Below are 139617 nucleotides of genomic sequence, written 5' to 3'. Positions count from 1 at the left end.
CCCTACTGATAGTGCAATTGTGAGATTAAGAATCTCATCTAAATGCTGAAAAGGAAGTAAGATTGCTTCAAGCTTGACAACTTAACCAATGGATTTTATTTTGAAATTCCTCCACTTTTCGCACCTGACTCTCTAAGCAGTCTTTCCAATATATCACATCTTTTTGTGATGTAGACAAGTTGGTCAAAGAGCCTGTTTAGTAAACAGAAAATCTTGATTTCGAATGTCAGCAGTGCTTTCCTTTCTTCATGTCAGTTTGGGGCTGTTAGCCGAAAAAGAAGACTTTCACTTCTGTTTGACATCAAACATGTCTTTCCCAAAGCGCTAATAAAGTGTATTTGAGAGAAAAAAACTTTCTGCTTTTGAAATGCTCTAAAAGGAATTAGATGAAATAAGTTTCTTTAGAGAATATAGGATGGCTTCAAGCATTACAAATTAAAACCAGTGGAATTTGAGTAAAAAAAAAATTTTGCTTTTGAAATGCTCTAAAAGGAATCAGATGAAATAACTTTCTTTAGAGAATATAGGATGGGCTCAAGCATTACAAATTAAAACCAGTGGAATTACACATTAGATGCTACAAATTTTCATAGCAGTTTTCGGAAAAAGCAGAATAATAAATATTCACCTATGCAACATGTGGTGCTGTGGCTTAGTTGGTTAAAGCGCCTGTCTTGTAAACTGGAGATCCTGAGTTCAACTCTCAGCAGTACCTTGTTTTTGTCTTCTCAAGAATAAGCTTCCTATCTTAAAGCAGGTGTGTTTTACCTGTGTGCAAACTCAAATTTGCCATTGTTCCAGCCCTACTGATAGTGCAATTGTGAGATTAAGAATCTCATCTAATTGCTGAAAAGGAAGTAAGATTGCTTCAAGCTTGACAACTTAACCAACTTAACCAAGATGCTACATCTTCTCAAGAATAAGCTTCCTATCTTAAAGCAGGTGTGTTTTACCTGTGTGCAAACTCAAATTTGCCATTGTTCCAGCCCTACTGATAGTGCAATTGTGAGATTAAGAATCTCATCTAAATGCTGAAAAGGAAGTAAGATTGCTTCAAGCTTGACAACTTAACCAATGGATTTTATTTTGAAATGCCTCCACTTTCCGCACCTGACTCTCTAAGCAGTCTTTCCAATATATCACATCTTTTTGTGATGTAGACAAGTTGGTCAAAGAGCCTGTTTAGTAAACAGAAAATCTTGATTTCGAATGTCAGCAGTGCTTTCCTTTCTTCATGTCAGTTTGGGGCTGTTAGCCGAAAAAGAGGACTTTCACTTTTGTTTGACATCAAACATGTCTTTCCCAAAGCACTAATAAAGTGTAATTGAGAGAAAAAAAACTTTCTGCTTTTGAAATGCTCTAAAAGGAATTAGATGAAATAAGTTTCTTTAGAGAATATAGGATGGCTTCAAGCATTACAAATTAAAACCAGTGGAATTTGAGTAAAAAAAAAAATTTTGCTTTTGAAATGCTCTAAAAGGAATCAGATGAAATAACTTTCTTTAGAGAATATAGGATGGGCTCAAGCATTACAAATTAAAACCAGTGGAATTACACATTAGATGCTACAAATTTTCATAGCAGTTTTCGGAAAAAGCAGAATAATAAATATTCACACATGAAAATTGGGGTGCTGTGGTTTAGTTGGTTAAAGTGCCTGTCTTGTAAACAGGAGATCCTGAGTTCAACTCTCAGCAGTACCTTGTTTTCATCTTCTCAAGAATAAGCTTACTATCTTAAAGCAGGTCTTTTACCTGTGTGCAAACTCAAATTTGCCATTGTTCCAGCCCTACTGATAGTGCAATTGTGAGATTAAGAATCTCATCTAAATGCTGAAAAGGAAGTAAGATTGCTTCAAGCTTGACAACTTAACCAATGGATTTTATTTTGAAATGCCTCCACTTTCCGCACCTGACTCTCTAAGCAGTCTTTCCAATATATCACATCTTTTTGTGATGTAGACAAGTTGGTCAAAGAGCCTGTTTAGTAAACAGAAAATCTTGATTTCGAATGTCAGCAGTGCTTTCCTTTCTTCATGTCAGTTTGGGGCTGTTAGCCGAAAAAGAGGACTTTCACTTTTGTTTGACATCAAACATGTCTTTCCCAAAGCACTAATAAAGTGTAATTGAGAGAAAAAAACTTTCTGCTTTTGAAATGCTCTAAAAGGAATTAGATGAAATAAGTTTCTTTAGAGAATATAGGATGGCTTCAAGCATTACAAATTAAAACCAGTGGAATTTGAGTAAAAAAAAAAATTTTGCTTTTGAAATGCTCTAAAAGGAATCAGATGAAATAACTTTCTTTAGAGAATATAGGATGGCTTCAAGCATTACAAATTAAAACCAGTGGAATTTGAGTAAAAAAAAAATGTTGCTTTTGAAATTCTCTAAAAGGAATCAGATGAAATAACTTTCTTTAGAGAATATAGGATGGGCTCAAGCATTACAAATTAAAACCAGTGGAATTACACATTAGATGCTACAAATTTTCATAGCAGTTTTCGGAAAAAGCAGAATAATAAATATTCACCTACGGAACATGTGGTGCTGTGGCTTAGTTGGTTAAAGAGCCTGTCTTGTAAACAGGAGATCCTGAGTTCAACTCTCAGCAGTACCTTGTTTTCATCTTCTCAAGAATAAGCTTCCTATCTTAAAGCAGGTGTGTTTTACCTGTGTGCAAACTCAAATTTGCCATTGTTCCAGCCCTACTGATAGTGCAATTGTGAGATTAAGAATCTCATCTAAATGCTGAAAAGGAAGTAAGATTGCTTCAAGCTTGACAACTTAACCAATGGATTTTATTTTGAAATGCCTCCACTTTCCGCACCTGACTCTCTAAGCAGTCTTTCCAATATATCACATCTTTTTGTGATGTAGACAAGTTGGTCAAAGAGCTTGTTTAGTAAACAGAAAATCTTGATTTCGAATGTCAGCAGTGCTTTCCTTTCTTCATGTCAGTTTGGGGCTGTTAGCCGAAAAAGAGGACTTTCACTTTTGTTTGACATCAAACATGTCTTTCCCAAAGCACTAATAAAGTGTAATTGAGAGAAAAAAAACTTTCTGCTTTTGAAATGCTCTAAAAGGAATTAGATGAAATAAGTTTCTTTAGAGAATATAGGATGGCTTCAAGCATTACAAATTAAAACCAGTGGAATTTGAGTAAAAAAAAAAATTTTGCTTTTGAAATGCTCTAAAAGGAATCAGATGAAATAACTTTCTTTAGAGAATATAGGATGGGCTCAAGCATTACAAATTAAAACCAGTGGAATTACACATTAGATGCTACAAATTTTCATAGCAGTTTTCGGAAAAAGCAGAATAATAAATATTCACCAACACAACATGTGGTTCTGTGGCTTAGTTGGTTAAAGTGCCTGTCTTGTAAACAGGAGATCCTGAGTTCAACTCTCAGCAGTACATTGTTTTCATCTTCTCAAGAATAAGCTTACTATCTTAAAGCAGGTCTTTTACCTGTGTGCAAATTCAAATTTGCCATTGTTCCAGCCCTACTGATAGTGCAATTGTGAGATAAAGAATCTCATCTAAATGCTGAAAAGGAAGTAAGATTGCTTCAAGCTTGACAACTTAACCATTGGATTTTATTTTGAAATTCCTCCACTTTTCGCACCTGACTCTCTAAGCAGTCTTTCCAATATATCACATCTTTTTGTGATGTAGACAAGTTGGTCAAAGAGCCTGTTTAGTAAACAGAAAATCTTGATTTCGAATGTCAGCAGTGCTTTCCTTTCTTCATGTCAGTTTGGGGCTGTTAGCCGAAAAAGAAGACTTTCACTTCTGTTTGACATCAAACATGTCTTTCCCAAAGCACTAATAAAGTGTAATTGAGAGAAAAAAACTTTCTGCTTTTGAAATGCTCTAAAAGGAATTAGATGAAATAAGTTTCTTTAGAGAATATAGGATGGCTTCAAGCATTACAAATTAAAACCAGTGGAATTTGAGTAAAAAAAAAATTTTGCTTTTGAAATGCTCTAAAAGGAATCAGATGAAATAACTTTCTTTAGAGAATATAGGATGGGCTCAAGCATTACAAATTAAAACCAGTGGAATTACACATTAGATGCTACAAATTTTCATAGCAGTTTTCGAAAAAAGCAGAATAATAAATATTCACCTATGGAACATGTGGTGCTGTGGCTTAGTTGGTTAAAGCGCCTGTCTTGTAAACTGGAGATCCTGAGTTCAACTCTCAGCAGTACCTTGTTTTTGTCTTCTCAAGAATAAGCTTCCTATCTTAAAGCAGGTGTTTTACCTGTGTGCAAACTCAAATTTGCCATTGTTCCAGCCCTACTGATAGTGCAATTGTGAGATTAAGAATCTCATCTAATTGCTGAAAAGGAAGTAAGATTGCTTCAAGCTTGACAACTTAACCAACTTAACCAAGATGCTACATCTTCTCAAGAATAAGCTTCCTATCTTAAAGCAGGTGTGTTTTACCTGTGTGCAAACTCAAATTTGCCATTGTTCCAGCCCTACTGAGAGTGCAATTGTGAGATTAAGAATCTCATCTAAATGCTGAAAAGGAAGTAAGATTGCTTCAAGCTTGACAACTTAACCAATGGATTTTATTTTGAAATGCCTCCACTTTCCGCACCTGACTCTCTAAGCAGTCTTTCCAATATATCACATCTTTTTGTGATGTAGACAAGTTGGTCAAAGAGCCTGTTTAGTAAACAGAAAATCTTGATTTCGAATGTCAGCAGTGCTTTCCTTTCTTCATGTCAGTTTGGGGCTGTTAGCCGAAAAAGAGGACTTTCACTTTTGTTTGACATCAAACATGTCTTTCCCAAAGCACTAATAAAGTGTAATTGAGAGAAAAAAAACTTTCTGCTTTTGAAATGCTCTAAAAGGAATTAGATGAAATAAGTTTCTTTAGAGAATATAGGATGGCTTCAAGCATTACAAATTAAAACCAGTGGAATTTGAGTAAAAAAAAAAATTTTGCTTTTGAAATGCTCTAAAAGGAATCAGATGAAATAACTTTCTTTAGAGAATATAGGATGGCTTCAAGCATTACAAATTAAAACCAGTGGAATTTGAGTAAAAAAAAAATGTTGCTTTTGAAATTCTCTAAAAGGAATCAGATGAAATAACTTTCTTTAGAGAATATAGGATGGGCTCAAGCATTACAAATTAAAACCAGTGGAATTACACATTAGATGCTACAAATTTTCATAGCAGTTTTCGGAAAAAGCAGAATAATAAATATTCACCTACGGAACATGTGGTGCTGTGGCTTAGTTGGTTAAAGAGCCTGTCTTGTAAACAGGAGATCCTGAGTTCAACTCTCAGCAGTACCTTGTTTTCATCTTCTCAAGAATAAGCTTCCTATCTTAAAGCAGGTGTGTTTTACCTGTGTGCAAACTCAAATTTGCCATTGTTCCAGCCCTACTGATAGTGCAATTGTGAGATTAAGAATCTCATCTAAATGCTGAAAATGAAGTAAGATTGCTTCAAGCTTGACAACTTAACCAATGGATTTTATTTTGAAATGCCTCCACTTTCCGCACCTGACTCTCTAAGCAGTCTTTCCAATATATCACATCTTTTTGTGATGTAGACAAGTTGGTCAAAGAGCTTGTTTAGTAAACAGAAAATCTTGATTTCGAATGTCAGCAGTGCTTTCCTTTCTTCATGTCAGTTTGGGGCTGTTAGCCGAAAAAGAGGACTTTCACTTTTGTTTGACATCAAACATGTCTTTCCCAAAGCACTAATAAAGTGTAATTGAGAGAAAAAAAACTTTCTGCTTTTGAAATGCTCTAAAAGGAATTAGATGAAATAAGTATCTTTAGAGAATATAGGATGGCTTCAAGCATTACAAATTAAAACCAGTGGAATTTGAGTAAAAAAAAAAATTTTGCTTTTGAAATGCTCTAAAAGGAATCAGATGAAATAACTTTCTTTAGAGAATATAGGATGGGCTCAAGCATTACAAATTAAAACCAGTGGAATTACACATTAGATGCTACAAATTTTCATAGCAGTTTTCAGAAAAAGCAGAATAATAAATATTCACACATGAAAATTGGGGTGCTGTGGTTTAGTTGGTTAAAGTGCCTGTCTTGTAAACAGGAGATCCTGAGTTCAACTCTCAGCAGTACCTTGTTTTCATCTTCTCAAGAATAAGCTTACTATCTTAAAGCAGGTCTTTTACCTGTGTGCAAACTCAAATTTGCCATTGTTCCAGCCCTACTGATAGTGCAATTGTGAGATTAAGAATCTCATCTAAATGCTGAAAAGGAAGTAAGATTGCTTCAAGCTTGACAACTTAACCAATGGATTTTATTTTGAAATGCCTCCACTTTCCGCACCTGACTCTCTAAGCAGTCTTTCCAATATATCACATCTTTTTGTGATGTAGACAAGTTGGTCAAAGAGCTTGTTTAGTAAACAGAAAATCTTGATTTCGAATGTCAGCAGTGCTTTCCTTTCTTCATGTCAGTTTGGGGCTGTTAGCCGAAAAAGAGGACTTTCACTTTTGTTTGACATCAAACATGTCTTTCCCAAAGCACTAATAAAGTGTAATTGAGAGAAAAAAAACTTTCTGCTTTTGAAATGCTCTAAAAGGAATTAGATGAAATAAGTTTCTTTAGAGAATATAGGATGGCTTCAAGCATTACAAATTAAAACCAGTGGAATTTGAGTAAAAAAAAAAATTTTGCTTTTGAAATGCTCTAAAAGGAATCAGATGAAATAACTTTCTTTAGAGAATATAGGATGGGCTCAAGCATTACAAATTAAAACCAGTGGAATTACACATTAGATGATACAAATTTTCATAGCAGTTTTCGGAAAAAGCAGAATAATAAATATTCACCAACAGAACATGTGGTTCTGTGGCTTAGTTGGTTAAAGTACCTGTCTTGTAAACAGGAGATCCTGAGTTCAACTCTCAGCAGTACCTTGTTTTCATCTTCTCAAGAATAAGCTTACTATCTTAAAGCAGGTCTTTTACCTGTGTGCAAATTCAAATTTGCCATTGTTCCAGCCCTACTGATAGTGCAATTGTGAGATTAAGAATCTCATCTAAATGCTGAAAAGGAAGTAAGATTGCTTCAAGCTTGACAACTTAACCAATGGATTTTATTTTGAAATTCCTCCACTTTTCGCACCTGACTCTCTAAGCAGTCTTTCCAATATATCACATCTTTTTGTGATGTAGACAAGTTGGTCAAAGAGCCTGTTTAGTAAACAGAAAATCTTGATTTCGAATGTCAGCAGTGCTTTCCTTTCTTCATGTCAGTTTGGGGCTGTTAGCCGAAAAAGAAGACTTTCACTTCTGTTTGACATCAAACATGTCTTTCCCAAAGCACTAATAAAGTGTATTTGAGAGAAAAAAACTTTCTGCTTTTGAAATGCTCTAAAAGGAATTAGATGAAATAAGTTTCTTTAGAGAATATAGGATGGCTTCAAGCATTACAAATTAAAACCAGTGGAATTTGAGTAAAAAAAAAATTTTGCTTTTGAAATGCTCTAAAAGGAATCAGATGAAATAACTTTCTTTAGAGAATATAGGATGGGCTCAAGCATTACAAATTAAAACCAGTGGAATTACACATTAGATGCTACAAATTTTCATAGCAGTTTTCGGAAAAAGCAGAATAATAAATATTCACCTATGGAACATGTGGTGCTGTGGCTTAGTTGGTTAAAGCGCCTGTCTTGTAAACTGGAGATCCTGAGTTCAACTCTCAGCAGTACCTTGTTTTTGTCTTCTCAAGAATAAGCTTCCTATCTTAAAGCAGGTGTTTTACCTGTGTGCAAACTCAAATTTGCCATTGTTCCAGCCCTACTGATAGTGCAATTGTGAGATTAAGAATCTCATCTAAATGCTGAAAAGGAAGTAAGATTGCTTCAAGCTTGACAACTTAACCAATGGATTTTATTTTGAAATGCCTCCACTTTCCGCACCTGACTCTCTAAGCAGTCTTTCCAATATATCACATCTTTTTGTGATGTAGACAAGTTGGTCAAAGAGCTTGTTTAGTAAACAGAAAATCTTGATTTCGAATGTCAGCAGTGCTTTCCTTTCTTCATGTCAGTTTGGGCTGTTAGCCGAAAAAGAGGACTTTCACTTTTGTTTGACATCAAACATGTCTTTCCCAAAGCACTAATAAAGTGTAATTGAGAGAAAAAAAACTTTCTGCTTTTGAAATGCTCTAAAAGGAATTAGATGAAATAAGTTTCTTTAGAGAATATAGGATGGCTTCAAGCATTACAAATTAAAACCAGTGGAATTTGAGTAAAAAAAAAAATTTTGCTTTTGAAATGCTCTAAAAGGAATCAGATGAAATAACTTTCTTTAGAGAATATAGGATGGGCTCAAGCATTACAAATTAAAACCAGTGGAATTACACATTAGATGCTACAAATTTTCATAGCAGTTTTCGGAAAAAGCAGAATAATAAATATTCACCAACAGAACATGTGGTTCTGTGGCTTAGTTGGTTAAAGTGCCTGTCTTGTAAACACGAGATCCTGAGTTCAACTCTCAGCAGTACATTGTTTTCATCTTCTCAAGAATAAGCTTACTATCTTAAAGCAGGTCTTTTACCTGTGTGCAAATTCAAATTTGCCATTGTTCCAGCCCTACTGATAGTGCAATTGTGAGATAAAGAATCTCATCTAAATGCTGAAAAGGAAGTAAGATTGCTTCAAGCTTGACAACTTAACCATTGGATTTTATTTTGAAATTCCTCCACTTTTCGCACCTGACTCTCTAAGCAGTCTTTCCAATATATCACATCTTTTTGTGATGTAGACAAGTTGGTCAAAGAGCCTGTTTAGTAAACAGAAAATCTTGATTTCGAATGTCAGCAGTGCTTTCCTTTCTTCATGTCAGTTTGGGGCTGTTAGCCGAAAAAGAAGACTTTCACTTCTGTTTGACATCAAACATGTCTTTCCCAAAGCACTAATAAAGTGTATTTGAGAGAAAAAAACTTTCTGCTTTTGAAATGCTCTAAAAGGAATTAGATGAAATAAGTTTCTTTAGAGAATATAGGATGGCTTCAAGCATTACAAATTAAAACCAGTGGAATTTGAGTAAAAAAAAAATTTTGCTTTTGAAATGCTCTAAAAGGAATCAGATGAAATAACTTTCTTTAGAGAATATAGGATGGGCTCAAGCATTACAAATTAAAACCAGTGGAATTACACATTAGATGCTACAAATTTTCATAGCAGTTTTCGGAAAAAGCAGAATAATAAATATTCACCTATGGAACATGTGGTGCTGTGGCTTAGTTGGTTAAAGCGCCTGTCTTGTAAACTGGAGATCCTGAGTTCAACTCTCAGCAGTACCTTGTTTTTGTCTTCTCAAGAATAAGCTTCCTATCTTAAAGCAGGTGTTTTACCTGTGTGCAAACTCAAATTTGCCATTGTTCCAGCCCTACTGATAGTGCAATTGTGAGATTAAGAATCTCATCTAAATGCTGAAAAGGAAGTAAGATTGCTTCAAGCTTGACAACTTAACCAATGGATTTTATTTTGAAATGCCTCCACTTTCCGCACCTGACTCTCTAAGCAGTCTTTCCAATATATCACATCTTTTTGTGATGTAGACAAGTTGGTCAAAGAGCTTGTTTAGTAAACAGAAAATCTTGATTTCGAATGTCAGCAGTGCTTTCCTTTCTTCATGTCAGTTTGGGGCTGTTAGCCGAAAAAGAGGACTTTCACTTTTGTTTGACATCAAACATGTCTTTCCCAAAGCACTAATAAAGTGTAATTGAGAGAAAAAAAACTTTCTGCTTTTGAAATGCTCTAAAAGGAATTAGATGAAATAAGTTTCTTTAGAGAATATAGGATGGCTTCAAGCATTACAAATTAAAACCAGTGGAATTTGAGTAAAAAAAAAAATTTTGCTTTTGAAATGCTCTAAAAGGAATCAGATGAAATAACTTTCTTTAGAGAATATAGGATGGGCTCAAGCATTACAAATTAAAACCAGTGGAATTACACATTAGATGCTACAAATTTTCATAGCAGTTTTCGGAAAAAGCAGAATAATAAATATTCACCAACAGAACATGTGGTTCTGTGGCTTAGTTGGTTAAAGTGCCTGTCTTGTAAACAGGAGATCCTGAGTTCAACTCTCAGCAGTACATTGTTTTCATCTTCTCAAGAATAAGCTTACTATCTTAAAGCAGGTCTTTTACCTGTGTGCAAATTCAAATTTGCCATTGTTCCAGCCCTACTGATAGTGCAATTGTGAGATAAAGAATCTCATCTAAATGCTGAAAAGGAAGTAAGATTGCTTCAAGCTTGACAACTTAACCATTGGATTTTATTTTGAAATTCCTCCACTTTTCGCACCTGACTCTCTAAGCAGTCTTTCCAATATATCACATCTTTTTGTGATGTAGACAAGTTGGTCAAAGAGCCTGTTTAGTAAACAGAAAATCTTGATTTCGAATGTCAGCAGTGCTTTCCTTTCTTCATGTCAGTTTGGGGCTGTTAGCCGAAAAAGAAGACTTTCACTTCTGTTTGACATCAAACATGTCTTTCCCAAAGCACTAATAAAGTGTATTTGAGAGAAAAAAACTTTCTGCTTTTGAAATGCTCTAAAAGGAATTAGATGAAATAAGTTTCTTTAGAGAATATAGGATGGCTTCAAGCATTACAAATTAAAACCAGTGGAATTTGAGTAAAAAAAAAATTTTGCTTTTGAAATGCTCTAAAAGGAATCAGATGAAATAACTTTCTTTAGAGAATATAGGATGGGCTCAAGCATTACAAATTAAAACCAGTGGAATTACACATTAGATGCTACAAATTTTCATAGCAGTTTTCGGAAAAAGCAGAATAATAAATATTCACCTATGGAACATGTGGTGCTGTGGCTTAGTTGGTTAAAGCGCCTGGCTTGTAAACTGGAGATCCTGAGTTCAACTCTCAGCAGTACCTTGTTTTTGTCTTCTCAAGAATAAGCTTCCTATCTTAAAGCAGGTGTTTTACCTGTGTGCAAACTCAAATTTGCCATTGTTCCAGCCCTACTGATAGTGCAATTGTGAGATTAAGAATCTCATCTAATTGCTGAAAAGGAAGTAAGATTGCTTCAAGCTTGACAACTTAACCAACTTAACCAAGATGCTACATCTTCTCAAGAATAAGCTTCCTATCTTAAAGCAGGTGTGTTTTACCTGTGTGCAAACTCAAATTTGCCATTGTTCCAGCCCTACTGATATTGCAATTGTGAGATTAAGAATCTCATCTAAATGCTGAAAAGGAAGTAAGATTGCTTCAAGCTTGACAACTTAACCAACTTAACCAAGATGCTACATCTTCTCAAGAATAAGCTTCCTATCTTAAAGCAGGTGTGTTTTACCTGTGTGCAAACTCAAATTTGCCATTGTTCCAGCCCTACTGATAGTGCAATTGTGAGATTAAGAATCTCATCTAAATGCTGAAAAGGAAGTAAGATTGCTTCAAGCTTGACAACTTAACCAATGGATTTTATTTTGAAATGCCTCCACTTTCCGCACCTGACTCTCTAAGCAGTCTTTCCAATATATCACATCTTTTTGTGATGTAGACAAGTTGGTCAAAGAGCCTGTTTAGTAAACAGAAAATCTTGATTTCGAATGTCAGCAGTGCTTTCCTTTCTTCATGTCAGTTTGGGGCTGTTAGCCGAAAAAGAGGACTTTCACTTTTGTTTGACATCAAACATGTCTTTCCCAAAGCACTAATAAAGTGTAATTGAGAGAAAAAAAACTTTCTGCTTTTGAAATGCTCTAAAAGGAATTAGATGAAATAAGTTTCTTTAGAGAATATAGGATGGCTTCAAGCATTACAAATTAAAACCAGTGGAATTTGAGTAAAAAAAAAAATTTTGCTTTTGAAATGCTCTAAAAGGAATCAGATAAAATAACTTTCTTTAGAGAATATAGGATGGGCTCAAGCATTACAAATTAAAACCAGTGGAATTACACATTAGATGCTACAAATTTTCATAGCAGTTTTCGGAAAAAGCAGAATAATAAATATTCACACATGAAAATTGGGGTGCTGTGGTTTAGTTGGTTAAAGTGCCTGTCTTGTAAACAGGAGATCCTGAGTTCAACTCTCAGCAGTACCTTGTTTTCATCTTCTCAAGAATAAGCTTACTATCTTAAAGCAGGTCTTTTACCTGTGTGCAAACTCAAATTTGCCATTGTTCCAGCCCTACTGATAGTGCAATTGTGAGATTAAGAATCTCATCTAAATGCTGAAAAGGAAGTAAGATTGCTTCAAGCTTGACAACTTAACCAATGGATTTTATTTTGAAATGCCTCCACTTTCCGCACCTGACTCTCTAAGCAGTCTTTCCAATATATCACATCTTTTTGTGATGTAGACAAGTTGGTCAAAGAGCCTGTTTAGTAAACAGAAAATCTTGATTTCGAATGTCAGCAGTGCTTTCCTTTCTTCATGTCAGTTTGGGGCTGTTAGCCGAAAAAGAGGACTTTCACTTTTGTTTGACATCAAACATGTCTTTCCCAAAGCACTAATAAAGTGTAATTGAGAGAAAAAAACTTTCTGCTTTTGAAATGCTCTAAAAGGAATTAGATGAAATAAGTTTCTTTAGAGAATATAGGATGGCTTCAAGCATTACAAATTAAAACCAGTGGAATTTGAGTAAAAAAAAAAATTTTGCTTTTGAAATGCTCTAAAAGGAATCAGATGAAATAACTTTCTTTAGAGAATATAGGATGGCTTCAAGCATTACACATTAAAACCAGTGGAATTTGAGTAAAAAAAAAATGTTGCTTTTGAAATTCTCTAAAAGGAATCAGATGAAATAACTTTCTTTAGAGAATATAGGATGGGCTCAAGCATTACAAATTAAAACCAGTGGAATTACACATTAGATGCTACAAATTTTCATAGCAGTTTTCGGAAAAAGCAGAATAATAAATATTCACCTACGGAACATGTGGTGCTGTGGCTTAGTTGGTTAAAGAGCCTGTCTTGTAAACAGGAGATCCTGAGTTCAACTCTCAGCAGTACCTTGTTTTCATCTTCTCAAGAATAAGCTTCCTATCTTAAAGCAGGTGTGTTTTACCTGTGTGCAAACTCAAATTTGCCATTGTTCCAGCCCTACTGATAGTGCAATTGTGAGATTAAGAATCTCATCTAAATTCTGAAAAGGAAGTAAGATTGCTTCAAGCTTGACAACTTAACCAATGGATTTTATTTTGAAATGCCTCCACTTTCCGCACCTGACTCTCTAAGCAGTCTTTCCAATATATCACATCTTTTTGTGACGTAGACAAGTTGGTCAAAGAGCTTGTTTAGTAAACAGAAAATCTTGATTTCGAATGTCAGCAGTGCTTTCCTTTCTTCATGTCAGTTTGGGGCTGTTAGCCGAAAAAGAGGACTTTCACTTTTGTTTGACATCAAACATGTCTTTCCCAAAGCACTAATAAAGTGTAATTGAGAGAAAAAAAACTTTCTGCTTTTGAAATGCTCTAAAAGGAATTAGATGAAATAAGTTTCTTTAGAGAATATAGGATGGCTTCAAGCATTACAAATTAAAACCAGTGGAATTTGAGTAAAAAAAAAAATTTTGCTTTTGAAATGCTCTAAAAGGAATCAGATGAAATAACTTTCTTTAGAGAATATAGGATGGGCTCAAGCATTACAAATTAAAACCAGTGGAATTACACATTAGATGCTACAAATTTTCATAGCAGTTTTCGGAAAAAGCAGAATAATAAATATTCACCAACACAACATGTGGTTCTGTGGCTTAGTTGGTTAAAGTGCCTGTCTTGTAAACAGGAGATCCTGAGTTCAACTCTCAGCAGTACATTGTTTTCATCTTCTCAAGAATAAGCTTACTATCTTAAAGCAGGTCTTTTACCTGTGTGCAAATTCAAATTTGCCATTGTTCCAGCCCTACTGATAGTGCAATTGTGAGATAAAGAATCTCATCTAAATGCTGAAAAGGAAGTAAGATTGCTTCAAGCTTGACAACTTAACCATTGGATTTTATTTTGAAATTCCTCCACTTTTCGCACCTGACTCTCTAAGCAGTCTTTCCAATATATCACATCTTTTTGTGATGTAGACAAGTTGGTCAAAGAGCCTGTTTAGTAAACAGAAAATCTTGATTTCGAATGTCAGCAGTGCTTTCCTTTCTTCATGTCAGTTTGGGGCTGTTAGCCGAAAAAGAAGACTTTCACTTCTGTTTGACATCAAACATGTCTTTCCCAAAGCACTAATAAAGTGTATTTGAGAGAAAAAAACTTTCTGCTTTTGAAATGCTCTAAAAGGAATTAGATGAAATAAGTTTCTTTAGAGAATATAGGATGGCTTCAAGCATTACAAATTAAAACCAGTGGAATTTGAGTAAAAAAAAAATTTTGCTTTTGAAATGCTCTAAAAGGAATCAGATGAAATAACTTTCTTTAGAGAATATAGGATGGGCTCAAGCATTACAAATTAAAACCAGTGGAATTACACATTAGATGCTACAAATTTTCATAGCAGTTTTCGGAAAAAGCAGAATAATAAATATTCACCTATGGAACATGTGGTGCTGTGGCTTAGTTGGTTAAAGCGCCTGTCTTGTAAACTGGAGATCCTGAGTTCAACTCTCAGCAGTACCTTGTTTTTGTCTTCTCAAGAATAAGCTTCCTATCTTAAAGCAGGTGTTTTACCTGTGTGCAAACTCAAATTTGCCATTGTTCCAGCCCTACTGATAGTGCAATTGTGAGATTAAGAATCTCATCTAATTGCTGAAAAGGAAGTAAGATTGCTTCAAGCTTGACAACTTAACCAACTTAACCAAGATGCTACATCTTCTCAAGAATGAGCTTCCTATCTTAAAGCAGGTGTGTTTTACCTGTGTGCAAACTCAAATTTGCCATTGTTCCAGCCCTACTGAGAGTGCAATTGTGAGATTAAGAATCTCATCTAAATGCTGAAAAGGAAGTAAGATTGCTTCAAGCTTGACAACTTAACCAATGGATTTTATTTTGAAATGCCTCCACTTTCCGCACCTGACTCTCTAAGCAGTCTTTCCAATATATCACATCTTTTTGTGATGTAGACAAGTTGGTCAAAGAGCCTGTTTAGTAAACAGAAAATCTTGATTTCGAATGTCAGCAGTGCTTTCCTTTCTTCATGTCAGTTTGGGGCTGTTAGCCGAAAAAGAGGACTTTCACTTTTGTTTGACATCAAACATGTCTTTCCCAAAGCACTAATAAAGTGTAATTGAGAGAAAAAAAACTTTCTGCTTTTGAAATGCTCTAAAAGGAATTAGATGAAATAAGTTTCTTTAGAGAATATAGGATGGCTTCAAGCATTACAAATTAAAACCAGTGGAATTTGAGTAAAAAAAAAAATTTTGCTTTTGAAATGCTCTAAAAGGAATCAGATGAAATAACTTTCTTTAGAGAATATAGGATGGCTTCAAGCATTACAAATTAAAACCAGTGGAATTTGAGTAAAAAAAAAATGTTGCTTTTGAAATTCTCTAAAAGGAATCAGATGAAATAACTTTCTTTAGAGAATATAGGATGGGCTCAAGCATTACAAATTAAAACCAGTGGAATTACACATTAGATGCTACAAATTTTCATAGCAGTTTTCGGAAAAAGCAGAATAATAAATATTCACCTACGGAACATGTGGTGCTGTGGCTTAGTTGGTTAAAGAGCCTGTCTTGTAAACAGGAGATCCTGAGTTCAACTCTCAGCAGTACCTTGTTTTCATCTTCTCAAGAATAAGCTTCCTATCTTAAAGCAGGTGTGTTTTACCTGTGTGCAAACTCAAATTTGCCATTGTTCCAGCCCTACTGATAGTGCAATTGTGAGATTAAGAATCTCATCTAAATGCTGAAAATGAAGTAAGATTGCTTCAAGCTTGACAACTTAACCAATGGATTTTATTTTGAAATGCCTCCACTTTCCGCACCTGACTCTCTAAGCAGTCTTTCCAATATATCACATCTTTTTGTGATGTAGACAAGTTGGTCAAAGAGCTTGTTTAGTAAACAGAAAATCTTGATTTCGAATGTCAGCAGTGCTTTCCTTTCTTCATGTCAGTTTGGGGCTGTTAGCCGAAAAAGAGGACTTTCACTTTTGTTTGACATCAAACATGTCTTTCCCAAAGCACTAATAAAGTGTAATTGAGAGAAAAAAAACTTTCTGCTTTTGAAATGCTCTAAAAGGAATTAGATGAAATAAGTATCTTTAGAGAATATAGGATGGCTTCAAGCATTACAAATTAAAACCAGTGGAATTTGAGTAAAAAAAAAAATTTTGCTTTTGAAATGCTCTAAAAGGAATCAGATGAAATAACTTTCTTTAGAGAATATAGGATGGGCTCAAGCATTACAAATTAAAACCAGTGGAATTACACATTAGATGCTACAAATTTTCATAGCAGTTTTCAGAAAAAGCAGAATAATAAATATTCACACATGAAAATTGGGGTGCTGTGGTTTAGTTGGTTAAAGTGCCTGTCTTGTAAACAGGAGATCCTGAGTTCAACTCTCAGCAGTACCTTGTTTTCATCTTCTCAAGAATAAGCTTACTATCTTAAAGCAGGTCTTTTACCTGTGTGCAAACTCAAATTTGCCATTGTTCCAGCCCTACTGATAGTGCAATTGTGAGATTAAGAATCTCATCTAAATGCTGAAAAGGAAGTAAGATTGCTTCAAGCTTGACAACTTAACCAATGGATTTTATTTTGAAATGCCTCCACTTTCCGCACCTGACTCTCTAAGCAGTCTTTCCAATATATCACATCTTTTTGTGATGTAGACAAGTTGGTCAAAGAGCTTGTTTAGTAAACAGAAAATCTTGATTTCGAATGTCAGCAGTGCTTTCCTTTCTTCATGTCAGTTTGGGGCTGTTAGCCGAAAAAGAGGACTTTCACTTTTGTTTGACATCAAACATGTCTTTCCCAAAGCACTAATAAAGTGTAATTGAGAGAAAAAAAACTTTCTGCTTTTGAAATGCTCTAAAAGGAATTAGATGAAATAAGTTTCTTTAGAGAATATAGGATGGCTTCAAGCATTACAAATTAAAACCAGTGGAATTTGAGTAAAAAAAAAAATTTTGCTTTTGAAATGCTCTAAAAGGAATCAGATGAAATAACTTTCTTTAGAGAATATAGGATGGGCTCAAGCATTACAAATTAAAACCAGTGGAATTACACATTAGATGATACAAATTTTCATAGCAGTTTTCGGAAAAAGCAGAATAATAAATATTCACCAACAGAACATGTGGTTCTGTGGCTTAGTTGGTTAAAGTACCTGTCTTATAAACAGGAGATCCTGAGTTCAACTCTCAGCAGTACCTTGTTTTCATCTTCTCAAGAATAAGCTTACTATCTTAAAGCAGGTCTTTTACCTGTGTGCAAATTCAAATTTGCCATTGTTCCAGCCCTACTGATAGTGCAATTGTGAGATTAAGAATCTCATCTAAATGCTGAAAAGGAAGTAAGATTGCTTCAAGCTTGACAACTTAACCAATGGATTTTATTTTGAAATTCCTCCACTTTTCGCACCTGACTCTCTAAGCAGTCTTTCCAATATATCACATCTTTTTGTGATGTAGACAAGTTGGTCAAAGAGCCTGTTTAGTAAACAGAAAATCTTGATTTCGAATGTCAGCAGTGCTTTCCTTTCTTCATGTCAGTTTGGGGCTGTTAGCCGAAAAAGAAGACTTTCACTTCTGTTTGACATCAAACATGTCTTTCCCAAAGCACTAATAAAGTGTATTTGAGAGAAAAAAACTTTCTGCTTTTGAAATGCTCTAAAAGGAATTAGATGAAATAAGTTTCTTTAGAGAATATAGGATGGCTTCAAGCATTACAAATTAAAACCAGTGGAATTTGAGTAAAAAAAAAATTTTGCTTTTGAAATGCTCTAAAAGGAATCAGATGAAATAACTTTCTTTAGAGAATATAGGATGGGCTCAAGCATTACAAATTAAAACCAGTGGAATTACACATTAGATGCTACAAATTTTCATAGCAGTTTTCGGAAAAAGCAGAATAATAAATATTCACCTATGGAACATGTGGTGCTGTGGCTTAGTTGGTTAAAGCGCCTGTCTTGTAAACTGGAGATCCTGAGTTCAACTCTCAGCAGTACCTTGTTTTTGTCTTCTCAAGAATAAGCTTCCTATCTTAAAGCAGGTGTTTTACCTGTGTGCAAACTCAAATTTGCCATTGTTCCAGCCCTACTGATAGTGCAATTGTGAGATTAAGAATCTCATCTAAATGCTGAAAAGGAAGTAAGATTGCTTCAAGCTTGACAACTTAACCAATGGATTTTATTTTGAAATGCCTCCACTTTCCGCACCTGACTCTCTAAGCAGTCTTTCCAATATATCACATCTTTTTGTGATGTAGACAAGTTGGTCAAAGAGCTTGTTTAGTAAACAGAAAATCTTGATTTCGAATGTCAGCAGTGCTTTCCTTTCTTCATGTCAGTTTGGGGCTGTTAGCCGAAAAAGAGGACTTTCACTTTTGTTTGACATCAAACATGTCTTTCCCAAAGCACTAATAAAGTGTAATTGAGAGAAAAAAAACTTTCTGCTTTTGAAATGCTCTAAAAGGAATTAGATGAAATAAGTTTCTTTAGAGAATATAGGATGGCTTCAAGCATTACAAATTAAAACCAGTGGAATTTGAGTAAAAAAAAAAATTTTGCTTTTGAAATGCTCTAAAAGGAATCAGATGAAATAACTTTCTTTAGAGAATATAGGATGGGCTCAAGCATTACAAATTAAAACCAGTGGAATTACACATTAGATGCTACAAATTTTCATAGCAGTTTTCGGAAAAAGCAGAATAATAAATATTCACCAACAGAACATGTGGTTCTGTGGCTTAGTTGGTTAAAGTGCCTGTCTTGTAAACAGGAGATCCTGAGTTCAACTCTCAGCAGTACATTGTTTTCATCTTCTCAAGAATAAGCTTACTATCTTAAAGCAGGTCTTTTACCTGTGTGCAAATTCAAATTTGCCATTGTTCCAGCCCTACTGATAGTGCAATTGTGAGATAAAGAATCTCATCTAAATGCTGAAAAGGAAGTAAGATTGCTTCAAGCTTGACAACTTAACCATTGGATTTTATTTTGAAATTCCTCCACTTTTCGCACCTGACTCTCTAAGCAGTCTTTCCAATATATCACATCTTTTTGTGATGTAGACAAGTTGGTCAAAGAGCCTGTTTAGTAAACAGAAAATCTTGATTTCGAATGTCAGCAGTGCTTTCCTTTCTTCATGTCAGTTTGGGGCTGTTAGCCGAAAAAGAAGACTTTCACTTCTGTTTGACATCAAACATGTCTTTCCCAAAGCACTAATAAAGTGTATTTGAGAGAAAAAAACTTTCTGCTTTTGAAATGCTCTAAAAGGAATTAGATGAAATAAGTTTCTTTAGAGAATATAGGATGGCTTCAAGCATTACAAATTAAAACCAGTGGAATTTGAGTAAAAAAAAAATTTTGCTTTTGAAATGCTCTAAAAGGAATCAGATGAAATAACTTTCTTTAGAGAATATAGGATGGGCTCAAGCATTACAAATTAAAACCAGTGGAATTACACATTAGATGCTACAAATTTTCATAGCAGTTTTCGGAAAAAGCAGAATAATAAATATTCACCTATGGAACATGTGGTGCTGTGGCTTAGTTGGTTAAAGCGCCTGTCTTGTAAACTGGAGATCCTGAGTTCAACTCTCAGCAGTACCTTGTTTTTGTCTTCTCAAGAATAAGCTTCCTATCTTAAAGCAGGTGTTTTACCTGTGTGCAAACTCAAATTTGCCATTGTTCCAGCCCTACTGATAGTGCAATTGTGAGATTAAGAATCTCATCTAAATGCTGAAAAGGAAGTAAGATTGCTTCAAGCTTGACAACTTAACCAATGGATTTTATTTTGAAATGCCTCCACTTTCCGCACCTGACTCTCTAAGCAGTCTTTCCAATATATCACATCTTTTTGTGATGTAGACAAGTTGGTCAAAGAGCTTGTTTAGTAAACAGAAAATCTTGATTTCGAATGTCAGCAGTGCTTTCCTTTCTTCATGTCAGTTTGGGGCTGTTAGCCGAAAAAGAGGACTTTCACTTTTGTTTGACATCAAACATGTCTTTCCCAAAGCACTAATAAAGTGTAATTGAGAGAAAAAAAACTTTCTGCTTTTGAAATGCTCTAAAAGGAATTAGATGAAATAAGTTTCTTTAGAGAATATAGGATGGCTTCAAGCATTACAAATTAAAACCAGTGGAATTTGAGTAAAAAAAAAAATTTTGCTTTTGAAATGCTCTAAAAGGAATCAGATGAAATAACTTTCTTTAGAGAATATAGGATGGGCTCAAGCATTACAAATTAAAACCAGTGGAATTACACATTAGATGCTACAAATTTTCATAGCAGTTTTCGGAAAAAGCAGAATAATAAATATTCACCAACAGAACATGTGGTTCTGTGGCTTAGTTGGTTAAAGTGCCTGTCTTGTAAACAGGAGATCCTGAGTTCAACTCTCAGCAGTACATTGTTTTCATCTTCTCAAGAATAAGCTTACTATCTTAAAGCAGGTCTTTTACCTGTGTGCAAATTCAAATTTGCCATTGTTCCAGCCCTACTGATAGTGCAATTGTGAGATAAAGAATCTCATCTAAATGCTGAAAAGGAAGTAAGATTGCTTCAAGCTTGACAACTTAACCATTGGATTTTATTTTGAAATTCCTCCACTTTTCGCACCTGACTCTCTAAGCAGTCTTTCCAATATATCACATCTTTTTGTGATGTAGACAAGTTGGTCAAAGAGCCTGTTTAGTAAACAGAAAATCTTGATTTCGAATGTCAGCAGTGCTTTCCTTTCTTCATGTCAGTTTGGGGCTGTTAGCCGAAAAAGAAGACTTTCACTTCTGTTTGACATCAAACATGTCTTTCCCAAAGCACTAATAAAGTGTATTTGAGAGAAAAAAACTTTCTGCTTTTGAAATGCTCTAAAAGGAATTAGATGAAATAAGTTTCTTTAGAGAATATAGGATGGCTTCAAGCATTACAAATTAAAACCAGTGGAATTTGAGTAAAAAAAAAATTTTGCTTTTGAAATGCTCTAAAAGGAATCAGATGAAATAACTTTCTTTAGAGAATATAGGATGGGCTCAAGCATTACAAATTAAAACCAGTGGAATTACACATTAGATGCTACAAATTTTCATAGCAGTTTTCGGAAAAAGCAGAATAATAAATATTCACCTATGGAACATGTGGTGCTGTGGCTTAGTTGGTTAAAGCGCCTGGCTTGTAAACTGGAGATCCTGAGTTCAACTCTCAGCAGTACCTTGTTTTTGTCTTCTCAAGAATAAGCTTCCTATCTTAAAGCAGGTGTTTTACCTGTGTGCAAACTCAAATTTGCCATTGTTCCAGCCCTACTGATAGTGCAATTGTGAGATTAAGAATCTCATCTAATTGCTGAAAAGGAAGTAAGATTGCTTCAAGCTTGACAACTTAACCAACTTAACCAAGATGCTACATCTTCTCAAGAATAAGCTTCCTATCTTAAAGCAGGTGTGTTTTACCTGTGTGCAAACTCAAATTTGCCATTGTTCCAGCCCTACTGATATTGCAATTGTGAGATTAAGAATCTCATCTAAATGCTGAAAAGGAAGTAAGATTGCTTCAAGCTTGACAACTTAACCAACTTAACCAAGATGCTACATCTTCTCAAGAATAAGCTTCCTATCTTAAAGCAGGTGTGTTTTACCTGTGTGCAAACTCAAATTTGCCATTGTTCCAGCCCTACTGAGAGTGCAATTGTGAGATTAAGAATCTCATCTAAATGCTGAAAAGGAAGTAAGATTGCTTCAAGCTTGACAACTTAACCAATGGATTTTATTTTGAAATGCCTCCACTTTCCGCACCTGACTCTCTAAGCAGTCTTTCCAATATATCACATCTTTTTGTGATGTAGACAAGTTGGTCAAAGAGCCTGTTTAGTAAACAGAAAATCTTGATTTCGAATGTCAGCAGTGCTTTCCTTTCTTCATGTCAGTTTGGGGCTGTTAGCCGAAAAAGAGGACTTTCACTTTTGTTTGACATCAAACATGTCTTTCCCAAAGCACTAATAAAGTGTAATTGAGAGAAAAAAAACTTTCTGCTTTTGAAATGCTCTAAAAGGAATTAGATGAAATAAGTTTCTTTAGAGAATATAGGATGGCTTCAAGCATTACAAATTAAAACCAGTGGAATTTGAGTAAAAAAAAAAATTTTGCTTTTGAAATGCTCTAAAAGGAATCAGATGAAATAACTTTCTTTAGAGAATATAGGATGGCTTCAAGCATTACAAATTAAAACCAGTGGAATTTGAGTAAAAAAAAAATGTTGCTTTTGAAATTCTCTAAAAGGAATCAGATGAAATAACTTTCTTTAGAGAATATAGGATGGGCTCAAGCATTACAAATTAAAACCAGTGGAATTACACATTAGATGCTACAAATTTTCATAGCAGTTTTCGGAAAAAGCAGAATAATAAATATTCACCTACGGAACATGTGGTGCTGTGGCTTAGTTGGTTAAAGAGCCTGTCTTGTAAACAGGAGATCCTGAGTTCAACTCTCAGCAGTACCTTGTTTTCATCTTCTCAAGAATAAGCTTCCTATCTTAAAGCAGGTGTGTTTTACCTGTGTGCAAACTCAAATTTGCCATTGTTCCAGCCCTACTGATAGTGCAATTGTGAGATTAAGAATCTCATCTAAATGCTGAAAAGGAAGTAAGATTGCTTCAAGCTTGACAACTTAACCAATGGATTTTATTTTGAAATGCCTCCACTTTCCGCACCTGACTCTCTAAGCAGTCTTTCCAATATATCACATCTTTTTGTGATGTAGACAAGTTGGTCAAAGAGCTTGTTTAGTAAACAGAAAATCTTGATTTCGAATGTCAGCAGTGCTTTCCTTTCTTCATGTCAGTTTGGGGCTGTTAGCCGAAAAAGAGGACTTTCACTTTTGTTTGACATCAAACATGTCTTTCCCAAAGCACTAATAAAGTGTAATTGAGAGAAAAAAAACTTTCTGCTTTTGAAATGCTCTAAAAGGAATTAGATGAAATAAGTTTCTTTAGAGAATATAGGATGGCTTCAAGCATTACAAATTAAAACCAGTGGAATTTGAGTAAAAAAAAAAATTTTTCTTTTGAAATGCTCTAAAAGGAATCAGATGAAATAACTTTCTTTAGAGAATATAGGATGGGCTCAAGCATTACAAATTAAAACCAGTGGAATTACACATTAGATGCTACAAATTTTCATAGCAGTTTTCGGAAAAAGCAGAATAATAAATATTCACCAACAGAACATGTGGTTCTGTGGCTTAGTTGGTTAAAGTGCCTGTCTTGTAAACAGGAGATCCTGAGTTCAACTCTCAGCAGTACATTGTTTTCATCTTCTCAAGAATAAGCTTACTATCTTAAAGCAGGTCTTTTACCTGTGTGCAAATTCAAATTTGCCATTGTTCCAGCCCTACTGATAGTGCAATTGTGAGATAAAGAATCTCATCTAAATGCTGAAAAGGAAGTAAGATTGCTTCAAGCTTGACAACTTAACCATTGGATTTTATTTTGAAATTCCTCCACTTTTCGCACCTGACTCTCTAAGCAGTCTTTCCAATATATCACATCTTTTTGTGATGTAGACAAGTTGGTCAAAGAGCCTGTTTAGTAAACAGAAAATCTTGATTTCGAATGTCAGCAGTGCTTTCCTTTCTTCATGTCAGTTTGGGGCTGTTAGCCGAAAAAGAAGACTTTCACTTCTGTTTGACATCAAACATGTCTTTCCCAAAGCACTAATAAAGTGTATTTGAGAGAAAAAAACTTTCTGCTTTTGAAATGCTCTAAAAGGAATTAGATGAAATAAGTTTCTTTAGAGAATATAGGATGGCTTCAAGCATTACAAATTAAAACCAGTGGAATTTGAGTAAAAAAAAAATTTTGCTTTTGAAATGCTCTAAAAGGAATCAGATGAAATAACTTTCTTTAGAGAATATAGGATGGGCTCAAGCATTACAAATTAAAACCAGTGGAATTACACATTAGATGCTACAAATTTTCATAGCAGTTTTCGGAAAAAGCAGAATAATAAATATTCACCTATGGAACATGTGGTGCTGTGGCTTAGTTGGTTAAAGCGCCTGGCTTGTAAACTGGAGATCCTGAGTTCAACTCTCAGCAGTACCTTGTTTTTGTCTTCTCAAGAATAAGCTTCCTATCTTAAAGCAGGTGTTTTACCTGTGTGCAAACTCAAATTTGCCATTGTTCCAGCCCTACTGATAGTGCAATTGTGAGATTAAGAATCTCATCTAATTGCTGAAAAGGAAGTAAGATTGCTTCAAGCTTGACAACTTAACCAACTTAACCAAGATGCTACATCTTCTCAAGAATAAGCTTCCTATCTTAAAGCAGGTGTGTTTTACCTGTGTGCAAACTCAAATTTGCCATTGTTCCAGCCCTACTGATATTGCAATTGTGAGATTAAGAATCTCATCTAAATGCTGAAAAGGAAGTAAGATTGCTTCAAGCTTGACAACTTAACCAACTTAACCAAGATGCTACATCTTCTCAAGAATAAGCTTCCTATCTTAAAGCAGGTGTGTTTTACCTGTGTGCAAACTCAAATTTGCCATTGTTCCAGCCCTACTGAGAGTGCAATTGTGAGATTAAGAATCTCATCTAAATGCTGAAAAGGAAGTAAGATTGCTTCAAGCTTGACAACTTAACCAATGGATTTTATTTTGAAATGCCTCCACTTTCCGCACCTGACTCTCTAAGCAGTCTTTCCAATATATCACATCTTTTTGTGATGTAGACAAGTTGGTCAAAGAGCCTGTTTAGTAAACAGAAAATCTTGATTTCGAATGTCAGCAGTGCTTTCCTTTCTTCATGTCAGTTTGGGGCTGTTAGCCGAAAAAGAGGACTTTCACTTTTGTTTGACATCAAACATGTCTTTCCCAAAGCACTAATAAAGTGTAATTGAGAGAAAAAAAACTTTCTGCTTTTGAAATGCTCTAAAAGGAATTAGATGAAATAAGTTTCTTTAGAGAATATAGGATGGCTTCAAGCATTACAAATTAAAACCAGTGGAATTTGAGTAAAAAAAAAAATTTTGCTTTTGAAATGCTCTAAAAGGAATCAGATGAAATAACTTTCTTTAGAGAATATAGGATGGCTTCAAGCATTACAAATTAAAACCAGTGGAATTTGAGTAAAAAAAAAATGTTGCTTTTGAAATTCTCTAAAAGGAATCAGATGAAATAACTTTCTTTAGAGAATATAGGATGGGCTCAAGCATTACAAATTAAAACCAGTGGAATTACACATTAGATGCTACAAATTTTCATAGCAGTTTTCGGAAAAAGCAGAATAATAAATATTCACCTACGGAACATGTGGTGCTGTGGCTTAGTTGGTTAAAGAGCCTGTCTTGTAAACAGGAGATCCTGAGTTCAACTCTCAGCAGTACCTTGTTTTCATCTTCTCAAGAATAAGCTTCCTATCTTAAAGCAGGTGTGTTTTACCTGTGTGCAAACTCAAATTTGCCATTGTTCCAGCCCTACTGATAGTGCAATTGTGAGATTAAGAATCTCATCTAAATGCTGAAAAGGAAGTAAGATTGCTTCAAGCTTGACAACTTAACCAATGGATTTTATTTTGAAATGCCTCCACTTTCCGCACCTGACTCTCTAAGCAGTCTTTCCAATATATCACATCTTTTTGTGATGTAGACAAGTTGGTCAAAGAGCTTGTTTAGTAAACAGAAAATCTTGATTTCGAATGTCAGCAGTGCTTTCCTTTCTTCATGTCAGTTTGGGGCTGTTAGCCGAAAAAGAGGACTTTCACTTTTGTTTGACATCAAACATGTCTTTCCCAAAGCACTAATAAAGTGTAATTGAGAGAAAAAAAACTTTCTGCTTTTGAAATGCTCTAAAAGGAATTAGATGAAATAAGTATCTTTAGAGAATATAGGATGGCTTCAAGCATTACAAATTAAAACCAGTGGAATTTGAGTAAAAAAAAAAATTTTGCTTTTGAAATGCTCTAAAAGGAATCAGATGAAATAACTTTCTTTAGAGAATATAGGATGGGCTCAAGCATTACAAATTAAAACCAGTGGAATTACACATTAGATGCTACAAATTTTCATAGCAGTTTTCAGAAAAAGCAGAATAATAAATATTCACACATGAAAATTGGGGTGCTGTGGTTTAGTTGGTTAAAGTGCCTGTCTTGTAAACAGGAGATCCTGAGTTCAACTCTCAGCAGTACCTTGTTTTCATCTTCTCAAGAATAAGCTTACTATCTTAAAGCAGGTCTTTTACCTGTGTGCAAACTCAAATTTGCCATTGTTCCAGCCCTACTGATAGTGCAATTGTGAGATTAAGAATCTCATCTAAATGCTGAAAAGGAAGTAAGATTGCTTCAAGCTTGACAACTTAACCAATGGATTTTATTTTGAAATGCCTCCACTTTCCGCACCTGGCTCTCTAAGCAGTCTTTCCAATATATCACATCTTTTTGTGATGTAGACAAGTTGGTCAAAGAGCTTGTTTAGTAAACAGAAAATCTTGATTTCGAATGTCAGCAGTGCTTTCCTTTCTTCATGTCAGTTTGGGGCTGTTAGCCGAAAAAGAGGACTTTCACTTTTGTTTGACATCAAACATGTCTTTCCCAAAGCACTAATAAAGTGTAATTGAGAGAAAAAAAACTTTCTGCTTTTGAAATGCTCTAAAAGGAATTAGATGAAATAAGTTTCTTTAGAGAATATAGGATGGCTTCAAGCATTACAAATTAAAACCAGTGGAATTTGAGTAAAAAAAAAAATTTTGCTTTTGAAATGCTCTAAAAGGAATCAGATGAAATAACTTTCTTTAGAGAATATAGGATGGGCTCAAGCATTACAAATTAAAACCAGTGGAATTACACATTAGATGATACAAATTTTCATAGCAGTTTTCGGAAAAAGCAGAATAATAAATATTCACCAACAGAACATGTGGTTCTGTGGCTTAGTTGGTTAAAGTGCCTGTCTTGTAAACAGGAGATCCTGAGTTCAACTCTCAGCAGTACCTTGTTTTCATCTTCTCAAGAATAAGCTTACTATCTTAAAGCAGGTCTTTTACCTGTGTGCAAATTCAAATTTGCCATTGTTCCAGCCCTACTGATAGTGCAATTGTGAGATTAAGAATCTCATCTAAATGCTGAAAAGGAAGTAAGATTGCTTCAAGCTTGACAACTTAACCAATGGATTTTATTTTGAAATTCCTCCACTTTTCGCACCTGACTCTCTAAGCAGTCTTTCCAATATATCACATCTTTTTGTGATGTAGACAAGTTGGTCAAAGAGCCTGTTTAGTAAACAGAAAATCTTGATTTCGAATGTCAGCAGTGCTTTCCTTTCTTCATGTCAGTTTGGGGCTGTTAGCCGAAAAAGAAGACTTTCACTTCTGTTTGACATCAAACATGTCTTTCCCAAAGCACTAATAAAGTGTATTTGAGAGAAAAAAACTTTCTGCTTTTGAAATGCTCTAAAAGGAATTAGATGAAATAAGTTTCTTTAGAGAATATAGGATGGCTTCAAGCATTACAAATTAAAACCAGTGGAATTTGAGTAAAAAAAAAATTTTGCTTTTGAAATGCTCTAAAAGGAATCAGATGAAATAACTTTCTTTAGAGAATATAGGATGGGCTCAAGCATTACAAATTAAAACCAGTGGAATTACACATTAGATGCTACAAATTTTCATAGCAGTTTTCGGAAAAAGCAGAATAATAAATATTCACCTATGGAACATGTGGTGCTGTGGCTTAGTTGGTTAAAGCGCCTGTCTTGTAAACTGGAGATCCTGAGTTCAACTCTCAGCAGTACCTTGTTTTTGTCTTCTCAAGAATAAGCTTCCTATCTTAAAGCAGGTGTTTTACCTGTGTGCAAACTCAAATTTGCCATTGTTCCAGCCCTACTGATAGTGCAATTGTGAGATTAAGAATCTCATCTAATTGCTGAAAAGGAAGTAAGATTGCTTCAAGCTTGACAACTTAACCAACTTAACCAAGATGCTACATCTTCTCAAGAATAAGCTTCCTATCTTAAAGCAGGTGTGTTTTACCTGTGTGCAAACTCAAATTTGCCATTGTTCCAGCCCTACTGATAGTGCAATTGTGAGATTAAGAATCTCATCTAAATGCTGAAAAGGAAGTAAGATTGCTTCAAGCTTGACAACTTAACCAACTTAACCAAGATGCTACATCTTCTCAAGAATAAGCTTCCTATCTTAAAGCAGGTGTGTTTTACCTGTGTGCAAACTCAAATTTGCCATTGTTCCAGCCCTACTGATAGTGCAATTGTGAGATTAAGAATCTCATCTAAATGCTGAAAAGGAAGTAAGATTGCTTCAAGCTTGACAACTTAACCAATGGATTTTATTTTGAAATGCCTCCACTTTCCGCACCTGACTCTCTAAGCAGTCTTTCCAATATATCACATCTTTTTGTGATGTAGACAAGTTGGTCAAAGAGCCTGTTTAGTAAACAGAAAATCTTGATTTCGAATGTCAGCAGTGCTTTCCTTTCTTCATGTCAGTTTGGGGCTGTTAGCCGAAAAAGAAGACTTTCACTTCTGTTTGACATCAAACATGTCTTTCCCAAAGCACTAATAAAGTGTAATTGAGAGAAAAAAACTTTCTGCTTTTGAAATGCTCTAAAAGGAATTAGATGAAATAAGTTTCTTTAGAGAATATAAGATGGCTTCAAGCATTACAAATTAAAACCAGTGGAATTTGAGTAAAAAAAAAATTTTTGCTTTTGAAATGCTCTAAAAGGAATCAGATGAAATAACTTTCTTTAGAGAATATAGGATGGGCTCAAGCATTACAAATTAAAACCAGTGGAATTACACATTAGATGCTACAAATTTTCATAGCAGTTTTCAGAAAAAGCAGAATAATAAATATTCACACATGAAAATTGGGGTGCTGTGGTTTAGTTGGTTAAAGTGCCTGTCTTGTAAACAGGAGATCCTTAGTTCAACTCTCAGCAGTACCTTGTTTTCATCTTCTCAAGAATAAGCTTACTATCTTAAAGCAGGTCTTTTACCTGTGTGCAAACTCAAATTTGCCATTGTTCCAGCCCTACTGATAGTGCAATTGTGAGATTAAGAATCTCATCTAAATGCTGAAAAGGAAGTAAGATTGCTTCAAGCTTGACAACTTAACCAATGGGTTTTATTTTGAAATGCCTCCACTTTCCGCACCTGACTCTCTAAGCAGTCTTTCCAATATATCACATCTTTTTGTGATGTAGACAAGTTGGTCAAAGAGCTTGTTTAGTAAACAGAAAATCTTGATTTCGAATGTCAGCAGTGCTTTCCTTTCTTCATGTCAGTTTGGGGCTGTTAGCCGAAAAAGAGGACTTTCACTTTTGTTTGACATCAAACATGTCTTTCCCAAAGCACTAATAAAGTGTAATTGAGAGAAAAAAAACTTTCTGCTTTTGAAATGCTCTAAAAGGAATTAGATGAAATAAGTTTCTTTAGAGAATATAGGATGGCTTCAAGCATTACAAATTAAAACCAGTGGAATTTGAGTAAAAAAAAAAAATTTGCTTTTGAAATGCTCTAAAAGGAATCAGATGAAATAACTTTCTTTAGAGAATATAGGATGGGCTCAAGCATTACAAATTAAAACCAGTGGAATTACACATTAGATGCTACAAATTTTCATAGCAGTTTTCGGAAAAAGCAGAATAATAAATATTCACCAACAGAACATGTGGTTCTGTGGCTTAGTTTGTTAAAGTGCCTGTCTTGTAAACAGGAGATCCTGAGTTCAACTCTCAGCAGTACCTTGTTTTCATCTTCTCAAGAATAAGCTTACTATCTTAAAGCAGGGCTTTTACCTGTGTGCAAATTCAAATTTGCCATTGTTCCAGCCCTACTGATAGTGCAATTGTGAGATTAAGAATCTCATCTAAATGCTGAAAAGGAAGTAAGATTGCTTCAAGCTTGACAACTTAACCAATGGATTTTATTTTGAAATTCCTCCACTTTTCGCACCTGACTCTCTAAGCAGTCTTTCCAATATATCACATCTTTTTGTGATGTAGACAAGTTGGTCAAAGAGCCTGTTTAGTAAACAGAAAATCTTGATTTCGAATGTCAGCAGTGCTTTCCTTTCTTCATGTCAGTTTGGGGCTGTTAGCCGAAAAAGAAGACTTTCACTTCTGTTTGACATCAAACATGTCTTTCCCAAAGCACTAATAAAGTGTATTTGAGAGAAAAAAACTTTCTGCTTTTGAAATGCTCTAAAAGGAATTAGATGAAATAAGTTTCTTTAGAGAATATAGGATGGCTTCAAGCATTACAAATTAAAACCAGTGGAATTTGAGTAAAAAAAAAATTTTGCTTTTGAAATGCTCTAAAAGGAATCAGATGAAATAACTTTCTTTAGAGAATATAGGATGGGCTCAAGCATTACAAATTAAAACCAGTGGAATTACACATTAGATGCTACAAATTTTCATAGCAGTTTTCGGAAAAAGCAGAATAATAAATATTCACCTATGGAACATGTGGTGCTGTGGCTTAGTTGGTTAAAGCGCCTGTCTTGTAAACTGGAGATCCTGAGTTCAACTCTCAGCAGTACCTTGTTTTTGTCTTCTCAAGAATAAGCTTCCTATCTTAAAGCAGGTGTTTTACCTGTGTGCAAACTCAAATTTGCCATTGTTCCAGCCCTACTGATAGTGCAATTGTGAGATTAAGAATCTCATCTAAATGCTGAAAAGGAAGTAAGATTGCTTCAAGCTTGACAACTTAACCAACTTAACCAAGATGCTACATCTTCTCAAGAATAAGCTTCCTATCTTAAAGCAGGTGTGTTTTACCTGTGTGCAAACTCAAATTTGCCATTGTTCCAGCCCTACTGATAGTGCAATTGTGAGATTAAGAATCTCATCTAAATGCTGAAAAGGAAGTAAGATTGCTTCAAGCTTGACAACTTAACCAATGGATTTTATTTTGAAATGCCTCCACTTTCCGCACCTGACTCTCTAAGCAGTCTTTCCAATATATCACATCTTTTTGTGATGTAGACAAGTTGGTCAAAGAGCCTGTTTAGTAAACAGAAAATCTTGATTTCGAATGTCAGCAGTGCTTTCCTTTCTTCATGTCAGTTTGGGGCTGTTAGCCGAAAAAGAGGACTTTCACTTTTGTTTGACATCAAACATGTCTTTCCCAAAGCACTAATAAAGTGTAATTGAGAGAAAAAAACTTTCTGCTTTTAAATTCTCTAAAAGGAATTAGATGAAATAAGTTTCTTTAGAGAATATAGGATGGCTTCAAGCATTACAAATTAAAACCAGTGGAATTTGAGTAAAAAAAAAATTTTGCTTTTGAAATGCTCTAAAAGGAATCAGATGAAATAACTTTCTTTAGAGAATATAGGATGGGCTCAAGCATTACAAATTAAAACCAGTGGAATTACACATTAGATGCTACAAATTTTCATAGCAGTTTTCGGAAAAAGCAGAATAATAAATATTCACCTATGGAACATGTGGTGCTGTGGCTTAGTTGGTTAAAGCGCCTGTCTTGTAAACTGGAGATCCTGAGTTCAACTCTCAGCAGTACCTTGTTTTTGTCTTCTCAAGAATAAGCTTCCTATCTTAAAGCAGGTGTTTTACCTGTGTGCAAACTCAAATTTGCCATTGTTCCAGCCCTACTGATAGTGCAATTGTGAGATTAAGAATCTCATCTAAATGCTGAAAAGGAAGTAAGATTGCTTCAAGCTTGACAACTTAACCAACTTAACCAAGATGCTACATCTTCTCAAGAATAAGCTTCCTATCTTAAAGCAGGTGTGTTTTACCTGTGTGCAAACTCAAATTTGCCATTGTTCCAGCCCTACTGATAGTGCAATTGTGAGATTAAGAATCTCATCTAAATGCTGAAAAGGAAGTAAGATTGCTTCAAGCTTGACAACTTAACCAATGGATTTTATTTTGAAATGCCTCCACTTTCCGCACCTGACTCTCTAAGCAGTCTTTCCAATATATCACATCTTTTTGTGATGTAGACAAGTTGGTTAAAGAGCCTGTTTAGTAAACAGAAAATCTTGATTTCGAATGTCAGCAGTGCTTTCCTTTCTTCATGTCAGTTTGGGGCTGTTAGCCGAAAAAGAAGACTTTCACTTCTGTTTGACATCAAACATGTCTTTCCCAAAGCACTAATAAAGTGTAATTGAGAGAAAAAAACTTTCTGCTTTTGAAATGCTCTAAAAGGAATTAGATGAAATAAGTTTCTTTAGAGAATATAGGATGGCTTCAAGCATTACAAATTAAAACCAGTGGAATTTGAGTAAAAAAAAAATTTTGCTTTTGAAATGCTCTAAAAGGAATCAGATGAAATAACTTTCTTTAGAGAATATAGGATGGGCTCAAGCATTACAAATTAAAACCAGTGGAATTACACATTAGATGCTACAAATTTTCATAGCAGTTTTTGGAAAAAGCAGAATAATAAATATTCACACATGAAAATTGGGGTGCTGTGGCTTAGTTGGTTAAAGTGCCTGTCTTGTAAACAGGAGATCCTGAGTTCAACTCTCAGCAGTACCTTGTTTTCATCTTCTCAAGAATAAGCTTACTATCTTAAAGCAGGTCTTTTACCTGTGTGCAAATTCAAATTTGCCATTGTTCCAGCCCTACTGATAGTGCAATTGTGAGATTAAGAATCTCATCTAAATGCTGAAAAGGAAGTAAGATTGCTTCAAGCTTGACAACTTAACCAATGGATTTTATTTTGAAATGCCTCCACTTTCCGCACCTGACTCTCTAAGCAGTCTTTCCAATATATCACATCTTTTTGTGATGTAGACAAGTTGGTCAAAGAGCCTGTTTAGTAAACAGAAAATCTTGATTTCGAATGTCAGCAGTGCTTTCCTTTCTTCATGTCAGTTTGGGGCTGTTAGCCGAAAAAGAGGACTTTCACTTTTGTTTGACATCAAACATGTCTTTCCCAAAGCACTAATAAAGTGTAATTGAGAGAAAAAAACTTTCTGCTTTTGAAATGCTCTAAAAGGAATTAGATGAAATAAGTTTCTTTAGAGAATATAGGATGGCTTCAAGCATTACAAATTAAAACCAGTGGAATTTGAGTAAAAAAAAAAATTTTGCTTTTGAAATGCTCTAAAAGGAATCAGATGAAATAACTTTCTTTAGAGAATATAGGATGGGCTCAAGCATTACAAATTAAAACCAGTGGAATTACACATTAGATGCTACAAATTTTCATAGCAGTTTTCGGAAAAAGCAGAATAATAAATATTCACACATGAAAATTGGGGTGCTGTGGCTTAGTTGGTTAAAGTGCCTGTCTTGTAAACAGGAGATCCTGAGTTCAACTCTCAGCAGTACCTTGTTTTGATCTTCTCAAGAATAAGCTTCCTATCTTAAAGCAGGTCTTTTACCTGTGTGCAAATTCAAATTTGCCATTGTTCCAGCCCTACTGATAGTGCAATTGTGACTCTCTAAGCAGTCTTTCCAATATATCACATCTTTTTGTGATGTAGACAAGTTGGTCAAAGAGCCTGTTTAGTAAACAGAAAATCTTGATTTCGAATGTCAGCAGTGCTTTCCTTTCTTCATGTCAGTTTGGGGCTGTTAGCCGAAAAACAAGATTTTCACTTCTGTTTGACATCAAACATGTCTTTCCCAAAGCACTAATAAAGTGTAATTGAGAGAAAAAAACTTTCTGCTTTTGAAATGCTCTAAAAGGAATTAGATGAAATAAGTTTCTTTAGAGAATATAGGATGGCTTCAAGCATTACAAATTAAAATCAGTGGAATTTGAGTAAAAAAAAATTTTGCTTTTGAAATGCTCTAAAATGAATCAGATGAAATAACTTTCTTTAGAGAATATAGGATGGGCTCAAGCATTACAAATTAAAACCAGTGGAATTACACATTAGATGCTACAAATTTTCATAGCAGTTTTTGGAAAAAGCAGAATAATAAATATTCACACATGAAAATTGGGGTGCTGTGGCTTAGTTGGTTAAAGTACCTGTCTTGTAAACAGGAGATCCTTAGTTCAACTCTCAGCAGTACCTTGTTTTCATCTTCTCAAGAATAAGCTTACTATCTTAAAGCAGGTCTTTTACCTGTGTGCAAATTCAAATTTGCCATTGTTCCAGCCCTACTTAAAGTGCAATTGTGAGATTAAGAATCTCATCTAAATGCTGAAAAGGAAGTAAGATTGCTTCAAGCTTGACAACTTAACCAATGGATTTTATTTTGAAATGCCTCCACTTTCCGCACCTGACTCTCTAAGCAGTCTTTCCAATATATCACATCTTTTTGTGATGTAGACAAGTTGGTCAAAGAGCCTGTTTAGTAAACAGAAAATCTTGATTTCGAATGTCAGCAGTGCTTTCCTTTCTTCATGTCAGTTTGGGGCTGTTAGCCGAAAAAGAGGACTTTCACTTTTGTTTGACATCAAACATGTCTTTCCCAAAGCACTAATAAAGTGTAATTGAGAGAAAAAAACTTTCTGCTTTTGAAATGCTCTAAAAGGAATTAGATGAAATAAGTTTCTTTAGAGAATATAGGATGGCTTCAAGCATTACAAATTAAAACCAGTGGAATTTGAGTAAAAAAAAAAATTTTGCTTTTGAAATGCTCTAAAAGGAATCAGATGAAATAACTTTCTTTAGAGAATATAGGATGGCTTCAAGCATTACAAATTAAAACCAGTGGAATTTGAGTAAAAAAAAAATGTTGCTTTTGAAATTCTCTAAAAGGAATCAGATGAAATAACTTTCTTTAGAGAATATAGGATGGGCTCAAGCATTACAAATTAAAACCAGTGGAATTACACATTAGATGCTACAAATTTTCATAGCAGTTTTCGGAAAAAGCAGAATAATAAATATTCACCTACGGAACATGTGGTGCTGTGGCTTAGTTGGTTAAAGAGCCTGTCTTGTAAACAGGAGATCCTGAGTTCAACTCTCAGCAGTACCTTGTTTTCATCTTCTCAAGAATAAGCTTCCTATCTTAAAGCAGGTGTGTTTTACCTGTGTGCAAACTCAAATTTGCCATTGTTCCAGCCCTACTGATAGTGCAATTGTGAGATTAAGAATCTCATCTAAATGCTGAAAAGGAAGTAAGATTGCTTCAAGCTTGACAACTTAACCAATGGATTTTATTTTGAAATGCCTCCACTTTCCGCACCTGACTCTCTAAGCAGTCTTTCCAATATATCACATCTTTTTGTGATGTAGACAAGTTGGTCAAAGAGCTTGTTTAGTAAACAGAAAATCTTGATTTCGAATGTCAGCAGTGCTTTCCTTTCTTCATGTCAGTTTGGGGCTGTTAGCCGAAAAAGAGGACTTTCACTTTTGTTTGACATCAAACATGTCTTTCCCAAAGCACTAATAAAGTGTAATTGAGAGAAAAAAAACTTTCTGCTTTTGAAATGCTCTAAAAGGAATTAGATGAAATAAGTTTCTTTAGAGAATATAGGATGGCTTCAAGCATTACAAATTAAAACCAGTGGAATTTGAGTAAAAAAAAAAATTTTGCTTTTGAAATGCTCTAAAAGGAATCAGATGAAATAACTTTCTTTAGAGAATATAGGATGGGCTCAAGCATTACAAATTAAAACCAGTGGAATTACACATTAGATGCTACAAATTTTCATAGCAGTTTTCGGAAAAAGCAGAATAATAAATATTCACCAACACAACATGTGGTTCTGTGGCTTAGTTGGTTAAAGTGCCTGTCTTGTAAACAGGAGATCCTGAGTTCAACTCTCAGCAGTACATTGTTTTCATCTTCTCAAGAATAAGCTTACTATCTTAAAGCAGGTCTTTTACCTGTGTGCAAATTCAAATTTGCCATTGTTCCAGCCCTACTGATAGTGCAATTGTGAGATAAAGAATCTCATCTAAATGCTGAAAAGGAAGTAAGATTGCTTCAAGCTTGACAACTTAACCATTGGATTTTATTTTGAAATTCCTCCACTTTTCGCACCTGACTCTCTAAGCAGTCTTTCCAATATATCACATCTTTTTGTGATGTAGACAAGTTGGTCAAAGAGCCTGTTTAGTAAACAGAAAATCTTGATTTCGAATGTCAGCAGTGCTTTCCTTTCTTCATGTCAGTTTGGGGCTGTTAGCCGAAAAAGAAGACTTTCACTTCTGTTTGACATCAAACATGTCTTTCCCAAAGCACTAATAAAGTGTATTTGAGAGAAAAAAACTTTCTGCTTTTGAAATGCTCTAAAAGGAATTAGATGAAATAAGTTTCTTTAGAGAATATAGGATGGCTTCAAGCATTACAAATTAAAACCAGTGGAATTTGAGTAAAAAAAAAATGTTGCTTTTGAAATGCTCTAAAAGGAATCAGATGAAATAACTTTCTTTAGAGAATATAGGATGGGCTCAAGCATTACAAATTAAAACCAGTGGAATTACACATTAGATGCTACAAATTTTCATAGCAGTTTTCGGAAAAAGCAGAATAATAAATATTCACCTATGGAACATGTGGTGCTGTGGCTTAGTTGGTTAAAGCGCCTGTCTTGTAAACTGGAGATCCTGAGTTCAACTCTCAGCAGTACCTTGTTTTTGTCTTCTCAAGAATAAGCTTCCTATCTTAAAGCAGGTGTTTTACCTGTGTGCAAACTCAAATTTGCCATTGTTCCAGCCCTACTGATAGTGCAATTGTGAGATTAAGAATCTCATCTAAATGCTGAAAAGGAAGTAAGATTGCTTCAAGCTTGACAACTTAACCAACTTAACCAAGATGCTACATCTTCTCAAGAATAAGCTTCCTATCTTAAAGCAGGTGTGTTTTACCTGTGTGCAAACTCAAATTTGCCATTGTTCCAGCCCTACTGAGAGTGCAATTGTGAGATTAAGAATCTCATCTAAATGCTGAAAAGGAAGTAAGATTGCTTCAAGCTTGACAACTTAACCAATGGATTTTATTTTGAAATGCCTCCACTTTCCGCACCTGACTCTCTAAGCAGTCTTTCCAATATATCACATCTTTTTGTGATGTAGACAAGTTGGTCAAAGAGCCTGTTTAGTAAACAGAAAATCTTGATTTCGAATGTCAGCAGTGCTTTCCTTTCTTCATGTCAGTTTGGGGCTGTTAGCCGAAAAAGAGGACTTTCACTTTTGTTTGACATCAAACATGTCTTTCCCAAAGCACTAATAAAGTGTAATTGAGAGAAAAAAAACTTTCTGCTTTTGAAATGCTCTAAAAGGAATTAGATGAAATAAGTTTCTTTAGAGAATATAGGATGGCTTCAAGCATTACAAATTAAAACCAGTGGAATTTGAGTAAAAAAAAAAATTTTGCTTTTGAAATGCTCTAAAAGGAATCAGATGAAATAACTTTCTTTAGAGAATATAGGATGGCTTCAAGCATTACAAATTAAAACCAGTGGAATTTGAGTAAAAAAAAAATGTTGCTTTTGAAATTCTCTAAAAGGAATCAGATGAAATAACTTTCTTTAGAGAATATAGGATGGGCTCAAGCATTACAAATTAAAACCAGTGGAATTACACATTAGATGCTACAAATTTTCATAGCAGTTTTCGGAAAAAGCAGAATAATAAATATTCACCTACGGAACATGTGGTGCTGTGGCTTAGTTGGTTAAAGAGCCTGTCTTGTAAACAGGAGATCCTGAGTTCAACTCTCAGCAGTACCTTGTTTTCATCTTCTCAAGAATAAGCTTCCTATCTTAAAGCAGGTGTGTTTTACCTGTGTGCAAACTCAAATTTGCCATTGTTCCAGCCCTACTGATAGTGCAATTGTGAGATTAAGAATCTCATCTAAATGCTGAAAAGGAAGTAAGATTGCTTCAAGCTTGACAACTTAACCAATGGATTTTATTTTGAAATGCCTCCACTTTCCGCACCTGACTCTCTAAGCAGTCTTTCCAATATATCACATCTTTTTGTGATGTAGACAAGTTGGTCAAAGAGCTTGTTTAGTAAACAGAAAATCTTGATTTCGAATGTCAGCAGTGCTTTCCTTTCTTCATGTCAGTTTGGGGCTGTTAGCCGAAAAAGAGGACTTTCACTTTTGTTTGACATCAAACATGTCTTTCCCAAAGCACTAATAAAGTGTAATTGAGAGAAAAAAAACTTTCTGCTTTTGAAATGCTCTAAAAGGAATTAGATGAAATAAGTATCTTTAGAGAATATAGGATGGCTTCAAGCATTACAAATTAAAACCAGTGGAATTTGAGTAAAAAAAAAAATTTTGCTTTTGAAATGCTCTAAAAGGAATCAGATGAAATAACTTTCTTTAGAGAATATAGGATGGGCTCAAGCATTACAAATTAAAACCAGTGGAATTACACATTAGATGCTACAAATTTTCATAGCAGTTTTCAGAAAAAGCAGAATAATAAATATTCACACATGAAAATTGGGGTGCTGTGGTTTAGTTGGTTAAAGTGCCTGTCTTGTAAACAGGAGATCCTGAGTTCAACTCTCAGCAGTACCTTGTTTTCATCTTCTCAAGAATAAGCTTACTATCTTAAAGCAGGTCTTTTACCTGTGTGCAAACTCAAATTTGCCATTGTTCCAGCCCTACTGATAGTGCAATTGTGAGATTAAGAATCTCATCTAAATGCTGAAAAGGAAGTAAGATTGCTTCAAGCTTGACAACTTAACCAATGGATTTTATTTTGAAATGCCTCCACTTTCCGCACCTGACTCTCTAAGCAGTCTTTCCAATATATCACATCTTTTTGTGATGTAGACAAGTTGGTAAAAGAGCTTGTTTAGTAAACAGAAAATCTTGATTTCGAATGTCAGCAGTGCTTTCCTTTCTTCATGTCAGTTTGGGGCTGTTAGCCGAAAAAGAGGACTTTCACTTTTGTTTGACATCAAACATGTCTTTCCCAAAGCACTAATAAAGTGTAATTGAGAGAAAAAAAACTTTCTGCTTTTGAAATGCTCTAAAAGGAATTAGATGAAATAAGTTTCTTTAGAGAATATAGGATGGCTTCAAGCATTACAAATTAAAACCAGTGGAATTTGAGTAAAAAAAAAAATTTTGCTTTTGAAATGCTCTAAAAGGAATCAGATGAAATAACTTTCTTTAGAGAATATAGGATGGGCTCAAGCATTACAAATTAAAACCAGTGGAATTACACATTAGATGCTACAAATTTTCATAGCAGTTTTCGGAAAAAGCAGAATAATAAATATTCACCAACAGAACATGTGGTTCTGTGGCTTAGTTGGTTAAAGTGCCTGTCTTGTAAACAGGAGATCCTGAGTTCAACTCTCAGCAGTACATTGTTTTCATCTTCTCAAGAATAAGCTTACTATCTTAAAGCAGGTCTTTTACCTGTGTGCAAATTCAAATTTGCCATTGTTCCAGCCCTACTGATAGTGCAATTGTGAGATAAAGAATCTCATCTAAATGCTGAAAAGGAAGTAAGATTGCTTCAAGCTTGACAACTTAACCATTGGATTTTATTTTGAAATTCCTCCACTTTTCGCACCTGACTCTCTAAGCAGTCTTTCCAATATATCACATCTTTTTGTGATGTAGACAAGTTGGTCAAAGAGCCTGTTTAGTAAACAGAAAATCTTGATTTCGAATGTCAGCAGTGCTTTCCTTTCTTCATGTCAGTTTGGGGCTGTTAGCCGAAAAAGAAGACTTTCACTTCTGTTTGACATCAAACATGTCTTTCCCAAAGCACTAATAAAGTGTATTTGAGAGAAAAAAACTTTCTGCTTTTGAAATGCTCTAAAAGGAATTAGATGAAATAAGTTTCTTTAGAGAATATAGGATGGCTTCAAGCATTACAAATTAAAACCAGTGGAATTTGAGTAAAAAAAAAATTTTGCTTTTGAAATGCTCTAAAAGGAATCAGATGAAATAACTTTCTTTAGAGAATATAGGATGGGCTCAAGCATTACAAATTAAAACCAGTGGAATTACACATTAGATGCTACAAATTTTCATAGCAGTTTTCGGAAAAAGCAGAATAATAAATATTCACCTATGGAACATGTGGTGCTGTGGCTTAGTTGGTTAAAGCGCCTGTCTTGTAAACTGGAGATCCTGAGTTCAACTCTCAGCAGTACCTTGTTTTTGTCTTCTCAAGAATAAGCTTCCTATCTTAAAGCAGGTGTTTTACCTGTGTGCAAACTCAAATTTGCCATTGTTCCAGCCCTACTGATAGTGCAATTGTGAGATTAAGAATCTCATCTAATTGCTGAAAAGGAAGTAAGATTGCTTCAAGCTTGACAACTTAACCAACTTAACCAAGATGCTACATCTTCTCAAGAATAAGCTTCCTATCTTAAAGCAGGTGTGTTTTACCTGTGTGCAAACTCAAATTTGCCATTGTTCCAGCCCTACTGATAGTGCAATTGTGAGATTAAGAATCTCATCTAAATGCTGAAAAGGAAGTAAGATTGCTTCAAGCTTGACAACTTAACCAACTTAACCAAGATGCTACATCTTCTCAAGAATAAGCTTCCTATCTTAAAGCAGGTGTGTTTTACCTGTGTGCAAACTCAAATTTGCCATTGTTCCAGCCCTACTGAGAGTGCAATTGTGAGATTAAGAATCTCATCTAAATGCTGAAAAGGAAGTAAGATTGCTTCAAGCTTGACAACTTAACCAATGGATTTTATTTTGAAATGCCTCCACTTTCCGCACCTGACTCTCTAAGCAGTCTTTCCAATATATCACATCTTTTTGTGATGTAGACAAGTTGGTCAAAGAGCCTGTTTAGTAAACAGAAAATCTTGATTTCGAATGTCAGCAGTGCTTTCCTTTCTTCATGTCAGTTTGGGGCTGTTAGCCGAAAAAGAGGACTTTCACTTTTGTTTGACATCAAACATGTCTTTCCCAAAGCACTAATAAAGTGTAATTGAGAGAAAAAAAACTTTCTGCTTTTGAAATGCTCTAAAAGGAATTAGATGAAATAAGTTTCTTTAGAGAATATAGGATGGCTTCAAGCATTACAAATTAAAACCAGTGGAATTTGAGTAAAAAAAAAAATTTTGCTTTTGAAATGCTCTAAAAGGAATCAGATGAAATAACTTTCTTTAGAGAATATAGGATGGCTTCAAGCATTACAAATTAAAACCAGTGGAATTTGAGTAAAAAAAAAATGTTGCTTTTGAAATTCTCTAAAAGGAATCAGATGAAATAACTTTCTTTAGAGAATATAGGATGGGCTCAAGCATTACAAATTAAAACCAGTGGAATTACACATTAGATGCTACAAATTTTCATAGCAGTTTTCGGAAAAAGCAGAATAATAAATATTCACCTACGGAACATGTGGTGCTGTGGCTTAGTTGGTTAAAGAGCCTGTCTTGTAAACAGGAGATCCTGAGTTCAACTCTCAGCAGTACCTTGTTTTCATCTTCTCAAGAATAAGCTTCCTATCTTAAAGCAGGTGTGTTTTACCTGTGTGCAAACTCAAATTTGCCATTGTTCCAGCCCTACTGATAGTGCAATTGTGAGATTAAGAATCTCATCTAAATGCTGAAAAGGAAGTAAGATTGCTTCAAGCTTGACAACTTAACCAATGGATTTTATTTTGAAATGCCTCCACTTTCCGCACCTGACTCTCTAAGCAGTCTTTCCAATATATCACATCTTTTTGTGATGTAGACAAGTTGGTCAAAGAGCTTGTTTAGTAAACAGAAAATCTTGATTTCGAATGTCAGCAGTGCTTTCCTTTCTTCATGTCAGTTTGGGGCTGTTAGCCGAAAAAGAGGACTTTCACTTTTGTTTGACATCAAACATGTCTTTCCCAAAGCACTAATAAAGTGTAATTGAGAGAAAAAAAACTTTCTGCTTTTGAAATGCTCTAAAAGGAATTAGATGAAATAAGTATCTTTAGAGAATATAGGATGGCTTCAAGCATTACAAATTAAAACCAGTGGAATTTGAGTAAAAAAAAAAATTTTGCTTTTGAAATGCTCTAAAAGGAATCAGATGAAATAACTTTCTTTAGAGAATATAGGATGGGCTCAAGCATTACAAATTAAAACCAGTGGAATTACACATTAGATGCTACAAATTTTCATAGCAGTTTTCAGAAAAAGCAGAATAATAAATATTCACACATGAAAATTGGGGTGCTGTGGTTTAGTTGGTTAAAGTGCCTGTCTTGTAAACAGGAGATCCTGAGTTCAACTCTCAGCAGTACCTTGTTTTCATCTTCTCAAGAATAAGCTTACTATCTTAAAGCAGGTCTTTTACCTGTGTGCAAACTCAAATTTGCCATTGTTCCAGCCCTACTGATAGTGCAATTGTGAGATTAAGAATCTCATCTAAATGCTGAAAAGGAAGTAAGATTGCTTCAAGCTTGACAACTTAACCAATGGATTTTATTTTGAAATGCCTCCACTTTCCGCACCTGGCTCTCTAAGCAGTCTTTCCAATATATCACATCTTTTTGTGATGTAGACAAGTTGGTCAAAGAGCTTGTTTAGTAAACAGAAAATCTTGATTTCGAATGTCAGCAGTGCTTTCCTTTCTTCATGTCAGTTTGGGGCTGTTAGCCGAAAAAGAGGACTTTCACTTTTGTTTGACATCAAACATGTCTTTCCCAAAGCACTAATAAAGTGTAATTGAGAGAAAAAAAACTTTCTGCTTTTGAAATGCTCTAAAAGGAATTAGATGAAATAAGTTTCTTTAGAGAATATAGGATGGCTTCAAGCATTACAAATTAAAACCAGTGGAATTTGAGTAAAAAAAAAAATTTTGCTTTTGAAATGCTCTAAAAGGAATCAGATGAAATAACTTTCTTTAGAGAATATAGGATGGCTTCAAGCATTACAAATTAAAACCAGTGGAATTTGAGTAAAAAAAAATTGTTGCTTTTGAAATTCTCTAAAAGGAATCAGATGAAATAACTTTCTTTAGAGAATATAGGATGGGCTCAAGCATTACAAATTAAAACCAGTGGAATTACACATTAGATGCTACAAATTTTCATAGCAGTTTTCGGAAAAAGCAGAATAATAAATATTCACCTACGGAACATGTGGTGCTGTGGCTTAGTTGGTTAAAGAGCCTGTCTTGTAAACAGGAGATCCTGAGTTCAACTCTCAGCAGTACCTTGTTTTCATCTTCTCAAGAATAAGCTTCCTATCTTAAAGCAGGTGTGTTTTACCTGTGTGCAAACTCAAATTTGCCATTGTTCCAGCCCTACTGATAGTGCAATTGTGAGATTAAGAATCTCATCTAAATGCTGAAAAGGAAGTAAGATTGCTTCAAGCTTGACAACTTAACCAATGGATTTTATTTTGAAATGCCTCCACTTTCCGCACCTGACTCTCTAAGCAGTCTTTCCAATATATCACATCTTTTTGTGATGTAGACAAGTTGGTCAAAGAGCTTGTTTAGTAAACAGAAAATCTTGATTTCGAATGTCAGCAGTGCTTTCCTTTCTTCATGTCAGTTTGGGGCTGTTAGCCGAAAAAGAGGACTTTCACTTTTGTTTGACATCAAACATGTCTTTCCCAAAGCACTAATAAAGTGTAATTGAGAGAAAAAAAACTTTCTGCTTTTGAAATGCTCTAAAAGGAATTAGATGAAATAAGTATCTTTAGAGAATATAGGATGGCTTCAAGCATTACAAATTAAAACCAGTGGAATTTGAGTAAAAAAAAAAATTTTGCTTTTGAAATGCTCTAAAAGGAATCAGATGAAATAACTTTCTTTAGAGAATATAGGATGGGCTCAAGCATTACAAATTAAAACCAGTGGAATTACACATTAGATGCTACAAATTTTCATAGCAGTTTTCAGAAAAAGCAGAATAATAAATATTCACACATGAAAATTGGGGTGCTGTGGTTTAGTTGGTTAAAGTGCCTGTCTTGTAAACAGGAGATCCTGAGTTCAACTCTCAGCAGTACCTTGTTTTCATCTTCTCAAGAATAAGCTTACTATCTTAAAGCAGGTCTTTTACCTGTGTGCAAACTCAAATTTGCCATTGTTCCAGCCCTACTGATAGTGCAATTGTGAGATTAAGAATCTCATCTAAATGCTGAAAAGGAAGTAAGATTGCTTCAAGCTTGACAACTTAACCAATGGATTTTATTTTGAAATGCCTCCACTTTCCGCACCTGGCTCTCTAAGCAGTCTTTCCAATATATCACATCTTTTTGTGATGTAGACAAGTTGGTCAAAGAGCTTGTTTAGTAAACAGAAAATCTTGATTTCGAATGTCAGCAGTGCTTTCCTTTCTTCATGTCAGTTTGGGGCTGTTAGCCGAAAAAGAGGACTTTCACTTTTGTTTGACATCAAACATGTCTTTCCCAAAGCACTAATAAAGTGTAATTGAGAGAAAAAAAACTTTCTGCTTTTGAAATGCTCTAAAAGGAATTAGATGAAATAAGTTTCTTTAGAGAATATAGGATGGCTTCAAGCATTACAAATTAAAACCAGTGGAATTTGAGTAAAAAAAAAAATTTTGCTTTTGAAATGCTCTAAAAGGAATCAGATGAAATAACTTTCTTTAGAGAATATAGGATGGGCTCAAGCATTACAAATTAAAACCAGTGGAATTACACATTAGATGATACAAATTTTCATAGCAGTTTTCGGAAAAAGCAGAATAATAAATATTCACCAACAGAACATGTGGTTCTGTGGCTTAGTTGGTTAAAGTGCCTGTCTTGTAAACAGGAGATCCTGAGTTCAACTCTCAGCAGTACCTTGTTTTCATCTTCTCAAGAATAAGCTTACTATCTTAAAGCAGGTCTTTTACCTGTGTGCAAATTCAAATTTGCCATTGTTCCAGCCCTACTGATAGTGCAATTGTGAGATTAAGAATCTCATCTAAATGCTGAAAAGGAAGTAAGATTGCTTCAAGCTTGACAACTTAACCAATGGATTTTATTTTGAAATTCCTCCACTTTTCGCACCTGACTCTCTAAGCAGTCTTTCCAATATATCACATCTTTTTGTGATGTAGACAAGTTGGTCAAAGAGCCTGTTTAGTAAACAGAAAATCTTGATTTCGAATGTCAGCAGTGCTTTCCTTTCTTCATGTCAGTTTGGGGCTGTTAGCCGAAAAAGAAGACTTTCACTTCTGTTTGACATCAAACATGTCTTTCCCAAAGCACTAATAAAGTGTATTTGAGAGAAAAAAACTTTCTGCTTTTGAAATGCTCTAAAAGGAATTAGATGAAATAAGTTTCTTTAGAGAATATAGGATGGCTTCAAGCATTACAAATTAAAACCAGTGGAATTTGAGTAAAAAAAAAATTTTGCTTTTGAAATGCTCTAAAAGGAATCAGATGAAATAACTTTCTTTAGAGAATATAGGATGGGCTCAAGCATTACAAATTAAAACCAGTGGAATTACACATTAGATGCTACAAATTTTCATAGCAGTTTTCGGAAAAAGCAGAATAATAAATATTCACCTATGGAACATGTGGTGCTGTGGCTTAGTTGGTTAAAGCGCCTGTCTTGTAAACTGGAGATCCTGAGTTCAACTCTCAGCAGTACCTTGTTTTTGTCTTCTCAAGAATAAGCTTCCTATCTTAAAGCAGGTGTTTTACCTGTGTGCAAACTCAAATTTGCCATTGTTCCAGCCCTACTGATAGTGCAATTGTGAGATTAAGAATCTCATCTAATTGCTGAAAAGGAAGTAAGATTGCTTCAAGCTTGACAACTTAACCAACTTAACCAAGATGCTACATCTTCTCAAGAATAAGCTTCCTATCTTAAAGCAGGTGTGTTTTACCTGTGGGCAAACTCAAATTTGCCATTGTTCCAGCCCTACTGATAGTGCAATTGTGAGATTAAGAATCTCATCTAAATGCTGAAAAGGAAGTAAGATTGCTTCAAGCTTGACAACTTAACCAACTTAACCAAGATGCTACATCTTCTCAAGAATAAGCTTCCTATCTTAAAGCAGGTGTGTTTTACCTGTGTGCAAACTCAAATTTGCCATTGTTCCAGCCCTACTGATAGTGCAATTGTGAGATTAAGAATCTCATCTAAATGCTGAAAAGGAAGTAAGATTGCTTCAAGCTTGACAACTTAACCAATGGATTTTATTTTGAAATGCCTCCACTTTCCGCACCTGACTCTCTAAGCAGTCTTTCCAATATATCACATCTTTTTGTGATGTAGACAAGTTGGTCAAAGAGCCTGTTTAGTAAACAGAAAATCTTGATTTCGAATGTCAGCAGTGCTTTCCTTTCTTCATGTCAGTTTGGGGCTGTTAGCCGAAAAAGAGGACTTTCACTTTTGTTTGACATCAAACATGTCTTTCCCAAAGCACTAATAAAGTGTAATTGAGAGAAAAAAAACTTTCTGCTTTTGAAATGCTCTAAAAGGAATTAGATGAAATAAGTTTCTTTAGAGAATATAGGATGGCTTCAAGCATTACAAATTAAAACCAGTGGAATTTGAGTAAAAAAAAAAATTTTGCTTTTGAAATGCTCTAAAAGGAATCAGATGAAATAACTTTCTTTAGAGAATATAGGATGGCTTCAAGCATTACAAATTAAAACCAGTGGAATTTGAGTAAAAAAAAAATGTTGCTTTTGAAATTCTCTAAAAGGAATCAGATGAAATAACTTTCTTTAGAGAATATAGGATGGGCTCAAGCATTACAAATTAAAACCAGTGGAATTACACATTAGATGCTACAAATTTTCATAGCAGTTTTCGGAAAAAGCAGAATAATAAATATTCACCTACGGAACATGTGGTGCTGTGGCTTAGTTGGTTAAAGAGCCTGTCTTGTAAACAGGAGATCCTGAGTTCAACTCTCAGCAGTACCTTGTTTTCATCTTCTCAAGAATAAGCTTCCTATCTTAAAGCAGGTGTGTTTTACCTGTGTGCAAACTCAAATTTGCCATTGTTCCAGCCCTACTGATAGTGCAATTGTGAGATTAAGAATCTCATCTAAATGCTGAAAAGGAAGTAAGATTGCTTCAAGCTTGACAACTTAACCAATGGATTTTATTTTGAAATGCCTCCACTTTCCGCACCTGACTCTCTAAGCAGTCTTTCCAATATATCACATCTTTTTGTGATGTAGACAAGTTGGTCAAAGAGCCTGTTTAGTAAACAGAAAATCTTGATTTCGAATGTCAGCAGTGCTTTCCTTTCTTCATGTCAGTTTGGGGCTGTTAGCCGAAAAAGAGGACTTTCACTTTTGTTTGACATCAAACATGTCTTTCCCAAAGCACTAATAAAGTGTAATTAAGAGAAAAAAAACTTTCTGCTTTTGAAATGCTCTAAAAGGAATTAGATGAAATAAGTTTCTTTAGAGAATATAGGATGGCTTCAAGCATTACAAATTAAAACCAGTGGAATTTGAGTAAAAAAAAAAATTTTGCTTTTGAAATGCTCTAAAAGGAATCAGATAAAATAACTTTCTTTAGAGAATATAGGATGGGCTCAAGCATTACAAATTAAAACCAGTGGAATTACACATTAGATGCTACAAATTTTCATAGCAGTTTTCAGAAAAAGCAGAATAATAAATATTCACACATGAAAATTGGGGTGCTGTGGCTTAGTTGGTTAAAGTGCCTGTCTTGTAAACAGGAGATCCTGAGTTCAACTCTCAGCAGTACCTTGTTTTCATCTTCTCAAGAATAAGCTTCCTATCTTAAAGCAGGTCTTTTACCTGTGTGCAAATTCAAATTTGCCATTGTTCCAGCCCTACTGATAGTGCAATTGTGAGATTAAGAATCTCATCTAAATGCTGAAAAGGAAGTAAGATTGCTTCAAGCTTGACAACTTAACCAACTTAACCAAGATGCTACATCTTCTCAAGAATAAGCTTCCTATCTTAAAGCAGGTGTGTTTTACCTGTGTGCAAACTCAAATTTGCCATTGTTCCAGCCCTACTGATAGTGCAATTGTGAGATTAAGAATCTCATCTAAATGCTGAAAAGGAAGTAAGATTGCTTCAAGCTTGACAACTTAACCAATGGATTTTATTTTGAAATGCCTCCACTTTCCGCACCTGACTCTCTAAGCAGTCTTTCCAATATATCACATCTTTTTGTGATGTAGACAAGTTGGTCAAAGAGCCTGTTTAGTAAACAGAAAATCTTGATTTCGAATGTCAGCAGTGCTTTCCTTTCTTCATGTCAGTTTGGGGCTGTTAGCCGAAAAAGAGGACTTTCACTTTTGTTTGACATCAAACATGTCTTTCCCAAAGCACTAATAAAGTGTAATTGAGAGAAAAAAAACTTTCTGCTTTTGAAATGCTCTAAAAGGAATTAGATGAAATAAGTTTCTTTAGAGAATATAGGATGGCTTCAAGCATTACAAATTAAAACCAGTGGAATTTGAGTAAAAAAAAAAATTTTGCTTTTGAAATGCTCTAAAAGGAATCAGATGAAATAACTTTCTTTAGAGAATATAGGATGGCTTCAAGCATTACAAATTAAAACCAGTGGAATTTGAGTAAAAAAAAAATGTTGCTTTTGAAATTCTCTAAAAGGAATCAGATGAAATAACTTTCTTTAGAGAATATAGGATGGGCTCAAGCATTACAAATTAAAACCAGTGGAATTACACATTAGATGCTACAAATTTTCATAGCAGTTTTCGGAAAAAGCAGAATAATAAATATTCACCTACGGAACATGTGGTGCTGTGGCTTAGTTGGTTAAAGAGCCTGTCTTGTAAACAGGAGATCCTGAGTTCAACTCTCAGCAGTACCTTGTTTTCATCTTCTCAAGAATAAGCTTCCTATCTTAAAGCAGGTGTGTTTTACCTGTGTGCAAACTCAAATTTGCCATTGTTCCAGCCCTACTGATAGTGCAATTGTGAGATTAAGAATCTCATCTAAATGCTGAAAAGGAAGTAAGATTGCTTCAAGCTTGACAACTTAACCAATGGATTTTATTTTGAAATGCCTCCACTTTCCGCACCTGACTCTCTAAGCAGTCTTTCCAATATATCACATCTTTTTGTGATGTAGACAAGTTGGTCAAAGAGCCTGTTTAGTAAACAGAAAATCTTGATTTCGAATGTCAGCAGTGCTTTCCTTTCTTCATGTCAGTTTGGGGCTGTTAGCCGAAAAAGAGGACTTTCACTTTTGTTTGACATCAAACATGTCTTTCCCAAAGCACTAATAAAGTGTAATTAAGAGAAAAAAAACTTTCTGCTTTTGAAATGCTCTAAAAGGAATTAGATGAAATAAGTTTCTTTAGAGAATATAGGATGGCTTCAAGCATTACAAATTAAAACCAGTGGAATTTGAGTAAAAAAAAAAATTTTGCTTTTGAAATGCTCTAAAAGGAATCAGATAAAATAACTTTCTTTAGAGAATATAGGATGGGCTCAAGCATTACAAATTAAAACCAGTGGAATTACACATTAGAGGCTACAAATTTTCATAGCAGTTTTCGGAAAAAGCAGAATAATAAATATTCACCAACAGAACATGTGGTTCTGTGGCTTAGTTGGTTAAAGCGCCTGTCTTGTAAACAGGAGATCCTGAGTTCAACACTCAGCAGTAACTTGTTTTTGTCTTCTCAAGAATAAGCTTCCTATCTTAAAGCAGGTGTGTTTTACCTGTGTGCAAACTCAAATTTGCCATTGTTCCAGCTCTACTGATAGTGCAATTGTGAGATTAAGAATCTCATCTAAATGCTGAAAAGGAAGTAAGATTGCTTCAAGCTTGACAACTTAACCAATGGATTTTATTTTGAAATGCCTCCACTTTCCGCACCTGACTCTCTAAGCAGTCTTTCCAATATATCACATCTTTTTGTGATGTAGACAAGTTGGTCAAAGAGCCTGTTTAGTAAACAGAAAATCTTGATTTCGAATGTCAGCAGTGCTTTCCTTTCTTCATGTCAGTTTGGGGCTGTTAGCCGAAAAAGAGGACTTTCACTTTTGTTTGACATCAAACATGTCTTTCCCAAAGCACTAATAAAGTGTAATTGAGAGAAAAAAAACTTTCTGCTTTTGAAATGCTCTAAAAGGAATTAGATGAAATAAGTTTCTTTAGAGAATATAGGATGGCTTCAAGCATTACAAATTAAAACCAGTGGAATTTGAGTAAAAAAAAAAATTTTGCTTTTGAAATGCTCTAAAAGGAATCAGATGAAATAACTTTCTTTAGAGAATATAGGATGGGCTCAAGCATTACAAATTAAAACCAGTGGAATTACACATTAGATGCTACAAATTTTCATAGCAGTTTTCAGAATAATAAATATTCACACATGAAAATTGGGGTGCTGTGGCTTAGTTGGTTAAAGTGCCTGTCTTGTAAACAGGAGAGCCTGAGTTCAACTCTCAGCAGTACCTTGTTTTCATCTTCTCAAGAATAAGCTTCCTATCTTAAAGCAGGTCTTTTACCTGTGTGCAAATTCAAATTTGCCATTGTTCCAGCCCTACTGATAGTGCAATTGTGAGATTAAGAATCTCATCTAAATGCTGAAAAGGAAGTAAGATTGCTTCAAGCTTGACAACTTAACCAACTTAACCAAGATGCTACATCTTCTCAAGAATAAGCTTCCTATCTTAAAGCAGGTGTGTTTTACCTGTGTGCAAACTCAAATTTGCCATTGTTCCAGCCCTACTGATAGTGCAATTGTGAGATTAAGAATCTCATCTAAATGCTGAAAAGGAAGTAAGATTGCTTCAAGCTTGACAACTTAACCAACTTAACCAAGATGCTACATCTTCTCAAGAATAAGCTTTCTATCTTAAAGCAGGTGTGTTTTACCTGTGTGCAAACTCAAATTTGCCATTGTTCCAGCCCTACTGATAGTGCAATTGTGAGATTAAGAATCTCATCTAAATGCTGAAAAGGAAGTAAGATTGCTTCAAGCTTGACAACTTAACCAATGGATTTTATTTTGAAATGCCTCCACTTTCCGCACCTGACTCTCTAAGCAGTCTTTCCAATATATCACATCTTTTTGTGATGTAGACAAGTTGGTCAAAGAGCCTGTTTAGTAAACAGAAAATCTTGATTTCGAATGTCAGCAGTGCTTTCCTTTCTTCATGTCAGTTTGGGGCTGTTAGCCGAAAAAGAGGACTTTCACTTTTGTTTGACATCAAACATGTCTTTCCCAAAGCACTAATAAAGTGTAATTGAGAGAAAAAAAACTTTCTGCTTTTGAAATGCTCTAAAAGGAATTAGATGAAATAAGTTTCTTTAGAGAATATAGGATGGCTTCAAGCATTACAAATTAAAACCAGTGGAATTTGAGTAAAAAAAAAAATTTTGCTTTTGAAATGCTCTAAAAGGAATCAGATGAAATAACTTTCTTTAGAGAATATAGGATGGGCTCAAGCATTACAAATTAAAACCAGTGGAATTACACATTAGATGCTACAAATTTTCATAGCAGTTTTCAGAAAAAGCAGAATAATAAATATTCACACATGAAAATTGGGGTGCTGTGGCTTAGTTGGTTAAAGTGCCTGTCTTGTAAACAGGAGAGCCTGAGTTCAACTCTCAGCAGTACCTTGTTTTCATCTTCTCAAGAATAAGCTTCCTATCTTAAAGCAGGTCTTTTACCTGTGTGCAAATTCAAATTTGCCATTGTTCCAGCCCTACTGATAGTGCAATTGTGAGATTAAGAATCTCATCTAAATGCTGAAAAGGAAGTAAGATTGCTTCAAGCTTGACAACTTAACCAACTTAACCAAGATGCTACATCTTCTCAAGAATAAGCTTCCTATCTTAAAGCAGGTGTGTTTTACCTGTGTGCAAACTCAAATTTGCCATTGTTCCAGCCCTACTGATAGTGCAATTGTGAGATTAAGAATCTCATCTAAATGCTGAAAAGGAAGTAAGATTGCTTCAAGCTTGACAACTTAACCAACTTAACCAAGATGCTACATCTTCTCAAGAATAAGCTTTCTATCTTAAAGCAGGTGTGTTTTACCTGTGTGCAAACTCAAATTTGCCATTGTTCCAGCCCTACTGATAGTGCAATTGTGAGATTAAGAATCTCATCTAAATGCTGAAAAGGAAGTAAGATTGCTTCAAGCTTGACAACTTAACCAATGGATTTTATTTTGAAATTCCTCCACTTTCCGCACCTGACTCTCTAAGCAGTCTTTCCAATATATCACATCTTTTTGTGATGTAGACAAGTTGGTCAAAGAGCCTGTTTAGTAAACAGAAAATCTTGATTTCGAATGTCAGCAGTGCTTTCCTTTCTTCATGTCAGTTTGGGGCTGTTAGCCGAAAAAGAAGACTTTCACTTCTGTTTGACATCAAACATGTCTTTCCCAAAGCACTAATAAAGTGTAATTGAGAGAAAAAAACTTTCTGCTTTTGAAATGCTCTAAAAGGAATTAGATGAAATAAGTTTCTTTAGATTAGATTAGATTAGATTAGATTAGATAAACTTTATTGATCCCGGAGGAAATTACAGTATTACAGCAGCAGAACAAAGAATTTAGAGAATATAGGATGGCTTCAAGCATTACAAATTAAAACCAGTGGAATTTGAGTAAAAAAAAAAATTTTGCTTTTGAAATGCTCTAAAAGGAATCAGATGAAATAACTTTCTTTAGAGAATATAGGATGGGCTCAAGCATTACAAATTAAAACCAGTGGAATTACACATTAGATGCTACAAATTTTCATAGCAGTTTTCAGAAAAAGCAGAATAATAAATATTCACACATGAAAATTGGGGTGCTGTGGCTTAGTTGGTTAAAGTGCCTGTCTTGTAAACAGGAGAGCCTGAGTTCAACTCTCAGCAGTACCTTGTTTTCATCTTCTCAAGAATAAGCTTCCTATCTTAAAGCAGGTCTTTTACTTGTGTGCAAATTCAAATTTGCCATTGTTCCAGCCCTACTGATAGTGCAATTGTGAGATTAAGAATCTCATCTAAATGCTGAAAAGGAAGTAAGATTGCTTCAAGCTTGACAACTTAACCAACTTAACCAAGATGCTACATCTTCTCAAGAATAAGCTTCCTATCTTAAAGCAGGTGTGTTTTACCTGTGTGCAAACTCAAATTTGCCATTGTTCCAGCCCTACTGATAGTGCAATTGTGAGATTAAGAATCTCATCTAAATGCTGAAAAGGAAGTAAGATTGCTTCAAGCTTGACAACTTAACCAACTTAACCAAGATGCTACATCTTCTCAAGAATAAGCTTTCTATCTTAAAGCAGGTGTGTTTTACCTGTGTGCAAACTCAAATTTGCCATTGTTCCAGCCCTACTGATAGTGCAATTGTGAGATTAAGAATCTCATCTAAATGCTGAAAAGGAAGTAAGATTGCTTCAAGCTTGACAACTTAACCAATGGATTTTATTTTGAAATTCCTCCACTTTCCGCACCTGACTCTCTAAGCAGTCTTTCCAATATATCACATCTTTTTGTGATGTAGACAAGTTGGTCAAAGAGCCTGTTTAGTAAACAGAAAATCTTGATTTCGAATGTCAGCAGTGCTTTCCTTTCTTCATGTCAGTTTGGGGCTGTTAGCCGAAAAAGAAGACTTTCACTTCTGTTTGACATCAAACATGTCTTTCCCAAAGCACTAATAAAGTGTAATTGAGAGAAAAAAACTTTCTGCTTTTGAAATGCTCTAAAAGGAATTAGATGAAATAAGTTTCTTTAGAGAATATAGGATGGCTTCAAGCATTACAAATTAAAACCAGTGGAATTTGAGTAAAAAAAAAATTTTGCTTTTGAAATGCTCTAAAAGGAATCAGATGAAATAACTTTCTTTAGAGAATATAGGATGGGCTCAAGCATTACAAATTAAAACCAGTGGAATTACACATTAGATGCTACAAATTTTCATAGCAGTTTTAGGAAAAAGCAGAATAATAAATATTCACCAACAGAACATGTGGTTCTGTGGCTTAGTTGGTTAAAGCGCCTGTCTTGTAAACAGGAGATCCTGAGTTCAACTCTCAGCAGTAACTTGTTTTTGTCTTCTCAAGAATAAGCTTCCTATCTGAAAGCAGGTGTGTTTTACCTGTGTGCAAACTCAAATTTGCCATTGTTCCAGCCCTACTGATAGTGCAATTGTGAGATTAAGAATCTCATCTAAATGCTGAAAAGGAAGTAAGATTGCTTCAAGCTTGACAACTTAACCAATGGATTTTATTTTGAAATGCCTCCACTTTCCGCACCTGACTCTCTAAGCAGTCTTTCCAATATATCACATCTTTTTGTGATGTAGACAAGTTGGTCAAAGAGCCTGTTTAGTAAACAGAAAATCTTGATTTCGAATGTCAGCAGTGCTTTCCTTTCTTCATGTCAGTTTGGGGCTGTTAGCCGAAAAAGAGGACTTTCACTTTTGTTTGACATCAAACATGTCTTTCCCAAAGCACTAATAAAGTGTAATTGAGAGAAAAAAAACTTTCTGCTTTTGAAATGCTCTAAAAGGAATTAGATGAAATAAGTTTCTTTAGAGAATATAGGATGGCTTCAAGCATTACAAATTAAAACCAGTGGAATTTGAGTAAAAAAAAAAATTTTGCTTTTGAAATGCTCTAAAAGGAATCAGATGAAATAACTTTCTTTAGAGAATATAGGATGGGCTCAAGCATTACAAATTAAAACCAGTGGAATTACACATTAGATGCTACAAATTTTCATAGCAGTTTTCAGAAAAAGCAGAATAATAAATATTCACACATGAAAATTGGGGTGCTGTGGCTTAGTTGGTTAAAGTGCCTGTCTTGTAAACAGGAGAGCCTGAGTTCAACTCTCAGCAGTACCTTGTTTTCATCTTCTCAAGAATAAGCTTCCTATCTTAAAGCAGGTCTTTTACCTGTGTGCAAATTCAAATTTGCCATTGTTCCAGCCCTACTGATAGTGCAATTGTGAGATTAAGAATCTCATCTAAATGCTGAAAAGGAAGTAAGATTGCTTCAAGCTTGACAACTTAACCAACTTAACCAAGATGCTACATCTTCTCAAGAATAAGCTTCCTATCTTAAAGCAGGTGTGTTTTACCTGTGTGCAAACTCAAATTTGCCATTGTTCCAGCCCTACTGATAGTGCAATTGTGAGATTAAGAATCTCATCTAAATGCTGAAAAGGAAGTAAGATTGCTTCAAGCTTGACAACTTAACCAACTTAACCAAGATGCTACATCTTCTCAAGAATAAGCTTCCTATCTTAAAGCAGGTGTGTTTTACCTGTGTGCAAACTCAAATTTCCCATTGTTCCAGCCCTACTGATAGTGCAATTGTGAGATTAAGAATCTCATCTAAATGCTGAAAAGGAAGTAAGATTGCTTCAAGCTTGACAACTTAACCAATGGATTTTATTTTGAAATTCCTCCACTTTCCGCACCTGACTCTCTAAGCAGTCTTTCCAATATATCACATCTTTTTGTGATGTAGACAAGTTGGTCAAAGAGCCTGTTTAGTAAACAGAAAATCTTGATTTCGAATGTCAGCAGTGCTTTCCTTTCTTCATGTCAGTTTGGGGCTGTTAGCCGAAAAAGAAGACTTTCACTTCTGTTTGACATCAAACATGTCTTTCCCAAAGCACTAATAAAGTGTAATTAAGAGAAAAAAACTTTCTGCTTTTGAAATGCTCTAAAAGGAATTAGATGAAATAAGTTTCTTTAGAGAATATAGGATGGCTTCAAGCATTACAAATTAAAACCAGTGGAATTTGAGTAAAACAAAAATTTTGCTTTTGAAATGCTCTAAAAGGAATCAGATGAAATAACTTTCTTTAGAGAATATAGGATGGGCTCAAGCATTACAAATTAAAACCAGTGGAATTACACATTAGATGCTACAAATTTTCATAGCAGTTTTCGGAAAAAGCAGAATAATAAATATTCACCAACAGAACATGTGGTTCTGTGGCTTAGTTGGTTAAAGCGCCTGTCTTGTAAACAGGAGATCCTGAGTTCAACTCTCAGCAGTAACTTGTTTTTGTCTTCTCAAGAATAAGCTTCCTATCTTAAAGCAGGTGTGTTTTACCTGTGTGCAAACTCAAATTTGCCATTGTTCCAGCTCTACTGATAGTGCAATTGTGAGATTAAGAATCTCATCTAAATGCTGAAAAGGAAGTAAGATTGCTTCAAGCTTGACAACTTAACCAATGGATTTTATTTTGAAATGCCTCCACTTTCCGCACCTGACTCTCTAAGCAGTCTTTCCAATATATCACATCTTTTTGTGATGTAGACAAGTTGGTCAAAGAGCCTGTTTAGTAAACAGAAAATCTTGATTTCGAATGTCAGCAGTGCTTTCCTTTCTTCATGTCAGTTTGGGGCTGTTAGCCGAAAAAGAGGACTTTCACTTTTGTTTGACATCAAACATGTCTTTCCCAAAGCACTAATAAAGTGTAATTGAGAGAAAAAAAACTTTCTGCTTTTGAAATGCTCTAAAAGGAATTAGATGAAATAAGTTTCTTTAGAGAATATAGGATGGCTTCAAGCATTACAAATTAAAACCAGTGGAATTTGAGTAAAAAAAAAAATTTTGCTTTTGAAATGCTCTAAAAGGAATCAGATGAAATAACTTTCTTTAGAGAATATAGGATGGGCTCAAGCATTACAAATTAAAACCAGTGGAATTACACATTAGATGCTACAAATTTTCATAGCAGTTTTCAGAAAAAGCAGAATAATAAATATTCACACATGAAAATTGGGGTGCTGTGGCTTAGTTGGTTAAAGTGCCTGTCTTGTAAACAGGAGAGCCTGAGTTCAACTCTCAGCAGTACCTTGTTTTCATCTTCTCAAGAATAAGCTTCCTATCTTAAAGCAGGTCTTTTACCTGTGTGCAAATTCAAATTTGCCATTGTTCCAGCCCTACTGATAGTGCAATTGTGAGATTAAGAATCTCATCTAAATGCTGAAAAGGAAGTAAGATTGCTTCAAGCTTGACAACTTAACCAACTTAACCAAGATGCTACATCTTCTCAAGAATAAGCTTCCTATCTTAAAGCAGGTGTGTTTTACCTGTGTGCAAACTCAAATTTGCCATTGTTCCAGCCCTACTGATAGTGCAATTGTGAGATTAAGAATCTCATCTAAATGCTGAAAAGGAAGTAAGATTGCTTCAAGCTTGACAACTTAACCAACTTAACCAAGATGCTACATCTTCTCAAGAATAAGCTTCCTATCTTAAAGCAGGTGTGTTTTACCTGTGTGCAAACTCAAATTTCCCATTGTTCCAGCCCTACTGATAGTGCAATTGTGAGATTAAGAATCTCATCTAAATGCTGAAAAGGAAGTAAGATTGCTTCAAGCTTGACAACTTAACCAATGGATTTTATTTTGAAATTCCTCCACTTTCCGCACCTGACTCTCTAAGCAGTCTTTCCAATATATCACATCTTTTTGTGATGTAGACAAGTTGGTCAAAGAGCCTGTTTAGTAAACAGAAAATCTTGATTTCGAATGTCAGCAGTGCTTTCCTTTCTTCATGTCAGTTTGGGGCTGTTAGCCGAAAAAGAAGACTTTCACTTCTGTTTGACATCAAACATGTCTTTCCCAAAGCACTAATAAAGTGTAATTAAGAGAAAAAAACTTTCTGCTTTTGAAATGCTCTAAAAGGAATTAGATGAAATAAGTTTCTTTAGAGAATATAGGATGGCTTCAAGCATTACAAATTAAAACCAGTGGAATTTGAGTAAAACAAAAATTTTGCTTTTGAAATGCTCTAAAAGGAATCAGATGAAATAACTTTCTTTAGAGAATATAGGATGGGCTCAAGCATTACAAATTAAAACCAGTGGAATTACACATTAGATGCTACAAATTTTCATAGCAGTTTTCGGAAAAAGCAGAATAATAAATATTCACCAACAGAACATGTGGTTCTGTGGCTTAGTTGGTTAAAGCGCCTGTCTTGTAAACAGGAGATCCTGAGTTCAACTCTCAGCAGTAACTTGTTTTTGTCTTCTCAAGAATAAGCTTCCTATCTTAAAGCAGGTGTGTTTTACCTGTGTGCAAACTCAAATTTGCCATTGTTCCAGCTCTACTGATAGTGCAATTGTGAGATTAAGAATCTCATCTAAATGCTGAAAAGGAAGTAAGATTGCTTCAAGCTTGACAACTTAACCAATGGATTTTATTTTGAAATGCCTCCACTTTCCGCACCTGACTCTCTAAGCAGTCTTTCCAATATATCACATCTTTTTGTGATGTAGACAAGTTGGTCAAAGAGCCTGTTTAGTAAACAGAAAATCTTGATTTCGAATGTCAGCAGTGCTTTCCTTTCTTCATGTCAGTTTGGGGCTGTTAGCCGAAAAAGAGGACTTTCACTTTTGTTTGACATCAAACATGTCTTTCCCAAAGCACTAATAAAGTGTAATTGAGAGAAAAAAAACTTTCTGCTTTTGAAATGCTCTAAAAGGAATTAGATGAAATAAGTTTCTTTAGAGAATATAGGATGGCTTCAAGCATTACAAATTAAAACCAGTGGAATTTGAGTAAAAAAAAAAATTTTGCTTTTGAAATGCTCTAAAAGGAATCAGATGAAATAACTTTCTTTAGAGAATATAGGATGGGCTCAAGCATTACAAATTAAAACCAGTGGAATTACACATTAGATGCTACAAATTTTCATAGCAGTTTTCAGAAAAAGCAGAATAATAAATATTCACACATGAAAATTGGGGTGCTGTGGCTTAGTTGGTTAAAGTGCCTGTCATGTAAACAGGAGAGCCTGAGTTCAACTCTCAGCAGTACCTTGTTTTTATCTTCTCAAGAATAAGCTTCCTATCTTAAAGCAGGTCTTTTACCTGTGTGCAAATTCAAATTTGCCATTGTTCCAGCCCTACTGATAGTGCAATTGTGAGATTAAGAATCTCATCTAAATGCTGAAAAGGAAGTAAGATTGCTTCAAGCTTGACAACTTAACCAACTTAACCAAGATGCTACATCTTCTCAAGAATAAGCTTCCTATCTTAAAGCAGGTGTGTTTTACCTGTGTGCAAACTCAAATTTGCCATTGTTCCAGCCCTACTGATAGTGCAATTGTGAGATTAAGAATCTCATCTAAATGCTGAAAAGGAAGTAAGATTGCTTCAAGCTTGACAACTTAACCAACTTAACCAAGATGCTACATCTTCTCAAGAATAAGCTTTCTATCTTAAAGCAGGTGTGTTTTACCTGTGTGCAAACTCAAATTTGCCATTGTTCCAGCCCTACTGATAGTGCAATTGTGAGATTAAGAATCTCATCTAAATGCTGAAAAGGAAGTAAGATTGCTTCAAGCTTGACAACTTAACCAATGGATTTTATTTTGAAATTCCTCCACTTTCCGCACCTGACTCTCTAAGCAGTCTTTCCAATATATCACATCTTTTTGTGATGTAGACAAGTTGGTCAAAGAGCCTGTTTAGTAAACAGAAAATCTTGATTTCGAATGTCAGCAGTGCTTTCCTTTCTTCATGTCAGTTTGGGGCTGTTAGCCGAAAAAGAAGACTTTCACTTCTGTTTGACATCAAACATGTCTTTCCCAAAGCACTAATAAAGTGTAATTGAGAGAAAAAAACTTTCTGCTTTTGAAATGCTCTAAAAGGAATTAGATGAAATAAGTTTCTTTAGAGAATATAGGATGGCTTCAAGCATTACAAATTAAAACCAGTGGAATTTGAGTAAAACAAAAATTTTGCTTTTGAAATGCTCTAAAAGGAATCAGATGAAATAACTTTCTTTAGAGAATATAGGATGGGCTCAAGCATTACAAATTAAAACCAGTGGAATTACACATTAGATGCTACAAATTTTCATAGCAGTTTTCGGAAAAAGCAGAATAATAAATATTCACCAACAGAACATGTGGTTCTGTGGCTTAGTTGGTTAAAGCGCCTGTCTTGTAAACAGGAGATCCTGAGTTCAACTCTCAGCAGTAACTTGTTTTTGTCTTCTCAAGAATAAGCTTCCTATCTGAAAGCAGGTGTGTTTTACCTGTGTGCAAACTCAAATTTGCCATTGTTCCAGCCCTACTGATAGTGCAATTGTGAGATTAAGAATCTCATCTAAATGCTGAAAAGGAAGTAAGATTGCTTCAAGCTTGACAACTTAACCAATGGATTTTATTTTGAAATGCCTCCACTTTCCGCACCTGACTCTCTAAGCAGTCTTTCCAATATATCACATCTTTTTGTGATGTAGACAAGTTGGTCAAAGAGCCTGTTTAGTAAACAGAAAATCTTGATTTCGAATGTCAGCAGTGCTTTCCTTTCTTCATGTCAGTTTGGGGCTGTTAGCCGAAAAAGAAGACTTTCACTTCTGTTTGACATCAAACATGTCTTTCCCAAAGCACTAATAAAGTGTAATTGAGAGAAAAAAACTTTCTGCTTTTGAAATGCTCTAAAAGGAATTAGATGAAATAAGTTTCTTTAGAGAATATAGGATGGCTTCAAGCATTACAAATTAAAACCAGTGGAATTTGAGTAAAACAAAAATTTTGCTTTTGAAATGCTCTAAAAGGAATCAGATGAAATAACTTTCTTTAGAGAATATAGGATGGGCTCAAGCATTACAAATTAAAACCAGTGGAATTACACATTAGATGCTACAAATTTTCATAGCAGTTTTCGGAAAAAGCAGAATAATAAATATTCACCAACAGAACATGTGGTTCTGTGGCTTAGTTGGTTAAAGCGCCTGTCTTGTAAACAGGAGATCCTGAGTTCAACTCTCAGCAGTAACTTGTTTTTGTCTTCTCAAGAATAAGCTTCCTATCTTAAAGCAGGTGTGTTTTACCTGTGTGCAAACTCAAATTTGCCATTGTTCCAGCTCTACTGATAGTGCAATTGTGAGATTAAGAATCTCATCTAAATGCTGAAAAGGAAGTAAGATTGCTTCAAGCTTGACAACTTAACCAATGGATTTTATTTTGAAATGCCTCCACTTTCCGCACCTGACTCTCTAAGCAGTCTTTCCAATATATCACATCTTTTTGTGATGTAGACAAGTTGGTCAAAGAGCCTGTTTAGTAAACAGAAAATCTTGATTTCGAATGTCAGCAGTGCTTTCCTTTCTTCATGTCAGTTTGGGGCTGTTAGCCGAAAAAGAGGACTTTCACTTTTGTTTGACATCAAACATGTCTTTCCCAAAGCACTAATAAAGTGTAATTGAGAGAAAAAAAACTTTCTGCTTTTGAAATGCTCTAAAAGGAATTAGATGAAATAAGTTTCTTTAGAGAATATAGGATGGCTTCAAGCATTACAAATTAAAACCAGTGGAATTTGAGTAAAAAAAAAAATTTTGCTTTTGAAATGCTCTAAAAGGAATCAGATGAAATAACTTTCTTTAGAGAATATAGGATGGGCTCAAGCATTACAAATTAAAACCAGTGGAATTACACATTAGATGCTACAAATTTTCATAGCAGTTTTCAGAAAAAGCAGAATAATAAATATTCACACATGAAAATTGGGGTGCTGTGGCTTAGTTGGTTAAAGTGCCTGTCTTGTAAACAGGAGAGCCTGAGTTCAACTCTCAGCAGTACCTTGTTTTCATCTTCTCAAGAATAAGCTTCCTATCTTAAAGCAGGTCTTTTACCTGTGTGCAAATTCAAATTTGCCATTGTTCCAGCCCTACTGATAGTGCAATTGTGAGATTAAGAATCTCATCTAAATGCTGAAAAGGAAGTAAGATTGCTTCAAGCTTGACAACTTAACCAACTTAACCAAGATGCTACATCTTCTCAAGAATAAGCTTCCTATCTTAAAGCAGGTGTGTTTTACCTGTGTGCAAACTCAAATTTGCCATTGTTCCAGCCCTACTGATAGTGCAATTGTGAGATTAAGAATCTCATCTAAATGCTGAAAAGGAAGTAAGATTGCTTCAAGCTTGACAACTTAACCAACTTAACCAAGATGCTACATCTTCTCAAGAATAAGCTTTCTATCTTAAAGCAGGTATGTTTTACCTGTGTGCAAACTCAAATTTGCCATTGTTCCAGCCCTACTGATAGTGCAATTGTGAGATTAAGAATCTCATCTAAATGCTGAAAAGGAAGTAAGATTGCTTCAAGCTTGACAACTTAACCAATGGATTTTATTTTGAAATTCCTCCACTTTCCTCACCTGACTCTCTAAGCAGTCTTTCCAATATATCACATCTTTTTGTGATGTAGACAAGTTGGTCAAAGAGCCTGTTTAAAATCTTGAAATCAGAAAATCTTGATTTCGAATGTCAGCAGTGCTTTCCTTTCTTCATGTCAGTTTGGGGCTGTTAGCCGAAAAAGAAGACTTTCACTTCTGTTTGACATCAAACATGTCTTTCCCAAAGCACTAATAAAGTGTAATTGAGAGAAAAAAACTTTCTGCTTTTGAAATGCTCTAAAAGGAATTAGATGAAATAAGTTTCTTTAGAGAATATAGGATGGCTTCAAGCATTACAAATTAAAACCAGTGGAATTTGAGTAAAAAAAAAATTTTGCTTTTGAAATGCTCTAAAAGGAATCAGATGAAATAACTTTCTTTAGAGAATATAGGATGGGCTCAAGCATTACAAATTAAAACCAGTGGAATTACACATTAGATGCTACAAATTTTCATAGCAGTTTTCGGAAAAAGCAGAATAATAAATATTCACCAACATAACATGTGGTTCTGTGGCTTAGTTGGTTAAAGCGCCTGTCTTGTAAACAGGAGATCCTGAGTTCAACTCTCAGCAGTAACTTGTTTTTGTCTTCTCAAGAATAAGCTTCCTATCTTAAAGCAGGTGTGTTTTACCTGTGTGCAAACTCAAATTTGCCATTGTTCCAGCTCTACTGATAGTGCAATTGTGAGATTAAGAATCTCATCTAAATGCTGAAAAGGAAGTAAGATTGCTTCAAGCTTGACAACTTAACCAATGGATTTTATTTTGAAATGCCTCCACTTTCCGCACCTGACTCTCTAAGCAGTCTTTCCAATATATCACATCTTTTTGTGATGTAGACAAGTTGGTCAAAGAGCCTGTTTAGTAAACAGAAAATCTTGATTTCGAATGTCAGCAGTGCTTTCCTTTCTTCATGTCAGTTTGGGGCTGTTAGCCGAAAAAGAAGACTTTCACTTCTGTTTGACATCAAACATGTCTTTCCCAAAGCACTAATAAAGTGTAATTGAGAGAAAAAAACTTTCTGCTTTTGAAATGCTCTAAAAGGAATTAGATGAAATAAGTTTCTTTAGAGAATATAGGATGGCTTCAAGCATTACAAATTAAAACCAGTGGAATTTGAGTAAAACAAAAATTTTGCTTTTGAAATGCTCTAAAAGGAATCAGATGAAATAACTTTCTTTAGAGAATATAGGATGGGCTCAAGCATTACAAATTAAAACCAGTGGAATTACACATTAGATGCTACAAATTTTCATAGCAGTTTTCGGAAAAAGCAGAATAATAAATATTCACCAACAGAACATGTGGTTCTGTGGCTTAGTTGGTTAAAGCGCCTGTCTTGTAAACAGGAGATCCTGAGTTCAACTCTCAGCAGTAACTTGTTTTTGTCTTCTCAAGAATAAGCTTCCTATCTGAAAGCAGGTGTGTTTTACCTGTGTGCAAACTCAAATTTGCCATTGTTCCAGCCCTACTGATAGTGCAATTGTGAGATTAAGAATCTCATCTAAATGCTGAAAAGGAAGTAAGATTGCTTCAAGCTTGACAACTTAACCAATGGATTTTATTTTGAAATGCCTCCACTTTCCGCACCTGACTCTCTAAGCAGTCTTTCCAATATATCACATCTTTTTGTGATGTAGACAAGTTGGTCAAAGAGCCTGTTTAGTAAACAGAAAATCTTGATTTCGAATGTCAGCAGTGCTTTCCTTTCTTCATGTCAGTTTGGGGCTGTTAGCCGAAAAAGAAGACTTTCACTTCTGTTTGACATCAAACATGTCTTTCCCAAAGCACTAATAAAGTGTAATTGAGAGAAAAAAACTTTCTGCTTTTGAAATGCTCTAAAAGGAATTAGATGAAATAAGTTTCTTTAGAGAATATAGGATGGCTTCAAGCATTACAAATTAAAACCAGTGGAATTTGAGTAAAACAAAAATTTTGCTTTTGAAATGCTCTAAAAGGAATCAGATGAAATAACTTTCTTTAGAGAATATAGGATGGGCTCAAGCATTACAAATTAAAACCAGTGGAATTACACATTAGATGCTACAAATTTTCATAGCAGTTTTCGGAAAAAGCAGAATAATAAATATTCACCAACAGAACATGTGGTTCTGTGGCTTAGTTGGTTAAAGCGCCTGTCTTGTAAACAGGAGATCCTGAGTTCAACTCTCAGCAGTAACTTGTTTTTGTCTTCTCAAGAATAAGCTTCCTATCTTAAAGCAGGTGTGTTTTACCTGTGTGCAAACTCAAATTTGCCATTGTTCCAGCTCTACTGATAGTGCAATTGTGAGATTAAGAATCTCATCTAAATGCTGAAAAGGAAGTAAGATTGCTTCAAGCTTGACAACTTAACCAATGGATTTTATTTTGAAATGCCTCCACTTTCCGCACCTGACTCTCTAAGCAGTCTTTCCAATATATCACATCTTTTTGTGATGTAGACAAGTTGGTCAAAGAGCCTGTTTAGTAAACAGAAAATCTTGATTTCGAATGTCAGCAGTGCTTTCCTTTCTTCATGTCAGTTTGGGGCTGTTAGCCGAAAAAGAAGACTTTCACTTCTGTTTGACATCAAACATGTCTTTCCCAAAGCACTAATAAAGTGTAATTGAGAGAAAAAAACTTTCTGCTTTTGAAATGCTCTAAAAGGAATTAGATGAAATAAGTTTCTTTAGAGAATATAGGATGGCTTCAAGCATTACAAATTAAAACCAGTGGAATTTGAGTAAAACAAAAATTTTGCTTTTGAAATGCTCTAAAAGGAATCAGATGAAATAACTTTCTTTAGAGAATATAGGATGGGCTCAAGCATTACAAATTAAAACCAGTGGAATTACACATTAGATGCTACAAATTTTCATAGCAGTTTTCGGAAAAAGCAGAATAATAAATATTCACCAACAGAACATGTGGTTCTGTGGCTTAGTTGGTTAAAGCGCCTGTCTTGTAAACAGGAGATCCTGAGTTCAACTCTCAGCAGTAACTTGTTTTTGTCTTCTCAAGAATAAGCTTCCTATCTTAAAGCAGGTGTGTTTTACCTGTGTGCAAACTCAAATTTGCCATTGTTCCAGCTCTACTGATAGTGCAATTGTGAGATTAAGAATCTCATCTAAATGCTGAAAAGGAAGTAAGATTGCTTCAAGCTTGACAACTTAACCAATGGATTTTATTTTGAAATGCCTCCACTTTCCGCACCTGACTCTCTAAGCAGTCTTTCCAATATATCACATCTTTTTGTGATGTAGACAAGTTGGTCAAAGAGCCTGTTTAGTAAACAGAAAATCTTGATTTCGAATGTCAGCAGTGCTTTCCTTTCTTCATGTCAGTTTGGGGCTGTTAGCCGAAAAAGAGGACTTTCACTTTTGTTTGACATCAAACATGTCTTTCCCAAAGCACTAATAAAGTGTAATTGAGAGAAAAAAAACTTTCTGCTTTTGAAATGCTCTAAAAGGAATTAGATGAAATAAGTTTCTTTAGAGAATATAGGATGGCTTCAAGCATTACAAATTAAAACCAGTGGAATTTGAGTAAAAAAAAAAATTTTGCTTTTGAAATGCTCTAAAAGGAATCAGATGAAATAACTTTCTTTAGAGAATATAGGATGGGCTCAAGCATTACAAATTAAAACCAGTGGAATTACACATTAGATGCTACAAATTTTCATAGCAGTTTTCAGAAAAAGCAGAATAATAAATATTCACACATGAAAATTGGGGTGCTGTGGCTTAGTTGGTTAAAGTGCCTGTCTTGTAAACAGGAGAGCCTGAGTTCAACTCTCAGCAGTACCTTGTTTTCATCTTCTCAAGAATAAGCTTCCTATCTTAAAGCAGGTCTTTTACCTGTGTGCAAATTCAAATTTGCCATTGTTCCAGCCCTACTGATAGTGCAATTGTGAGATTAAGAATCTCATCTAAATGCTGAAAAGGAAGTAAGATTGCTTCAAGCTTGACAACTTAACCAACTTAACCAAGATGCTACATCTTCTCAAGAATAAGCTTCCTATCTTAAAGCAGGTGTGTTTTACCTGTGTGCAAACTCAAATTTGCCATTGTTCCAGCCCTACTGATAGTGCAATTGTGAGATTAAGAATCTCATCTAAATGCTGAAAAGGAAGTAAGATTGCTTCAAGCTTGACAACTTAACCAACTTAACCAAGATGCTACATCTTCTCAAGAATAAGCTTTCTATCTTAAAGCAGGTATGTTTTACCTGTGTGCAAACTCAAATTTGCCATTGTTCCAGCCCTACTGATAGTGCAATTGTGAGATTAAGAATCTCATCTAAATGCTGAAAAGGAAGTAAGATTGCTTCAAGCTTGACAACTTAACCAATGGATTTTATTTTGAAATTCCTCCACTTTCCTCACCTGACTCTCTAAGCAGTCTTTCCAATATATCACATCTTTTTGTGATGTAGACAAGTTGGTCAAAGAGCCTGTTTAAAATCTTGAAATCAGAAAATCTTGATTTCGAATGTCAGCAGTGCTTTCCTTTCTTCATGTCAGTTTGGGGCTGTTAGCCGAAAAAGAAGACTTTCACTTCTGTTTGACATCAAACATGTCTTTCCCAAAGCACTAATAAAGTGTAATTGAGAGAAAAAAACTTTCTGCTTTTGAAATGCTCTAAAAGGAATTAGATGAAATAAGTTTCTTTAGAGAATATAGGATGGCTTCAAGCATTACAAATTAAAACCAGTGGAATTTGAGTAAAAAAAAAATTTTGCTTTTGAAATGCTCTAAAAGGAATCAGATGAAATAACTTTCTTTAGAGAATATAGGATGGGCTCAAGCATTACAAATTAAAACCAGTGGAATTACACATTAGATGCTACAAATTTTCATAGCAGTTTTCGGAAAAAGCAGAATAATAAATATTCACCAACATAACATGTGGTTCTGTGGCTTAGTTGGTTAAAGCGCCTGTCTTGTAAACAGGAGATCCTGAGTTCAACTCTCAGCAGTAACTTGTTTTTGTCTTCTCAAGAATAAGCTTCCTATCTTAAAGCAGGTGTGTTTTACCTGTGTGCAAACTCAAATTTGCAATTGTTCCAGCTCTACTGATAGTGCAATTGTGAGATTAAGAATCTCATCTAAATGCTGAAAAGGAAGTAAGATTGCTTCAAGCTTGACAACTTAACCAATGGATTTTATTTTGAAATGCCTCCACTTTCCGCACCTGACTCTCTAAGCAGTCTTTCCAATATATCACATCTTTTTGTGATGTAGACAAGTTGGTCAAAGAGCCTGTTTAGTAAACAGAAAATCTTGATTTCGAATGTCAGCAGTGCTTTCCTTTCTTCATGTCAGTTTGGGGCTGTTAGCCGAAAAAGAAGACTTTCACTTCTGTTTGACATCAAACATGTCTTTCCCAAAGCACTAATAAAGTGTAATTGAGAGAAAAAAACTTTCTGCTTTTGAAATGCTCTAAAAGGAATTAGATGAAATAAGTTTCTTTAGAGAATATAGGATGGCTTCAAGCATTACAAATTAAAACCAGTGGAATTTGAGTAAAACAAAAATTTTGCTTTTGAAATGCTCTAAAAGGAATCAGATGAAATAACTTTCTTTAGAGAATATAGGATGGGCTCAAGCATTACAAATTAAAACCAGTGGAATTACACATTAGATGCTACAAATTTTCATAGCAGTTTTCGGAAAAAGCAGAATAATAAATATTCACCAACAGAACATGTGGTTCTGTGGCTTAGTTGGTTAAAGCGCCTGTCTTGTAAACAGGAGATCCTGAGTTCAACTCTCAGCAGTAACTTGTTTTTGTCTTCTCAAGAATAAGCTTCCTATCTGAAAGCAGGTGTGTTTTACCTGTGTGCAAACTCAAATTTGCCATTGTTCCAGCCCTACTGATAGTGCAATTGTGAGATTAAGAATCTCATCTAAATGCTGAAAAGGAAGTAAGATTGCTTCAAGCTTGACAACTTAACCAATGGATTTTATTTTGAAATGCCTCCACTTTCCGCACCTGACTCTCTAAGCAGTCTTTCCAATATATCACATCTTTTTGTGATGTAGACAAGTTGGTCAAAGAGCCTGTTTAGTAAACAGAAAATCTTGATTTCGAATGTCAGCAGTGCTTTCCTTTCTTCATGTCAGTTTGGGGCTGTTAGCCGAAAAAGAAGACTTTCACTTCTGTTTGACATCAAACATGTCTTTCCCAAAGCACTAATAAAGTGTAATTGAGAGAAAAAAACTTTCTGCTTTTGAAATGCTCTAAAAGGAATTAGATGAAATAAGTTTCTTTAGAGAATATAGGATGGCTTCAAGCATTACAAATTAAAACCAGTGGAATTTGAGTAAAACAAAAATTTTGCTTTTGAAATGCTCTAAAAGGAATCAGATGAAATAACTTTCTTTAGAGAATATAGGATGGGCTCAAGCATTACAAATTAAAACCAGTGGAATTACACATTAGATGCTACAAATTTTCATAGCAGTTTTCGGAAAAAGCAGAATAATAAATATTCACCAACAGAACATGTGGTTCTGTGGCTTAGTTGGTTAAAGCGCCTGTCTTGTAAACAGGAGATCCTGAGTTCAACTCTCAGCAGTAACTTGTTTTTGTCTTCTCAAGAATAAGCTTCCTATCTGAAAGCAGGTGTGTTTTACCTGTGTGCAAACTCAAATTTGCCATTGTTCCAGCCCTACTGATAGTGCAATTGTGAGATTAAGAATCTCATCTAAATGCTGAAAAGGAAGTAAGATTGCTTCAAGCTTGACAACTTAACCAATGGATTTTATTTTGAAATGCCTCCACTTTCCGCACCTGACTCTCTAAGCAGTCTTTCCAATATATCACATCTTTTTGTGATGTAGACAAGTTGGTCAAAGAGCCTGTTTAGTAAACAGAAAATCTTGATTTCGAATGTCAGCAGTGCTTTCCTTTCTTCATGTCAGTTTGGGGCTGTTAGCCGAAAAAGAAGACTTTCACTTCTGTTTGACATCAAACATGTCTTTCCCAAAGCACTAATAAAGTGTAATTGAGAGAAAAAAACTTTCTGCTTTTGAAATGCTCTAAAAGGAATTAGATGAAATAAGTTTCTTTAGAGAATATAGGATGGCTTCAAGCATTACAAATTAAAACCAGTGGAATTTGAGTAAAACAAAAATTTTGCTTTTGAAATGCTCTAAAAGGAATCAGATGAAATAACTTTCTTTAGAGAATATAGGATGGGCTCAAGCATTACAAATTAAAACCAGTGGAATTACACATTAGATGCTACAAATTTTCATAGCAGTTTTCGGAAAAAGCAGAATAATAAATATTCACCAACAGAACATGTGGTTCTGTGGCTTAGTTGGTTAAAGCGCCTGTCTTGTAAACAGGAGATCCTGAGTTCAACTCTCAGCAGTAACTTGTTTTTGTCTTCTCAAGAATAAGCTTCCTATCTTAAAGCAGGTGTGTTTTACCTGTGTGCAAACTCAAATTTGCCATTGTTCCAGCTCTACTGATAGTGCAATTGTGAGATTAAGAATCTCATCTAAATGCTGAAAAGGAAGTAAGATTGCTTCAAGCTTGACAACTTAACCAATGGATTTTATTTTGAAATGCCTCCACTTTCCGCACCTGACTCTCTAAGCAGTCTTTCCAATATATCACATCTTTTTGTGATGTAGACAAGTTGGTCAAAGAGCCTGTTTAGTAAACAGAAAATCTTGATTTCGAATGTCAGCAGTGCTTTCCTTTCTTCATGTCAGTTTGGGGCTGTTAGCCGAAAAAGAAGACTTTCACTTCTGTTTGACATCAAACATGTCTTTCCCAAAGCACTAATAAAGTGTAATTGAGAGAAAAAAACTTTCTGCTTTTGAAATGCTCTAAAAGGAATTAGATGAAATAAGTTTCTTTAGAGAATATAGGATGGCTTCAAGCATTACAAATTAAAACCAGTGGAATTTGAGTAAAACAAAAATTTTGCTTTTGAAATGCTCTAAAAGGAATCAGATGAAATAACTTTCTTTAGAGAATATAGGATGGGCTCAAGCATTACAAATTAAAACCAGTGGAATTACACATTAGATGCTACAAATTTTCATAGCAGTTTTCGGAAAAAGCAGAATAATAAATATTCACCAACAGAACATGTGGTTCTGTGGCTTAGTTGGTTAAAGCGCCTGTCTTGTAAACAGGAGATCCTGAGTTCAACTCTCAGCAGTAACTTGTTTTTGTCTTCTCAAGAATAAGCTTCCTATCTGAAAGCAGGTGTGTTTTACCTGTGTGCAAACTCAAATTTGCCATTGTTCCAGCCCTACTGATAGTGCAATTGTGAGATTAAGAATCTCATCTAAATGCTGAAAAGGAAGTAAGATTGCTTCAAGCTTGACAACTTAACCAATGGATTTTATTTTGAAATGCCTCCACTTTCCGCACCTGACTCTCTAAGCAGTCTTTCCAATATATCACATCTTTTTGTGATGTAGACAAGTTGGTCAAAGAGCCTGTTTAGTAAACAGAAAATCTTGATTTCGAATGTCAGCAGTGCTTTCCTTTCTTCATGTCAGTTTGGGGCTGTTAGCCGAAAAAGAAGACTTTCACTTCTGTTTGACATCAAACATGTCTTTCCCAAAGCACTAATAAAGTGTAATTGAGAGAAAAAAACTTTCTGCTTTTGAAATGCTCTAAAAGGAATTAGATGAAATAAGTTTCTTTAGAGAATATAGGATGGCTTCAAGCATTACAAATTAAAACCAGTGGAATTTGAGTAAAACAAAAATTTTGCTTTTGAAATGCTCTAAAAGGAATCAGATGAAATAACTTTCTTTAGAGAATATAGGATGGGCTCAAGCATTACAAATTAAAACCAGTGGAATTACACATTAGATGCTACAAATTTTCATAGCAGTTTTCGGAAAAAGCAGAATAATAAATATTCACCAACAGAACATGTGGTTCTGTGGCTTAGTTGGTTAAAGCGCCTGTCTTGTAAACAGGAGATCCTGAGTTCAACTCTCAGCAGTAACTTGTTTTTGTCTTCTCAAGAATAAGCTTCCTATCTTAAAGCAGGTGTGTTTTACCTGTGTGCAAACTCAAATTTGCCATTGTTCCAGCTCTACTGATAGTGCAATTGTGAGATTAAGAATCTCATCTAAATGCTGAAAAGGAAGTAAGATTGCTTCAAGCTTGACAACTTAACCAATGGATTTTATTTTGAAATGCCTCCACTTTCCGCACCTGACTCTCTAAGCAGTCTTTCCAATATATCACATCTTTTTGTGATGTAGACAAGTTGGTCAAAGAGCCTGTTTAGTAAACAGAAAATCTTGATTTCGAATGTCAGCAGTGCTTTCCTTTCTTCATGTCAGTTTGGGGCTGTTAGCCGAAAAAGAAGACTTTCACTTCTGTTTGACATCAAACATGTCTTTCCCAAAGCACTAATAAAGTGTAATTGAGAGAAAAAAACTTTCTGCTTTTGAAATGCTCTAAAAGGAATTAGATGAAATAAGTTTCTTTAGAGAATATAGGATGGCTTCAAGCATTACAAATTAAAACCAGTGGAATTTGAGTAAAACAAAAATTTTGCTTTTGAAATGCTCTAAAAGGAATCAGATGAAATAACTTTCTTTAGAGAATATAGGATGGGCTCAAGCATTACAAATTAAAACCAGTGGAATTACACATTAGATGCTACAAATTTTCATAGCAGTTTTCGGAAAAAGCAGAATAATAAATATTCACCAACAGAACATGTGGTTCTGTGGCTTAGTTGGTTAAAGCGCCTGTCTTGTAAACAGGAGATCCTGAGTTCAACTCTCAGCAGTAACTTGTTTTTGTCTTCTCAAGAATAAGCTTCCTATCTTAAAGCAGGTGTGTTTTACCTGTGTGCAAACTCAAATTTGCCATTGTTCCAGCTCTACTGATAGTGCAATTGTGAGATTAAGAATCTCATCTAAATGCTGAAAAGGAAGTAAGATTGCTTCAAGCTTGACAACTTAACCAATGGATTTTATTTTGAAATGCCTCCACTTTCCGCACCTGACTCTCTAAGCAGTCTTTCCAATATATCACATCTTTTTGTGATGTAGACAAGTTGGTCAAAGAGCCTGTTTAGTAAACAGAAAATCTTGATTTCGAATGTCAGCAGTGCTTTCCTTTCTTCATGTCAGTTTGGGGCTGTTAGCCGAAAAAGAGGACTTTCACTTTTGTTTGACATCAAACATGTCTTTCCCAAAGCACTAATAAAGTGTAATTGAGAGAAAAAAAACTTTCTGCTTTTGAAATGCTCTAAAAGGAATTAGATGAAATAAGTTTCTTTAGAGAATATAGGATGGCTTCAAGCATTACAAATTAAAACCAGTGGAATTTGAGTAAAAAAAAAAATTTTGCTTTTGAAATGCTCTAAAAGGAATCAGATGAAATAACTTTCTTTAGAGAATATAGGATGGGCTCAAGCATTACAAATTAAAACCAGTGGAATTACACATTAGATGCTACAAATTTTCATAGCAGTTTTCAGAAAAAGCAGAATAATAAATATTCACACATGAAAATTGGGGTGCTGTGGCTTAGTTGGTTAAAGTGCCTGTCTTGTAAACAGGAGAGCCTGAGTTCAACTCTCAGCAGTACCTTGTTTTCATCTTCTCAAGAATAAGCTTCCTATCTTAAAGCAGGTCTTTTACCTGTGTGCAAATTCAAATTTGCCATTGTTCCAGCCCTACTGATAGTGCAATTGTGAGATAAAGAATCTCATCTAAATGCTGAAAAGGAAGTAAGATTGCTTCAAGCTTGACAACTTAACCAACTTAACCAAGATGCTACATCTTCTCAAGAATAAGCTTCCTATCTTAAAGCAGGTGTGTTTTACCTGTGTGCAAACTCAAATTTGCCATTGTTCCAGCCCTACTGATAGTGCAATTGTGAGATTAAGAATCTCATCTAAATGCTGAAAAGGAAGTAAGATTGCTTCAAGCTTGACAACTTAACCAACTTAACCAAGATGCTACATCTTCTCAAGAATAAGCTTTCTATCTTAAAGCAGGTATGTTTTACCTGTGTGCAAACTCAAATTTGCCATTGTTCCAGCCCTACTGATAGTGCAATTGTGAGATTAAGAATCTCATCTAAATGCTGAAAAGGAAGTAAGATTGCTTCAAGCTTGACAACTTAACCAATGGATTTTATTTTGAAATTCCTCCACTTTCCTCACCTGACTCTCTAAGCAGTCTTTCCAATATATCACATCTTTTTGTGATGTAGACAAGTTGGTCAAAGAGCCTGTTTAAAATCTTGAAATCAGAAAATCTTGATTTCGAATGTCAGCAGTGCTTTCCTTTCTTCATGTCAGTTTGGGGCTGTTAGCCGAAAAAGAAGACTTTCACTTCTGTTTGACATCAAACATGTCTTTCCCAAAGCACTAATAAAGTGTAATTGAGAGAAAAAAACTTTCTGCTTTTGAAATGCTCTAAAAGGAATTAGATGAAATAAGTTTCTTTAGAGAATATAGGATGGCTTCAAGCATTACAAATTAAAACCAGTGGAATTTGAGTAAAAAAAAAATTTTGCTTTTGAAATGCTCTAAAAGGAATCAGATGAAATAACTTTCTTTAGAGAATATAGGATGGGCTCAAGCATTACAAATTAAAACCAGTGGAATTACACATTAGATGCTACAAATTTTCATAGCAGTTTTCGGAAAAAGCAGAATAATAAATATTCACCAACATAACATGTGGTTCTGTGGCTTAGTTGGTTAAAGCGCCTGTCTTGTAAACAGGAGATCCTGAGTTCAACTCTCAGCAGTAACTTGTTTTTGTCTTCTCAAGAATAAGCTTCCTATCTTAAAGCAGGTGTGTTTTACCTGTGTGCAAACTCAAATTTGCAATTGTTCCAGCTCTACTGATAGTGCAATTGTGAGATTAAGAATCTCATCTAAATGCTGAAAAGGAAGTAAGATTGCTTCAAGCTTGACAACTTAACCAATGGATTTTATTTTGAAATGCCTCCACTTTCCGCACCTGACTCTCTAAGCAGTCTTTCCAATATATCACATCTTTTTGTGATGTAGACAAGTTGGTCAAAGAGCCTGTTTAGTAAACAGAAAATCTTGATTTCGAATGTCAGCAGTGCTTTCCTTTCTTCATGTCAGTTTGGGGCTGTTAGCCGAAAAAGAAGACTTTCACTTCTGTTTGACATCAAACATGTCTTTCCCAAAGCACTAATAAAGTGTAATTGAGAGAAAAAAACTTTCTGCTTTTGAAATGCTCTAAAAGGAATTAGATGAAATAAGTTTCTTTAGAGAATATAGGATGGCTTCAAGCATTACAAATTAAAACCAGTGGAATTTGAGTAAAACAAAAATTTTGCTTTTGAAATGCTCTAAAAGGAATCAGATGAAATAACTTTCTTTAGAGAATATAGGATGGGCTCAAGCATTACAAATTAAAACCAGTGGAATTACACATTAGATGCTACAAATTTTCATAGCAGTTTTCGGAAAAAGCAGAATAATAAATATTCACCAACAGAACATGTGGTTCTGTGGCTTAGTTGGTTAAAGCGCCTGTCTTGTAAACAGGAGATCCTGAGTTCAACTCTCAGCAGTAACTTGTTTTTGTCTTCTCAAGAATAAGCTTCCTATCTGAAAGCAGGTGTGTTTTACCTGTGTGCAAACTCAAATTTGCCATTGTTCCAGCCCTACTGATAGTGCAATTGTGAGATTAAGAATCTCATCTAAATGCTGAAAAGGAAGTAAGATTGCTTCAAGCTTGACAACTTAACCAATGGATTTTATTTTGAAATGCCTCCACTTTCCGCACCTGACTCTCTAAGCAGTCTTTCCAATATATCACATCTTTTTGTGATGTAGACAAGTTGGTCAAAGAGCCTGTTTAGTAAACAGAAAATCTTGATTTCGAATGTCAGCAGTGCTTTCCTTTCTTCATGTCAGTTTGGGGCTGTTAGCCGAAAAAGAAGACTTTCACTTCTGTTTGACATCAAACATGTCTTTCCCAAAGCACTAATAAAGTGTAATTGAGAGAAAAAAACTTTCTGCTTTTGAAATGCTCTAAAAGGAATTAGATGAAATAAGTTTCTTTAGAGAATATAGGATGGCTTCAAGCATTACAAATTAAAACCAGTGGAATTTGAGTAAAACAAAAATTTTGCTTTTGAAATGCTCTAAAAGGAATCAGATGAAATAACTTTCTTTAGAGAATATAGGATGGGCTCAAGCATTACAAATTAAAACCAGTGGAATTACACATTAGATGCTACAAATTTTCATAGCAGTTTTCGGAAAAAGCAGAATAATAAATATTCACCAACAGAACATGTGGTTCTGTGGCTTAGTTGGTTAAAGTGCCTGTCTTGTAAACAGGAGAGCCTGAGTTCAACTCTCAGCAGTACCTTGTTTTCATCTTCTCAAGAATAAGCTTCCTATCTTAAAGCAGGTCTTTTACCTGTGTGCAAATTCAAATTTGCCATTGTTCCAGCCCTACTGATAGTGCAATTGTGAGATTAAGAATCTCATCTAAATGCTGAAAAGGAAGTAAGATTGCTTCAAGCTTGACAACTTAACCAACTTAACCAAGATGCTACATCTTCTCAAGAATAAGCTTCCTATCTTAAAGCAGGTGTGTTTTACCTGTGTGCAAACTCAAATTTGCCATTGTTCCAGCCCTACTGATAGTGCAATTGTGAGATTAAGAATCTCATCTAAATGCTGAAAAGGAAGTAAGATTGCTTCAAGCTTACCAACTTAACCAAGATGCTACATCTTCTCAAGAATAAGCTTTCTATCTTAAAGCAGGTGTGTTTTACCTGTGTGCAAACTCAAATTTGCCATTGTTCCAGCCCTACTGATAGTGCAATTGTGAGATTAAGAATCTCATCTAAATGCTGAAAAGGAAGTAAGATTGCTTCAAGCTTGACAACTTAACCAATGGATTTTATTTTGAAATTCCTCCACTTTCCTCACCTGACTCTCTAAGCAGTCTTTCCAATATATCACATCTTTTTGTGATGTAGACAAGTTGGTCAAAGAGCCTGTTTAAAATCTTGAAATCAGAAAATCTTGATTTCGAATGTCAGCAGTGCTTTCCTTTCTTCATGTCAGTTTGGGGCTGTTAGCCGAAAAAGAAGACTTTCACTTCTGTTTGACATCAAACATGTCTTTCCCAAAGCACTAATAAAGTGTAATTGAGAGAAAAAAACTTTCTGCTTTTGAAATGCTCTAAAAGGAATTAGATGAAATAAGTTTCTTTAGAGAATATAGGATGGCTTCAAGCATTACAAATTAAAACCAGTGGAATTTGAGTAAAAAAAAAATTTTGCTTTTGAAATGCTCTAAAAGGAATCAGATGAAATAACTTTCTTTAGAGAATATAGGATGGGCTCAAGCATTACAAATTAAAACCAGTGGAATTACACATTAGATGCTACAAATTTTCATAGCAGTTTTCGGAAAAAGCAGAATAATAAATATTCACCAACATAACATGTGGTTCTGTGGCTTAGTTGGTTAAAGCGCCTGTCTTGTAAACAGGAGATCCTGAGTTCAACTCTCAGCAGTAACTTGTTTTTGTCTTCTCAAGAATAAGCTTCCTATCTTAAAGCAGGTGTGTTTTACCTGTGTGCAAACTCAAATTTGCCATTGTTCCAGCTCTACTGATAGTGCAATTGTGAGATTAAGAATCTCATCTAAATGCTGAAAAGGAAGTAAGATTGCTTCAAGCTTGACAACTTAACCAATGGATTTTATTTTGAAATGCCTCCACTTTCCGCACCTGACTCTCTAAGCAGTCTTTCCAATATATCACATCTTTTTGTGATGTAGACAAGTTGGTCAAAGAGCCTGTTTAGTAAACAGAAAATCTTGATTTCGAATGTCAGCAGTGCTTTCCTTTCTTCATGTCAGTTTGGGGCTGTTAGCCGAAAAAGAGGACTTTCACTTTTGTTTGACATCAAACATGTCTTTCCCAAAGCACTAATAAAGTGTAATTGAGAGAAAAAAAACTTTCTGCTTTTGAAATGCTCTAAAAGGAATTAGATGAAATAAGTTTCTTTAGAGAATATAGGATGGCTTCAAGCATTACAAATTAAAACCAGTGGAATTTGAGTAAAAAAAAAAATTTTGCTTTTGAAATGCTCTAAAAGGAATCAGATGAAATAACTTTCTTTAGAGAATATAGGATGGGCTCAAGCATTACAAATTAAAACCAGTGGAATTACACATTAGATGCTACAAATTTTCATAGCAGTTTTCAGAAAAAGCAGAATAATAAATATTCACACATGAAAATTGGGGTGCTGTGGCTTAGTTGGTTAAAGTGCCTGTCTTGTAAACAGGAGAGCCTGAGTTCAACTCTCAGCAGTACCTTGTTTTCATCTTCTCAAGAATAAGCTTCCTATCTTAAAGCAGGTCTTTTACCTGTGTGCAAATTCAAATTTGCCATTGTTCCAGCCCTACTGATAGTGCAATTGTGAGATTAAGAATCTCATCTAAATGCTGAAAAGGAAGTAAGATTGCTTCAAGCTTGACAACTTAACCAACTTAACCAAGATGCTACATCTTCTCAAGAATAAGCTTCCTATCTTAAAGCAGGTGTGTTTTACCTGTGTGCAAACTCAAATTTGCCATTGTTCCAGCCCTACTGATAGTGCAATTGTGAGATTAAGAATCTCATCTAAATGCTGAAAAGGAAGTAAGATTGCTTCAAGCTTGACAACTTAACCAACTTAACCAAGATGCTACATCTTCTCAAGAATAAGCTTTCTATCTTAAAGCAGGTGTGTTTTACCTGTGTGCAAACTCAAATTTGCCATTGTTCCAGCCCTACTGATAGTGCAATTGTGAGATTAAGAATCTCATCTAAATGCTGAAAAGGAAGTAAGATTGCTTCAAGCTTGACAACTTAACCAATGGATTTTATTTTGAAATTCCTCCACTTTCCTCACCTGACTCTCTAAGCAGTCTTTCCAATATATCACATCTTTTTGTGATGTAGACAAGTTGGTCAAAGAGCCTGTTTAAAATCTTGAAATCAGAAAATCTTGATTTCGAATGTCAGCAGTGCTTTCCTTTCTTCATGTCAGTTTGGGGCTGTTAGCCGAAAAAGAAGACTTTCACTTCTGTTTGACATCAAACATGTCTTTCCCAAAGCACTAATAAAGTGTAATTGAGAGAAAAAAACTTTCTGCTTTTGAAATGCTCTAAAAGGAATTAGATGAAATAAGTTTCTTTAGAGAATATAGGATGGCTTCAAGCATTACAAATTAAAACCAGTGGAATTTGAGTAAAAAAAAAATTTTGCTTTTGAAATGCTCTAAAAGGAATCAGATGAAATAACTTTCTTTAGAGAATATAGGATGGGCTCAAGCATTACAAATTAAAACCAGTGGAATTACACATTAGATGCTACAAATTTTCATAGCAGTTTTAGGAAAAAGCAGAATAATAAATATTCACCAACAGAACATGTGGTTCTGTGGCTTAGTTGGTTAAAGCGCCTGTCTTGTAAACAGGAGATCCTGAGTTCAACTCTCAGCAGTAACTTGTTTTTGTCTTCTCAAGAATAAGCTTCCTATCTGAAAGCAGGTGTGTTTTACCTGTGTGCAAACTCAAATTTGCCATTGTTCCAGCCCTACTGATAGTGCAATTGTGAGATTAAGAATCTCATCTAAATGCTGAAAAGGAAGTAAGATTGCTTCAAGCTTGACAACTTAACCAATGGATTTTATTTTGAAATGCCTCCACTTTCCGCACCTGACTCTCTAAGCAGTCTTTCCAATATATCACATCTTTTTGTGATGTAGACAAGTTGGTCAAAGAGCCTGTTTAGTAAACAGAAAATCTTGATTTCGAATGTCAGCAGTGCTTTCCTTTCTTCATGTCAGTTTGGGGCTGTTAGCCGAAAAAGAGGACTTTCACTTTTGTTTGACATCAAACATGTCTTTCCCAAAGCACTAATAAAGTGTAATTGAGAGAAAAAAAACTTTCTGCTTTTGAAATGCTCTAAAAGGAATTAGATGAAATAAGTTTCTTTAGAGAATATAGGATGGCTTCAAGCATTACAAATTAAAACCAGTGGAATTTGAGTAAAAAAAAAATTTTGCTTTTGAAATGCTCTAAAAGGAATCAGATGAAATAACTTTCTTTAGAGAATATAGGATGGGCTCAAGCATTACAAATTAAAACCAGTGGAATTACACATTAGATGCTACAAATTTTCATAGCAGTTTTCAGAAAAAGCAGAATAATAAATATTCACACATGAAAATTGGGGTGCTGTGGCTTAGTTGGTTAAAGTGCCTGTCTTGTAAACAGGAGAGCCTGAGTTCAACTCTCAGCAGTACCTTGTTTTCATCTTCTCAAGAATAAGCTTCCTATCTTAAAGCAGGTCTTTTACCTGTGTGCAAATTCAAATTTGCCATTGTTCCAGCCCTACTGATAGTGCAATTGTGAGATTAAGAATCTCATCTAAATGCTGAAAAGGAAGTAAGATTGCTTCAAGCTTGACAACTTAACCAACTTAACCAAGATGCTACATCTTCTCAAGAATAAGCTTCCTATCTTAAAGCAGGTGTGTTTTACCTGTGTGCAAACTCAAATTTGCCATTGTTCCAGCCCTACTGATAGTGCAATTGTGAGATTAAGAATCTCATCTAAATGCTGAAAAGGAAGTAAGATTGCTTCAAGCTTGACAACTTAACCAACTTAACCAAGATGCTACATCTTCTCAAGAATAAGCTTTCTATCTTAAAGCAGGTGTGTTTTACCTGTGTGCAAACTCAAATTTGCCATTGTTCCAGCCCTACTGATAGTGCAATTGTGAGATTAAGAATCTCATCTAAATGCTGAAAAGGAAGTAAGATTGCTTCAAGCTTGACAACTTAACCAATGGATTTTATTTTGAAATTCCTCCACTTTCCGCACCTGACTCTCTAAGCAGTCTTTCCAATATATCACATCTTTTTGTGATGTAGACAAGTTGGTCAAAGAGCCTGTTTAGTAAACAGAAAATCTTGATTTCGAATGTCAGCAGTGCTTTCCTTTCTTCATGTCAGTTTGGGGCTGTTAGCCGAAAAAGAAGACTTTCACTTCTGTTTGACATCAAACATGTCTTTCCCAAAGCACTAATAAAGTGTAATTGAGAGAAAAAAACTTTCTGCTTTTGAAATGCTCTAAAAGGAATTAGATGAAATAAGTTTCTTTAGAGAATATAGGATGGCTTCAAGCATTACAAATTAAAACCAGTGGAATTTGAGAAAAAAAAAAATTTTGCTTTTGAAATGCTCTAAAAGGAATCAGATGAAATAACTTTCTTTAGAGAATATAGGATGGGCTCAAGCATTACAAATTAAAACCAGTGGAATTACACATTAGATGCTACAAATTTTTATAGCATTTTTCGGAAAAAGCAGAATAATAAATATTCACCAACAGAACATGTGGTTCTGTGGCTTAGTTGGTTAAAGCGCCTGTCTTGTAAACAGGAGATCCTGAGTTCAACTCTCAGCAGTAACTTGTTTTTGTCTTCTCAAGAATAAGCTTCCTATCTTAAAGCAGGTGTGTTTTACCTGTGTGCAAACTCAAATTTGCCATTGTTCCAGCCCTACTGATAGTGCAATTGTGAGATTAAGAATCTCATCTAAATGCTGAAAAGGAAGTAAGATTGCTTCAAGCTTGACAACTTAACCAATGGATTTTATTTTGAAATGCCTCCACTTTCCGCACCTGACTCTCTAAGCAGTCTTTCCAATATATCACATCTTTTTGTGATGTAGACAAGTTGGTCAAAGAGCCTGTTTAGTAAACAGAAAATCTTGATTTCGAATGTCAGCAGTGCTTTCCTTTCTTCATGTCAGTTTGGGGCTGTTAGCCGAAAAAGAGGACTTTCACTTTTGTTTGACATCAAACATGTCTTTCCCAAAGCACTAATAAAGTGTAATTGAGAGAAAAAAAACTTTCTGCTTTTGAAATGCTCTAAAAGGAATTAGATGAAATAAGTTTCTTTAGAGAATATAGGATGGCTTCAAGCATTACAAATTAAAACCAGTGGAATTTGAGTAAAAAAAAAATTTTGCTTTTGAAATGCTCTAAAAGGAATCAGATGAAATAACTTTCTTTAGAGAATATAGGATGGGCTCAAGCATTACAAATTAAAACCAGTGGAATTACACATTAGATGCTACAAATTTTCATAGCAGTTTTCAGAAAAAGCAGAATAATAAATATTCACACATGAAAATTGGGGTGCTGTGGCTTAGTTGGTTAAAGTGCCTGTCTTGTAAACAGGAGAGCCTGAGTTCAACTCTCAGCAGTACCTTGTTTTCATCTTCTCAAGAATAAGCTTCCTATCTTAAAGCAGGTCTTTTACCTGTGTGCAAATTCAAATTTGCCATTGTTCCAGCCCTACTGATAGTGCAATTGTGAGATTAAGAATCTCATCTAAATGCTGAAAAGGAAGTAAGATTGCTTCAAGCTTGACAACTTAACCAACTTAACCAAGATGCTACATCTTCTCAAGAATAAGCTTCCTATCTTAAAGCAGGTGTGTTTTACCTGTGTGCAAACTCAAATTTGCCATTGTTCCAGCCCTACTGATAGTGCAATTGTGAGATTAAGAATCTCATCTAAATGCTGAAAAGGAAGTAAGATTGCTTCAAGCTTGACAACTTAACCAACTTAACCAAGATGCTACATCTTCTCAAGAATAAGCTTTCTATCTTAAAGCAGGTGTGTTTTACCTGTGTGCAAACTCAAATTTGCCATTGTTCCAGCCCTACTGATAGTGCAATTGTGAGATTAAGAATCTCATCTAAATGCTGAAAAGGAAGTAAGATTGCTTCAAGCTTGACAACTTAACCAATGGATTTTATTTTGAAATTCCTCCACTTTCCGCACCTGACTCTCTAAGCAGTCTTTCCAATATATCACATCTTTTTGTGATGTAGACAAGTTGGTCAAAGAGCCTGTTTAGTAAACAGAAAATCTTGATTTCGAATGTCAGCAGTGCTTTCCTTTCTTCATGTCAGTTTGGGGCTGTTAGCCGAAAAAGAAGACTTTCACTTCTGTTTGACATCAAACATGTCTTTCCCAAAGCACTAATAAAGTGTAATTGAGAGAAAAAAACTTTCTGCTTTTGAAATGCTCTAAAAGGAATTAGATGAAATAAGTTTCTTTAGAGAATATAGGATGGCTTCAAGCATTACAAATTAAAACCAGTGGAATTTGAGTAAAAAAAAAATTTTGCTTTTGAAATGCTCTAAAAGGAATCAGATGAAATAACTTTCTTTAGAGAATATAGGATGGGCTCAAGCATTACAAATTAAAACCAGTGGAATTACACATTAGATGCTACAAATTTTCATAGCAGTTTTAGGAAAAAGCAGAATAATAAATATTCACCAACAGAACATGTGGTTCTGTGGCTTAGTTGGTTAAAGCGCCTGTCTTGTAAACAGGAGATCCTGAGTTCAACTCTCAGCAGTAACTTGTTTTTGTCTTCTCAAGAATAAGCTTCCTATCTGAAAGCAGGTGTGTTTTACCTGTGTGCAAACTCAAATTTGCCATTGTTCCAGCCCTACTGATAGTGCAATTGTGAGATTAAGAATCTCATCTAAATGCTGAAAAGGAAGTAAGATTGCTTCAAGCTTGACAACTTAACCAATGGATTTTATTTTGAAATTCCTCCACTTTCCGCACCTGACTCTCTAAGCAGTCTTTCCAATATATCACATCTTTTTGTGATGTAGACAAGTTGGTCAAAGAGCCTGTTTAGTAAACAGAAAATCTTGATTTCGAATGTCAGCAGTGCTTTCCTTTCTTCATGTCAGTTTGGGGCTGTTAGCCGAAAAAGAAGACTTTCACTTCTGTTTGACATCAAACATGTCTTTCCCAAAGCACTAATAAAGTGTAATTGAGAGAAAAAAACTTTCTGCTTTTGAAATGCTCTAAAAGGAATTAGATGAAATAAGTTTCTTTAGAGAATATAGGATGGCTTCAAGCATTACAAATTAAAACCAGTGGAATTTGAGTAAAACAAAAATTTTGCTTTTGAAATGCTCTAAAAGGAATCAGATGAAATAACTTTCTTTAGAGAATATAGGATGGGCTCAAGCATTACAAATTAAAACCAGTGGAATTACACATTAGATGCTACAAATTTTCATAGCAGTTTTCAGAAAAAGCAGAATAATAAATATTCACACATGAAAATTGGGGTGCTGTGGCTTAGTTGGTTAAAGTGCCTGTCATGTAAACAGGAGAGCCTGAGTTCAACTCTCAGCAGTACCTTGTTTTTATCTTCTCAAGAATAAGCTTCCTATCTTAAAGCAGGTCTTTTACCTGTGTGCAAATTCAAATTTGCCATTGTTCCAGCCCTACTGATAGTGCAATTGTGGGATTAAGAATCTCATCTAAATGCTGAAAAGGAAGTAAGATTGCTTCAAGCTTGACAACTTAACCAATGGATTTTATTTTGAAATTCCTCCACTTTCCGCACCTGACTCTCTAAGCAGTCTTTCCAATATATCACATCTTTTTGTGATGTAGACAAGTTGGTCAAAGAGCCTGTTTAGTAAACAGAAAATCTTGATTTCGAATGTCAGCAGTGCTTTCCTTTCTTCATGTCAGTTTGGGGCTGTTAGCCGAAAAAGAAGACTTTCACTTCTGTTTGACATCAAACATGTCTTTCCCAAAGCACTAATAAAGTGTAATTGAGAGAAAAAAACTTTCTGCTTTTGAAATGCTCTAAAAGGAATTAGATGAAATAAGTTTCTTTAGAGAATATAGGATGGCTTCAAGCATTACAAATTAAAACCAGTGGAATTTGAGAAAAAAAAAAATTTTGCTTTTGAAATGCTCTAAAAGGAATCAGATGAAATAACTTTCTTTAGAGAATATAGGATGGGCTCAAGCATTACAAATTAAAACCAGTGGAATTACACATTAGATGCTACAAATTTTTATAGCATTTTTCGGAAAAAGCAGAATAATAAATATTCACCAACAGAACATGTGGTTCTGTGGCTTAGTTGGTTAAAGCGCCTGTCTTGTAAACAGGAGATCCTGAGTTCAACTCTCAGCAGTAACTTGTTTTTGTCTTCTCAAGAATAAGCTTCCTATCTTAAAGCAGGTGTGTTTTACCTGTGTGCAAACTCAAATTTGCCATTGTTCCAGCCCTACTGATAGTGCAATTGTGAGATTAAGAATCTCATCTAAATGCTGAAAAGGAAGTAAGATTGCTTCAAGCTTGACAACTTAACCAATGGATTTTATTTTGAAATGCCTCCACTTTCCGCACCTGACTCTCTAAGCAGTCTTTCCAATATATCACATCTTTTTGTGATGTAGACAAGTTGGTCAAAGAGCCTGTTTAGTAAACAGAAAATCTTGATTTCGAATGTCAGCAGTGCTTTCCTTTCTTCATGTCAGTTTGGGGCTGTTAGCCGAAAAAGAGGACTTTCACTTTTGTTTGACATCAAACATGTCTTTCCCAAAGCACTAATAAAGTGTAATTGAGAGAAAAAAAACTTTCTGCTTTTGAAATGCTCTAAAAGGAATTAGATGAAATAAGTTTCTTTAGAGAATATAGGATGGCTTCAAGCATTACAAATTAAAACCAGTGGAATTTGAGTAAAAAAAAAATTTTGCTTTTGAAATGCTCTAAAAGGAATCAGATGAAATAACTTTCTTTAGAGAATATAGGATGGGCTCAAGCATTACAAATTAAAACCAGTGGAATTACACATTAGATGCTACAAATTTTCATAGCAGTTTTCAGAAAAAGCAGAATAATAAATATTCACACATGAAAATTGGGGTGCTGTGGCTTAGTTGGTTAAAGTGCCTGTCTTGTAAACAGGAGAGCCTGAGTTCAACTCTCAGCAGTACCTTGTTTTCATCTTCTCAAGAATAAGCTTCCTATCTTAAAGCAGGTCTTTTACCTGTGTGCAAATTCAAATTTGCCATTGTTCCAGCCCTACTGATAGTGCAATTGTGAGATTAAGAATCTCATCTAAATGCTGAAAAGGAAGTAAGATTGCTTCAAGCTTGACAACTTAACCAACTTAACCAAGATGCTACATCTTCTCAAGAATAAGCTTCCTATCTTAAAGCAGGTGTGTTTTACCTGTGTGCAAACTCAAATTTGCCATTGTTCCAGCCCTACTGATAGTGCAATTGTGAGATTAAGAATCTCATCTAAATGCTGAAAAGGAAGTAAGATTGCTTCAAGCTTGACAACTTAACCAATGGATTTTATTTTGAAATTCCTCCACTTTCCGCACCTGACTCTCTAAGCAGTCTTTCCAATATATCACATCTTTTTGTGATGTAGACAAGTTGGTCAAAGAGCCTGTTTAGTAAACAGAAAATCTTGATTTCGAATGTCAGCAGTGCTTTCCTTTCTTCATGTCAGTTTGGGGCTGTTAGCCGAAAAAGAAGACTTTCACTTCTGTTTGACATCAAACATGTCTTTCCCAAAGCACTAATAAAGTGTAATTGAGAGAAAAAAACTTTCTGCTTTTGAAATGCTCTAAAAGGAATTAGATGAAATAAGTTTCTTTAGAGAATATAGGATGGCTTCAAGCATTACAAATTAAAACCAGTGGAATTTGAGTAAAAAAAAAATTTTGCTTTTGAAATGCTCTAAAAGGAATCAGATGAAATAACTTTCTTTAGAGAATATAGGATGGGCTCAAGCATTACAAATTAAAACCAGTGGAATTACACATTAGATGCTACAAATTTTCATAGCAGTTTTAGGAAAAAGCAGAATAATAAATATTCACCAACAGAACATGTGGTTCTGTGGCTTAGTTGGTTAAAGCGCCTGTCTTGTAAACAGGAGATCCTGAGTTCAACTCTCAGCAGTAACTTGTTTTTGTCTTCTCAAGAATAAGCTTCCTATCTGAAAGCAGGTGTGTTTTACCTGTGTGCAAACTCAAATTTGCCATTGTTCCAGCCCTACTGATAGTGCAATTGTGAGATTAAGAATCTCATCTAAATGCTGAAAAGGAAGTAAGATTGCTTCAAGCTTGACAACTTAACCAATGGATTTTATTTTGAAATTCCTCCACTTTCCGCACCTGACTCTCTAAGCAGTCTTTCCAATATATCACATCTTTTTGTGATGTAGACAAGTTGGTCAAAGAGCCTGTTTAGTAAACAGAAAATCTTGATTTCGAATGTCAGCAGTGCTTTCCTTTCTTCATGTCAGTTTGGGGCTGTTAGCCGAAAAAGAAGACTTTCACTTCTGTTTGACATCAAACATGTCTTTCCCAAAGCACTAATAAAGTGTAATTGAGAGAAAAAAACTTTCTGCTTTTGAAATGCTCTAAAAGGAATTAGATGAAATAAGTTTCTTTAGAGAATATAGGATGGCTTCAAGCATTACAAATTAAAACCAGTGGAATTTGAGTAAAACAAAAATTTTGCTTTTGAAATGCTCTAAAAGGAATCAGATGAAATAACTTTCTTTAGAGAATATAGGATGGGCTCAAGCATTACAAATTAAAACCAGTGGAATTACACATTAGATGCTACAAATTTTCATAGCAGTTTTCAGAAAAAGCAGAATAATAAATATTCACACATGAAAATTGGGGTGCTGTGGCTTAGTTGGTTAAAGTGCCTGTCATGTAAACAGGAGAGCCTGAGTTCAACTCTCAGCAGTACCTTGTTTTTATCTTCTCAAGAATAAGCTTCCTATCTTAAAGCAGGTCTTTTACCTGTGTGCAAATTCAAATTTGCCATTGTTCCAGCCCTACTGATAGTGCAATTGTGGGATTAAGAATCTCATCTAAATGCTGAAAAGGAAGTAAGATTGCTTCAAGCTTGACAACTTAACCAACTTAACCAAGATGCTACATCTTCTCAAGAATAAGCTTCCTATCTTAAAGCAGGTGTGTTTTACCTGTGTGCAAACTCAAATTTGCCATTGTTCCAGCCCTACTGATAGTGCAATTGTGAGATTAAGAATCTCATCTAAATGCTGAAAAGGAAGTAAGATTGCTTCAAGCTTGACAACTTAACCAACTTAACCAAGATGCTACATCTTCTCAAGAATAAGCTTTCTATCTTAAAGCAGGTGTGTTTTACCTGTGTGCAAACTCAAATTTGCCATTGTTCCAGCCCTACTGATAGTGCAATTGTGAGATTAAGAATCTCATCTAAATGCTGAAAAGGAAGTAAGATTGCTTCAAGCTTGACAACTTAACCAATGGATTTTATTTTGAAATTCCTCCACTTTCCGCACCTGACTCTCTAAGCAGTCTTTCCAATATATCACATCTTTTTGTGATGTAGACAAGTTGGTCAAAGAGCCTGTTTAGTAAACAGAAAATCTTGATTTCGAATGTCAGCAGTGCTTTCCTTTCTTCATGTCAGTTTGGGGCTGTTAGCCGAAAAAGAAGACTTTCACTTCTGTTTGACATCAAACATGTCTTTCCCAAAGCACTAATAAAGTGTAATTGAGAGAAAAAAACTTTCTGCTTTTGAAATGCTCTGAAAGGAATTAGATGAAATAAGTTTCTTTAGAGAATATAGGATGGCTTCAAGCATTACAAATTAAAACCAGTGGAATTTGAGTAAAACAAAAATTTTGCTTTTGAAATGCTCTAAAAGGAATCAGATGAAATAACTTTCTTTAGAGAATATAGGATGGGCTCAAGCATTACAAATTAAAACCAGTGGAATTACACATTAGATGCTACAAATTTTCATAGCAGTTTTCAGAAAAAGCAGAATAATAAATATTCACACATGAAAAATGGGGTGCTGTGGCTTAGTTGGTTAAAGTGCCTGTCTTGTAAACAGGAGAGCCTGAGTTCAACTCTCAGCAGTACCTTGTTTTCATCTTCTCAAGAATAAGCTTCCTATCTTAAAGCAGGTCTTTTACCTGTGTGCAAATTCAAATTTGCCATTGTTCCAGCCCTCCTGATAGTGCAATTGTGAGATTAAGAATCTCATCTAAATGCTGAAAAGGAAGTAAGATTGCTTCAAGCTTGACAACTTAACCAACTTAACCAAGATGCTACATCTTCTCAAGAATAAGCTTCCTATCTTAAAGCAGGTGTGTTTTACCTGTGTGCAAACTCAAATTTGCCATTGTTCCAGCCCTACTGATAGTGCAATTGTGAGATTAAGAATCTCATCTAAATGCTGAAAAGGAAGTAAGATTGCTTCAAGCTTGACAACTTAACCAACTTAACCAAGATGCTACATCTTCTCAAGAATAAGCTTTCTATCTTAAAGCAGGTGTGTTTTACCTGTGTGCAAACTCAAATTTGCCATTGTTCCAGCCCTACTGATAGTGCAATTGTGAGATTAAGAATCTCATCTAAATGCTGAAAAGGAAGTAAGATTGCTTCAAGCTTGACAACTTAACCAATGGATTTTATTTTGAAATTCCTCCACTTTCCGCACCTGACTCTCTAAGCAGTCTTTCCAATATATCACATCTTTTTGTGATGTAGACAAGTTGGTCAAAGAGCCTGTTTAGTAAACAGAAAATCTTGATTTCGAATGTCAGCAGTGCTTTCCTTTCTTCATGTCAGTTTGGGGCTGTTAGCCGAAAAAGAAGACTTTCACTTCTGTTTGACATCAAACATGTCTTTCCCAAAGCACTAATAAAGTGTAATTGAGAGAAAAAAACTTTCTGCTTTTGAAATGCTCTAAAAGGAATTAGATGAAATAAGTTTCTTTAGAGAATATAGGATGGCTTCAAGCATTACAAATTAAAACCAGTGGAATTTGAGTAAAAAAAAAATTTTGCTTTTGAAATGCTCTAAAAGGAATCAGATGAAATAACTTTCTTTAGAGAATATAGGATGGGCTCAAGCATTACAAATTAAAACCAGTGGAATTACACATTAGATGCTACAAATTTTCATAGCAGTTTTAGGAAAAAGCAGAATAATAAATATTCACCAACAGAACATGTGGTTCTGTGGCTTAGTTGGTTAAAGCGCCTGTCTTGTAAACAGGAGATCCTGAGTTCAACTCTCAGCAGTAACTTGTTTTTGTCTTCTCAAGAATAAGCTTCCTATCTGAAAGCAGGTGTGTTTTACCTGTGTGCAAACTCAAATTTGCCATTGTTCCAGCCCTACTGATAGTGCAATTGTGAGATTAAGAATCTCATCTAAATGCTGAAAAGGAAGTAAGATTGCTTCAAGCTTGACAACTTAACCAATGGATTTTATTTTGAAATGCCTCCACTTTCCGCACCTGACTCTCTAAGCAGTCTTTCCAATATATCACATCTTTTTGTGATGTAGACAAGTTGGTCAAAGAGCCTGTTTAGTAAACAGAAAATCTTGATTTCGAATGTCAGCAGTGCTTTCCTTTCTTCATGTCAGTTTGGGGCTGTTAGCCGAAAAAGAGGACTTTCACTTTTGTTTGACATCAAACATGTCTTTCCCAAAGCACTAATAAAGTGTAATTGAGAGAAAAAAAACTTTCTGCTTTTGAAATGCTCTAAAAGGAATTAGATGAAATAAGTTTCTTTAGAGAATATAGGATGGCTTCAAGCATTACAAATTAAAACCAGTGGAATTTGAGTAAAAAAAAAAATTTTGCTTTTGAAATGCTCTAAAAGGAATCAGATGAAATAACTTTCTTTAGAGAATATAGGATGGGCTCAAGCATTACAAATTAAAACCAGTGGAATTACACATTAGATGCTACAAATTTTCATAGCAGTTTTCAGAAAAAGCAGAATAATAAATATTCACACATGAAAATTGGGGTGCTGTGGCTTAGTTGTTTAAAGTGCCTGTCTTGTAAACAGGAGAGCCTGAGTTCAACTCTCAGCAGTACCTTGTTTTCATCTTCTCAAGAATAAGCTTCCTATCTTAAAGCAGGTCTTTTACCTGTGTGCAAATTCAAATTTGCCATTGTTCCAGCCCTACTGATAGTGCAATTGTGAGATTAAGAATCTCATCTAAATGCTGAAAAGGAAGTAAGATTGCTTCAAGCTTGACAACTTAACCAACTTAACCAAGATGCTACATCTTCTCAAGAATAAGCTTTCTATCTTAAAGCAGGTGTGTTTTACCTGTGTGCAAACTCAAATTTGCCATTGTTCCAGCCCTACTGATAGTGCAATTGTGAGATTAAGAATCTCATCTAAATGCTGAAAAGGAAGTAAGATTGCTTCAAGCTTGACAACTTAACCAATGGATTTTATTTTGAAATTCCTCCACTTTCCGCACCTGACTCTCTAAGCAGTCTTTCCAATATATCACATCTTTTTGTGATGTAGACAAGTTGGTCAAAGAGCCTGTTTAGTAAACAGAAAATCTTGATTTCGAATGTCAGCAGTGCTTTCCTTTCTTCATGTCAGTTTGGGGCTGTTAGCCGAAAAAGAAGACTTTCACTTCTGTTTGACATCAAACATGTCTTTCCCAAAGCACTAATAAAGTGTAATTGAGAGAAAAAAACTTTCTGCTTTTGAAATGCTCTAAAAGGAATTAGATGAAATAAGTTTCTTTAGAGAATATAGGATGGCTTCAAGCATTACAAATTAAAACCAGTGGAATTTGAGAAAAAAAAAATTTTTGCTTTTGAAATGCTCTAAAAGGAATCAGATGAAATAACTTTCTTTAGAGAATATAGGATGGGCTCAAGCATTACAAATTAAAACCAGTGGAATTACACATTAGATGCTACAAATTTTCATAGCAGTTTTCGGAAAAAGCAGAATAATAAATATTCACCAACAGAACATGTGGTTCTGTGGCTTAGTTGGTTAAAGCGCCTGTCTTGTAAACAGGAGATCCTGAGTTCAACTCTCAGCAGTAACTTGTTTTTGTCTTCTCAAGAATAAGCTTCCTATCTTAAAGCAGGTGTGTTTTACCTGTGTGCAAACTCAAATTTGCCATTGTTCCAGCCCTACTGATAGTGCAATTGTGAGATTAAGAATCTCATCTAAATGCTGAAAAGGAAGTAAGATTGCTTCAAGCTTGACAACTTAACCAATGGATTTTATTTTGAAATGCCTCCACTTTCCGCACCTGACTCTCTAAGCAGTCTTTCCAATATATCACATCTTTTTGTGATGTAGACAAGTTGGTCAAAGAGCCTGTTTAGTAAACAGAAAATCTTGATTTCGAATGTCAGCAGTGCTTTCCTTTCTTCATGTCAGTTTGGGGCTGTTAGCCGAAAAAGAGGACTTTCACTTTTGTTTGACATCAAACATGTCTTTCCCAAAGCACTAATAAAGTGTAATTGAGAGAAAAAAAACTTTCTGCTTTTGAAATGCTCTAAAAGGAATTAGATGAAATAAGTTTCTTTAGAGAATATAGGATGGCTTCAAGCATTACAAATTAAAACCAGTGGAATTTGAGTAAAAAAAAAATTTTGCTTTTGAAATGCTCTAAAAGGAATCAGATGAAATAACTTTCTTTAGAGAATATAGGATGGGCTCAAGCATTACAAATTAAAACCAGTGGAATTACACATTAGATGCTACATATTTTCATAGCAGTTTTCAGAAAAAGCAGAATAATAAATATTCACACATGAAAATTGGGGTGCTGTGGCTTAGTTGGTTAAAGTGCCTGTCTTGTAAACAGGAGAGCCTGAGTTCAACTCTCAGCAGTACCTTGTTTTCATCTTCTCAAGAATAAGCTTCCTATCTTAAAGCAGGTCTTTTACCTGTGTGCAAATTCAAATTTGCCATTGTTCCAGCCCTACTGATAGTGCAATTGTGAGATTAAGAATCTCATCTAAATGCTGGAAAGGAAGTAAGATTGCTTCAAGCTTGACAACTTAACCAACTTAACCAAGATGCTACATCTTCTCAAGAATAAGCTTCCTATCTTAAAGCAGGTGTGTTTTACCTGTGTGCAAACTCAAATTTGCCATTGTTCCAGCCCTACTGATAGTGCAATTGTGAGATTAAGAATCTCATCTAAATGCTGAAAAGGAAGTAAGATTGCTTCAAGCTTGACAACTTAACCAACTTAACCAAGATGCTACATCTTCTCAAGAATAAGCTTTCTATCTTAAAGCAGGTGTGTTTTACCTGTGTGCAAACTCAAATTTGCCATTGTTCCAGCCCTACTGATAGTGCAATTGTGAGATTAAGAATCTCATCTAAATGCTGAAAAGGAAGTAAGATTGCTTCAAGCTTGACAACTTAACCAATGGATTTTATTTTGAAATTCCTCCACTTTCCGCACCTGACTCTCTAAGCAGTCTTTCCAATATATCACATCTTTTTGTGATGTAGACAAGTTGGTCAAAGAGCCTGTTTAGTAAACAGAAAATCTTGATTTCGAATGTCAGCAGTGCTTTCCTTTCTTCATGTCAGTTTGGGGCTGTTAGCCGAAAAAGAAGGCTTTCACTTCTGTTTGACATCAAACATGTCTTTCCCAAAGCACTAATAAAGTGTAATTGAGAGAAAAAAACTTTCTGCTTTTGAAATGCTCTAAAAGGAATTAGATGAAATAAGTTTCTTTAGAGAATATAGGATGGCTTCAAGCATTACAAATTAAAACCAGTGGAATTTGAGTAAAAAAAAAATTTTGCTTTTGAAATGCTCTAAAAGGAATCAGATGAAATAACTTTCTTTAGAGAATATAGGATGGGCTCAAGCATTACAAATTAAAACCAGTGGAATTACACATTAGATGCTACAAATTTTCATAGCAGTTTTCGGAAAAAGCAGAATAATAAATATTCACCAACAGAACATGTGGTTCTGTGGCTTAGTTGGTTAAAGCGCCTGTCTTGTAAACAGGAGATCCTGAGTTCAACTCTCAGCAGTAACTTGTTTTTGTCTTCTCAAGAATAAGCTTCCTATCTTAAAGCAGGTGTGTTTTACCTGTGTGCAAACTCAAATTTGCCATTGTTCCAGCCCTACTGATAGTGCAATTGTGAGATTAAGAATCTCATCTAAATGCTGAAAAGGAAGTAAGATTGCTTCAAGCTTGACAACTTAACCAATGGATTTTATTTTGAAATGCCTCCACTTTCCGCACCTGACTCTCTAAGCAGTCTTTCCAATATATCACATCTTTTTGTGATGTAGACAAGTTGGTCAAAGAGCCTGTTTAGTAAACAGAAAATCTTGATTTCGAATGTCAGCAGTGCTTTCCTTTCTTCATGTCAGTTTGGGGCTGTTAGCCGAAAAAGAGGACTTTCACTTTTGTTTGACATCAAACATGTCTTTCCCAAAGCACTAATAAAGTGTAATTGAGAGACAAAAAACTTTCTGATTTTGAAATGCTCTAAAAGGAATTAGATGAAATAAGTTTCTTTAGAGAATATAGGATGGCTTCAAGCATTACAAATTAAAACCAGTGGAATTTGAGTAAAAAAAAAAATTTTGCTTTTGAAATGCTCTAAAAGGAATCAGATGAAATAACTTTCTTTAGAGAATATAGGATGGGCTCAAGCATTACAAATTAAAACCAGTGGAATTACACATTAGATGCTACAAATTTTCATAGCAGTTTTCAGAAAAAGCAGAATAATAAATATTCACACATGAAAATTGGGGTGCTGTGGCTTAGTTGGTTAAAGTGCCTGTCTTGTAAACAGGAGAACCTGAGTTCAACTCTCAGCAGTACCTTGTTTTTATCTTCTCAAGAATAAGCTTCCTATCTTAAAGCAGGTCTTTTACCTGTGTGCAAATTCAAATTTGCCATTGTTCCAGCCCTACTGATAGTGCAATTGTGAGATTAAGAATCTCATCTAAATGCTGAAAAGGAAGTAAGATTGCTTCAAGCTTGACAACTTAACCAACTTAACCAAGATGCTACATCTTCTCAAGAATAAGCTTCCTATCTTAAAGCAGGTGTGTTTTACCTGTGTGCAAACTCAAATTTGCCATTGTTCCAGCCCTACTGATAGTGCAATTGTGAGATTAAGAATCTCATCTAAATGCTGAAAAGGAAGTAAGATTGCTTCAAGCTTGACAACTTAACCAACTTAACCAAGATGCTACATCTTCTCAAGAATAAGCTTTCTATCTTAAAGCAGGTGTGTTTTACCTGTGTGCAAACTCAAATTTGCCATTGTTCCAGCCCTACTGATAGTGCAATTGTGAGATTAAGAATCTCATCTAAATGCTGAAAAGGAAGTAAGATTGCTTCAAGCTTGACAACTTAACCAATGGATTTTATTTTGAAATTCCTCCACTTTCCGCACCTGACTCTCTAAGCAGTCTTTCCAATATATCACATCTTTTTGTGATGTAGACAAGTTGGTCAAAGAGCCTGTTTAGTAAACAGAAAATCTTGATTTCGAATGTCAGCAGTGCTTTCCTTTCTTCATGTCAGTTTGGGGCTGTTAGCCGAAAAAGAAGACTTTCACTTTTGTTTGACATCAAACATGTCTTTCCCAAAGCACTAATAAAGTGTAATTGAGAGAAAAAAAACTTTCTGCTTTTGAAATGCTCTAAAAGGAATTAGATGAAATAAGTTTCTTTAGAGAATATAGGATGGCTTCAAGCATTACAAATTAAAACCAGTGGAATTTGAGTAAAAAAAAAAATTTTGCTTTTGAAATGCTCTAAAAGGAATCAGATGAAATAACTTTCTTTAGAGAATATAGGATGGGCTCAAGCATTACAAATTAAAACCAGTGGAATTACACATTAGATGCTACAAATTTTCATAGCAGTTTTCAGAAAAAGCAGAATAATAAATATTCACACATGAAAATTGGGGTGCTGTGGCTTAGTTGGTTAAAGTGCCTGTCTTGTAAACAGGAGAGCCTGAGTTCAACTCTCAGCAGTACCTTGTTTTCATCTTCTCAAGAATAAGCTTCCTATCTTAAAGCAGGTCTTTTACCTGTGTGCAAATTCAAATTTGCCATTGTTCCAGCCCTACTGATAGTGCAATTGTGAGATTAAGAATCTCATCTAAATGCTGAAAAGGAAGTAAGATTGCTTCAAGCTTGACAACTTAACCAACTTAACCAAGATGCTACATCTTCTCAAGAATAAACTTCCTATCTTAAAGCAGGTGTGTTTTACCTGTGTGCAAACTCAAATTTGCCATTGTTCCAGCCCTACTGATAGTGCAATTGTGAGATTAAGAATCTCATCTAAATGCTGAAAAGGAAGTAAGATTGCTTCAAGCTTGACAACTTAACCAATGGATTTTATTTTGAAATTCCTCCACTTTCCGCACCTGACTCTCTAAGCAGTCTTTCCAATATATCACATCTTTTTGTGATGTAGACAAGTTGGTCAAAGAGCCTGTTTAGTAAACAGAAAATCTTGATTTCGAATGTCAGCAGTGCTTTCCTTTCTTCATGTCAGTTTGGGGCTGTTAGCCGAAAAAGAAGACTTTCACTTCTGTTTGACATCAAACATGTCTTTCCCAAAGCACTAATAAAGTGTAATTGAGAGAAAAAAACTTTCTGCTTTTGAAATGCTCTAAAAGGAATTAGATGAAATAAGTTTCTTTAGAGAATATAGGATGGCTTCAAGCATTACAAATTAAAACCAGTGGAATTTGAGAAAAAAAAAATTTTTGCTTTTGAAATGCTCTAAAAGGAATCAGATGAAATAACTTTCTTTAGAGAATATAGGATGGGCTCAAGCATTACAAATTAAAACCAGTGGAATTACACATTAGATGCTACAAATTTTCATAGCAGTTTTCGGAAAAAGCAGAATAATAAATATTCACCAACAGAACATGTGGTTCTGTGGCTTAGTTGGTTAAAGCGCCTGTCTTGTAAACAGGAGATCCTGAGTTCAACTCTCAGCAGTAACTTGTTTTTGTCTTCTCAAGAATAAGCTTCCTATCTTAAAGCAGGTGTGTTTTACCTGTGTGCAAACTCAAATTTGCCATTGTTCCAGCCCTACTGATAGTGCAATTGTGAGATTAAGAATCTCATCTAAATGCTGAAAAGGAAGTAAGATTGCTTCAAGCTTGACAACTTAACCAATGGATTTTATTTTGAAATGCCTCCACTTTCCGCACCTGACTCTCTAAGCAGTCTTTCCAATATATCACATCTTTTTGTGATGTAGACAAGTTGGTCAAAGAGCCTGTTTAGTAAACAGAAAATCTTGATTTCGAATGTCAGCAGTGCTTTCCTTTCTTCATGTCAGTTTGGGGCTGTTAGCCGAAAAAGAGGACTTTCACTTTTGTTTGACATCAAACATGTCTTTCCCAAAGCACTAATAAAGTGTAATTGAGAGAAAAAAAACTTTCTGCTTTTGAAATGCTCTAAAAGGAATTAGATGAAATAAGTTTCTTTAGAGAATATAGGATGGCTTCAAGCATTACAAATTAAAACCAGTGGAATTTGAGTAAAAAAAAAATTTTGCTTTTGAAATGCTCTAAAAGGAATCAGATGAAATAACTTTCTTTAGAGAATATAGGATGGGCTCAAGCATTACAAATTAAAACCAGTGGAATTACACATTAGATGCTACATATTTTCATAGCAGTTTTCAGAAAAAGCAGAATAATAAATATTCACACATGAAAATTGGGGTGCTGTGGCTTAGTTGGTTAAAGTGCCTGTCTTGTAAACAGGAGAGCCTGAGTTCAACTCTCAGCAGTACCTTGTTTTCATCTTCTCAAGAATAAGCTTCCTATCTTAAAGCAGGTCTTTTACCTGTGTGCAAATTCAAATTTGCCATTGTTCCAGCCCTACTGATAGTGCAATTGTGAGATTAAGAATCTCATCTAAATGCTGGAAAGGAAGTAAGATTGCTTCAAGCTTGACAACTTAACCAACTTAACCAAGATGCTACATCTTCTCAAGAATAAGCTTCCTATCTTAAAGCAGGTGTGTTTTACCTGTGTGCAAACTCAAATTTGCCATTGTTCCAGCCCTACTGATAGTGCAATTGTGAGATTAAGAATCTCATCTAAATGCTGAAAAGGAAGTAAGATTGCTTCAAGCTTGACAACTTAACCAACTTAACCAAGATGCTACATCTTCTCAAGAATAAGCTTTCTATCTTAAAGCAGGTGTGTTTTACCTGTGTGCAAACTCAAATTTGCCATTGTTCCAGCCCTACTGATAGTGCAATTGTGAGATTAAGAATCTCATCTAAATGCTGAAAAGGAAGTAAGATTGCTTCAAGCTTGACAACTTAACCAATGGATTTTATTTTGAAATTCCTCCACTTTCCGCACCTGACTCTCTAAGCAGTCTTTCCAATATATCACATCTTTTTGTGATGTAGACAAGTTGGTCAAAGAGCCTGTTTAGTAAACAGAAAATCTTGATTTCGAATGTCAGCAGTGCTTTCCTTTCTTCATGTCAGTTTGGGGCTGTTAGCCGAAAAAGAAGGCTTTCACTTCTGTTTGACATCAAACATGTCTTTCCCAAAGCACTAATAAAGTGTAATTGAGAGAAAAAAACTTTCTGCTTTTGAAATGCTCTAAAAGGAATTAGATGAAATAAGTTTCTTTAGAGAATATAGGATGGCTTCAAGCATTACAAATTAAAACCAGTGGAATTTGAGTAAAAAAAAAATTTTGCTTTTGAAATGCTCTAAAAGGAATCAGATGAAATAACTTTCTTTAGAGAATATAGGATGGGCTCAAGCATTACAAATTAAAACCAGTGGAATTACACATTAGATGCTACAAATTTTCATAGCAGTTTTCGGAAAAAGCAGAATAATAAATATTCACCAACAGAACATGTGGTTCTGTGGCTTAGTTGGTTAAAGCGCCTGTCTTGTAAACAGGAGATCCTGAGTTCAACTCTCAGCAGTAACTTGTTTTTGTCTTCTCAAGAATAAGCTTCCTATCTTAAAGCAGGTGTGTTTTACCTGTGTGCAAACTCAAATTTGCCATTGTTCCAGCCCTACTGATAGTGCAATTGTGAGATTAAGAATCTCATCTAAATGCTGAAAAGGAAGTAAGATTGCTTCAAGCTTGACAACTTAACCAATGGATTTTATTTTGAAATGCCTCCACTTTCCGCACCTGACTCTCTAAGCAGTCTTTCCAATATATCACATCTTTTTGTGATGTAGACAAGTTGGTCAAAGAGCCTGTTTAGTAAACAGAAAATCTTGATTTCGAATGTCAGCAGTGCTTTCCTTTCTTCATGTCAGTTTGGGGCTGTTAGCCGAAAAAGAGGACTTTCACTTTTGTTTGACATCAAACATGTCTTTCCCAAAGCACTAATAAAGTGTAATTGAGAGACAAAAAACTTTCTGCTTTTGAAATGCTCTAAAAGGAATTAGATGAAATAAGTTTCTTTAGAGAATATAGGATGGCTTCAAGCATTACAAATTAAAACCAGTGGAATTTGAGTAAAAAAAAAAATTTTGCTTTTGAAATGCTCTAAAAGGAATCAGATGAAATAACTTTCTTTAGAGAATATAGGATGGGCTCAAGCATTACAAATTAAAACCAGTGGAATTACACATTAGATGCTACAAATTTTCATAGCAGTTTTCAGAAAAAGCAGAATAATAAATATTCACACATGAAAATTGGGGTGCTGTGGCTTAGTTGGTTAAAGTGCCTGTCTTGTAAACAGGAGAACCTGAGTTCAACTCTCAGCAGTACCTTGTTTTTATCTTCTCAAGAATAAGCTTCCTATCTTAAAGCAGGTCTTTTACCTGTGTGCAAATTCAAATTTGCCATTGTTCCAGCCCTACTGATAGTGCAATTGTGAGATTAAGAATCTCATCTAAATGCTGAAAAGGAAGTAAGATTGCTTCAAGCTTGACAACTTAACCAACTTAACCAAGATGCTACATCTTCTCAAGAATAAGCTTCCTATCTTAAAGCAGGTGTGTTTTACCTGTGTGCAAACTCAAATTTGCCATTGTTCCAGCCCTACTGATAGTGCAATTGTGAGATTAAGAATCTCATCTAAATGCTGAAAAGGAAGTAAGATTGCTTCAAACTTGACAACTTAACCAACTTAACCAAGATGCTACATCTTCTCAAGAATAAGCTTTCTATCTTAAAGCAGGTGTGTTTTACCTGTGTGCAAACTCAAATTTGCCATTGTTCCAGCCCTACTGATAGTGCAATTGTGAGATTAAGAATCTCATCTAAATGCTGAAAAGGAAGTAAGATTGCTTCAAGCTTGACAACTTAACCAATGGATTTTATTTTGAAATTCCTCCACTTTCCGCACCTGACTCTCTAAGCAGTCTTTCCAATATATCACATCTTTTTGTGATGTAGACAAGTTGGTCAAAGAGCCTGTTTAGTAAACAGAAAATCTTGATTTCGAATGTCAGCAGTGCTTTCCTTTCTTCATGTCAGTTTGGGGCTGTTAGCCGAAAAAGAAGACTTTCACTTTTGTTTGACATCAAACATGTCTTTCCCAAAGCACTAATAAAGTGTAATTGAGAGAAAAAAAACTTTCTGCTTTTGAAATGCTCTAAAAGGAATTAGATGAAATAAGTTTCTTTAGAGAATATAGGATGGCTTCAAGCATTACAAATTAAAACCAGTGGAATTTGAGTAAAAAAAAAAATTTTGCTTTTGAAATGCTCTAAAAGGAATCAGATGAAATAACTTTCTTTAGAGAATATAGGATGGGCTCAAGCATTACAAATTAAAACCAGTGGAATTACACATTAGATGCTACAAATTTTCATAGCAGTTTTCAGAAAAAGCAGAATAATAAATATTCACACATGAAAATTGGGGTGCTGTGGCTTAGTTGGTTAAAGTGCCTGTCTTGTAAACAGGAGAGCCTGAGTTCAACTCTCAGCAGTACCTTGTTTTCATCTTCTCAAGAATAAGCTTCCTATCTTAAAGCAGGTCTTTTACCTGTGTGCAAATTCAAATTTGCCATTGTTCCAGCCCTACTGATAGTGCAATTGTGAGATTAAGAATCTCATCTAAATGCTGAAAAGGAAGTAAGATTGCTTCAAGCTTGACAACTTAACCAACTTAACCAAGATGCTACATCTTCTCAAGAATAAACTTCCTATCTTAAAGCAGGTGTGTTTTACCTGTGTGCAAACTCAAATTTGCCATTGTTCCAGCCCTACTGATAGTGCAATTGTGAGATTAAGAATCTCATCTAAATGCTGAAAAGGAAGTAAGATTGCTTCAAGCTTGACAACTTAACCAACTTAACCAAGATGCTACATCTTCTCAAGAATAAGCTTTCTATCTTAAAGCAGGTGTGTTTTACCTGTGTGCAAACTCAAATTTGCCATTGTTCCAGCCCTACTGATAGTGCAATTGTGAGATTAAGAATCTCATCTAAATGCTGAAAAGGAAGTAAGATTGCTTCAAGCTTGACAACTTAACCAATGGATTTTATTTTGAAATTCCTCCACTTTCCGCACCTGACTCTCTAAGCAGTCTTTCCAATATATCACATCTTTTTGTGATGTAGACAAGTTGGTCAAAGAGCCTGTTTAGTAAACAGAAAATCTTGATTTCGAATGTCAGCAGTGCTTTCCTTTCTTCATGTCAGTTTGGGGCTGTTAGCCGAAAAAGAAGACTTTCACTTCTGTTTGACATCAAACATGTCTTTCCCAAAGCACTAATAAAGTGTAATTGAGAGAAAAAAACTTTCTGCTTTTGAAATGCTCTAAAAGGAATTAGATGAAATAAGTTTCTTTAGAGAATATAGGATGGCTTCAAGCATTACAAATTAAAACCAGTGGAATTTGAGTAAAAAAAAAATTTTGCTTTTGAAATGCTCTAAAAGGAATCAGATGAAATAACTTTCTTTAGAGAATATAGGATGGGCTCAAGCATTACAAATTAAAACCAGTGGAATTACACATTAGATGCTACAAATTTTCATAGCAGTTTTCGGAAAAAGCAGAATAATAAATATTCACCAACAGAACATGTGGTTCTGTGGCTTAGTTGGTTAAAGCGCCTGTCTTGTAAACAGGAGATCCTGAGTTCAACTCTCAGCAGTAACTTGTTTTTGTCTTCTCAAGAATAAGCTTCCTATCTTAAAGCAGGTGTGTTTTACCTGTGTGCAAACTCAAATTTGCCATTGTTCCAGCCCTACTGATAGTGCAATTGTGAGATTAAGAATCTCATCTAAATGCTGAAAAGGAAGTAAGATTGCTTCAAGCTTGACAACTTAACCAATGGATTTTATTTTGAAATGCCTCCACTTTCCGCACCTGACTCTCTAAGCAGTCTTTCCAATATATCACATCTTTTTGTGATGTAGACAAGTTGGTCAAAGAGCCTGTTTAGTAAACAGAAAATCTTGATTTCGAATGTCAGCAGTGCTTTCCTTTCTTCATGTCAGTTTGGGGCTGTTAGCCGAAAAAGAGGACTTTCACTTTTGTTTGACATCAAACATGTCTTTCCCAAAGCACTAATAAAGTGTAATTGAGAGAAAAAAAACTTTCTGCTTTTGAAATGCTCTAAAAGGAATTAGATGAAATAAGTTTCTTTAGAGAATATAGGATGGCTTCAAGCATTACAAATTAAAACCAGTGGAATTTGAGTAAAAAAAAAAATTTTGCTTTTGAAATGCTCTAAAAGGAATCAGATGAAACAACTTTCTTTAGAGAATATAGGATGGGCTCAAGCATTACAAATTAAAACCAGTGGAATTACACATTAGATGCTACAAATTTTCATAGCAGTTTTCAGAAAAAGCAGAATAATAAATATTCACACATGAAAATTGGGGTGCTGTGGCTTAGTTGGTTAAAGTGCCTGTCTTGTAAACAGGAGAGCCTGAGTTCAACTCTCAGCAGTACCTTGTTTTCATCTTCTCAAGAATAAGCTTCCTATCTTAAAGCAGGTCTTTTACCTGTGTGCAAATTCAAATTTGCCATTGTTCCAGCCCTACTGATAGTGCAATTGTGAGATTAAGAATCTCATCTAAATGCTGAAAAGGAAGTAAGATTGCTTCAAGCTTGACAACTTAACCAACTTAACCAAGATGCTACATCTTCTCAAGAATAAGCTTCCTATCTTAAAGCAGGTGTGTTTTACCTGTGTGCAAACTCAAATTTGCCATTGTTCCAGCCCTACTGATAGTGCAATTGTGAGATTAAGAATCTCATCTAAATGCTGAAAAGGAAGTAAGATTGCTTCAAGCTTGACAACTTAACCAACTTAACCAAGATGCTACATCTTCTCAAGAATAAGCTTTCTATCTTAAAGCAGGTGTGTTTTACCTGTGTGCAAACTCAAATTTGCCATTGTTCCAGCCCTACTGATAGTGCAATTGTGAGATTAAGAATCTCATCTAAATGCTGAAAAGGAAGTAAGATTGCTTCAAGCTTGACAACTTAACCAATGGATTTTATTTTGAAATTCCTCCACTTTCCGCACCTGACTCTCTAAGCAGTCTTTCCAATATATCACATCTTTTTGTGATGTAGACAAGTTGGTCAAAGAGCCTGTTTAGTAAACAGAAAATCTTGATTTCGAATGTCAGCAGTGCTTTCCTTTCTTCATGTCAGTTTGGGGCTGTTAGCCGAAAAAGAAGACTTTCACTTCTGTTTGACATCAAACATGTCTTTCCCAAAGCACTAATAAAGTGTAATTGAGAGAAAAAAACTTTCTGCTTTTGAAATGCTCTAAAAGGAATTAGATGAAATAAGTTTCTTTAGAGAATATAGGATGGCTTCAAGCATTACAAATTAAAACCAGTGGAATTTGAGTAAAAAAAAAATTTTGCTTTTGAAATGCTCTAAAAGGAATCAGATGAAATAACTTTCTTTAGAGAATATAGGATGGGCTCAAGCATTACAAATTAAAACCAGTGGAATTACACATTAGATGCTACAAATTTTCATAGCAGTTTTAGGAAAAAGCAGAATAATAAATATTCACCAACAGAACATGTGGTTCTGTGGCTTAGTTGGTTAAAGCGCCTGTCTTGTAAACAGGAGATCCTGAGTTCAACTCTCAGCAGTAACTTGTTTTTGTCTTCTCAAGAATAAGCTTCCTATCTGAAAGCAGGTGTGTTTTACCTGTGTGCAAACTCAAATTTGCCATTGTTCCAGCCCTACTGATAGTGCAATTGTGAGATTAAGAATCTCATCTAAATGCTGAAAAGGAAGTAAGATTGCTTCAAGCTTGACAACTTAACCAATGGATTTTATTTTGAAATGCCTCCACTTTCCGCACCTGACTCTCTAAGCAGTCTTTCCAATATATCACATCTTTTTGTGATGTAGACAAGTTGGTCAAAGAGCCTGTTTAGTAAACAGAAAATCTTGATTTCGAATGTCAGCAGTGCTTTCCTTTCTTCATGTCAGTTTGGGGCTGTTAGCCGAAAAAGAGGACTTTCACTTTTGTTTGACATCAAACATGTCTTTCCCAAAGCACTAATAAAGTGTAATTGAGAGAAAAAAAACTTTCTGCTTTTGAAATGCTCTAAAAGGAATTAGATGAAATAAGTTTCTTTAGAGAATATAGGATGGCTTCAAGCATTACAAATTAAAACCAGTGGAATTTGAGTAAAAAAAAAAATTTTGCTTTTGAAATGCTCTAAAAGGAATCAGATGAAATAACTTTCTTTAGAGAATATAGGATGGGCTCAAGCATTACAAATTAAAACCAGTGGAATTACACATTAGATGCTACAAATTTTCATAGCAGTTTTCAGAAAAAGCAGAATAATAAATATTCACACATGAAAATTGGGGTGCTGTGGCTTAGTTGTTTAAAGTGCCTGTCTTGTAAACAGGAGAGCCTGAGTTCAACTCTCAGCAGTACCTTGTTTTCATCTTCTCAAGAATAAGCTTCCTATCTTAAAGCAGGTCTTTTACCTGTGTGCAAATTCAAATTTGCCATTGTTCCAGCCCTACTGATAGTGCAATTGTGAGATTAAGAATCTCATCTAAATGCTGAAAAGGAAGTAAGATTGCTTCAAGCTTGACAACTTAACCAACTTAACCAAGATGCTACATCTTCTCAAGAATAAGCTTTCTATCTTAAAGCAGGTGTGTTTTACCTGTGTGCAAACTCAAATTTGCCATTGTTCCAGCCCTACTGATAGTGCAATTGTGAGATTAAGAATCTCATCTAAATGCTGAAAAGGAAGTAAGATTGCTTCAAGCTTGACAACTTAACCAATGGATTTTATTTTGAAATTCCTCCACTTTCCGCACCTGACTCTCTAAGCAGTCTTTCCAATATATCACATCTTTTTGTGATGTAGACAAGTTGGTCAAAGAGCCTGTTTAGTAAACAGAAAATCTTGATTTCGAATGTCAGCAGTGCTTTCCTTTCTTCATGTCAGTTTGGGGCTGTTAGCCGAAAAAGAAGACTTTCACTTCTGTTTGACATCAAACATGTCTTTCCCAAAGCACTAATAAAGTGTAATTGAGAGAAAAAAACTTTCTGCTTTTGAAATGCTCTAAAAGGAATTAGATGAAATAAGTTTCTTTAGAGAATATAGGATGGCTTCAAGCATTACAAATTAAAACCAGTGGAATTTGAGAAAAAAAAAATTTTTGCTTTTGAAATGCTCTAAAAGGAATCAGATGAAATAACTTTCTTTAGAGAATATAGGATGGGCTCAAGCATTACAAATTAAAACCAGTGGAATTACACATTAGATGCTACAAATTTTCATAGCAGTTTTCGGAAAAAGCAGAATAATAAATATTCACCAACAGAACATGTGGTTCTGTGGCTTAGTTGGTTAAAGCGCCTGTCTTGTAAACAGGAGATCCTGAGTTCAACTCTCAGCAGTAACTTGTTTTTGTCTTCTCAAGAATAAGCTTCCTATCTTAAAGCAGGTGTGTTTTACCTGTGTGCAAACTCAAATTTGCCATTGTTCCAGCCCTACTGATAGTGCAATTGTGAGATTAAGAATCTCATCTAAATGCTGAAAAGGAAGTAAGATTGCTTCAAGCTTGACAACTTAACCAATGGATTTTATTTTGAAATGCCTCCACTTTCCGCACCTGACTCTCTAAGCAGTCTTTCCAATATATCACATCTTTTTGTGATGTAGACAAGTTGGTCAAAGAGCCTGTTTAGTAAACAGAAAATCTTGATTTCGAATGTCAGCAGTGCTTTCCTTTCTTCATGTCAGTTTGGGGCTGTTAGCCGAAAAAGAGGACTTTCACTTTTGTTTGACATCAAACATGTCTTTCCCAAAGCACTAATAAAGTGTAATTGAGAGAAAAAAAACTTTCTGCTTTTGAAATGCTCTAAAAGGAATTAGATGAAATAAGTTTCTTTAGAGAATATAGGATGGCTTCAAGCATTACAAATTAAAACCAGTGGAATTTGAGTAAAAAAAAAATTTTGCTTTTGAAATGCTCTAAAAGGAATCAGATGAAATAACTTTCTTTAGAGAATATAGGATGGGCTCAAGCATTACAAATTAAAACCAGTGGAATTACACATTAGATGCTACATATTTTCATAGCAGTTTTCAGAAAAAGCAGAATAATAAATATTCACACATGAAAATTGGGGTGCTGTGGCTTAGTTGGTTAAAGTGCCTGTCTTGTAAACAGGAGAGCCTGAGTTCAACTCTCAGCAGTACCTTGTTTTCATCTTCTCAAGAATAAGCTTCCTATCTTAAAGCAGGTCTTTTACCTGTGTGCAAATTCAAATTTGCCATTGTTCCAGCCCTACTGATAGTGCAATTGTGAGATTAAGAATCTCATCTAAATGCTGGAAAGGAAGTAAGATTGCTTCAAGCTTGACAACTTAACCAACTTAACCAAGATGCTACATCTTCTCAAGAATAAGCTTCCTATCTTAAAGCAGGTGTGTTTTACCTGTGTGCAAACTCAAATTTGCCATTGTTCCAGCCCTACTGATAGTGCAATTGTGAGATTAAGAATCTCATCTAAATGCTGAAAAGGAAGTAAGATTGCTTCAAGCTTGACAACTTAACCAACTTAACCAAGATGCTACATCTTCTCAAGAATAAGCTTTCTATCTTAAAGCAGGTGTGTTTTACCTGTGTGCAAACTCAAATTTGCCATTGTTCCAGCCCTACTGATAGTGCAATTGTGAGATTAAGAATCTCATCTAAATGCTGAAAAGGAAGTAAGATTGCTTCAAGCTTGACAACTTAACCAATGGATTTTATTTTGAAATTCCTCCACTTTCCGCACCTGACTCTCTAAGCAGTCTTTCCAATATATCACATCTTTTTGTGATGTAGACAAGTTGGTCAAAGAGCCTGTTTAGTAAACAGAAAATCTTGATTTCGAATGTCAGCAGTGCTTTCCTTTCTTCATGTCAGTTTGGGGCTGTTAGCCGAAAAAGAAGGCTTTCACTTCTGTTTGACATCAAACATGTCTTTCCCAAAGCACTAATAAAGTGTAATTGAGAGAAAAAAACTTTCTGCTTTTGAAATGCTCTAAAAGGAATTAGATGAAATAAGTTTCTTTAGAGAATATAGGATGGCTTCAAGCATTACAAATTAAAACCAGTGGAATTTGAGTAAAAAAAAAATTTTGCTTTTGAAATGCTCTAAAAGGAATCAGATGAAATAACTTTCTTTAGAGAATATAGGATGGGCTCAAGCATTACAAATTAAAACCAGTGGAATTACACATTAGATGCTACAAATTTTCATAGCAGTTTTCGGAAAAAGCAGAATAATAAATATTCACCAACAGAACATGTGGTTCTGTGGCTTAGTTGGTTAAAGCGCCTGTCTTGTAAACAGGAGATCCTGAGTTCAACTCTCAGCAGTAACTTGTTTTTGTCTTCTCAAGAATAAGCTTCCTATCTTAAAGCAGGTGTGTTTTACCTGTGTGCAAACTCAAATTTGCCATTGTTCCAGCCCTACTGATAGTGCAATTGTGAGATTAAGAATCTCATCTAAATGCTGAAAAGGAAGTAAGATTGCTTCAAGCTTGACAACTTAACCAATGGATTTTATTTTGAAATGCCTCCACTTTCCGCACCTGACTCTCTAAGCAGTCTTTCCAATATATCACATCTTTTTGTGATGTAGACAAGTTGGTCAAAGAGCCTGTTTAGTAAACAGAAAATCTTGATTTCGAATGTCAGCAGTGCTTTCCTTTCTTCATGTCAGTTTGGGGCTGTTAGCCGAAAAAGAGGACTTTCACTTTTGTTTGACATCAAACATGTCTTTCCCAAAGCACTAATAAAGTGTAATTGAGAGACAAAAAACTTTCTGCTTTTGAAATGCTCTAAAAGGAATTAGATGAAATAAGTTTCTTTAGAGAATATAGGATGGCTTCAAGCATTACAAATTAAAACCAGTGGAATTTGAGTAAAAAAAAAAATTTTGCTTTTGAAATGCTCTAAAAGGAATCAGATGAAATAACTTTCTTTAGAGAATATAGGATGGGCTCAAGCATTACAAATTAAAACCAGTGGAATTACACATTAGATGCTACAAATTTTCATAGCAGTTTTCAGAAAAAGCAGAATAATAAATATTCACACATGAAAATTGGGGTGCTGTGGCTTAGTTGGTTAAAGTGCCTGTCTTGTAAACAGGAGAACCTGAGTTCAACTCTCAGCAGTACCTTGTTTTTATCTTCTCAAGAATAAGCTTCCTATCTTAAAGCATGTCTTTTACCTGTGTGCAAATTCAAATTTGCCATTGTTCCAGCCCTACTGATAGTGCAATTGTGAGATTAAGAATCTCATCTAAATGCTGAAAAGGAAGTAAGATTGCTTCAAGCTTGACAACTTAACCAACTTAACCAAGATGCTACATCTTCTCAAGAATAAGCTTCCTATCTTAAAGCAGGTGTGTTTTACCTGTGTGCAAACTCAAATTTGCCATTGTTCCAGCCCTACTGATAGTGCAATTGTGAGATTAAGAATCTCATCTAAATGCTGAAAAGGAAGTAAGATTGCTTCAAGCTTGACAACTTAACCAACTTAACCAAGATGCTACATCTTCTCAAGAATAAGCTTTCTATCTTAAAGCAGGTGTGTTTTACCTGTGTGCAAACTCAAATTTGCCATTGTTCCAGCCCTACTGATAGTGCAATTGTGAGATTAAGAATCTCATCTAAATGCTGAAAAGGAAGTAAGATTGCTTCAAGCTTGACAACTTAACCAATGGATTTTATTTTGAAATTCCTCCACTTTCCGCACCTGACTCTCTAAGCAGTCTTTCCAATATATCACATCTTTTTGTGATGTAGACAAGTTGGTCAAAGAGCCTGTTTAGTAAACAGAAAATCTTGATTTCGAATGTCAGCAGTGCTTTCCTTTCTTCATGTCAGTTTGGGGCTGTTAGCCGAAAAAGAAGACTTTCACTTTTGTTTGACATCAAACATGTCTTTCCCAAAGCACTAATAAAGTGTAATTGAGAGAAAAAAAACTTTCTGCTTTTGAAATGCTCTAAAAGGAATTAGATGAAATAAGTTTCTTTAGAGAATATAGGATGGCTTCAAGCATTACAAATTAAAACCAGTGGAATTTGAGTAAAAAAAAAAATTTTGCTTTTGAAATGCTCTAAAAGGAATCAGATGAAATAACTTTCTTTAGAGAATATAGGATGGGCTCAAGCATTACAAATTAAAACCAGTGGAATTACACATTAGATGCTACAAATTTTCATAGCAGTTTTCAGAAAAAGCAGAATAATAAATATTCACACATGAAAATTGGGGTGCTGTGGCTTAGTTGGTTAAAGTGCCTGTCTTGTAAACAGGAGAGCCTGAGTTCAACTCTCAGCAGTACCTTGTTTTCATCTTCTCAAGAATAAGCTTCCTATCTTAAAGCAGGTCTTTTACCTGTGTGCAAATTCAAATTTGCCATTGTTCCAGCCCTACTGATAGTGCAATTGTGAGATTAAGAATCTCATCTAAATGCTGAAAAGGAAGTAAGATTGCTTCAAGCTTGACAACTTAACCAACTTAACCAAGATGCTACATCTTCTCAAGAATAAACTTCCTATCTTAAAGCAGGTGTGTTTTACCTGTGTGCAAACTCAAATTTGCCATTGTTCCAGCCCTACTGATAGTGCAATTGTGAGATTAAGAATCTCATCTAAATGCTGAAAAGGAAGTAAGATTGCTTCAAGCTTGACAACTTAACCAACTTAACCAAGATGCTACATCTTCTCAAGAATAAGCTTTCTATCTTAAAGCAGGTGTGTTTTACCTGTGTGCAAACTCAAATTTGCCATTGTTCCAGCCCTACTGATAGTGCAATTGTGAGATTAAGAATCTCATCTAAATGCTGAAAAGGAAGTAAGATTGCTTCAAGCTTGACAACTTAACCAATGGATTTTATTTTGAAATTCCTCCACTTTCCGCACCTGACTCTCTAAGCAGTCTTTCCAATATATCACATCTTTTTGTGATGTAGACAAGTTGGTCAAAGAGCCTGTTTAGTAAACAGAAAATCTTGATTTCGAATGTCAGCAGTGCTTTCCTTTCTTCATGTCAGTTTGGGGCTGTTAGCCGAAAAAGAAGACTTTCACTTCTGTTTGACATCAAACATGTCTTTCCCAAAGCACTAATAAAGTGTAATTGAGAGAAAAAAACTTTCTGCTTTTGAAATGCTCTAAAAGGAATTAGATGAAATAAGTTTCTTTAGAGAATATAGGATGGCTTCAAGCATTACAAATTAAAACCAGTGGAATTTGAGTAAAAAAAAAATTTTGCTTTTGAAATGCTCTAAAAGGAATCAGATGAAATAACTTTCTTTAGAGAATATAGGATGGGCTCAAGCATTACAAATTAAAACCAGTGGAATTACACATTAGATGCTACAAATTTTCATAGCAGTTTTCGGAAAAAGCAGAATAATAAATATTCACCAACAGAACATGTGGTTCTGTGGCTTAGTTGGTTAAAGCGCCTGTCTTGTAAACAGGAGATCCTGAGTTCAACTCTCAGCAGTAACTTGTTTTTGTCTTCTCAAGAATAAGCTTCCTATCTTAAAGCAGGTGTGTTTTACCTGTGTGCAAACTCAAATTTGCCATTGTTCCAGCCCTACTGATAGTGCAATTGTGAGATTAAGAATCTCATCTAAATGCTGAAAAGGAAGTAAGATTGCTTCAAGCTTGACAACTTAACCAATGGATTTTATTTTGAAATGCCTCCACTTTCCGCACCTGACTCTCTAAGCAGTCTTTCCAATATATCACATCTTTTTGTGATGTAGACAAGTTGGTCAAAGAGCCTGTTTAGTAAACAGAAAATCTTGATTTCGAATGTCAGCAGTGCTTTCCTTTCTTCATGTCAGTTTGGGGCTGTTAGCCGAAAAAGAGGACTTTCACTTTTGTTTGACATCAAACATGTCTTTCCCAAAGCACTAATAAAGTGTAATTGAGAGAAAAAAAACTTTCTGCTTTTGAAATGCTCTAAAAGGAATTAGATGAAATAAGTTTCTTTAGAGAATATAGGATGGCTTCAAGCATTACAAATTAAAACCAGTGGAATTTGAGTAAAAAAAAAAATTTTGCTTTTGAAATGCTCTAAAAGGAATCAGATGAAACAACTTTCTTTAGAGAATATAGGATGGGCTCAAGCATTACAAATTAAAACCAGTGGAATTACACATTAGATGCTACAAATTTTCATAGCAGTTTTCAGAAAAAGCAGAATAATAAATATTCACACATGAAAATTGGGGTGCTGTGGCTTAGTTGGTTAAAGTGCCTGTCTTGTAAACAGGAGAGCCTGAGTTCAACTCTCAGCAGTACCTTGTTTTCATCTTCTCAAGAATAAGCTTCCTATCTTAAAGCAGGTCTTTTACCTGTGTGCAAATTCAAATTTGCCATTGTTCCAGCCCTACTGATAGTGCAATTGTGAGATTAAGAATCTCATCTAAATGCTGAAAAGGAAGTAAGATTGCTTCAAGCTTGACAACTTAACCAACTTAACCAAGATGCTACATCTTCTCAAGAATAAGCTTCCTATCTTAAAGCAGGTGTGTTTTACCTGTGTGCAAACTCAAATTTGCCATTGTTCCAGCCCTACTGATAGTGCAATTGTGAGATTAAGAATCTCATCTAAATGCTGAAAAGGAAGTAAGATTGCTTCAAGCTTGACAACTTAACCAACTTAACCAAGATGCTACATCTTCTCAAGAATAAGCTTTCTATCTTAAAGCAGGTGTGTTTTACCTGTGTGCAAACTCAAATTTGCCATTGTTCCAGCCCTACTGATAGTGCAATTGTGAGATTAAGAATCTCATCTAAATGCTGTAAAGGAAGTAAGATTGCTTCAAGCTTGACAACTTAACCAATGGATTTTATTTTGAAATGCCTCCACTTTCCGCACCTGACTCTCTAAGCAGTCTTTCCAATATATCACATCTTTTTGTGATGTAGACAAGTTGGTCAAAGAGCCTGTTTAGTAAACAGAAAATCTTGATTTCGAATGTCAGCAGTGCTTTCCTTTCTTCATGTCAGTTTGGGGCTGTTAGCCGAAAAAGAGGACTTTCACTTTTGTTTGACATCAAACATGTCTTTCCCAAAGCACTAATAAAGTGTAATTGAGAGAAAAAAAACTTTCTGCTTTTGAAATGCTCTAAAAGGAATTAGATGAAATAAGTTTCTTTAGAGAATATAGGATGGCTTCAAGCATTACAAATTAAAACCAGTGGAATTTGAGTAAAAAAAAAAATTTTGCTTTTGAAATGCTCTAAAAGGAATCAGATGAAATAACTTTCTTTAGAGAATATAGGATGGGCTCAAGCATTACAAATTAAAACCAGTGGAATTACACATTAGATGCTACAAATTTTCATAGCAGTTTTCAGAATAATAAATATTCACACATGAAAATTGGGGTGCTGTGGCTTAGTTGGTTAAAGTGCCTGTCTTGTAAACAGGAGAGCCTGAGTTCAACTCTCAGCAGTACCTTGTTTTCATTTTCTCAAGAATAAGCTTCCTATCTTAAAGCAGGTCTTTTACCTGTGTGCAAATTCAAATTTGCCATTGTTCCAGCCCTACTGATAGTGCAATTGTGAGATTAAGAATCTCATCTAAATGCTGAAAAGGAAGTAAGATTGCTTCAAGCTTGACAACTTAACCAACTTAACCAAGATGCTACATCTTCTCAAGAATAAGCTTCCTATCTTAAAGCAGGTGTGTTTTACCTGTGTGCAAACTCAAATTTGCCATTGTTCCAGCCCTACTGATAGTGCAATTGTGAGATTAAGAATCTCATCTAAATGCTGAAAAGGAAGTAAGATTGCTTCAAGCTTGACAACTTAACCAACTTAACCAAGATGCTACATCTTCTCAAGAATAAGCTTTCTATCTTAAAGCAGGTGTGTTTTACCTGTGTGCAAACTCAAATTTGCCATTGTTCCAGCCCTACTGATAGTGCAATTGTGAGATTAAGAATCTCATCTAAATGCTGAAAAGGAAGTAAGATTGCTTCAAGCTTGACAACTTAACCAATGGATTTTATTTTGAAATTCCTCCACTTTCCGCACCTGACTCTCTAAGCAGTCTTTCCAATATATCACATCTTTTTGTGATGTAGACAAGTTGGTCAAAGAGCCTGTTTAGTAAACAGAAAATCTTGATTTCGAATGTCAGCAGTGCTTTCCTTTCTTCATGTCAGTTTGGGGCTGTTAGCCGAAAAAGAAGACTTTCACTTCTGTTTGACATCAAACATGTCTTTCCCAAAGCACTAATAAAGTGTAATTGAGAGAAAAAAACTTTCTGCTTTTGAAATGCTCTAAAAGGAATTAGATGAAATAAGTTTCTTTAGAGAATATAGGATGGCTTCAAGCATTACAAATTAAAACCAGTGGAATTTGAGTAAAAAAAAAATTTTGCTTTTGAAATGCTCTAAAAGGAATCAGATGAAATAACTTTCTTTAGAGAATATAGGATGGGCTCAAGCATTACAAATTAAAACCAGTGGAATTACACATTAGATGCTACAAATTTTCATAGCAGTTTTCGGAAAAAGCAGAATAATAAATATTCACCAACATAACATGTGGTTCTGTGGCTTAGTTGGTTAAAGCGCCTGTCTTGTAAACAGGAGATCCTGAGTTCAACTCTCAGCAGTAACTTGTTTTTGTCTTCTCAAGAATAAGCTTCCTATCTTAAAGCAGGTGTGTTTTACCTGTGTGCAAACTCAAATTTGCCATTGTTCCAGCCCTACTGATAGTGCAATTGTGAGATTAAGAATCTCATCTAAATGCTGAAAAGGAAGTAAGATTGCTTCAAGCTTGACAACTTAACCAATGGATTTTATTTTGAAATGCCTCCACTTTCCGCACCTGACTCTCTAAGCAGTCTTTCCAATATATCACATCTTTTTGTGATGTAGACAAGTTGGTCAAAGAGCCTGTTTAGTAAACAGAAAATCTTGATTTCGAATGTCAGCAGTGCTTTCCTTTCTTCATGTCAGTTTGGGGCTGTTAGCCGAAAAAGAGGACTTTCACTTTTGTTTGACATCAAACATGTCTTTCCCAAAGCACTAATAAAGTGTAATTGAGAGAAAAAAAACTTTCTGCTTTTGAAATGCTCTAAAAGGAATTAGATGAAATAAGTTTCTTTAGAGAGTATAGGATGGCTTCAAGCATTACAAATTAAAACCAGTGGAATTTGAGTAAAAAAAAAAATTTTGCTTTTGAAATGCTCTAAAAGGAATCAGATGAAATAACTTTCTTTAGAGAATATAGGATGGGCTCAAGCATTACAAATTAAAACCAGTGGAATTACACATTAGATGCTACAAATTTTCATAGCAGTTTTCAGAAAAAGCAGAATAATAAATATTCACACATGAAAATTGGGGTGCTGTGGCTTAGTTGGTTAAAGTGCCTGTCTTGTAAACAGGAGAGCCTGAGTTCAACTCTCAGCAGTACCTTGTTTTCATCTTCTCAAGAATAAGCTTCCTATCTTAAAGCAGGTCCTTTACCTGTGTGCAAATTCAAATTTGCCATTGTTCCAGCCCTACTGATAGTGCAATTGTGAGATTAAGAATCTCATCTAAATGCTGAAAAGGAAGTAAGATTGCTTCAAGCTTGACAACTTAACCAACTTAACCAAGATGCTACATCTTCTCAAGAATAAGCTTCCTATCTTAAAGCAGGTGTGTTTTACCTGTGTGCAAACTCAAATTTGCCATTGTTCCAGCCCTACTGATAGTGCAATTGTGAGATTAAGAATCTCATCTAAATGCTGAAAAGGAAGTAAGATTGCTTCAAGCTTGACAACTTAACCAACTTAACCAAGATGCTACATCTTCTCAAGAATAAGCTTCCTATCTTAAAGCAGGTGTGTTTTACCTGTGTGCAAACTCAAATTTGCCATTGTTCCAGCCCTACTGATAGTGCAATTGTGAGATTAAGAATCTCATCTAAATGCTGAAAAGGAAGTAAGATTGCTTCAAGCTTGACAACTTAACCAATGGATTTTATTTTGAAATTCCTCCACTTTCCGCACCTGACTCTCTAAGCAGTCTTTCCAATATATCACATCTTTTTGTGATGTAGACAAGTTGGTCAAAGAGCCTGTTTAGTAAACAGAAAATCTTGATTTCGAATGTCAGCAGTGCTTTCCTTTCTTCATGTCAGTTTGGGGCTGTTAGCCGAAAAAGAAGACTTTCACTTCTGTTTGACATCAAACATGTCTTTCATAAAGCACTAATAAAGTGTAATTGAGAGAAAAAAACTTTCTGCTTTTGAAATGCTCTAAAAGGAATTAGATGAAATAAGTTTCTTTAGAGAATATAGGATGGCTTCAAGCATTACAAATTAAAACCAGTGGAATTTGAGTAAAAAAAAATTTTGCTTTTGAAATGCTCTAAAAGGAATCAGATGAAATAACTTTCTTTAGAGAATATAGGATGGGCTCAAGCATTACAAATTAAAACCAGTGGAATTACACATTAGATGCTACAAATTTTCATAGCAGTTTTCGGAAAAAGCAGAATAATAAATATTCACCAACAGAACATGTGGTTCTGTGGCTTAGTTGGTTAAAGCGCCTGTCTTGTAAACAGGAGATCCTGAGTTCAACTCTCAGCAGTAACTTGTTTTTGTCTTCTCAAGAATAAGCTTCCTATCTTAAAGCAGGTGTGTTTTACCTGTGTGCAAACTCAAATTTGCCATTGTTCCAGCCCTACTGATAGTGCAATTGTGAGATTAAGAATCTCATCTAAATGCTGAAAAGTAAGTAAGATTGCTTCAAGCTTGACAACTTAACCAATGGATTTTATTTTGAAATGCCTCCACTTTCCGCACCTGACTCTCTAAGCAGTCTTTCCAATATATCACATCTTTTTGTGATGTAGACAAGTTGGTCAAAGAGCCTGTTTAGTAAACAGAAAATCTTGATTTCGAATGTCAGCAGTGCTTTCCTTTCTTCATGTCAGTTTGGGGCTGTTAGCCGAAAAAGAGGACTTTCACTTTTGTTTGACATCAAACATGTCTTTCCCAAAGCACTAATAAAGTGTAATTAAGAGAAAAAAAACTTTCTGCTTTTGAAATGCTCTAAAAGGAATTAGATGAAATAAGTTTCTTTAGAGAATATAGGATGGCTTCAAGCATTACAAATTAAAACCAGTGGAATTTGAGTAAAAAAAAAAATTTTGCTTTTGAAATGCTCTAAAAGGAATCAGATAAAATAACTTTCTTTAGAGAATATAGGATGGGCTCAAGCATTACAAATTAAAACCAGTGGAATTACACATTAGATGCTACAAATTTTCATAGCAGTTTTCAGAAAAAGCAGAATAATAAATATTCACACATGAAAATTGGGGTGCTGTGGCTTAGTTGGTTAAAGTGCCTGTCTTGTAAACAGGAGATCCTGAGTTCAACTCTCAGCAGTACCTTGTTTTCATCTTCTCAAGAATAAGCTTCCTATCTTAAAGCAGGTCTTTTACCTGTGTGCAAATTCAAATTTGCCATTGTTCCAGCCCTACTGATAGTGCAATTGTGAGATTAAGAATCTCATCTAAATGCTGAAAAGGAAGTAAGATTGCTTCAAGCTTGACAACTTAACCAATGGATTTTATTTTGAAATGCCTCCACTTTCCGCACCTGACTCTCTAAGCAGTCTTTCCAATATATCACATCTTTTTGTGATGTAGACAAGTTGGTCAAAGAGCCTGTTTAGTAAACAGAAAATCTTGATTTCGAATGTCAGCAGTGCTTTCCTTTCTTCATGTCAGTTTGGGGCTGTTAGCCGAAAAAGAGGACTTTCACTTTTGTTTGACATCAAACATGTCTTTCCCAAAGCACTAATAAAGTGTAATTGAGAGAAAAAAAACTTTCTGCTTTTGAAATGCTCTAAAAGGAATTAGATGAAATAAGTTTCTTTAGAGAATATAGGATGGCTTCAAGCATTACAAATTAAAACCAGTGGAATTTGAGTAAAAAAAAAAATTTTGCTTTTGAAATGCTCTAAAAGGAATCAGATGAAATAACTTTCTTTAGAGAATATAGGATGGGCTCAAGCATTACAAATTAAAACCAGTGGAATTACACATTAGATGCTACAAATTTTCATAGCAGTTTTCAGAAAAAGCAGAATAATAAATATTCACACATGAAAATTGGGGTGCTGTGGCTTAGTTGGTTAAAGTGCCTGTCTTGTAAACAGGAGAGCCTGAGTTCAACTCTCAGCAGTACCTTGTTTTCATCTTCTCAAGAATAAGCTTCCTATCTTAAAGCAGGTCTTTTACCTGTGTGCAAATTCAAATTTGCCATTGTTCCAGCCCTACTGATAGTGCAATTGTGAGATTAAGAATCTCATCTAAATACTGAAAAGGAAGTAAGATTGCTTCAAGCTTGACAACTTAACCAACTTAACCAAGATGCTACATCTTCTCAAGAATAAGCTTCCTATCTTAAAGCAGGTGTGTTTTACCTGTGTGCAAACTTAAATTTGCCATTGTTTCAGCCCTACTGATAGTGCAATTGTGAGATTAAGAATCTCATCTAAATGCTGAAAAGGAAGTAAGATTGCTTCAAGCTTGACAACTTAACCAACTTAACCAAGATGCTACATCTTCTCAAGAATAAGCTTTCTATCTTAAAGCAGGTGTGTTTTACCTGTGTGCAAACTCAAATTTGCCATTGTTCCAGCCCTACTGATAGTGCAATTGTGAGATTAAGAATCTCATCTAAATGCTGAAAAGGAAGTAAGATTGCTTCAAGCTTGACAACTTAACGAATGGATTTTATTTTGAAATTCCTCCACTTTCCGCACCTGACTCTCTAAGCAGTCTTTCCAATATATCACATCTTTTTGTGATGTAGACAAGTTGGTCAAAGAGCCTGTTTAGTAAACAGAAAATCTTGATTTCGAATGTCAGCAGTGCTTTCCTTTCTTCATGTCAGTTTGGGGCTGTTAGCCGAAAAAGAAGACTTTCACTTCTGTTTGACATCAAACATGTCTTTCCCAAAGCACTAATAAAGTGTAATTGAGAGAAAAAAACTTTCTGCTTTTGAAATGCTCTAAAAGGAATTAGATGAAATAAGTTTCTTTAGAGAATATAGGATGGCTTCAAGCATTACAAATTAAAACCAGTGGAATTTGAGTAAAAAAAAAATTTTGCTTTTGAAATGCTCTAAAAGGAATCAGATGAAATAACTTTCTTTAGAGAATATAGGATGGGCTCAAGCATTACAAATTAAAACCAGTGGAATTACACATTAGATGCTACAAATTTTCATAGCAGTTTTCGGAAAAAGCAGAATAATAAATATTCATCAACATAACATGTGGTTCTGTGGCTTAGTTGGTTAAAGCGCCTGTCTTGTAAACAGGAGATCCTGAGTTCAACTCTCAGCAGTAACTTGTTTTTGTCTTCTCAAGAATAAGCTTCCTATCTTAAAGCAGGTGTGTTTTACCTGTGTGCAAACTCAAATTTGCCATTGTTCCAGCCCTACTGATAGTGCAATTGTGAGATTAAGAATCTCATCTAAATGCTGAAAAGGAAGTAAGATTGCTTCAAGCTTGACAACTTAACCAATGGATTTTATTTTGAAATGCCTCCACTTTCCGCACCTGACTCTCTAAGCAGTCTTTCCAATATATCACATCTTTTTGTGATGTAGACAAGTTGGTCAAAGAGCCTGTTTAGTAAACAGAAAATCTTGATTTCGAATGTCAGCAGTGCTTTCCTTTCTTCATGTCAGTTTGGGGCTGTTAGCCGAAAAAGAGGACTTTCACTTTTGTTTGACATCAAACATGTCTTTCCCAAAGCACTAATAAAGTGTAATTGAGAGAAAAAAAACTTTCTGCTTTTGAAATGCTCTAAAAGGAATTAGATGAAATAAGTTTCTTTAGAGAATATAGGATGGCTTCAAGCATTACAAATTAAAACCAGTGGAATTTGAGTAAAAAAAAAAATTTTGCTTTTGAAATGCTCTAAAAGGAATCAGATGAAATAACTTTCTTTAGAGAATATAGGATGGGCTCAAGCATTACAAATTAAAACCAGTGGAATTACACATTAGATGCTACAAATTTTCATAGCAGTTTTCAGAAAAAGCAGAATAATAAATATTCACACATGAAAATTGGGGTGCTGTGGCTTAGTTGGTTAAAGTGCCTGTCTTGTAAACAGGAGAGCCTGAGTTCAACTCTCAGCAGTACCTTGTTTTCATCTTCTCAAGAATAAGCTTCCTATCTTAAAGCAGGTCTTTTACCTGTGTGCAAATTCAAATTTGCCATTGTTCCAGCCCTACTGATAGTGCAATTGTGAGATTAAGAATCTCATCTAAATGCTGAAAAGGAAGTAAGATTGCTTCAAGCTTGACAACTTAACCAACTTAACCAAGATGCTACATCTTCTCAAGAATAAGCTTCCTATCTTAAAGCAGGTGTGTTTTACCTGTGTGCAAACTCAAATTTGCCATTGTTCCAGCCCTACTGATAGTGCAATTGTGAGATTAAGAATCTCATCTAAATGCTGAAAAGGAAGTAAGATTGCTTCAAGCTTGACAACTTAACCAACTTAACCAAGATGCTACATCTTCTCAAGAATAAGCTTCCTATCTTAAAGCAGGTGTGTTTTACCTGTGTGCAAACTCAAATTTGCCATTGTTCCAGCCCTACTGATAGTGCAATTGTGAGATTAAGAATCTCATCTAAATGCTGAAAAGGAAGTAAGATTGCTTCAAGCTTGACAACTTAACCAATGGATTTTATTTTGAAATGCCTCCACTTTCCGCACCTGACTCTCTAAGCAGTCTTTCCAATATATCACATCTTTTTGTGATGTAGACAAGTTGGTCAAAGAGCCTGTTTAGTAAACAGAAAATCTTGATTTCGAATGTCAGCAGTGCTTTCCTTTCTTCATGTCAGTTTGGGGCTGTTAGCCGAAAAAGAGGACTTTCACTTTTGTTTGACATCAAACATGTCTTTCCCAAAGCACTAATAAAGTGTAATTGAGAGAAAAAAAACTTTCTGCTTTTGAAATGCTCTAAAAGGAATTAGATGAAATAAGTTTCTTTAGAGAATATAGGATGGCTTCAAGCATTACAAATTAAAACCAGTGGAATTTGAGTAAAAAAAAAAATTTTGCTTTTGAAATGCTCTAAAAGGAATCAGATGAAATAACTTTCTTTAGAGAATATAGGATGGGCTCAAGCATTACAAATTAAAACCAGTGGAATTACACATTAGATGCTACAAATTTTCATAGCAGTTTTCAGAAAAAGCAGAATAATAAATATTCACACATGAAAATTGGGGTGCTGTGGCTTAGTTGGTTAAAGTGCCTGTCTTGTAAACAGGAGAGCCTGAGTTCAACTCTCAGCAGTACCTTGTTTTCATCTTCTCAAGAATAAGCTTCCTATCTTAAAGCAGGTCTTTTACCTGTGTGCAAATTCAAATTTGCCATTGTTCCAGCCCTACTGATAGTGCAATTGTGAGATTAAGAATCTCATCTAAATGCTGAAAAGGAAGTAAGATTGCTTCAAGCTTGACAACTTAACCAACTTAACCAAGATGCTACATCTTCTCAAGAATAAGCTTCCTATCTTAAAGCAGGTGTGTTTTACCTGTGTGCAAACTCAAATTTGCCATTGTTCCAGCCCTACTGATAGTGCAATTGTGAGATTAAGAATCTCATCTAAATGCTGAAAAGGAAGTAAGATTGCTTCAAGCTTGACAACTTAACCAACTTAACCAAGATGCTACATCTTCTCAAGAATAAGCTTCCTATCTTAAAGCAGGTGTGTTTTACCTGTGTGCAAACTCAAATTTGCCATTGTTCCAGCCCTACTGATAGTGCAATTGTGAGATTAAGAATCTCATCTAAATGCTGAAAAGGAAGTAAGATTGCTTCAAGCTTGACAACTTAACCAATGGATTTTATTTTGAAATGCCTCCACTTTCCGCACCTGACTCTCTAAGCAGTCTTTCCAATATATCACATCTTTTTGTGATGTAGACAAGTTGGTCAAAGAGCCTGTTTAGTAAACAGAAAATCTTGATTTCGAATGTCAGCAGTGCTTTCCTTTCTTCATGTCAGTTTGGGGCTGTTAGCCGAAAAAGAGGACTTTCACTTTTGTTTGACATCAAACATGTCTTTCCCAAAGCACTAATAAAGTGTAATTGAGAGAAAAAAAACTTTCTGCTTTTGAAATGCTCTAAAAGGAATTAGATGAAATAAGTTTCTTTAGAGAATATAGGATGGCTTCAAGCATTACAAATTAAAACCAGTGGAATTTGAGTAAAAAAAAAAATTTTGCTTTTGAAATGCTCTAAAAGGAATCAGATGAAATAACTTTCTTTAGAGAATATAGGATGGGCTCAAGCATTACAAATTAAAACCAGTGGAATTACACATTAGATGCTACAAATTTTCATAGCCATAGCAGTTTTCAGAAAAAGCAGAATAATAAATATTCACACATGAAAATTGGGGTGCTTTGGCTTAGTTGGTTAAAGTGCCTGTCTTGTAAACAGGAGATCCTGAGTTCAACTCTCAGCAGTACCTTGTTTTCATCTTCTCAAGAATAAGCTTCCTATCTTAAAGCAGGTCTTTTACCTGTGTGCAAATTCAAATTTGCCATTGTTCCAGCCCTACTGATAGTGCAATTGTGAGATTAAGAATCTCATCTAAATGCTGAAAAGGAAGTAAGATTGCTTCAAGCTTGACAACTTAACCAACTTAACCAAGATGCTACATCTTCTCAAGAATAAGCTTCCTATCTTAAAGCAGGTGTGTTTTACCTGTGTGCAAACTCAAATTTGCCATTGTTCCAGCCCTACTGATAGTGCAATTGTGAGATTAAGAATCTCATCTAAATGCTGAAAAGGAAGTAAGATTGCTTCAAGCTTGACAACTTAACCAACTTAACCAAGATGCTACATCTTCTCAAGAATAAGCTTTCTATCTTAAAGCAGGTGTGTTTTACCTGTGTGCAAACTCAAATTTGCCATTGTTCCAGCCCTACTGATAGTGCAATTGTGAGATTAAGAATCTCATCTAAATGCTGAAAAGGAAGTAAGATTGCTTCAAGCTTGACAACTTAACCAATGGATTTTATTTTGAAATTCCTCCACTTTCCGCACCTGACTCTCTAAGCAGTCTTTCCAATATATCACATCTTTTTGTGATGTAGACAAGTTGGTCAAAGAGCCTGTTTAGTAAACAGAAAATCTTGATTTCGAATGTCAGCAGTGCTTTCCTTTCTTCATGTCAGTTTGGGGCTGTTAGCCGAAAAAGAAGACTTTCACTTCTGTTTGACATCAAACATGTCTTTCCCAAAGCACTAATAAAGTGTAATTGAGAGAAAAAAACTTTCTGCTTTTGAAATGCTCTAAAAGGAATTAGATGAAATAAGTTTCTTTAGAGAATATAGGATGGCTTCAAGCATTACAAATTAAAACCAGTGGAATTTGAGTAAAAAAAAATTTTGCTTTTGAAATGCTCTAAAAGGAATCAGATGAAATAACTTTCTTTAGAGAATATAGGATGGGCTCAAGCATTACAAATTAAAACCAGTGGAATTACACATTAGATGCTACAAATTTTCATAGCAGTTTTCGGAAAAAGCAGAATAATAAATATTCACCAACAGAACATGTGGTTCTGTGGCTTAGTTGGTTAAAGCGCCTGTCTTGTAAACAGGAGATCCTGAGTTCAACTCTCAGCAGTAACTTGTTTTTGTCTTCTCAAGAATAAGCTTCCTATCTTAAAGCAGGTGTGTTTTACCTGTGTGCAAACTCAAATTTGCCATTGTTCCAGCCCTACTGATAGTGCAATTGTGAGATTAAGAATCTCATCTAAATGCTGAAAAGGAAGTAAAATTGCTTCAAGCTTGACAACTTAACCAACTTAACCAAGATGCTACATCTTCTCAAGAATAAGCTTCCTATCTTAAAGCAGGTGTGTTTTACCTGTGTGCAAACTCAAATTTGCCATTGTTCCAGCCCTACTGATAGTGCAATTGTGAGATTAAGAATCTCATCTAAAAGCTGAAAAGGAAGTAAGATTGCTTCAAGCTTGACAACTTAACCAATGGATTTTATTTTGAAATGCCTCCACTTTCCGCACCTGACTCTCTAAGCAGTCTTTCCAATATATCACATCTTTTTGTGATGTAGACAAGTTGGTCAAAGAGCCTGTTTAGTAAACAGAAAATCTTGATTTCGAATGTCAGCAGTGCTTTCCTTTCTTCATGTCAGTTTGGGGCTGTTGGCCGAAAAAGAGGACTTTCACTTTTGTTTGACATCAAACATGTCTTTCCCAAAGCACTAATAAAGTGTAATTGAGAGAAAAAAACTTTCTGCTTTTGAAATTCTCTAAAAGGAATTAGATGAAATAAGTTTCTTTAGAGAATATAGGATGGCTTCAAGCATTACAAATTAAAACCAGTGGAATTTGAGTAAAAAAAAAAATTTTGCTTTTGAAATGCTCTAAAAGGAATCAGATGAAATAACTTTCTTTAGAGAATATAGGATGGGCTCAAGCATTACAAATTAAAACCAGTGGAATTACACATTAGATGCTACAAATTTTCATAGCAGTTTTCAGAAAAAGCAGAATAATAAATATTCACACATGAAAATTGGGGTGCTGTGGCTTAGTTGGTTAAAGTGCCTGTCTTGTAAACAGGAGAGCCTGAGTTCAACTCTCAGCAGTACCTTGTTTTCATCTTCTCAAGAATAAGCTTCCTATCTTAAAGCAGGTCTTTTACCTGTGTGCAAATTCAAATTTGCCATTGTTCCAGCCCTACTGATAGTGCAATTGTGAGATTAAGAATCTCATCTAAATGCTGAAAAGGAAGTAAAATTGCTTCAAGTTTGACAACTTAACCAATGGATTTTATTTTGAAATGCCTCCACTTTCCGCACCTGACTCTCTAAGCAGTCTTTCCAATATATCACATCTTTTTGTGATGTAGACAAGTTGGTCAAAGAGCCTGTTTAGTAAACAGAAAATCTTGATTTCGAATGTCAGCAGTGCTTTCCTTTCTTCATGTCAGTTTGGGGCTGTTAGCCGAAAAAGAGGACTTTCACTTTTGTTTGACATCAAACATGTCTTTCCCAAAGCACTAATAAAGTGTAATTGAGAGAAAAAAAACTTTCTGCTTTTGAAATGCTCTAAAAGGAATTAGATGAAATAAGTTTCTTTAGAGAATATAGAATGGCTTCAAGCATTACAAATTAAAACCAGTGGAATTTGAGTAAAAAAAAAATTTTGCTTTTGAAATGCTCTAAAAGGAATCAGATGAAATAACTTTCTTTAGAGAATATAGGATGGGCTCAAGCATTACAAATTAAAACCAGTGGAATTACACATTAGATGCTACAAATTTTCATAGCAGTTTTCAGAAAAAGCAGAATAATAAATATTCACACATGAAAATTGGGGTGCTGTGGCTTAGTTGGTTAAAGTGCCTGTCTTGTAAACAGGAGATCCTGAGTTCAACTCTCAGCAGTACCTTGTTTTCATCTTCTCAAGAATAAGCTTCCTATCTTAAAGCAGGTCTTTTACCTGTGTGCAAATTCAAATTTGCCATTGTTCCAGCCCTACTGATAGTGCAATTGTGAGATTAAGAATCTCATCTAAATGCTGAAAAGGAAGTAAGATTGCTTCAAGCTTACCAACTTAACCAAGATGCTACATCTTCTCAAGAATAAGCTTCCTATCTTAAAGCAGGTGTGTTTTACCTGTGTGCAAACTCAAATTTGCCATTGTTCCAGCCCTACTGATAGTGCAATTGTGAGATTAAGAATCTCATCTAAATGCTGAAAAGGAAGTAAGATTGCTTCAAGCTTGACAACTTAACCAACTTAACCAAGATGCTACATCTTCTCAAGAATAAGCTTCCTATCTTAAAGCAGGTGTGTTTTACCTGTGTGCAAACTCAAATTTGCCATTGTTCCAGCCCTACTGATAGTGCAATTGTGAGATTAAGAATCTCATCTAAATGCTGAAAAGGAAGTAAGATTGCTTCAAGCTTGACAACTTAACCAACTTAACCAAGATGCTACATCTTCTCAAGAATAAGCTTCCTATCTTAAAGCAGGTGTGTTTTACCTGTGTGCAAACTCAAATTTGCCATTGTTCCAGCCCTACTGATAGTGCAATTGTGAGATTAAGAATCTCATCTAAATGCTGAAAAGGAAGTAAGATTGCTTCAAGCTTGACAACTTAACCAATGGATTTTATTTTGAAATGCCTCCACTTTCCGCACCTGACTCTCTAAGCAGTCTTTCCAATATATCACATCTTTTTGTGATGTAGACAAGTTGGTCAAAGAGCCTGTTTAGTAAACAGAAAATCTTGATTTCGAATGTCAGCAGTGCTTTCCTTTCTTCATGTCAGTTTGGGGCTGTTGGCCGAAAAAGAGGACTTTCACTTTTGTTTGACATCAAACATGTCTTTCCCAAAGCACTAATAAAGTGTAATTGAGAGAAAAAAACTTTCTGCTTTTGAAATTCTCTAAAAGGAATTAGATGAAATAAATTTCTTTAGAGAATATAGGATGGCTTCAAGCATTACAAATTAAAACCAGTGGAATTTGAGTAAAAAAAAAAATTTTGCTTTTGAAATGCTCTAAAAGGAATCAGATGAAATAACTTTCTTTAGAGAATATAGGATGGGCTCAAGCATTACAAATTAAAACCAGTGGAATTACACATTAGATGCTACAAATTTTCATAGCAGTTTTCAGAAAAAGCAGAATAATAAATATTCACACATGAAAATTGGGGTGCTGTGGCTTAGTTGGTTAAAGTGCCTGTCTTGTAAACAGGAGAGCCTGAGTTCAACTCTCAGCAGTACCTTGTTTTCATCTTCTCAAGAATAAGCTTCCTATCTTAAAGCAGGTCTTTTACCTGTGTGCAAATTCAAATTTGCCATTGTTCCAGCCCTACTGATAGTGCAATTGTGAGATTAAGAATCTCATCTAAATGCTGAAAAGGAAGTAAGATTGCTTCAAGCTTGACAACTTAACCAACTTAACCAAGATGCTACACCTTCTCAAGAATAAGCTTCCTATCTTAAAGCAGGTGTGTTTTACCTGTGTGCAAACTCAAATTTGCCATTGTTCCAGCCCTACTGATAGTGCAATTGTGAGATTAAGAATCTCATCTAAATGCTGAAAAGGAAGTAAGATTGCTTCAAGCTTGACAACTTAACCAACTTAACCAAGATGCTACATCTTCTCAAGAATAAGCTTCCTATCTTAAAGCAGGTGTGTTTTACCTGTGTGCAAACTCAAATTTGCCATTGTTCCAGCCCTACTGATAGTGCAATTGTGAGATTAAGAATCTCATCTAAATGCTGAAAAGGAAGTAAGATTGCTTCAAGCTTGACAACTTAACCAACTTAACCAAGATGCTACATCTTCTCAAGAATAAGCTTCCTATCTTAAAGCAGGTGTGTTTTACCTGTGTGCAAACTCAAATTTGCCATTGTTCCAGCCCTACTGATAGTGCAATTGTGAGATTAAGAATCTCATCTAAATGCTGAAAAGGAAGTAAGATTGCTTCAAGCTTGACAACTTAACCAATGGATTTTATTTTGAAATGCCTCCACTTTCCGCACCTGACTCTCTAAGCAGTCTTTCCAATATATCACATCTTTTTGTGATGTAGACAAGTTGGTCAAAGAGCCTGTTTAGTAAACAGAAAATCTTGATTTCGAATGTCAGCAGTGCTTTCCTTTCTTCATGTCAGTTTGGGGCTGTTAGCCGAAAAAGAGGACTTTCACTTTTGTTTGACATCAAACATGTCTTTCCCAAAGCACTAATAAAGTGTAATTGAGAGAAAAAAAACTTTCTGCTTTTGAAATGCTCTAAAAGGAATTAGATGAAATAAGTTTCTTTAGAGAATATAGGATGGCTTCAAGCATTACAAATTAAAACCAGTGGAATTTGAGTAAAAAAAAAAATTTTGCTTTTGAAATGCTCTAAAAGGAATCAGATGAAATAACTTTCTTTAGAGAATATAGGATGGGCTCAAGCATTACAAATTAAAACCAGTGGAATTACACATTAGATGCTACAAATTTTCATAGCAGTTTTCAGAAAAAGCAGAATAATAAATATTCACACATGAAAATTGGGGTGCTGTGGCTTAGTTGGTTAAAGTGCCTGTCTTGTAAACAGGAGATCCTGAGTTCAACTCTCAGCAGTACCTTGTTTTCATCTTCTCAAGAATAAGCTTCCTATCTTAAAGCAGGTCTTTTACCTGTGTGCAAATTCAAATTTGCCATTGTTCCAGCCCTACTGATAGTGCAATTGTGAGATTAAGAATCTCATCTAAATGCTGAAAAGGAAGTAAGATTGCTTCAAGCTTGACAACTTAACCAACTTAACCAAGATGCTACATCTTCTCAAGAATAAGCTTCCTATCTTAAAGCAGGTGTGTTTTACCTGTGTGCAAACTCAAATTTGCCATTGTTCCAGCCCTACTGATAGTGCAATTGTGAGATTAAGAATCTCATCTAAATGCTGAAAAGGAAGTAAGATTGCTTCAAGCTTGACAACTTAACCAACTTAACCAAGATGCTACATCTTCTCAAGAATAAGCTTCCTATCTTAAAGCAGGTGTGTTTTACCTGTGTGCAAACTCAAATTTGCCATTGTTCCAGCCCTACTGATAGTGCAATTGTGAGATTAAGAATCTCATCTAAATGCTGAAAAGGAAGTAAGATTGCTTCAAGCTTGACAACTTAACCAATGGATTTTATTTTGAAATGCCTCCACTTTCCGCACCTGACTCTCTAAGCAGTCTTTCCAATATATCACATCTTTTTGTGATGTAGACAAGTTGGTCAAAGAGCCTGTTTAGTAAACAGAAAATCTTGATTTCGAATGTCAGCAGTGCTTTCCTTTCTTCATGTCAGTTTGGGGCTGTTAGCCGAAAAAGAGGACTTTCACTTTTGTTTGACATCAAACATGTCTTTCCCAAAGCACTAAGAAAGTGTAATTGAGAGAAAAAAAACTTTCTGCTTTTGAAATGCTCTAAAAGGAATTAGATGAAATAAGTTTCTTTAGAGAATATAGGATGGCTTCAAGCATTACAAATTAAAACCAGTGGAATTTGAGTAAAAAAAAAAATTTTGCTTTTGAAATGCTCTAAAAGGAATCAGATGAAATAACTTTCTTTAGAGAATATAGGATGGGCTCAAGCATTGCAAATTAAAACCAGTGGAATTACACATTAGATGCTACAAATTTTCATAGCAGTTTTCGAAAAAAGCAGAATAATAAATATTCACCTATGGAACATGTGGTGCTGTGGCTTAGTTGGTTAAAGCACCTGTCTTGCAAACTGGAGATCCTGAGTTCAACTCTCAGCAGTACCTTGTTTTTGTCTTCTCAAGAATAAGCTTCCTATCTTAAAGCAGGTGTTTTACCTGTGTGCAAACTCAAATTTGCCATTGTTCCAGCCCTACTGATAGTGCAATTGTGAGATTAAGAATCTCATCTAAATGCTGAAAAGGAAGTAAGATTGCTTCAAGCTTGACAACTTAACCAATGGATTTTATTTTGAAATTCCTCCACTTTCCGCACCTGACTCTCTAAGCAGTCTTTACAATATATCACATCTTTTTGTGATGTAGACAAGTTGGTCAAAGAGCCTGTTTAGTAAACAGAAAATCTTGATTTCGAACATCAGCAGTGCTTTCCTTTCTTCATGTCAGTTTGGGGCTGTTAGCCGAAAAAGAAGACTTTCACTTCTGTTTGACATCAAACATTTCTTTCCCAAAGCACTAATAAAGTGTAATTGAGAGAAAAAAACTTTCTGCTTTTGAAATGCTCTAAAAGGAATTAGATGAAATAAGTTTCTTTAGAGAATATAGGATGGCTTCAAGCATTACAAATTAAAACCAGTGGAATTTGAGTAAAAAAAATTTTGCTTTTGAAATGCTCTAAAAGGAATCAGATGAAATAACTTTCTTTAGAGAATATAGGATGGGCTCAAGCATTACAAATTAAAACCAGTGGAATTACACATTAGATGCTACAAATTTTCATAGCAGTTTTCGGAAAAAGCAGAATAATAAATATTCACCAACAGAACATGTGGTTCTGTGGCTTAGTTGGTTAAAGCGCCTGTCTTGTAAACAGGAGATCCTGAGTTCAACTCTCAGCAGTACCTTGTTTTTGTCTTCTCAAGAATAAGCTTCCTATCTTAAAGCAGTTGTTTTACCTGTGTGCAAACTCAAATTTGCCATTGTTCCAGCCCTACTGATAGTGCAATTGTGAAATTAAGAATCTCATCTAAATGCTGAAAAGGAAGTAAGATTGCTTCAAGCTTGACAACTTAACCAATGGATTTTATTTTGAAATGCCTCCACTTTCCGCACCTGACTCTCTAAGCAGTCTTTCCAATATATCACATCTTTTTGTGATGTAGACAAGTTGGTCAAAGAGCCTGTTTAGTAAACAGAAAATCTTGATTTCGAATGTCAGCAGTGCTTTCCTTTCTTCATGTCAGTTTGGGGCTGTTAGCCGAAAAAGAGGACTTTCACTTTTGTTTGACATCAAACATGTCTTTCCCAAAGCACTAATAAAGTGTAATTGAGAGAAAAAAAACTTTCTGCTTTTGAAATGCTCTAAAAGGAATTAGATGAAATAAGTTTCTTTAGAGAATATAGGATGGCTTCAAGCATTACAAATTAAAACCAGTGGAATTTGAGTAAAAAAAAAAATTTTGCTTTTGAAATGCTCTAAAAGGAATCAGATAAAATAACTTTCTTTAGAGAATATAGGATGGGCTCAAGCATTACAAATTAAAACCAGTGGAATTACACATTAGATGCTACAAATTTTCATAGCAGTTTTCAGAAAAAGCAGAATAATAAATATTCACACATGAAAATTGGGGTGCTGTGGCTTAGTTGGTTAAAGTGCCTGTCTTGTAAACAGGAGATCCTGAGTTCAACTCTCAGCAGTACCTTGTTTTCATCTTCTCAAGAATAAGCTTCCTATCTTAAAGCAGGTCTGTTACCTGTGTGCAAATTCAAATTTGCCATTGTTCCAGCCCTACTGATAGTGCAATTGTGAGATTAAGAATCTCATCTAAATGCTGAAAAGGAAGTAAGATTGCTTCAAGCTTGACAACTTAACCAACTTAACCAAGATGCTACATCTTCTCAAGAATAAGCTTCCTATCTTAAAGCAGGTGTGTTTTACCTGTGTGCAAACTCAAATTTGCCATTGTTCCAGCCCTACTGATAGTGCAATTGTGAGATTAAGAATCTCATCTAAATGCTGAAAAGGAAGTAAGATTGCTTCAAGCTTGACAACTTAACCAATGGATTTTATTTTGAAATGCCTCCACTTTCCGCACCTGACTCTCTAAGCAGTCTTTCCAATATATCACATCTTTTTGTGATGTAGACAAGTTGGTCAAAGAGCCTGTTTAGTAAACAGAAAATCTTGATTTCGAATGTCAGCAGTGCTTTCCTTTCTTCATGTCAGTTTGGGGCTGTTAGCCGAAAAAGAGGACTTTCACTTTTGTTTGACATCAAACATGTCTTTCCCAAAGCACTAATAAAGTGTAATTGAGAGAAAAAAAACTTTCTGCTTTTGAAATGCTCTAAAAGGAATTAGATGAAATAAGTTTCTTTAGAGAATATACGATGGCTTCAAGCATTACAAATTAAAACCAGTGGAATTTGAGTAAAAAAAAAAATTTTGCTTTTGAAATGCTCTAAAAGGAATCAGATGAAATAACTTTCTTTAGAGAATATAGGATGGGCTCAAGCATTACAAATTAAAACCAGTGGAATTACACATTAGATGCTACAAATTTTCATAGCAGTTTTCAGAAAAAGCAGAATAATAAATATTCACACATGAAAATTGGGTGCTGTGGCTTAGTTGGTTAAAGTGCCTGTCTTGTAAACAGGAGATCCTGAGTTCAACTCTCAGCAGTACCTTGTTTTCATCTTCTCAAGAATAAGCTTCCTATATTAAAGCATGTCTTTTACCTGTGTGCAAATTCAAATTTGCCATTGTTCCAGCCCTACTGATAGTGCAATTGTGAGATTAAGAATCTCATCTAAATGCTGAAAAGGAAGTAAGATTGCTTCAAGCTTGACAACTTAACCAATGGATTTTATTTTGAAATTCCTCCACTTTCCGCACCTGACTCTCTAAGCAGTCTTTCCAATATATCACATCTTTTTGTGATGTAGACAAGTTGGTCAAAGAGCCTGTTTAGTAAACAGAAAATCTTGATTTCGAATGTCAGCAGTGCTTTCCTTTCTTCATGTCAGTTTGGGGCTGTTAGCCGAAAAAGAAGACTTTCACTTCTGTTTGACATCAAACATGTCTTTCCCAAAGCACTAATAAAGTGTAATTGAGAGAAAAAAACTTTCTGCTTTTGAAATGCTCTAAAAGGAATTAGATGAAATAAGTTTCTTTAGAGAATATAGGATGGCTTCAAGCATTACAAATTAAAACCAGTGGAATTTGAGTAAAAAAAAATTTTGCTTTTGAAATGCTCTAAAAGGAATCAGATGAAATAACTTTCTTTAGAGAATATAGGATGGGCTCAAGCATTACAAATTAAAACCAGTGGAATTACACATTAGATGCTACAAATTTTCATAGCAGTTTTCGGAAAAAGCAGAATAATAAATATTCACCAACAGAACATGTGGTTCTGTGGCTTAGTTGGTTAAAGCGCCTGTCTTGTAAACAGGAGATCCTGAGTTCAACTCTCAGCAGTAACTTGTTTTTGTCTTCTCAAGAATAAGCTTCCTATCTTAAAGCAGGTGTGTTTTACCTGTGTGCAAACTCAAATTTGCCATTGTTCCAGCCCTACTGATAGTGCAATTGTGAGATTAAGAATCTCATCTCAATGCTGAAAAGGAAGTAAAATTGCTTCAAGTTTGACAACTTAACCAATGGATTTTATTTTGAAATGCCTCCACTTTCCGCACCTGACTCTCTAAGCAGTCTTTCCAATATATCACATCTTTTTGTGATGTAGACAAGTTGGTCAAAGAGCCTGTTTAGTAAACAGAAAATCTTGATTTCGAATGTCAGCAGTGCTTTCCTTTCTTCATGTCAGTTTGGGGCTGTTAGCCGAAAAAGAGGACTTTCACTTTTGTTTGACATCAAACATGTCTTTCCCAAAGCACTAATAAAGTGTAATTGAGAGAAAAAAAAATTTCTGCTTTTGAAATGCTCTAAAAGGAATTAGATGAAATAAGTTTCTTTAGAGAATATAGGATGGCTTCAAGCATTACAAATTAAAACCAGTGGAATTTGAGTAAAAAAAAAAATTTTGCTTTTGAAATGCTCTAAAAGGAATCAGATGAAATAACTTTCTTTAGAGAATATAGGATGGGCTCAAGCATTACAAATTAAAACCAGTGGAATTACACATTAGATGCTACAAATTTTCATAGCAGTTTTCAGAAAAAGCAGAATAATAAATATTCACACATGAAAATTGGGGTGCTGTGGCTTAGTTGGTTAAAGTGCCTGTCTTGTAAACAGGAGAGCCTGAGTTCAACTCTCAGCAGTACCTTATTTTCATCTTCTCAAGAATAAGCTTCCTATCTTAAAGCAGGTCTTTTACCTGTGTGCAAATTCAAATTTGCCATTGTTCCAGCCCTACTGATAGTGCAATTGTGAGATTAAGAATCTCATCTAAATGCTGAAAAGGAAGTAAGATTGCTTCAAGCTTGACAACTTAACCAACTTAACCAAGATGCTACATCTTCTCAAGAATAAGCTTCCTATCTTAAAGCAGGTGTGTTTTACCTGTGTGCAAACTCAAATTTGCCATTGTTCCAGCCCTACTGATAGTGCAATTGTGAGATTAAGAATCTCATCTAAATGCTGAAAAGGAAGTAAGATTGCTTCAAGCTTGACAACTTAACCAACTTAACCAAGATGCTACATCTTCTCAAGAATAAGCTTCCTATCTTAAAGCAGGTGTGTTTTACCTGTGTGCAAACTCAAATTTGCCATTGTTCCAGCCCTACTGATAGTGCAATTGTGAGATTAAGAATCTCATCTAAATGCTGAAAAGGAAGTAAGATTGCTTCAAGCTTGACAACTTAACCAATGGATTTTATTTTGAAATGCCTCCACTTTCCGCACCTGACTCTCTAAGCAGTCTTTCCAATATATCACATCTTTTTGTGATGTAGACAAGTTGGTCAAAGAGCCTGTTTAGTAAACAGAAAATCTTGATTTCGAATGTCAGCAGTGCTTTCCTTTCTTCATGTCAGTTTGGGGCTGTTAGCCGAAAAAGAGGACTTTCACTTTTGTTTGACATCAAACATGTCTTTCCCAAAGCACTAATAAAGTGTAATTGAGAGAAAAAAAACTTTCTGCTTTTGAAATGCTCTAAAAGGAATTAGATGAAATAAGTTTCTTTAGAGAATATAGGATGGCTTCAAGCATTACAAATTAAAACCAGTGGAATTTGAGTAAAAAAAAAAATTTTGCTTTTGAAATGCTCTAAAAGGAATCAGATGAAATAACTTTCTTTAGAGAATATAGGATGGGCTCAAGCATTACAAATTAAAACCAGTGGAATTACACATTAGATGCTACAAATTTTCATAGCAGTTTTCAGAAAAAGCAGAATAATAAATATTCACACATGAAAATTGGGGTGCTGTGGCTTAGTTGGTTAAAGTGCCTGTCTTGTAAACAGGAGATCCTGAGTTCAACTCTCAGCAGTACCTTGTTTTCATCTTCTCAAGAATAAGCTTCCTATCTTAAAGCAGGTGTTTTACCTGTGTGCAAACTCAAATTTGCCATTGTTCCAGCCCTACTGATAGTGCAATTGTGAGATTAAGAATCTCATCTAAATGCTGAAAAGGAAGTAAGATTGCTTCAAGCTTGACAACTTAACCAATGGATTTTATTTTGAAATTCCTCCACTTTCCGCACCTGACTCTCTAAGCAGTCTTTACAATATATCACATCTTTTTGTGATGTAGACAAGTTGGTCAAAGAGCCTGTTTAGTAAACAGAAAATCTTGATTTCGAACATCAGCAGTGCTTTCCTTTCTTCATGTCAGTTTGGGGCTGTTAGCCGAAAAAGAAGACTTTCACTTCTGTTTGACATCAAACATTTCTTTCCCAAAGCACTAATAAAGTGTAATTGAGAGAAAAAAACTTTCTGCTTTTGAAATGCTCTAAAAGGAATTAGATGAAATAAGTTTCTTTAGAGAATATAGGATGGCTTCAAGCATTACAAATTAAAACCAGTGGAATTTGAGTAAAAAAAAATTTTGCTTTTGAAATGCTCTAAAAGGAATCAGATGAAATAACTTTCTTTAGAGAATATAGGATGGGCTCAAGCATTACAAATTAAAACCAGTGGAATTACACATTAGATGCTACAAATTTTCATAGCAGTTTTCGGAAAAAGCAGAATAATAAATATTCACCAACAGAACATGTGGTTCTGTGGCTTAGTTGGTTAAAGCGCCTGTCTTGTAAACAGGAGATCCTGAGTTCAACTCTCAGCAGTACCTTGTTTTTGTCTTCTCAAGAATAAGCTTCCTATCTTAAAGCAGTTGTTTTACCTGTGTGCAAACTCAAATTTGCCATTGTTCCAGCCCTACTGATAGTGCAATTGTGAAATTAAGAATCTCATCTAAATGCTGAAAAGGAAGTAAGATTGCTTCAAGCTTGACAACTTAACCAATGGATTTTATTTTGAAATGCCTCCACTTTCCGCACCTGACTCTCTAAGCAGTCTTTCCAATATATCACATCTTTTTGTGATGTAGACAAGTTGGTCAAAGAGCCTGTTTAGTAAACAGAAAATCTTGATTTCGAATGTCAGCAGTGCTTTCCTTTCTTCATGTCAGTTTGGGGCTGTTAGCCGAAAAAGAGGACTTTCACTTTTGTTTGACATCAAACATGTCTTTCCCAAAGCACTAATAAAGTGTAATTGAGAGAAAAAAAACTTTCTGCTTTTGAAATGCTCTAAAAGGAATTAGATGAAATAAGTTTCTTTAGAGAATATAGGATGGCTTCAAGCATTACAAATTAAAACCAGTGGAATTTGAGTAAAAAAAAAAATTTTGCTTTTGAAATGCTCTAAAAGGAATCAGATAAAATAACTTTCTTTAGAGAATATAGGATGGGCTCAAGCATTACAAATTAAAACCAGTGGAATTACACATTAGATGCTACAAATTTTCATAGCAGTTTTCAGAAAAAGCAGAATAATAAATATTCACACATGAAAATTGGGGTGCTGTGGCTTAGTTGGTTAAAGTGCCTGTCTTGTAAACAGGAGAGCCTGAGTTCAACTCTCAGCAGTACCTTATTTTCATCTTCTCAAGAATAAGCTTCCTATCTTAAAGCAGGTCTTTTACCTGTGTGCAAATTCAAATTTGCCATTGTTCCAGCCCTACTGATAGTGCAATTGTGAGATTAAGAATCTCATCTAAATGCTGAAAAGGAAGTAAGATTGCTTCAAGCTTGACAACTTAACCAACTTAACCAAGATGCTACATCTTCTCAAGAATAAGCTTCCTATCTTAAAGCAGGTGTGTTTTACCTGTGTGCAAACTCAAATTTGCCATTGTTCCAGCCCTACTGATAGTGCAATTGTGAGATTAAGAATCTCATCTAAATGCTGAAAAGGAAGTAAGATTGCTTCAAGCTTGACAACTTAACCAACTTAACCAAGATGCTACATCTTCTCAAGAATAAGCTTCCTATCTTAAAGCAGGTGTGTTTTACCTGTGTGCAAACTCAAATTTGCCATTGTTCCAGCCCTACTGATAGTGCAATTGTGAGATTAAGAATCTCATCTAAATGCTGAAAAGGAAGTAAGATTGCTTCAAGCTTGACAACTTAACCAATGGATTTTATTTTGAAATGCCTCCACTTTCCGCACCTGACTCTCTAAGCAGTCTTTCCAATATATCACATCTTTTTGTGATGTAGACAAGTTGGTCAAAGAGCCTGTTTAGTAAACAGAAAATCTTGATTTCGAATGTCAGCAGTGCTTTCCTTTCTTCATGTCAGTTTGGGGCTGTTAGCCGAAAAAGAGGACTTTCACTTTTGTTTGACATCAAACATGTCTTTCCCAAAGCACTAAGAAAGTGTAATTGAGAGAAAAAAAACTTTCTGCTTTTGAAATGCTCTAAAAGGAATTAGATGAAATAAGTTTCTTTAGAGAATATAGGATGGCTTCAAGCATTACAAATTAAAACCAGTGGAATTTGAGTAAAAAAAAAAATTTTGCTTTTGAAATGCTCTAAAAGGAATCAGATGAAATAACTTTCTTTAGAGAATATAGGATGGGCTCAAGCATTACAAATTAAAACCAGTGGAATTACACATTAGATGCTACAAATTTTCATAGCAGTTTTCGAAAAAAGCAGAATAATAAATATTCACCTATGGAACATGTGGTGCTGTGGCTTAGTTGGTTAAAGCACCTGTCTTGCAAACTGGAGATCCTGAGTTCAACTCTCAGCAGTACCTTGTTTTTGTCTTCTCAAGAATAAGCTTCCTATCTTAAAGCAGGTGTTTTACCTGTGTGCAAACTCAAATTTGCCATTGTTCCAGCCCTACTGATAGTGCAATTGTGAGATTAAGAATCTCATCTAAATGCTGAAAAGGAAGTAAGATTGCTTCAAGCTTGACAACTTAACCAATGGATTTTATTTTGAAATTCCTCCACTTTCCACACCTGACTCTCTAAGCAGTCTTTACAATATATCACATCTTTTTGTGATGTAGACAAGTTGGTCAAAGAGCCTGTTTAGTAAACAGAAAATCTTGATTTCGAACATCAGCAGTGCTTTCCTTTCTTCATGTCAGTTTGGGGCTGTTAGCCGAAAAAGAAGACTTTCACTTCTGTTTGACATCAAACATTTCTTTCCCAAAGCACTAATAAAGTGTAATTGAGAGAAAAAAACTTTCTGCTTTTGAAATGCTCTAAAAGGAATTAGATGAAATAAGTTTCTTTAGAGAATATAGGATGGCTTCAAGCATTACAAATTAAAACCAGTGGAATTTGAGTAAAAAAAAATTTTGCTTTTGAAATGCTCTAAAAGGAATCAGATGAAATAACTTTCTTTAGAGAATATAGGATGGGCTCAAGCATTACAAATTAAAACCAGTGGAATTACACATTAGATGCTACAAATTTTCATAGCAGTTTTCGGAAAAAGCAGAATAATAAATATTCACCAACAGAACATGTGGTTCTGTGGCTTAGTTGGTTAAAGCGCCTGTCTTGTAAACAGGAGATCCTGAGTTCAACTCTCAGCAGTACCTTGTTTTTGTCTTCTCAAGAATAAGCTTCCTATCTTAAAGCAGTTGTTTTACCTGTGTGCAAACTCAAATTTGCCATTGTTCCAGCCCTACTGATAGTGCAATTGTGAGATTAAGAATCTCATCTAAATGCTGAAAAGGAAGTAAGATTGCTTCAAGCTTGACAACTTAACCAACTTAACCAAGATGCTACATCTTCTCAAGAATAAGCTTCCTATCTTAAAGCAGGTGTGTTTTACCTGTGTGCAAACTCAAATTTGCCATTGTTCCAGCCCTACTGATAGTGCAATTGTGAGATTAAGAATCTCATCTAAATGCTGAAAAGGAAGTAAGATTGCTTCAAGCTTGACAACTTAACCAATGGATTTTATTTTGAAATGCCTCCACTTTCCGCACCTGACTCTCTAAGCAGTCTTTCCAATATATCACATCTTTTTGTGATGTAGACAAGTTGGTCAAAGAGCCTGTTTAGTAAACAGAAAATCTTGATTTCGAATGTCAGCAGTGCTTTCCTTTCTTCATGTCAGTTTGGGGCTGTTAGCCGAAAAAGAGGACTTTCACTTTTGTTTGACATCAAACATGTCTTTCCCAAAGCACTAATAAAGTGTAATTGAGAGAAAAAAAACTTTCTGCTTTTGAAATGCTCTAAAAGGAATTAGATGAAATAAGTTTCTTTAGAGAATATAGGATGGCTTCAAGCATTACAAATTAAAACCAGTGGAATTTGAGTAAAATAAAAAATTTTGCTTTTGAAATGCTCTAAAAGGAATCAGATGAAATAACTTTCTTTAGAGAATATAGGATGGGCTCAAGCATTACAAATTAAAACCAGTGGAATTACACATTAGATGCTACAAATTTTCATAGCAGTTTTCAGAAAAAGCAGAATAATAAATATTCACACATGAAAATTGGGGTGCTGTGGCTTAGTTGGTTAAAGTGCCTGTCTTGTAAACAGGAGATCCTGAGTTCAACTCTCAGCAGTACCTTGTTTTCATCTTCTCAAGAATAAGCTTCCTATCTTAAAGCAGGTCTTTTACCTGTGTGCAAATTCAAATTTGCCATTGTTCCAGCCCTACTGATAGTGCAATTGTGAGATTAAGAATCTCATCTAAATGCTGAAAAGGAAGTAAGATTGCTTCAAGCTTACCAACTTAACCAAGATGCTACATCTTCTCAAGAATAAGCTTCCTATCTTAAAGCAGGTGTGTTTTACCTGTGTGCAAACTCAAATTTGCCATTGTTCCAGCCCTACTGATAGTGCAATTGTGAGATTAAGAATCTCATCTAAATGCTGAAAAGGAAGTAAGATTGCTTCAAGCTTGACAACTTAACCAACTTAACCAAGATGCTACATCTTCTCAAGAATAAGCTTCCTATCTTAAAGCAGGTGTGTTTTACCTGTGTGCAAACTCAAATTTGCCATTGTTCCAGCCCTACTGATAGTGCAATTGTGAGATTAAGAATCTCATCTAAATGCTGAAAAGGAAGTAAGATTGCTTCAAGCTTGACAACTTAACCAATGGATTTTATTTTGAAATGCCTCCACTTTCCGCACCTGACTCTCTAAGCAGTCTTTCCAATATATCACATCTTTTTGTGATGTAGACAAGTTGGTCAAAGAGCCTGTTTAGTAAACAGAAAATCTTGATTTCGAATGTCAGCAGTGCTTTCCTTTCTTCATGTCAGTTTGGGGCTGTTAGCCGAAAAAGAGGACTTTCACTTTTGTTTGACATCAAACATGTCTTTCCCAAAGCACTAATAAAGTGTAATTGAGAGAAAAAAAACTTTCTGCTTTTGAAATGCTCTAAAAGGAATTAGATGAAATAAGTTTCTTTAGAGAATATAGGATGGCTTCAAGCATTACAAATTAAAACCAGTGGAATTTGAGAAAAAAAAAAATTTTGCTTTTGAAATGCTCTAAAAGGAATCAGATGAAATAACTTTCTTTAGAGAATATAGGATGGGCTCAAGCATTACAAATTAAAACCAGTGGAATTACACATTAGATGCTACAAATTTTCATAGCAGTTTTCAGAAAAAGCAGAATAATAAATATTCACACATGAAAATTGGGGTGCTTTGGCTTAGTTGGTTAAAGTGCCTGTCTTGTAAACAGGAGATCCTGAGTTCAACTCTCAGCAGTACCTTGTTTTCATCTTCTCAAGAATAAGCTTCCTATCTTAAAGCAGGTCTTTTACCTGTGTGCAAATTCAAATTTGCCATTGTTCCAGCCCTACTGATAGTGCAATTGTGAGATTAAGAAACTCATCTAAATGCTGAAAAGGAAGTAAGATTGCTTCAAGCTTGACAACTTAACCAACTTAACCAAGATGCAACATCTTCTCAAGAATAAGCTTCCTATCTTAAAGCAGGTGTGTTTTACCTGTGTGCAAACTCAAATTTGCCATTGTTCCAGCCCTACTGATAGTGCAATTGTGAGATTAAGAATCTCATCTAAATGCTGAAAAGGAAGTAAGATTGCTTCAAGCTTGACAACTTAACCAACTTAACCAAGATGCTACATCTTCTCAAGAATAAGCTTTCTATCTTAAAGCAGGTGTGTTTTACCTGTGTGCAAACTCAAATTTGCCATTGTTCCAGCCCTACTGATAGTGCAATTGTGAGATTAAGAATCTCATCTAAATGCTGAAAAGGAAGTAAGATTGCTTCAAGCTTGACAACTTAACCAACTTAACCAAGATGCTACATCTTCTCAAGAATAAGCTTCCTATCTTAAAGCAGGTGTGTTTTACCTGTGTGCAAACTCAAATTTGCCATTGTTCCAGCCCTACTGATAGTGCAATTGTGAGATTAAGAATCTCATCTAAATGCTGAAAAGGAAGTAAGATTGCTTCAAGCTTGACAACTTAACCAATGGATTTTATTTTGAAATGCCTCCACTTTCCGCACCTGACTCTCTAAGCAGTCTTTCCAATATATCACATCTTTTTGTGATGTAGACAAGTTGGTCAAAGAGCCTGTTTAGTAAACAGAAAATCTTGATTTCGAATGTCAGCAGTGCTTTCCTTTCTTCATGTCAGTTTGGGGCTGTTAGCCGAAAAAGAGGACTTTCACTTTTGTTTGACATCAAACATGTCTTTCCCAAAGCACTAATAAAGTGTAATTGAGAGAAAAAAAACTTTCTGC

The 139617-nt window shown here is 35.0% G+C and overlaps 46 non-coding genes across 46 annotated transcripts; all 46 read left to right on the top strand.

Annotated features, from left to right (window-relative positions):
* The first annotated feature begins 17234 nt into the window (after nt 1-17234).
* On the top strand, nt 17235-17308 carry TRNAI-UAU (transfer RNA isoleucine (anticodon UAU)). Its single transcript has one exon. It is a non-coding gene; the product is annotated as a tRNA-Ile (tRNA).
* A 15235-nt stretch (nt 17309-32543) lies between these two features.
* TRNAT-UGU (transfer RNA threonine (anticodon UGU)) lies at nt 32544-32617 on the top strand. Its single transcript has one exon. It is a non-coding gene; the product is annotated as a tRNA-Thr (tRNA).
* A 726-nt stretch (nt 32618-33343) lies between these two features.
* On the top strand, nt 33344-33417 carry TRNAT-UGU (transfer RNA threonine (anticodon UGU)). The gene has a single exon. It is a non-coding gene; the product is annotated as a tRNA-Thr (tRNA).
* Nucleotides 33418-47544: 14127 nt separating this feature from the next.
* Nucleotides 47545-47618, top strand: TRNAT-UGU (transfer RNA threonine (anticodon UGU)). The gene has a single exon. It is a non-coding gene; the product is annotated as a tRNA-Thr (tRNA).
* Nucleotides 47619-50240: 2622 nt separating this feature from the next.
* TRNAT-UGU (transfer RNA threonine (anticodon UGU)) lies at nt 50241-50314 on the top strand. The gene has a single exon. It is a non-coding gene; the product is annotated as a tRNA-Thr (tRNA).
* Nucleotides 50315-51411: 1097 nt separating this feature from the next.
* On the top strand, nt 51412-51485 carry TRNAT-UGU (transfer RNA threonine (anticodon UGU)). Its single transcript has one exon. It is a non-coding gene; the product is annotated as a tRNA-Thr (tRNA).
* A 1181-nt stretch (nt 51486-52666) lies between these two features.
* TRNAT-UGU (transfer RNA threonine (anticodon UGU)) lies at nt 52667-52740 on the top strand. Its single transcript has one exon. It is a non-coding gene; the product is annotated as a tRNA-Thr (tRNA).
* Nucleotides 52741-54638: 1898 nt separating this feature from the next.
* Nucleotides 54639-54712, top strand: TRNAT-UGU (transfer RNA threonine (anticodon UGU)). The gene has a single exon. It is a non-coding gene; the product is annotated as a tRNA-Thr (tRNA).
* Nucleotides 54713-56610: 1898 nt separating this feature from the next.
* On the top strand, nt 56611-56684 carry TRNAT-UGU (transfer RNA threonine (anticodon UGU)). The gene has a single exon. It is a non-coding gene; the product is annotated as a tRNA-Thr (tRNA).
* A 4671-nt stretch (nt 56685-61355) lies between these two features.
* TRNAT-UGU (transfer RNA threonine (anticodon UGU)) lies at nt 61356-61429 on the top strand. The gene has a single exon. It is a non-coding gene; the product is annotated as a tRNA-Thr (tRNA).
* Nucleotides 61430-65737: 4308 nt separating this feature from the next.
* TRNAT-UGU (transfer RNA threonine (anticodon UGU)) lies at nt 65738-65811 on the top strand. Its single transcript has one exon. It is a non-coding gene; the product is annotated as a tRNA-Thr (tRNA).
* Nucleotides 65812-72522: 6711 nt separating this feature from the next.
* On the top strand, nt 72523-72596 carry TRNAT-UGU (transfer RNA threonine (anticodon UGU)). The gene has a single exon. It is a non-coding gene; the product is annotated as a tRNA-Thr (tRNA).
* Nucleotides 72597-77270: 4674 nt separating this feature from the next.
* On the top strand, nt 77271-77344 carry TRNAT-UGU (transfer RNA threonine (anticodon UGU)). The gene has a single exon. It is a non-coding gene; the product is annotated as a tRNA-Thr (tRNA).
* A 1904-nt stretch (nt 77345-79248) lies between these two features.
* On the top strand, nt 79249-79322 carry TRNAT-UGU (transfer RNA threonine (anticodon UGU)). Its single transcript has one exon. It is a non-coding gene; the product is annotated as a tRNA-Thr (tRNA).
* A 1897-nt stretch (nt 79323-81219) lies between these two features.
* On the top strand, nt 81220-81293 carry TRNAT-UGU (transfer RNA threonine (anticodon UGU)). The gene has a single exon. It is a non-coding gene; the product is annotated as a tRNA-Thr (tRNA).
* Nucleotides 81294-84790: 3497 nt separating this feature from the next.
* On the top strand, nt 84791-84864 carry TRNAT-UGU (transfer RNA threonine (anticodon UGU)). Its single transcript has one exon. It is a non-coding gene; the product is annotated as a tRNA-Thr (tRNA).
* Nucleotides 84865-87744: 2880 nt separating this feature from the next.
* Nucleotides 87745-87818, top strand: TRNAT-UGU (transfer RNA threonine (anticodon UGU)). Its single transcript has one exon. It is a non-coding gene; the product is annotated as a tRNA-Thr (tRNA).
* Nucleotides 87819-91502: 3684 nt separating this feature from the next.
* TRNAT-UGU (transfer RNA threonine (anticodon UGU)) lies at nt 91503-91576 on the top strand. Its single transcript has one exon. It is a non-coding gene; the product is annotated as a tRNA-Thr (tRNA).
* A 1898-nt stretch (nt 91577-93474) lies between these two features.
* Nucleotides 93475-93548, top strand: TRNAT-UGU (transfer RNA threonine (anticodon UGU)). Its single transcript has one exon. It is a non-coding gene; the product is annotated as a tRNA-Thr (tRNA).
* A 1097-nt stretch (nt 93549-94645) lies between these two features.
* TRNAT-UGU (transfer RNA threonine (anticodon UGU)) lies at nt 94646-94719 on the top strand. Its single transcript has one exon. It is a non-coding gene; the product is annotated as a tRNA-Thr (tRNA).
* A 1712-nt stretch (nt 94720-96431) lies between these two features.
* Nucleotides 96432-96505, top strand: TRNAT-UGU (transfer RNA threonine (anticodon UGU)). The gene has a single exon. It is a non-coding gene; the product is annotated as a tRNA-Thr (tRNA).
* A 1898-nt stretch (nt 96506-98403) lies between these two features.
* On the top strand, nt 98404-98477 carry TRNAT-UGU (transfer RNA threonine (anticodon UGU)). The gene has a single exon. It is a non-coding gene; the product is annotated as a tRNA-Thr (tRNA).
* A 1097-nt stretch (nt 98478-99574) lies between these two features.
* TRNAT-UGU (transfer RNA threonine (anticodon UGU)) lies at nt 99575-99648 on the top strand. The gene has a single exon. It is a non-coding gene; the product is annotated as a tRNA-Thr (tRNA).
* Nucleotides 99649-101546: 1898 nt separating this feature from the next.
* TRNAT-UGU (transfer RNA threonine (anticodon UGU)) lies at nt 101547-101620 on the top strand. The gene has a single exon. It is a non-coding gene; the product is annotated as a tRNA-Thr (tRNA).
* A 3684-nt stretch (nt 101621-105304) lies between these two features.
* Nucleotides 105305-105378, top strand: TRNAT-UGU (transfer RNA threonine (anticodon UGU)). Its single transcript has one exon. It is a non-coding gene; the product is annotated as a tRNA-Thr (tRNA).
* A 1898-nt stretch (nt 105379-107276) lies between these two features.
* On the top strand, nt 107277-107350 carry TRNAT-UGU (transfer RNA threonine (anticodon UGU)). The gene has a single exon. It is a non-coding gene; the product is annotated as a tRNA-Thr (tRNA).
* Nucleotides 107351-108447: 1097 nt separating this feature from the next.
* Nucleotides 108448-108521, top strand: TRNAT-UGU (transfer RNA threonine (anticodon UGU)). Its single transcript has one exon. It is a non-coding gene; the product is annotated as a tRNA-Thr (tRNA).
* Nucleotides 108522-110419: 1898 nt separating this feature from the next.
* On the top strand, nt 110420-110493 carry TRNAT-UGU (transfer RNA threonine (anticodon UGU)). The gene has a single exon. It is a non-coding gene; the product is annotated as a tRNA-Thr (tRNA).
* Nucleotides 110494-111581: 1088 nt separating this feature from the next.
* On the top strand, nt 111582-111655 carry TRNAT-UGU (transfer RNA threonine (anticodon UGU)). Its single transcript has one exon. It is a non-coding gene; the product is annotated as a tRNA-Thr (tRNA).
* A 1898-nt stretch (nt 111656-113553) lies between these two features.
* Nucleotides 113554-113627, top strand: TRNAT-UGU (transfer RNA threonine (anticodon UGU)). Its single transcript has one exon. It is a non-coding gene; the product is annotated as a tRNA-Thr (tRNA).
* A 1897-nt stretch (nt 113628-115524) lies between these two features.
* On the top strand, nt 115525-115598 carry TRNAT-UGU (transfer RNA threonine (anticodon UGU)). Its single transcript has one exon. It is a non-coding gene; the product is annotated as a tRNA-Thr (tRNA).
* Nucleotides 115599-116325: 727 nt separating this feature from the next.
* On the top strand, nt 116326-116399 carry TRNAT-UGU (transfer RNA threonine (anticodon UGU)). The gene has a single exon. It is a non-coding gene; the product is annotated as a tRNA-Thr (tRNA).
* Nucleotides 116400-118297: 1898 nt separating this feature from the next.
* TRNAT-UGU (transfer RNA threonine (anticodon UGU)) lies at nt 118298-118371 on the top strand. The gene has a single exon. It is a non-coding gene; the product is annotated as a tRNA-Thr (tRNA).
* Nucleotides 118372-119468: 1097 nt separating this feature from the next.
* Nucleotides 119469-119542, top strand: TRNAT-UGU (transfer RNA threonine (anticodon UGU)). Its single transcript has one exon. It is a non-coding gene; the product is annotated as a tRNA-Thr (tRNA).
* Nucleotides 119543-122800: 3258 nt separating this feature from the next.
* Nucleotides 122801-122874, top strand: TRNAT-UGU (transfer RNA threonine (anticodon UGU)). The gene has a single exon. It is a non-coding gene; the product is annotated as a tRNA-Thr (tRNA).
* Nucleotides 122875-123600: 726 nt separating this feature from the next.
* TRNAT-UGU (transfer RNA threonine (anticodon UGU)) lies at nt 123601-123674 on the top strand. The gene has a single exon. It is a non-coding gene; the product is annotated as a tRNA-Thr (tRNA).
* Nucleotides 123675-124946: 1272 nt separating this feature from the next.
* On the top strand, nt 124947-125020 carry TRNAT-UGU (transfer RNA threonine (anticodon UGU)). Its single transcript has one exon. It is a non-coding gene; the product is annotated as a tRNA-Thr (tRNA).
* A 1282-nt stretch (nt 125021-126302) lies between these two features.
* TRNAT-UGU (transfer RNA threonine (anticodon UGU)) lies at nt 126303-126376 on the top strand. The gene has a single exon. It is a non-coding gene; the product is annotated as a tRNA-Thr (tRNA).
* Nucleotides 126377-127473: 1097 nt separating this feature from the next.
* On the top strand, nt 127474-127547 carry TRNAA-UGC (transfer RNA alanine (anticodon UGC)). The gene has a single exon. It is a non-coding gene; the product is annotated as a tRNA-Ala (tRNA).
* Nucleotides 127548-129071: 1524 nt separating this feature from the next.
* TRNAT-UGU (transfer RNA threonine (anticodon UGU)) lies at nt 129072-129145 on the top strand. The gene has a single exon. It is a non-coding gene; the product is annotated as a tRNA-Thr (tRNA).
* A 911-nt stretch (nt 129146-130056) lies between these two features.
* Nucleotides 130057-130130, top strand: TRNAT-UGU (transfer RNA threonine (anticodon UGU)). The gene has a single exon. It is a non-coding gene; the product is annotated as a tRNA-Thr (tRNA).
* A 1527-nt stretch (nt 130131-131657) lies between these two features.
* Nucleotides 131658-131731, top strand: TRNAT-UGU (transfer RNA threonine (anticodon UGU)). Its single transcript has one exon. It is a non-coding gene; the product is annotated as a tRNA-Thr (tRNA).
* Nucleotides 131732-132828: 1097 nt separating this feature from the next.
* On the top strand, nt 132829-132902 carry TRNAT-UGU (transfer RNA threonine (anticodon UGU)). Its single transcript has one exon. It is a non-coding gene; the product is annotated as a tRNA-Thr (tRNA).
* Nucleotides 132903-134427: 1525 nt separating this feature from the next.
* On the top strand, nt 134428-134501 carry TRNAT-UGU (transfer RNA threonine (anticodon UGU)). Its single transcript has one exon. It is a non-coding gene; the product is annotated as a tRNA-Thr (tRNA).
* A 1097-nt stretch (nt 134502-135598) lies between these two features.
* Nucleotides 135599-135672, top strand: TRNAA-UGC (transfer RNA alanine (anticodon UGC)). Its single transcript has one exon. It is a non-coding gene; the product is annotated as a tRNA-Ala (tRNA).
* A 1710-nt stretch (nt 135673-137382) lies between these two features.
* Nucleotides 137383-137456, top strand: TRNAT-UGU (transfer RNA threonine (anticodon UGU)). The gene has a single exon. It is a non-coding gene; the product is annotated as a tRNA-Thr (tRNA).
* The last annotated feature ends 2161 nt before the right edge of the window (nt 137457-139617 follow it).

Source organism: Dendrobates tinctorius, unplaced genomic scaffold (genome assembly GCF_039654945.1).
Source record: "Dendrobates tinctorius isolate UK_male_01 unplaced genomic scaffold, ASM3965494v1 ptg000254l, whole genome shotgun sequence".
In the NCBI taxonomy this organism is placed as follows: Eukaryota; Metazoa; Chordata; class Amphibia; order Anura; family Dendrobatidae; genus Dendrobates; species Dendrobates tinctorius.
The sequence above is the reverse complement of the archived record's forward strand: the minus strand, read 5'-3'. Positions and strand labels throughout refer to the sequence as shown.